Source organism: Paralichthys olivaceus, chromosome 3 (genome assembly GCF_024713975.1).
Source record: "Paralichthys olivaceus isolate ysfri-2021 chromosome 3, ASM2471397v2, whole genome shotgun sequence".
Taxonomy (NCBI): domain Eukaryota; kingdom Metazoa; phylum Chordata; class Actinopteri; order Pleuronectiformes; family Paralichthyidae; genus Paralichthys; species Paralichthys olivaceus.
In genome coordinates this window covers 9733976-9878154 of record NC_091095.1, presented here as the reverse complement: position 1 = coordinate 9878154, position 144179 = coordinate 9733976, and positions in this window count along the sequence as shown.

Genomic DNA, 144179 nt, shown 5'->3' with positions numbered 1-144179 from the left:
CAAGTCAGAGTGGATATGACGCAATTAAAAGGTGAGCAAAGCAAAGTATTACGTCCGGTTACCATGAACAACTGGGGTTTCTCTGGGTTTGAACTTTATGGAAACGTTTAATAGCAATAACTAATAAATATATAACATAGGTCTCTGCATTTTCTGACAATTTAATGAAGAATTGTGAGACGTAAAATGTCAAGCTCCACCTCTTCAATATCTTCAGTCTTTCTGTTGTGGTTATAAGTTACACAGATGTTCAAACAGCTGAGTCTCAGACACAGATGGATGATTTGTATGTAAGTAGCTGAAACAGCTAAGCGTCATTCACTCTATATTCAGGTCTGACTGTGCTGCAGAATGAGATGAACAATTAGAACCAGAAAGAGAAGGATTGAAAAATGAGTGAGATATAGACACAAAATGAAAAAAATAAAACGTTGGGAGAAGGAGGCAGAGCATTGAAGAGATGGGGATTAGGTAGGAGGAGAGAGTGAAGGAGAGACGGAGGTTTATGTGGTATGAAATCTCATGCATTTGTAATTTTCATTTCTATATTCAGATTTCTGTCTTCTACTTTTTTTCCTATGAAGAAACCTCATGAATATGGACGACTCTGTCAGTTTGATGCTACTGTTCTTCTACTTGGGCCAAATAAACACTTTTACCCCTCAGTGAACACTGGGAGGGGGAAAGTGACCGGACATGGCGGATATTTTCTCTGCAGCAGTCTGTTGCCTGTCTGGTTTCTTTTACAGCGATATTTATTTTTTATGTTTTGGCCAGAATGGAAGCGTGTTGCAATTTTACTTACTTTACAGTGAAATCTGGCATTGTAACATTGTGGGAAGTGGAATTAAAGGGATGATTTCACATATGTATATCTACTTGCGCGCGCGCGCGCACACACACACACACACACACACACACACACACACACACACACACACACACACACACACACACACACACACACACACACACACACACACAGTCTGCAAAGATATGGCAACTTGCCTTAAATAACTATTGGAAGAGGCTCCCTGCTGATTATTTTATTGGTGTGAGCTGTGCAGTCTTAACACTATCAATTTGCATTCCTACATAAGTCTACATTCTGTATGCATGTGAATAGTACCACCCCCACCATCCCATCCCAATAACATGCTAGTGCTGTCAGCTCAGTCAGCATATTTTTGATCTTAATTCCTAGTGATCACAGAAGTTCTGTGTAAATCCTCTCATTTTACCCTCCAACAAGGGACAGAGCTGTTTTCATCACTCCAGCCCTGCGATAAGAGTGGATTTAAACACTGTAATGATGACACCCAGAAGTACAGTGTAACACTGAGATGTAAAGAAAAAGCAGAAGAGGGTGAAAAATGCTGGTAGTTTGCTGTATAGTCTGAGATCCTTCCTTTGTTTCGATGCTGCTTAAAAATAATGAGCAGCAAACCAGATGCATAATTTACAATGTAGTTAGGGCATGGAAAAAATATGTCAGTGGAAGAATAATCGTTTTTTTTCTCTTATTGTGTAATCTCCTATATGATAACAGGAGAACAAGGAATGGGTGAGGAAAGGGAGATGTTGATTTTCAAGCAAGCAGCTGAGAATTTAAAGATCTGCTGAAACAGAACCAAAGTTGACGTTGTTTGATTCAGTAATGACTGACGAGTGCCGAGCAGAGTGGGCGTTATCATTTGTCACAGCCACCAAACGTCGGGGTCGATCGCTGCTGCTCTCAGACTGCGGTTTAAGATGAAGGAGAAACAAGAAGCAGACCCATCTGGCTTCCTGTAGGCTCAGCTCAAAGCACTTAACCCTCGACACAGGTCTGGGTTCAGTTCCCAGACTCTGCTCCTCACAATAACAACCCCCATGTTCCCCTGCCCCGGTGTACAGCCTCTATCCAGACCCCTAAGGGCCAAGCAAAGAATAGCTGCTGTCACAACGAGTCGGCTTTTCATTTGTTTTCTAACCAGAGGAGAGGAGGTGGTGGGGCAGAGAGCAGAAGACTGATTTCCTTCTCTTTTCTACAATATCAGATACATAAGATACATTACATACAAGACTGGTACTGACCTGAGCTTATTTCACAAGCTTTAAAAAAGCTGAATAACTGAGTGGGGAATATTGCAGTGACCCTGTCATTTTCAACAGAGAACGAACCTTTCTTTCCATTTATATGCTACGAAGTTTTCTTTCTTTGATGAGACAAGTAGCGTTGATGACAGATTGAGCAAAAGTGGGCAGAAGCTGTTGGCAAGCAAACCCTATGGCCAGTGGCCCCAAGGGTAAATACCAGATGTGTCCAATTTATCACAGAGACAGGTGAGAGGTGGGAGACACAGACCAGTCTTGTGTGTCTCTTAGTGGCTATTTTCTGTGTTTATATGTGTCTTTGGTGTTAAATGTGGGTCATACAGGACAGGAATCATTTTATTCCTACACAGAATCATTTTATTCCTACACAGTGATGCACCCAAATTCTTGAGCATAAAACATCCATTATCTATACCACTAATCCTTTAATCGGTCCTGGGGGGTGGAGCCAATCCCAGCTGACGTTGGGTGAGAGGCGGGGTACACTGTGGACAGATTATCAGCCGAGAGAGACCAAGAGACAAACATTCACTCTCAAATCTATATACGATTCAGACACGGAAGGAAAACGAGAAGTCCACTCAGAAAGGCCTGAACCAGGGTTCAAACCAAGAACTTCCTTGCTATAATGTGATAACCACTGCACCACTGTTGCCAAGCTGAGAAAAAGCTACAGACAAACAAAGAACCAATGACTGAAAATGTTCCTGCCTCTCATCAATGTGGAAAAAAAGATCTCGACCCTCACTCAGAATCCCACCATGGTGAATTTCATGCCAAATTATGTGGCAGAACAGATTTCTACACCTATTAGCCCCCCGATGAGCCTGACAATTCAAGTGTGCATTGTCAGCACACTGGCCCTGCATGCCCACAAGGCTTAAGCCTTTGCTGATGGGCGTTGCCTCCACCAAAGGTAAGTTCCAACAAGTTGCCTTCATGAAACCCTGGTTTATTCAGGCAATGAATTGTCCCCTGAAAAACATGCAACTTTGAATGGGCTCCACACCTGGACTGGTTCATCATAACCTGAAGCAAGGATTAAAAAAACTTTTTTGAATTCCTGGAATGTCAGAAACCAGCATTCATGGAGCTGTCAGTGTCAATCCTGTGTGGTGCAAAGAGCATCACGCTTTGACAGCTGTCCAACTAATTAGTATTTGCTCTTTACATTTGTATTTTTGTCACTAAGCTCATTCACAGTCACATAAAAGAATATGAAATGAGATAATGCGTGAATCCCAGGATTTTAAACCTCAAGCTAAGTAAAGACTGCAGGAGGAATTTAACCGACAACCACAAGCAACAGGTGGCTTCCATTGAGATTACAAATCGTCCCCATTAAATGAATCTATATTTATAGCAGAAATTCACTTGGGATAATGGGTAGTCTCTGTCTCTTAAGTCTCTTTTCAACATTGAACTGCTATATTGTCATTTATTACATTTGCTTCTGTACACTGAACCAAACAAAGCAACAAGTGTGTGATTTTCGGATAACGTGCCAGCGTTACAGAATCAGACACCGTCTGGGTCTGTCCCGCTATTTTGACTTTTATTCTTTTAAACAGATATCAATTTCATTCTGTGTGTGTATCTTTTATATAAACTGCAGAGGTGGTATCAAGGTGCAAAATTCCTGTCTGAACTATCACGGTATCAACTACATACTGTATGACTTCACCTCAGATTTTTTTTGTCTTTTGCATTTTTCACAGCTTTCTATCATTGATTAGAACAGATACCTACGTCATAATGTTCACAATGAATCACCAGAAAGTATTGATCTTTCTTTAGAGGCGGAGAGAGAACTAGTTATACTTGTTATATAGCATAACCAATTAAAACCTCTCAACCAAGACGATGGAGGAGTGACGACCTGTTGTTGCCACAGCTCATCATTCCTCCTTCGTGTGTACTCGCAGGGCGAGTGTTGCCTCAACATCAGCTCGACATGTTAATTATAGAGCGCACCGGCAATTATGCTTGTTTTTATTTTTTGCCTCCCACACCTGGCAGAGCCGTCAAGAGCCCTTTGCATCATGCCGCTGGTTGGGTTCTGCCACATCTTAATATATGTTTAGGTTGGCACTGTGCCCAGCATATGGAGGTGAGTCAGTGTTTGCTTTAAAAGGCAAATGACAGTTTTCAGCAAAACTTAAGATGTTTCTTTATGTTTTTTTTCTCACAGAGATCCAGTCTGGGAAATGGATGACTGAATGGTCTCATTTTACCTTTTAAGAGTTTGGCACGACACTAGGAAGGATGCCAAAACTTTTATATTTCAAGAGACAATTCTTCCATTTTGCCTGAATTTTTTTTTTTTCTAACTGAGAGCATTACATGCACATAAACATATAACCTTGCACAGGAAATGAAGCAATTGTTGATTTTGACAATGTGATTATACAACCACACATGAATACTTTATTTCATAGATTTTTTTTTCTTGCCATCATGTTTTACTCAGGACAGCAAGGATAAGAAATGTAATATGATATAATATTCTCTGTTAAAATGAATTTGGACAGAATATTAGTACATCGAGTATATTGTGGTGCAGCGCTGAATTTGGAATATGAGATATGCTGATTAACTCCTAGATCACAAGCTGATTGGCGACCTGAGTGCTGATCCTGGAGATCAATAATCCGATGCTGGGAGGTTTTACAGATACAGGCCTTCCTGCAAGACAGACCCAATGACTCTCCTGGGGTGTGATGCATGGAGATCAGCGTCTGCTGGAGCCAAGTCTGTCGATTGGCAAGACAACAAATCCGGCTTGGCCTTTCTGTTATCTTTAGCCCTATTCAAACAGCTGAATAAAATCTGAGCTGATGCCGCCATGTTTTGGGGAATTTTGTTTCTTACCTATGGACTTTACGTGGGTTTTTCTGTGATAAATCAAACCGATGAAAGAAAATAGCTGGTCTGTAAAAAATGGGAGTTCTCTGGAGAAAGATTAAAAAACATTTCGCCTATGAAAACTTGAACTAAATATATGGGGGAACAGATACACAGCTCTTTTCAGGATGATTTAATTGACCTTTCAGGATAATAAGAAGAAACTATAAACTTAATCTTCTTTGTTAAAAAAATATTCTACACATTTTCTCACCTGTGGGGACTGAAAGGCTTGGCTCTATGCCTCTAACTACAACATTCTCTAAGTACAGCATTCACAGTTGGGAGAGGTGAGCTCTGCTGTGCGTGGCCAGACCTGACTCTGCATTGTGAAGTGCAGGGTGTGCACAGAGCAACTACTGGATGGCTGTTAATAGGATTATAATCTCAGGTGTAATTACTCAATTAAGAGTTCATATATTTTATGAGTTTAAATAGAGTTTTAATTTGAAACAAACAGTCTATAATTTAATTAGGTTTTACGACCAAAAATGTTCCACCATGTCTACAAAACTACAATACAAAGCATGGCAAACCACACTCGGATTGTGGTTGGTGTTAAATTATAGCTGTTAAGTGTTAAAAAGGGGAAACAATTGTGTGGACATATTCACTATTGTTAGTTATTAGTATGTAATTGCTTCTGATTTCAACTCGTGGCACCAATGCTGAGCCCTTTGGCCTGACTGTGTTGTAACGGTAGCAGAAGTCTCAGCAGGGGATATCTCAAAGCCAGGTGAAGCTACCTTGTAATGATTTCCCAACATTTCCCAGAATGTCTTCTGAAACAATGTGCAGGAAACCGTTCCAGTTTGGTTCTCTATGTGTAGGTGGAGAGAGCAATGAGACAAGCAAAGGTTCTCCTGGTCAAGAAAAAAGTGAATCTCACCCTTCACTTCAGACACATCTTGTCTTGTCTGTGTTGTATTGGATTCTGGTCTCCTGTGGCTACTGTGGGTGAAGAAACTGAAATCTCTGCAAGTCTGACATTGGATTCTTCATGTTTGAGAGCTGAACGATGGTAAATAACTCTTAAAATGTTATGTTAGATTCTCCTACTATTCCACATTAGAAAACAGTGGATTGATCAGTTATTGCTGATGTGAGATTGATTGTTCAGATTGTTCCTGACTTTCTTGATTATATATAACCGACAGATTTCTTTACAAAGGACTCAAAAATGTATTTGACATTCATAGCTAACATCAGCATAAAACAGAGTCAGCTAATGTGACCGAGCAAACGCATCACAACACAACACGGACTCTGACTCATCAAGCAAAATGGAAATATGACTGAGGTTGGGGAAAGGCTAGTTTCAACATGGGCTATGACATAATAATGATAACACTCTAACATAGAGGAGGTGGGATTTATGACCTATACTGCAGTCAGCCACTAGGTTGCGGTCATGATGGTCTGGCCTCACTTTTGGAGCCATAATGCTGTTCATCTTTTATAAACAGTCTGTGGTGCCTATACAGAGTATTCTGTTGGCCGTGCTTACTCGCATGCTCACTGACTGCAGTTCACTAAAATGGCCACTAGTGTCAAAGATTGTCTTAATGCTAGGACCTTTAAACTCTTACACTAAACATTAACATGTCGATGTTTGGGGTCATTTCTTGTTTCATGTTTTTGTCAATTTCTTGTATGAACAATATTTTTGTTAATATGACTGAACACTGGTGTTTGAACCACATCTGAACATCTGCAACAATATTTTGGATGAATTCCTGTAATATGAAACTGAGGTTAACTGAGGCTCCAGTTAAGCTGCTTCTTGATAATAACACATTTCTAATCATTACCAGTCAGAGCGAGCACCACACATCCCACCCACCAGATAATGCAGTGACATCATCATACATTATCAGTGATAGACATTAATACAAACAATAGGGAGTTCAAGGCCTCAATGGATTGAAGAAAGTCTCTCACTTTCAACCTTTCAGTTACTAATTTTATATTCCTTGTATCATTCTATCATTGTTAAATTTCACTTGGCTTTAGTGTTGTTTGTTCTCCGTGCTGTCTGCGAGCAGGGCACATCTGACAAACACAGTGTCATTTAAAAGAGACTTGCACTGCTGAGGAGACAGAACCAATACATTGCCGGCTGCATACGATGTTCATGAATTCATTAACAGCATCTAAATCTGACATTCCTTATACTCCTGCCAGCTTCTTCACTCCCCATGTTCAGGTTATCTTCAGCATCACACGCTGACGTTCCTCTGCAGATAGAAATCTTTAGTAATCCTCTCATCTGCATGTTTTTCTCATCGCACGCACACACACACACACACACACGCTGTCAGGCTAACGTGTGCATCCTGTCACAGAACCACTGTAAGCCACTCACATACCACACACTTGAGTTGAAAAATAAAACAAACCAGAGCGACATGATGAATAGCTGTGTGGTCAGACTCGAGAATTGTCAACAACCGCAACAACTTCACGGGTTGCCAGAAGCGGAAATCTCCACAAGGCACCAGACAGTGTAAACGGTTTGTTGATAATGAATCAACGTCACGTTACCCCCAGATTGATTAAAACACTCATCTCGTTCCACAAAACAATTAATAACTGAAAAAGTTAATCAATGTCACATGTTGACTTTCTTGTTTCTTTTCAGCTCCTTTGTCAAGCCAACATTGTAAACATGCTAACCCACAAATGTTTTGCTTTTGGATATAATGGTATTTCTATCCACAAACTGATGCTTGACCTCACAACAAAGAAGTTGTTGGACTACTGTAAAAAAAACATGGCGGCCTCCATAGAGAGGATAGGAGAGGCTCCTGATATAAATATAAAGTATTTAAATATAAAGGACCCATCCAACAGTTCATACAATTTAGATGAAACACACTAGGATTATTTTATATTAAATTTCTGCCAATAAATCCCTTTCACCTAAATCTTACACACTGGCCCTTTAACCTGTTGCTATTCTCAGTACATACATGGTCATTATCCAAGTTTAACCAACAATGTCTAATTCCAGTGCCACCTGTTAAATTTACACAGAGGTCTTATTGAAAGCTCAAAGCACCACTGATAACAAAGTTGCATTTTATGAACAATTTGTCATAGATGTGAATAACTGTGTTAGTAGGAATCATGAGAAGGTTTCAGTGTGAGACACAGAGCGTCTGTACAACCAGTGACTCACTCACACACCTGTCTGTGTCGATATGGTGCAATAGGAGAAGGAGATTCATGTGTTTGCCCTCATGCTGCTGAAAATAGTGAAATGATCTTTGATATGGGCTGCTCACAAATAATCCACTGATAGTAGGGACTGTTCGATTATACGTTTATATTTATGAAGACAAAAAGTGTGGTAGCATAACCACAACTTGGCTCTCCATAATCTGATGATGAGGATGCATTTGCTCTGATGCCTATGCAGACCTGCATGTTTCCTGGTCTCTCCTTGAGCCCTGATTCATCAAGATGAAAAGGGCACTTGGTGCGGTTGTGTTTTCGCTCGGTGTTGCATTACCAGGGAATAGGGTTCTTCTAATCGTTTCAATCATGGATTGTTATTGAACTGTCAAACCCATTGCAGCTCTATTTTCCCATCTGTAATAATGTTTTTACCTCCTGGAATTCATCTTGACTTTGGAAAGTCACAGGAACTTGTCACACCCAGCTGCACCTGCCACATCTCATTGTGCTCCCCTTTATTCTTTAGATAAATCGCTTGGAGTATGTGTTATTTTGTTTAAGAGTAAATGGGATTTTGGGTTGAAAAGGCGAGACAATAAAAAAAGATAAAAAAGAAATGTATTTTTTTTCCTCTAGGACTGTAACCCTGTGTCAAGCCAATACTGATTTATCACTTTGATAGGGACACCACTATTGCTGTTCTCATTCTTTTGGTTTACTTTGTATCTTGAGTGTCACACACTCTGATATTCGACAGTCAAGATGACAAGTGACAACAGTTTTTTTTATTGCTGTTCTATTGTCTATCTGCACCTCACAAGGGATGAAAATAGGACAGCGGTAGTATGGTGCACAGTGTAGCTTCTGTACATAATTCATCCAGCCAACTCCACCTCCAGGTCTGATGTGAATGATACTGGCACACTGGCCTCTAATCCTTTCATCTAGCCCTTGAGCATGTATCCATGCGACTATCTATGCTTCCAAACACCAATCTGTGCATCTGCAGCACATTTTCTAAGCTGTATTTTCACAATGAGCCACCTCTTTTGTTTGTGGAGGTAGAGTGCATCTCTGTCTTCACCCCATCTTTGAACTGTTCCCATGCCAGTTTAGTTTAAGGCACTAAAAGGCACCAGCTCTCAGACACATTGTCTGAATCCTGCCACTGAAGTTGGAATGCCAGCTTTAGGCATGTCAGGCCTTTGGGCATCAGGATTGGGTTTCCCCAGACCCCCTTGTCAAAGGATTAGCTCACACTCTGATCATCGGGAACGCAGAACCGGTCCTCCTCTTTTCTCCGTTGCCACTACCGCTGCACGCTTGTATTCCTTTGTACTTTTTTCACGCCTGGTGAAATATGTGGCAGCAGTCTCACCATATTCCCTCATTCCCACACCCCTTCTTTTTTCCCCTCCCTCGTTACTTACCACTTCCCTCCATTCCTGCATTCTCTCTCCTTCTCCATCACTTCCTCCTCTCTCCTTCAGCTCCGTGCTGATGAGCCTGAGTACTGTTTTTTTTTTTTTCTGGGGAAGGAAGAGGGATTATGCTAAGCCCTAACTCGGGGAGACCAGCCTTATCTTGCCTGTAGCAGCTCTGTGCACCAGAGAAAAACAGACTGGAAGAGAGCACAGCTACAGGCCAGGGGAAGACAGTGAGGGGAGAGACAAAGATGGGCATGGCCACTAATACAGAACATGTCCATGTTTTCCTAAACTGATGGCACATTTGGCCATTTTCAGCATGCCACAGATAAATCTGACTTTCCAAGTCACTATGTTCAATAGTGCTATTTGCATTTGTTTTTTTCTCACTTTTAAGGGTTAAATTTGCTCCAATCACACAAGAAGCATGGTTTACTCTGCAGTGGAATGACAGTGTCCCCCAGGTGATTGAGACTTCCCATCTGCACCAGACAGGCCCTCACCAGGACACTTCATTGAGCCGGACCCAACTCCAATCGTTCATTTTAGGGAATCTACAATTATGGCTGCATTATACTCAATTATGTCCACTCTAATTAAAGTCCCATCCCCTGATCCATTTCCTGAATGAAACATTCTCCCTCTTCCCCAGTCCTGAGACAATGGGCCATGCTACAACAGGGAACAAGGCCCCACTGTGAGCAGGCTGCTGGCCTATTCACCTGGCCTAATTATCCTAACCCTATGGGGGACTGTGCTCTTGGGAAAGGCCCTAGCTCTGGGGGGCGGCGATGAGCTCAAATTTCCTAGCTGGTGCCGAGACAGGCATCCGCACAAGGACCAATGGGAAAACAACAGCAGAAAGTGACGTCAGTGTTTAATTCCAGAAGGTAAATATCATTTGCAGGGAGAGCTGGTGTGACCTAAGTGTGTTCATGCCCCTGAATCTCAGGAGCTGCCAGGCTCAAAGCCACTGGAATAAATGGAAAATTTATGGAGACTTGAACTTGTTAAAAGTAACAGATCACTCAGGGGGAGGCTTACTCAGACATTAGCTATGGATAGCGTTACCCCTTTGTTAGTATTTGTTGTCTGGCTCCATTTACTTCAATGTCATTGGAAAGCTTCGCCAAGAAAGCCACCACACCAGATTAGTGGGGACCTGTGGGGCACTAGAGCTAACAGAAAGTAAGCCTCCATAAACCCAAGGACAATATTAAGAGTCCAACCAAGGACTTGGTCTTTGAAATATGCCAGAAAGTCCAGCAGGCAAAAAAAATACAATTGATGAGACTTCAAGCACTTGCATTATGTCTATGGACGATGTAATTCTTTAATGGAACAATGGCAGTGATTCTCACATGAAACAGACAAATGGTAAACGTTTGCCTGTTAATGTTTTGAAGGAATTTTTGCAAGTAAGTGAAACAATTATTTCATATTTGCTGATAAAAATGTTAATGAACTTTGATTTGCTCTGTCTTGTTCAATGTCAGGGCTACTATGCCAATATTAGAATGGCATCATAATGACAGGTACGATTGATCGCATTGTTTTGACTTTGAAATATAACGTGGATCTGTTCGTGGCACTAACAGTAACAGAGCTGAAACTGTGTAAACCACAATCTTGGAGTGACCCAAGTGGTCCTGGGGTTATTAGAAGGCCAGGGAGGGGTATCAGAGGGGGGAGGTAAAGGGCAACAAAGCCTCTTTCTTCACTCTTCCTCCTGATCCTATCACTCCATTCCTTGGCTGAGGAGATGAAAGACTAGCCTGTAATTGGAGAGGAGGGAGCAAGTGAAGTAATAAGTAAAAAAGCGAATGGGATAGAAAGTGCTTGAGCAGTAGGTAGGGGAGAGTGAAAGAGAAAATACTTTTGATTTCCTGAAATTAAGTGAATAAGAACAGCCCTGCCCCACTCCTCCGTCAGGCCAGAGTTTGATTGACATTGTAGCAACGTGAGGCTCTCGGCTGTAATAACTTGCCTTTGTGAGGGGAACTCAACGCTTTGTCTTCCTTGTTGGTGGGGCCCAGGGTCCAGGGCTCAGCCTTGACTTATTATGACTGGCTTTTGTCCTTCAGGAGCTGTGGGAGATTTGACTTGCCCTTTCGTCTGTCATCAGAATAGGGATCCCATACTGGGGCCGTTCCCCAGGCTTGGGAATGTTGAAATGACAGACAAGGACAAGGCCGAAACATGAAGTCTCCTCTGATATTATAATACATGTGGTGTTGTAATCATAAAAGTGTTTTGTTAGGTCTGATGTTTAAATGTAAACATTTCCTAAGTTTAAAATTGCTTCGCTAAGGTTTTAATGAGGCTGTTTCAACACATACTAGAAGACATGAACTGTAAAGGTCTTGTCACGTGTTTTGAGGCTGATATTCATGATGGTTATGGAGAACATCATAAATGAATTATTGACTGGACAATAGCCTCTATTAAAAGTCCATTATCTGCCCTATATTTTATATTGCCAACCCCTTAAAAATTGAACCATGGCTGTATCCTGATCATGGAGGAATGAAAGACCTTAGTGAGCCACCTGGTTGAATACACACACGTGTATAACATCCATAAAACTCTGTGACCTTGCAACCTTTGCAATCCCTCAAGCACCCAGACAAAATGTCTTTGTTTTTATCTTTTTAGGTTCCATTTCAAAAGATTTGTCTAAAAACAATGTGTGGAACAGGCACAGATGACTGGTTAGGGATATGAGTTACTGTCCTCACTTTTAAACAGCCAAACAGTGGATTATTATGCCTGAAAGATTTATTCTCGTCTCCTACTGGAGTTTTTCAGCTGCTTCTACATGAAGGGTAATGTCTTCCATTATCCAGTTGGAATTTTTAAGGAGGGACCTGGTCACTTATCTTGGGCTCGAATCTGCAAAGCTTGGGTCTCCTGTTCCCTCACCCTGCCTTCATAAACTAGGGCAATAAAAGAGCTGTTAACCCCACCCACCCATACCAAGTGCTACACCTGGCCACAGCTGGGGCCAAATATTTTAAATAAAGAGTGCTTCAAAGGGGACTGGGGACTAAGAGGGAATGCAGAGGAACTTAAACACCATGGAGGGAGAGATGGGGGGGTGTAATTGGGACAGGAGGGCAAGGAGGTAGAGAAATAAAAGAGAGGAAAGGATGAGCGGTAATGGGACAGAATAATTAAATAATTGCTAAGATTATAGAAAGCATATTTGTCAGAGGACGCAGTTAGATGATGCAAAGGTTTAGAAAAGGGCCCATCTTAATTTTTACAACATCTTTTGCAGACCATACTAATTTACAGAACCCAGATCAAACTAATGGTGTCTGATGTCAGATGGCAGTGATGATGCTCATGCTACTCACAGATGATTTTGGCAAAAAAAAAACCTTTCCTTTAGTAGTGTTGAAAAGAAAATATCATTCTCCCTAATATCAACTCTTACACATAAAATGGTTTTATACCCGGGTGGTATTTGTCTGAGACAAACTGGAAGTTTTAGAGGTGTTCTTAACATCTGGTGCCATTAAATCAAAACACTTTGGAACTATTTTGCTTCTACTTCTCAAATTTTTACTTCTGAGTGGGTTTTCAGCTTCTTAGTGATTAGCTCAGAAACTACAAAACTTACCTGCATAACATTGTTTGTATAGACTGCAGTTTGAGCTGCTTGTTTTGCACCCAAACCCCACAGAAGTGTTCACTTTATCCAAGAGTATTTGTCCCAGCAACTCATCAGATTTGCAGTCGTAATGATGCTTTAGATTTTCTTTCTTCATCACTGTGACCATGCCTCATTTATTTAGGACAATGGGTTGTCTTTTACTTCATTTTCTGTCCATTTCTCCCAGAGAGTTAAAGTTTCTCATCTACTTTTCTCAACAGCCGTCATAATACTTGTCAACTATGACGCGTAAAAGCTATGAGTGTATTCAATTAACTGTGTGTGGGACCTGACAGGCAGATACACAGCCTGAGGCAAGGTTTTATTAGAGCATTTCAGAGCACTGTGTGTGAAAACAATATTGGAAGGAATTTATATTTATGTTTCCTTCAATTATCTTTATTTATCCTTTGCATGCAGTGCCATGCATTCATGTGAGACTCCCCTCAGGCAGCGTAGACATTCATTGCAACTAACTGGGCGATTTATGCAAACTCTTCTCATTTTAATAGTGTTTCCTGGAATCACTGACTTTTCATAAACAGCATTTAAATGAGATTACATTCTGAACATACAGGGCATCAACAATACAACACACACATGTGCCGTTGCAAAGCCTATTTAGTCACGAGTGTGCCCCCTTGACTTTGAACGTGACATGGGTGGAAAAAAATTGCCCTTGGTCTGCAATGAAATTGGCACTTTTCCACCTGGCCACCCCATCTCATTTCCATTTAGCTATCTTCACATCCTATCAAGTTGAACGTTAAAATGTAATTACCTCTGAAGAGAGTGAACTATCAAGTGGGGTGGGGGGTGCGAAGTTATAGGGACCCACTGGAAAAAAAACTAAACAAAAAAGAAAACACAGCAGCTCAGAGCCACGACAGGTGTTTTCTCCTGGGCCGAACTGAAATGAACATGGAAATGAATGTTTGAAATGCATTCAGCAGGCACAGGAAAGAGAGGAGGGGAGCGTGGAGGTAGAGCGTGCATCTGAGCAAAAGAGGTAATTATTCTGCGACTCCTTCACCTGTGACAAGAGGCTTAGGCATGTGAGAGAGTTTCAAAGGGAGACAGAGTGGGACGGGGGGGTGGCATGGGGTGGGTGGGCATTATGCCGCTACCCAGAAAGCAATTGGCCCTCTTGTGCTGTCCCTGCTGACTTCCGCAGTGACACGATTAGTCCTTTAAGTCTCTCTTTCTTTCTCTCTCTCTATCTGGGTAGCTGGTGATGGCAGTTCTCTTTGTTCTCTTTAAACAGCAAATATCAGTTAGGCCATTTGGTCAACTGTTTTCTTTTTCACTAACTCTTAACAGTTACCCTTTGTCCTAACCTGAGAGTGTCACCCTAAGTCCAGGACATGAACCTCCCACTGAAGGATGGAAATTAAAGGCCAGTTCTGCAGTGGTTATTCCATATTGTAAGGTCTGCAATATTGTGGCTACGTCAGGTGCACTTTCAATTCTTATGTGTCCTCTCACTCTTTTGTTTTTTAACCAGCTCAGCAGCCTTGGGTCTCTCTCACCGTGCATGGCTGCACATGAAGCTGAATAAGAGAGAAACCACAATAAGAAAGCAGGGGGGTGTAAGGTGAAAGCAGCAAACACCGCTCAGCCTTTGCTGGCTAAGTCGGCACAGAAGCACATCTATTTTCTTGAAGTGTCATGGATCAATAATGTTCTGTCTGTTCTACTTTATAAAATGATATCTCTGAAGCCAAGGGAGAGTGAGGGAGTGAGGTAGGCAGAGAGAGTTATTGCCAAAAGGTGACAGTGGGTTGAACTTGTGACCTATGACTCACGCTCGAGCCCATCTCATTCAATTAGGGAGCAGACTCCAGTTACAGTCCAAGACGCAGAGGCAGAAGATCTCCTTGCACTGTTCGCGAACTGGAATTAAAGATTTATGTGATCCTGCTCCGTGTTACTGGGTGATCATCTTGGCAGCCTGCACATAAATTCTCCATCCCAGTCTGACTTCAAAAGATGACCCAATTAAAGCCGAGAGTCTTCAGATGATTAAGAATTATTTTACATGGAAATTTGATACATTTATTCAAGTCATTGATGTGAAAAATCACTTTATATACAAAGTGCAGGTTTTAGAGGGGGTGTTTTGCTTTCATTAATAGAAATGCTGAAGCTTACAATAAGTTGAGTGGATTCATTTGCAGTATGGACTTAATTCTATTTACCCGCAGTCCCTGTGCGGTACTTTGTCCACAATAAACCTGATTCCCAGTCCTGCTGCGAGGAGGGCAGCATATGATGTCATGATGCCATTATCAGCCAATTACATTACAGGGCAATTGCCTCTGATATATTGGCTATTCAAAACAATCACCGACATCCACCGGGGCCATCCAGAGCAACACCATAAATAAATACACGGGTTTACAGCCAAGCCTTGAGTGCATCTATTGTATTAGGTTTTTACTTCTGAAAAAGCTTGACGTGACCGAACCTCTGTTCTTTCTTTGTTTCAAGTAACAAGGCCATAAAAAAGCCCTTTCCTACCACTGTGAATCCAAACATTTGACTGGTCAGGTAATCAAACGCTGCAAGTTTCAATGGCTCTGAGGTCATCGCTGTGCGGTGTCACCCTCCAGTAGAAAACAACCCCGTGTTGCCACAGTCGCCACCATATCGGATCTTGTAAAGGAATGAGAAAACTGAGACAGTCGGACGCAGGGAGACAGAAAGATGGGCGTGATCAAATGTCTAGAGGGATCAGAGAGTTTCTGCAGAAAGCAAACTCAAAGTGAATCCAAAAGGCAACCTCTGAATTAATCAGAAGAGAAAACATGAGAACATAAAACAAGAGCTTTTCTTTCTTTGCCTTCTTGGAGAAGTTTAAGTTACAGGGTAACAAACACTGGAGGCCTTTGACTCCAAAGACAGTCCAATGTGGGGAGAGAGATCTGATCGATGTATCTGCAGGAGAGTTAACATGACTTTGTAGTTGCATGAGCGTTCCTCTGTTTGTATACACGTGTTCACGCTGCATGACCAAACACTTGAGCGTCGGAATGAGTGTGACAAAGTGTCTGTTGTGAAGTGCGGGAGACTGTTAAACGAGACTTTAAAGAAAGTGGGGTCTTGTTTAACATATGTGACTATTTGTCAGCACTGCACACATCTGGACGTACTCATTTCATCTGACAAGTGTGTGAATAAACCGGCTCTGTGCGGTGATTGTGTAAATACATGAAATTTGTGTCCAAGTCCGTGAATTCCCGGCTTTGTTTGGATCTGGGTTCCTTCCATTCTTTTATCTTGTTTGCTGCTTTATAGAATGTAGGCCTTCGACTGCACGTTTGAATGTTTGTTACAAATTTGGATTCGTCTGACTGCGAGTATGTGGGAGGTGGACTGATGTATTGGTCTGACATCTTCATATTAGCCTTTCAGTATTAGATAAAGACTAGTGCTGCCTCCTGCCAATGTGAGGATGGGAACATGGGATTTTCCTCAACCTTTTCCAGGAGAATGAAAATCATTCATTTTAGGAATATCTGCAGCTGATGCCTGCCAGAAAAAAGTTTGGTCTTTGAACTTTCAACACTGATATGGTCTGTGATTAGATGGTATATTATTTCTAATACCTCTTTTACTCCATAATTAGATGGTATATGTATTATTTTGTAAACAAGGGTAAACCCACTAAAAAAGTCTATTTACTCCTTTCCCATTGGAGTTTGCCTTTCAGTCCCCCCCCCACAGTGCATCACATTCCATTTCATGAACGCACTGAAAACTCAGGTGTCATGTTCCATCGTGGGCTATTGAAAAGATTTTAAGCATAATGAAGTAGGTGTTTTCTTTACTTTTTAGCTTCAGAAACAAGGAGCCCATGCTCATTAGCACAAGGAAACTGGAATATTTGATATATTTATAATGAATCACATCCCCCACTAGGATGCTGCCAAACTACCAAAGAATTTCAGTCCCCCTGTTCATTGTTATAGTGTCCAACAGTGGTGTTAACACTGTCTCAGGAAAGTTTAATCCTGAAAAAAGATGAATAAAATAGTTAGAACATGCTAAAACACTGTATTTAAGATTTAGAAATTAAATATCACCTTAAGTTGGTTTAGTTTCCATTCCCATAAGAGATGGACAGGTCTTTAATGAGAAAAAAATCTCCCGGATCTCAAAATTTCCTCGAACTTCACAAAGGAGCTGCTGTCGTTCGAGCTGCCTGTTCAAGCAATTGCTCACTGTGGTGCAGAGACAGAAGGAGAGAAAAGAGACAAATAAGGAGCAGTAGAGAGGAAGCAAGGGCAGCATTATGACAGGACAGTGGAAGAAAGAGAGGAAAAAAAGGGAGCAAAGAGAGAGAAGCAGTGATGAGAAGAAGAAGAAGAAGAAACGTGAGAAATAGAAGCAGGCAGAGCTGGAGGGTGCAACAGTGAGAGAGAGATGAGAGGAGTAAAGAAGGAGGGTTTGCTCTTTTTTTTTTTACCTTCTCTTCTCTCTCTGTTGCTATGTTTCCCAAGAGCAACACAGGCTCCCGTCTCGCCAGAATGAGGATGCTCTTAATCTTGCTTTGCTCGTCTAAGCCGTGGCCAACTGTACTGATTCATGTTGGCTCAGACACAGACAGACAAGTGTTTGCACCTTGACAAGAAGATACACAAATACACTGGCATGAAGGGACTGTGTACACATCCAAACTCACCCATTCAGTATATGATGCATGTATCATGTGTGAACTACACCATCTTTGCACATATCAATGGAAACATACTCACAGGCTTTTGAAAACAACAACAACTAAGCTATGCATTTGAAAACTGAGGCAATCACAGAGAAACAATACAAAAAGAATACAGAGATGCACAAAGGGAACATTCAAGCAAACACACAGACACATGACAGAGATAAAATTGTACTGGCTATATACATTTGCACATGTATACATATTCAGCCTGAATTGTATTGTGCATTGTCTGAATTCGAGCCACATTATTGACTTTTAGACACTACAACATAATTGAACCATCTTGTTGGCACTTGCAGCATTTGCTTAAAGGTTCACTTAGTGGCTGAGAACCGAAAACCATCATCTTTCCCAAACCTTAACCAATGAGCATCCTTTCATTATTAAAGTGCAGCTTGATTAAAGAAGCCACAAATTCAGCTATCTACTCCATGGACAAAACATTAGTTGAAGGTCATGTATAGTGTCACAGTATACAAACAGAAACATACGCACCTTTGCATTTTTGAAAATACACAAGAGTCTTAATGGATATGTGCACAACAACAGGTGCACAAACACTTAAATGTACACACATACCCTTGCCAAATAGGAACATGCACACAAACACCCACACAAAAACAGCCAGGTGGGTGAATTAAAACCCATCCGATTCCATTAGGCTGATAGGTTCAATGGCACTGATTACTCTGATTGAGTTTCACAACATTGGCAATGGGGAAGAACAACTGCTTCCCCATGCACACGCGATGCCGCCGACCATTCAATTGCAATTATATCCACCATATTAGCGGATTAGCAGACAAGCTGACCCCAGTGAGGAACGCTGCCAAGGCAGAACCCAGGTGAGTTACGAGGCAGGTGTTGTAACTCCCCGCTGCACCCTCCAACCACACACCCTGCCTGAGGTGCTGGCATACAGCTGTAGCAGTCACACGCCATGCGTAATGATGCATGGCAGAGGGGCCCTGAGTCCCTTTATCGGCTTATAGTGATGGGTGATGACGGCACAGTGTCTGCTCTCTGGTCTGTTTGAGGGAAATAGAGGAGGAGGAGGCAAATATCTCTCCGAACAATTATAGATATAATCACAATTCGTGTTACCGAATGTGTGAATATATCAGATATTGGCCTCTTTGTTTTTAAGAATCCAGCACTCAGAGTCATCATGTGTTGATTACACCTGCAGGTTTGGATGTTTTCTTGACCCCTGCTGAAGCTCCGGAATTACTTCAGTATGTGGTCTATGTGTAAGTTCGAATTATGTCCTTAACTGCTATTGTGTTTTTTCATACACTGCATTTCAGAGATCCTTTAAACATTCAACACAATCTTCAGACTCGAGTTCAGAACTTTTCAAAATAAAAGCTCTGTAGTAAAGCTTGATACAAAGCATTGCAGCAACAAAACAAAAGCTGTGACAAATTCCAAAAAGGGAAGTGATTGTATTAATAAAGTTGCTGGGCACCCCCGCTGTTTGTCTGCGTCTTATTCTGATGTTGTGAAATTAAAATAATGTAATTATCATCTTGCAGCCATTTGGACCCAGTCGACGAACACGGCTGTGGTTTATCCGAGAGCATAGAAGAAGACATGCTCACCTCGGTGCAGAGAGGCGGTCGCCTGTTTATTCAAATGTATTAATATTGAACTTATCGCCACGTGTCCAAATATCAACAGACTCTGCACTGCACTTCCCTGGGCCATTGACAGTACACAGCCGTGCATCTTCCTGTCCTGCATTAATAACAATTGACAACCTAGTTAAAACAAATGAATGGATTCTGTCAACAGAAATGCTGGAGTGCTTTTAATTTGAAACAAATACAGGAATGGTTTCAAATATTTATGTTTGTGACACATTCGACAGACATTGAAACCGTGTGGTACACGGAGAAAGCAGCATGGCTGCTTGTACCTGATAACACGGTGTCGAAATGAGAGGCCAGATGTTCTGTGACGCACACCTGAGTAGGTGAGTCACAGGTGAACATGTGGGAAAGAAGGAAGGCCACGCCCTAACTGAGACACACCGACATAAACAGAGACCAACAGGGATAAACAGGAAACAATGGAAATGAGAAAACAGAAAAATGAAGAAGTCCTGCCGAACAATAACCAAAGATGTATAACCTATGCTGTGTAGCCCATCAGTCATCCGCTGTTTCAGTTACAGTAAAGTGCAGTGCCACGTTTTATCACTGGTGATCTACTAAAATCATCACCTTCGTCTACATTATCATCGTCGCCCTCCCTGTCGTCATCATGCCCATCATTTCCATCATCGAGCTGTGAACAAAAACACTTCCTGCCATAAGATTTCTGGCGCTGGGGGAGCCTGTGTTGAGCAGTGACATGTGTTGATGCCTCAGCAGCTGGGTATGTCTATGAATGGGTTTCATGTCTCATTTTGATAATGTGTCCCATTTACTAACCTCCTGTCCCGTCTTTCAGCGCTTCTTTCCCTGTGTGTCTGTCTCATCTTCCCCCACCGACCTTAGGGTGCACCCAGGAATGTGACACGCTGCCAGACGAGCCGACACACAGACTAAGTAGGTGTGCACGATATCGGTGTCCCGACAAGTGATGGGCTGGATTTTTTCCGACACAGTTCCTAGTTTTTGTTTGCCTTGTTTACAGGTGTGAGGAACATGAGCAGTATAAGAAGGGGATAAAACCTTTAGGCCGAACTGAAGTCTATAATTTCTGAGTCATAAAAAAATGCTTGAATTTCTGTCAGAGGATACTAAATCTACTCAGAGGTCATTGACGCCTTGATGTATAGTGACACTCCGGTGATGAGTGAGATTACGCTGTAATTCTTCCACTGAGAGAGTTGCAAGCGTTTCTGATGTTTCCCCCGTGATTCCGGGTTTCACAGCAAGTCAAGTAATTAAGTGGTCTCTGATTAATTAAGCGACGATCTATTTTCATTCTTTCCTGTTACACCACAACAATGTGTTTAGATTCCCCAAGTGAAATGGCTGAGAGGGTAAATAACATAATGAACGGGCGCAATTTGTGTGGGAGTGTCGGCAAGGATACACTGGGTAACGTATTTAAATGGCTTCCCCTCTCTATTAATATTCATTGCTTTTTTCTTTTTTCTTATAAAGGATCCTTAATTAACAGCCTTTTCTTCTTATTAACTAAGGCTGCTTAACTCTGGGAAGCATTGAGACTATATATATGCACACACTTTAATTCTGACTTACATACATAACAGTGAAAAATGTACTGTGCCGTACTGAGCTTACACACTAGCAGTCACAAGACACAATCACAATTTGAGCAGTTACAAATTTCGTGTTGCCAAATGTGTGAATATATCTGATTCATCATGTGTTGATTACACCTGCAGGTTCGGATGTTTTCTTGACCCGTTAAAGCTCCAGAGTTACTTCAGTATTATTCGTTGTCATTACTGAGTCCTCCTCAAACAGTTCTACAATATACTGTCACTTTTTAAGTGTCAGTGTGTGGTCTATGTGTAAGTTTGAATTATTTACTTAACTGCTGTTGTGTTTTTTCATACACTGCATTTCAGAGATCCTTTAAACATTCAACACAATCTTCAGACTCGAGTTCAGAACTTTTCAAAATAAAAGCTCTGTAGTAAAGCTTGATACAAAGCATTGCAGCAACAAAACAAAAGCTGTGACAAATTCCAAAAAGGGACGTGATTGTATTAATAAAGTTGCTGGGCACCCCCGCTGTTTGTCTGCGTCTTATTCTAATGTTGTGAAATTAAAATAATGTAATTATCATCTTGCAGCCATTTAGACCCAGTCGACGAACACGGCTGTGGTTTATCCGAGAGCATAGAAGAAGACATGCTCACCTCGGTGCAGAGAGGCGGTCGCCTGTTTATTCAAATGTATTAATATTGAACTTATCGCCACGTGTCCAAATATCAACAGACTCTGCACTGCACTTCCCTGGGCCATTGACAGTACACAGCCGTGCATCTTCCTGTCCTGCATTAATAACAATTGACAACCTAGTTAAAACAAATGAATGGATTCTGTCAACAGAAATGCTGGAGTGCTTTTACTTTGAAACAAATACAGGAATGGTTTCAAATATTTATGTTTGTGACACATTCGACAGACATTGAAACTATATTAAATTTTTACTGTCTATTTTGCTGTGAGCCATGTGTGGTACACAGAGAAAGCAGCATGGCTGCTCGTACCTGATAACACGGTGTCGAAATGAGAGGCCAGATGTTCTGTGACGCACACCTGAGTAGGTGAGTCACAGGTGAACATGTGGGAAAGAAGGAAGGCCACGCCCTGACTGAGACACACCGACATAAACAGAGACCAACAGGGACTATATATACGCACACACTTTAATTCTGACTTACATATATAACAGTGAAAAATGTACTGGGCCGTACTGAGCTTAAACACTAGCAGTCACAACTTATAGAACACCTCCAGTTTTCTGATTGTTTCTGAAATGTACAAAGTGCAACGTTTTGAAAACTGTCCACAACACTTGTTTATTTGTGTTATCTTTGCTTCCACTTCTGGTCCAGTTCGGTTTAAAGTAGGTACGGTAGCTCAGGAACTTGTTTCTGAAACACATATCTTATTTGTTTAAATCCTCTTCACATCCATCAATAAATAAAGTCAACTGATTAATAAAAGAAAAAAAAAAAGCTCTTGTGGGTTTGTACCCGTCAGGCTGGGGAAACATACACTGTTGAAGCAGAGACAACAGAATGTAGAGAGTCACAGAAAGGTTCTGGCAGTTGTCAGTGGGCGTTCATATGTTTTAAGGGCGTAGCTTCGATTAGAGGGCTGATGGGAGGAGGTGGGATGTGTCGGTTGCATTTTATAAGTGTAGCCTGCTCTTGCTTGCTCTTCCAGGGTTACCAACATATAAAAAGAAGCATTTTGAAAAAACAAAAAATGGAAGCTTAAATCCTAAATGTAATCAAATGTTTTGACAAATTCACCCTAGCACTGCAGCAGCATGTCCAGAAATGTGTTGCACTTATTTGTTTTGCTTTCACATTTCATCCAGCTCATCCCAAAGCAGCGCCATGGGGTTTATGTCTGGGGACTATGCTGCGCTTCAATCATTTGAAGCCACCGTCTGGTTCTTTTCTTTTAATGTTTCGGGTCATTATCTTGCTGTTGGATGAATCTCTGACCGACCAGGCTTTCCTCCTTCGTCAGTTTCTCACCATTCTAATAGAACTATATAGTTGTGCTTCCTGCTGTACAGTTTTCTCTTAACTATGCATCAGAAGGTTTAGAAACACAGTTTGTTCCAATGCTGTATTTGTACAAACAGTGGGTGTGAACCTATACGATATATTTTTCAACCTTCAAGACTAAGTTTACTTCCATTCCTGCAAAGACAATAATAACTTGCAATAATTTCCAATTCTTTTATTGTTTAACGGCACAAATGTGAGGTTATTCACTGGAATGAGACTCATAGATAATATTCACTGTCTCTATGACTGTTTTTCTCCTCATTTGATAAAAGATCAATACGTTTGTTAAAAAGAGAAGGTAGATGAGATGAGGACTGGTACGTGTGGCTCTGAGTATAAGCACCCATACAGCCTTCAACCACCACAACAGCTGATACAATAAATCCTCATATTTTCTTTCATCCTTTCAATAAACCCATGTTTCCAGTTGGGCCAGCCATCTAAAACGATCAGATTCCCCTCCCCTCTCCACAGCCATGTGGGACTCTGTCTGAGATCCACGGGGTGCTATTAAAATACATTTTAATATCGCAGCCTCTAAGACGAGTCTCATATCACCCAACAAAATGTGATACACTCCCTCGCTGAAGGAACGCAAAGGGATGTAACATGAAAGGGAGACAGAGGTTGTATTTCATGTCCTGTGGCTGCTGTGTATTAAACTTCAATTGAAAAGAACCAACAATGGATGCGAGTCATGTTTAATACAGTGTGTGTGATTGATGGGATATCTGAACCAAGACAAAAGGAAACGTGGTGCAGGTGGTTGGTCTTAACATGGGCGCAGTGGAGCATTGTGTTGCCTATTTCCTGCTCAACATATAAGGGAATAATGGTTTAAAAAAAAAAAAATCAGAATACAATATTAGAGTGTTTATCATGGAGTTCTTCTGAAAACACAGTGTGTAACACATATGGATGATAGCCAACCTTGTCTCAACTGTCAGTTTTTAATATTGTTATAATATAAAAATGTTTGCAGGGATCATTTTACAGATGCTGTCACTGCCTTTTCCAATTATTCCAGCTGTCAGGTCCACTCTCGGCTTTAACATTGATTTCCTCCCACGTTATCTGTGTCTCGGCCCAGACGTAATCTTTAATGCAGCTCTCCCGACACCTCACCGTCCCTCATCTCGTTCTGTTTTACCAGCTTTGACGACACCTTGTGGGGTGCTGGAATCATATTTTTACACATTTGATGAAACTGTAAGAAACCTTCCACTCAATTTTCTCCGTCTGACCTTTTCATTGAAGAGTCCATCTGCGTTGGCTCCTTGTGACTGAGGACCCATCCCTGCCAGGTTCATGGATCACTGCGTCCTGACAGAAAAAATAGCACTGTGAGATGGAAGTCGCAGCTTCCTGCATTTCAATGAAATGAAGTGAAGTGAAACAGCCAGTCATAACTCGCCTTAATGACAGAATCGCTTATTTAGTTGTCACTAATAAGAAACATTGCTTTTGTGGTGGGACACTGAGATCTGCTCGTTGTTTTGAGTGATAATGGTGTAGAGTTTTATAAATCAGACAAGGAGAGCTAATGCTGTGATAAAGCACGGGGGTAATTATATGCTGACAGCATCGGAATATACAAAGCCGAGGCTAAAGCTACGAAATTACATTACGGCTCATCACCAAAACTTCAATGTCAATCAATTCAGGAGTTGTCCTCTCCCCAATAACATCACCACCACAGGCCCCTTTAGATTATAAAAGAAAGTGGGTTCAGTGAAGCATTTAGGAGCAGGAAGCCTTTAGCTGGGCACAAATCCCAGCCTGGATCCTCCAAAAGCCTGCTGGCCATGAAAGATTTCGCCTGCCTTTATAGATGCCCACGCTGAGCTGATGGGGCCTGACACGGGTTGGCTGATGACCACCACCCAACCGACTCCACTCACCCCCTCGACACCCACTAACCTCCGAAAACCCAGTTGGGTTAGGGGGCCCCGTTTCCGAGCCAACATGGCTGACGTGTGAAAGGAACCAGATGCCAGAGCAGAAAGAACCGTGGCATTGCTGAACTGGGCCTGCTCCGTTCAGATACTGGGGGAGCGGCAGGAGGCGATCGCTGGGGGCAGCCAAGATCCCAGGTGACGGGCGGCTGGGACAATGTCACAGTGGTGAGTTCACAAAAGCCGGCGGGCTGTTTTGTGGTTGCTGCCTAACCCAGGACATGAATGTAATTAGAGCACAGTTGAAAGGTCAGGACTGTACTTTTAAGTGCCACGAAACGCAGCAAGGGTCGAATGTACCATTGAGGGAAAGATTGACTGGTGCCCCAGTCTCCCCTCGCACCCATGACATCAGGGGACCCGGCCGCTCTTTGTCGGCCTGTGACACCAGCTGAGAAGACAAACAAAAAGTTTTGGGTGAAAACATTAATCTGAACATGTCTAAATGAAAATTGACATTTTGTTTCATATAATTAATAAAATGAAATAAAATAATCAAACACATCACTGACGATATCAATCACAATTTAACCATGAGAAAATATTGAATCTGTTCTGTCACCATAAACTTTTACTCTCAAAACAAAAAAACATTTTCCCTGCAAATATTGTTTTCCAATCCATGATGCAGTTTAGGCAAATTGTATTTATACTCTTATAGCATATAATTGCCTAACTCTAGATTTGATGTTCTCTACTTCACCCGCTTTAACTTTCAGAACAAACTTTGGAGGAGCTGTGATTACCATACTGTAGTTAATATGTTCATCCAGTGGATGTTATGCATTTGCATCCATTGGCAGCTTCCCATGTAAACAATGCACATTTTTTATCTTTTGGACATTTCCCTATCATCAACACAGTCTGTTGCTGGACACTGCCAGACAAGCAGCTCTGTTCTCCACCATCCGTATTGCACCAGATTTTTTGTCCTCCCTGTACAGTAGATCCATCTGGTCAGCAGAGGGACTGGGCAGAACTGTATTGGCTTCCCTCTGCTGGAGCAACAATTCCAGACAGTGGCAACTCATCTGCTCACTCATCGTGTCCTTTATCGCAGAGGTAACCTTAGAGGAGTCTATGAACATGATCAGTCATGTTCTTTGACGTGGGGATTATTGTCACTGCGGGAAGAGAAGTGTAGCTCTCCTGAACAGCTTTTCATTGACTGCAACAATTTGGATCCTGCAGTGCTCAGCTTGACCCACGATAACCAGTTGTGAATACTCATAAGTCTTGCCCGACGGTACTGACGCCATAGAGAACTGTGTAACTGTTCTTTGTGTGTGTGTGTGTGTGTTTTTTCACCTTCCATCTTTTCCCAAGGCTATATTGAATTATGTCTCTGTCAGGTCCCCAAGCCCCCTATATTTCCTCTACTGTGCAGCAGCCTTAGATTCAGTATCAAATTCTCCTCATGCTGGCACTTTGTGCATCCCACTGGCCCCCTCAGATCTTTATCCCAGCATCCCCTTCCCTTGCAAAGCTGAATTAAAGCTATGTTCAGGTTTTAAAAGGACTTTACCAAAGATAGAACATGCATGAACCCTGCACATGCAGGAAACAAATTGTTTCATGGCACCGTCTCATCCTAAAAGGGTCCTGTATTCTGCTAATGCCACTAACAAAAGATTTACTGAAAAACAATCTCCATGCTCACTTAGTTGCTTTAAAACCTCTTTGGCTGCAATGGGAATTGGCTTTAATTGATGGAATGGTTCATTAGCCCTGTAAATGTGTATATTTATCATTATGCAGTGACAAATTGGATTTTGAGTCACACTGTCGATCTGATGTCCCATGGACACTAGTGAATGGAGGCAGACAGAATGACGATAGAGAACCCAGTCTTGGATTGCTCCATGGAACCCATTCTCAATCATCAATGGTGGAGACGCAGGGAAAATGAGGCCGGTTGCTCCATTTTCTCCAATGAGGCAATTAGGAGGACAGCCTGAATGGAGATCAGCCTCAGCTTCACTATGCCACAACGGAATGAGTGACACATGGAGAATTGGGGAGAGTGAGAGACACTGGGCTATTTGCACCTCCATTGATTCCTTTTAGCCCAGAATCATCAAGAGCTCCTGCAGATATTGATTTGAGCAGGGAGCCACCTTTGTTATCGATAACGATAAACTGGGAGACTCCCCAACACCATAAGTGCTCGACATGGGAAACTAGCTGGAGCTTTGAAGACAATCTGGTTGCCAGTGCAGCAATATAGCCCAACGGGAACCAGACTGGCAATAGGCAAAGGCTTCAGACCAGACTGTGTCCTTTGGGGAGTTTGCTTTTACTGCAAGGTCAGTCTCTCAAGTGTTTGATACAGAGCAAATCAAAACACTACATCTGAGAGCAATCACTGAGAAGCAAACAGTGTCTCTGCAGCCCACACTGATAAGACAGATGATCAGAGATGTAGGAACTCACATTAATGCTGCTAATTAGGAGAAAACATATTTTTATATATTCAACACACAAACCTGAGTATGCGTGCCTGAAATTTCAAAATGTATGCCAGTCTGACTAGGCAGAGGCAAATATCCTGCTGGAGTCAGACCTACTGTACTCTGCATGAAGACTTGGATTTCCTATAATAATTTCAGTGATTATGCTTTGCTATCTGCAGGTTTACATGACGCAATACTTTGTTCATCACTCTTAGTCAATCAGTATTTTGAACAATTTCTTTATTTCTTTCTCATTATGCTCTAAACATTTTGGCTGTCAACACAATAAAAATGATATTGAGGTACTTTTTTGTTTTACCTAGTTTTAATTGGAATAAGCTATTTCTCTGAGGGGTTATGAAGACTTACTTCTGTTTGATTAAGCCTGAAGGTCTTAATCAAACAGTTTGGTTAAAATTAAAATAAATGGTGTCTTGGACTATGGTCCACACTAACAGACCAAATTTTGTACAACCAGAAGAGATGAGATCAAACTGAATCACTGAATTTGGTTTATTTTCAGTGTGATTTTTTTTGATAGTTAGGAACAGTTTCAGGAAGCTGGGGTAACATTAAGCAATAAAGAAAGAACAAGTGGCTGAAGCAGCTCCCAGGATTGATGGTAGTCTTCAACTCTGACAATGTGTTAGAACGACAACAACATTTGTTTCGCTAGTAGTATAGTTAAACTACAATCTAAAATCAAATCTGTCACAGACAACCACTCAAAATTAGATGAAAGCAGTTTTATGCCATGTGCTTCATCTTGGCATCTGATTAGAACTATTCATTCTGTGTCTTCCATAAATGATCTGTTCAGAAGAAACTATTTGGTTCAGAGAGAAAATGGAAATAGAAAAACTTCATGTGCCAAACACAGGGGTCACTTCAAGACTGCAGAGGGCATCAGGAGTGATACAACCCAATGAGGCAAGTTGCTCAAGCGCGTCCAGCCTGTCTTGACTGCAGATGGGCCAATTAGGAGATGATGAAAAGCTCTGGGAAGGTGGTCCTAAACTGTGTCTTTGTAATTGGCTGGATTTTCTTTGAGATACGAGAACACCTGCTATCCAACTTTACATCAAAATAAATACACAGCATCTCCAGAAGCAGGAGAGGAGTGGTGGCAGACAGGAATTTGTGAGGGAGAAGGAAAAAACTCAAAATCACAACCAGAAAGCTGATACACAATATCCAATCAGGTCTGGGAAGGCCATTGAAAGTATGGAGACATTCCAAACTGTATTAAGCACATGTTAAGTCTTTTCCTGAGCAATAAATTGTGAGGCAAATTGGAGGAGCTCAAATAGCAAAGACTCTTCAGGGCACTGACAACATGTCTGGTCCATTACGACCAATGAAAGCACTTTGACATCAGTAATAACTGGATTCTGATGAGTGGGAAACGGTGCTTTGGAGTTTGAGGGAAAGCAGTTTCCTCTCCCTCGCTTTTGTCTTCTTTTTCTTCCTCTACAGGCATTGCTACATGGGAATCTTTTTTTCTTCTTTTTTTTCTGACAGGCCATCCCTCCCTCTCCATTTTCTCTATCTCTCACCTTCCAGAGCATCCTGCTATTTTTCATCTCTCCATCCAGTGTGGTGGGGTGTTTTTTTATGGAGAAGCTATGGTGGTGAGTGTTTCAGCACTCCATAAATCTTTGCCTGTGTTGTCTCATTTGTTATCCTTTAAGGTTTATGGTGCCCCCCCTTCCTATGTGGGCAGACTAAGACCTGATCCCAGGAGGCCGCCATGGAACTAGAGGTATCTCTTCCTGTAGTTCCCTTAACAGTTACAGCATGTGTGGCACTGAGCCATGAGACGCCCCCATGGCCTTTAAATGCATACAGTCAACTACCAGGGAAAAAGAGGAATAGGTGGAAAGTAATATATGGCTGACTTGTCTTTTGACCTTCCAACTATAAATCCACTATATACCCATCATTTTGTGACTGGTATCTCACCTGGACCTGGATTGCATCAGTAATGCTCATCTTTTTAGCATTTTCTCATATTGAGATATCACTGAAAACAAAATCCCACTTTTGACTGTGAATGACAATACGTCATGTGAGAAGTGAAAACTATGATCCAACATTAAAAAACAAATACTCAAATCAACTGTATGGACATCAATATACTTGTAGTATTGCTGTTGATGAGTGTATACAGTAAAGTCACAATTTAATTTTTAACACAGTAGATTACATTGCACACGTTACATACTGCATTTGTTTAACTTCTGGTATTAACACCGGCCAAAATGATGAATACAGAACAGAGTCCATGTTGGAAACGTTTCCAGGGATGCCACACAGGACTTTCTCACACCCCAGGACCCTGGAGGGTTGTCAGCCACGACACTTGGCAAAGACAGGCGTCTCCTCCCTCCATGACTTTGTCTGTCTGTAGTCAGTCCAGGACCACAGCCTGTCAATACTGACGGAGGCCCCACTGACCAAAAGAGGCTGGTTGGACACCAAACATGTGTGTGTGTGTGTATGACGGTATTATAATTAGGGGCCAAGTTACATTCCAGGACAGGAGAAAAAAAAATTCTAACAATCCTTAATAACATGATTATTTATTAACAATGGATTTTTTTATAAATGTAAGTTATTGATCTTTTAAGCTGTTTAAGCTTTGAATAGTATCAGAGACAAACTTCTGTTGCAAAGAAAACTTTCTGCAGCAACAGCAACTTGCTTGGAGTTAACAAGAAGAACAAGGTATGAAACGTGATCAGCAATGGATTTAAAGGACGGACCTTTGTAGTTAAACTAAACAGATATACTGTGCCATATACCTGACAGGTTTTGGGATATGCAGCAGAAAACACAGTACTTATTTAGTATAAATTCTTAGAAAAAGTCTTGTAGTGAGATCGTTACTATGATAATAAATACATTGTTCCTTCAATTCATTAGTATATATTTCTTATTTACATTCCACAGTTATTTGGAGCCACAGCTGTGCATAGCTGCCCTATTCAGGTGATAATAACCGTCAGATCAAGATAATCAATGAAATCAATAATCTGTCAAAGTCTGTGATAGTTCCAGTCTGTCCATTTTTTTTTATCTATAGGGGGAAAAAAACAAAGGCACCACTTCTCTGTGTTTGCTGCTGTGTGTTTGAATCGCTGTGTGGAAGTCAGTGCTGACAACTTGTGGGGGTATAGAGAGAGACAGCGGAGTGAAAAGAAGTTAAAGAGGGAGCCTTCCAAGATAATGAGCCGACAAGAAAGGAAAAGCAAGGACAGAGCCTCGCAACATTCGATGTAAGCATCTCATTCATATTCACAGTCATCTGGCAGCCGGCAGGCGCACGGCCAGGGCAACAAATTTAATCAAGGCCCCGGCAGAGTATGAGTTTGAAGGCTCAAACACTGGGCAGAGGCTATAAGACTAGATTAGCATCCCACATCTGTAATGTTTTGAGCATAATAAGAATGGGTGTGAGCACAGATTCTGGGGGAGTGTAATCCAGATGATTTTATTCCCCCCCCATCTCATTTACATTTTGGGAATTTAGCTGACAGTCATTTGCAGAGCTGTTAAATAGGTGCAACAAATAGGGTTCAATTCAAAGATCACAAAATATGAATATTTAAATTTATGACCACCTCAACTCTTGCAGCTACTAGTGTGTGGATGTGGGGGAGTGAGGGAGTGGCCGGGCCTGGGTCACATCACCAGGTTCAGTCGAGTGTTTCTGGGGCAAAGACAGTTCACACTCTGCTGGACCCTGCTACAGGAAGTGTTTGGAGCTTGTTAACCCTGAGATGAGGGAAACTCTGGGATTCCAGAAAATGAGATCACTCTGAGTTACTGTGGTAAAAAAAAAAAAAAAAACTGGGTCTCTATGTGTCCTCCCTCCAAATCTAAGAAAGCTGTCTGACCTGATGCCTCTCTTCTCAATCATCAATGCACATATCGAATACTTTTTTACTCTTGGACATTAGCTTGTTACTCAATACCTGTCTTTATATACTATATTAGTGGTCTATTATTAGTCAGAGGATTTATCAGGCTATGAATACATCCCCCTGCACTGAAACATTCACCATTCATTATTAATATAAGTTAAGACAAACTGTGAAGCTTTATTCACATAAGAATCGGATTTATGAGGAATCTGTTGATGTGATTGGTTGCACTGATTGGACATTCCTATCATAGTTATATCATACTGTAGGATATGTGATATTTCTGGGTGTGACTGTGCAGCACAGCTGAAAAAACCTGAACGTTTAAAAACCAGACTTTATGTAGTTCATGGATGAGTTTTTGAATATTAGCTATGCACAGTCTGCACTTGTTTTAATGGAATTTAAGTAACTGCATTAAAATTTACTACACGTTCAAATATAGTCATTAAATGCTGTTAAGGCAGTTTTATGCTATAAAATAGAATGAAAATTAACACCTAGTTTTAACAAAGGCACTCTTTCAAACTGCAAATCATCAAAATCATTGGGTGTTAATGAGTCGGACTGGAATCACTGATGCATAAACTTATGTCTTATCTGTTCAAACTGTATTTTCATATTCTGTTTACAGCAGCACTTGAATGAACACTGTACATTTAAAGAATTATTCTGAGAAACGGTGTGATTTTAACAAGCAGCTATTAAGGAAATTACAGCCTGCTGTTTAATAATGTGGTCTACTGCACAACTCTGAATAAAGAGTAATGTCTTTAATCCAACGACGATTCTCCGACTCACTCCTTCACTGCTGCTGTGGAGGTTTTTCAACACAATCACGCTCTGACATGTTGGTTTAATATTTGATACTGCAGACTTTCCACTGTGTCCTAAAAGACATTGCATGACATCTACTATGTCTTGGAAATATATAAGTCATATATACAGCACAAATAAAAACCATTTTCATTAATATCAAAAATGTGTTATGGGAACAGTGTTGTCTTACACAGAGGTTAAACTATATGGAATGTGTGGGAAGTTGGTAATATAATTTGGAGAAAATTGTGATGGTCAAAATACCTGAGGTTACATGTGTAAATACAAACACTTTAATGTCACTCAAATCCGATTAAACTGAACCCATGCAGTCCCGATGATGGAAACAGAAAACTTTCTCAATTTAAATTGTTGAGTTTACTTCAGAACTTTTGGAATTCTTCCACTATCTAGCTGCTAGCCATGGTTGCTCCTGTAGTGTTTTTACAATCCAAGGCATTTTCTGTCTCTCTGTGTGAAAAGCATTCTAACTGCTCCTGAAGAACTGCTTCAGGAAAGTGAAAGGAGAGTGCATCATGGGTGTTGATTTTGCACCAATTCAAACCAGTAAAATATGACAGTAAAAACATTGGAAACAAGATTTTTTAGTTTTGGTGTGCAAGAGGACCCAAAAATGCAGAGCAAGTAAAATAACAAAAAGTGTCCTTTAACTAAACAAAGGCACCTTCAAAACAAAAGAACACTGGAAACAATAAATGACTCAAACAAGGCTAAACTGAAAAAACATTAGAAAATACAAGGAACAAGAAGACACTGGAAACAAGACAGCAACACACCACGACAGACCAACAATCAATGAGAGACACAGGGAAGCACTGAGACTTATAGACAGGAGGGAGGCGGGGCTGATTGAACACAGGTGAAACATATGAGGAAGGTGCAGGTGATCAGAGCGGCGGAAACAGGACACAGACAGGAAGTTAAGCTAGAGAAACACACGGAGCAAATTTTCAAAATAAAACAGGAAACAGAGGTCAGAATGAACACAAATCCAAGCAGAAGGAGAACACAGGTAAAAGTCAATAACAAAAAAAGTCCATAATCAAAAACGAGTCCAACAAAAATCCCCTAAGAGTCCAGAGTCGTGGTGCCTATGAATTAATTATTTAAAAAATATTAATAGTAGCATATTTTTGTTTGTTTACTCCCGCTTACACACAATTGATAGTAGGAATCAAGGAATTGATAGGATCAAGATGTTAATATGCTCAATAAATAAATGTCAAATTCTTTAAAGTTAAAAGTCTGTTCACCTTGAGTTAAATTATTATTCACAGTAGGCCCCCTTGGCCCCCTAGACGTAGAGGAGTTTTAAAGGCCATTCAGGTGAACATTTCATTTCATCGACCAACCTGTCCCACAGTGAATCTTAATGGACCCAAACAAATGTGTAAGTAGTGCGTCTAGTATGAAGTTTCAGTTACTTTAACCACTTGTCGCCAGCTAATCAGTAACACACATCTAATTGTAGCTGGTATGTTCAGAGATGTAATCTCCGGCTCTTAAATGGGACTTTTTGTTGCAGGAGCAGCACTGAACCGCCTGATTTAAAATGCTGATATCCCACATTCCTAACTTCTCTTATATCCCAAGCCAAGCAAAGCATTGGTCACTAACTAAATACTATTTATGCACAAAGCATTTACCCTGTTATACAAGTAACCACTCAGAATCATTTGTTATTTACGCTTTTCCCCACAGCTGATATCCTCTGCTGGAAAGACATAAAAGATGGAGGAAACCTTTCCATAGTCAGTTTATTGGCAGCAAAGATAGGTTTAACTTCAAATATATTAACTTAAAACTGATGTACTGGTGAATTTTTTATTTTAAAAGTGGATTCAGACGTAGAAGAAAAATGATTAGCAAACATGACAGTGAGCATAAAATATCCCATGTAAAAGGCCAAAATCAAGTAAAAACCAAAATGAAGGGGTTGACAGAATTATTTTAAGACTTTTGACAAATATGTTAAATATATTGTAACACCACTATAAAGATGCTGCTTAGCTCATTTATCTGCCCTACGTGTCCATCATATCATCATCAGCAGTTTTAGCTTAAAATGATTTAGACACTGAAGCACGAAATGTCTCATGTGCATATCTCCAGTGTATTACAATATCCATCCTCTCAGACAATTTAAGACAAGGGTTTCACTGACTCGTCGGCCAAAAGCAAATTTTACCAGCATTTGGCACTTTGCAGGTGGTAATACTGGACCTGGATGGCAGGAAATGAAAGCGGAATTAAACTATAATGAGTTCATGGCCAATCTCCAGGTTGCTTTGAAAGTCGTCAGTACAATCGTGATCAAAATCAGCTCTGTTTTTCCTCTTACTGGTAGGAAACCAGGGAAACCAGGGGTGACTGTGCACAGGACTGGCAACTCTTCATATCCAGCACTGGGGTTTGGTGCCGCCATCCCAGCGGGGACGAGGGACATCTTCCTGTCCATTGTGAAATGTATAGAGAGTTATTGCCATCATCTCGTCAATCCCAGTGCCCAGATGGCTTGGAGCCCTCACGTCAACACACTTACTGCCTATTCCAGGGCTCTGGCTCATCCTCGTCCATGGGCAGGGACACCAACTGACCATGCCAGCGACCAGCAAGGACACAAGCTCCAAAATAATAGACAGAATCAACATCCAAATTCCCTCCTGAGTCTTCTCGGCAATCATCCGTCAACAAAATGAATCCACTCCAAGGGGTGCCTGGGCTGGTTTAGGACCAGTTTGGGTCTGTTGACAGACTTAGTGGAACAGAAATCTGGACTTCTCTCCCTGACGTGACGAGTAAAGCATGTACGTGTATATACATTTCATACAGTTAACTAGATTTCCACGATCCAAAGATTCTGCACCGTGCGGATGCATTTAAAATTAGGTGCAAAAGAATGATAGAATGGAATAAAAGAGCAATAAAATCTTATGCCAGGAACTCTCCCAGTGGTTAGATGATCTTTCATGATGAAAAGGAGAGAGAGCTCAGCCAGGAATGTCTTTTAACCCTGCGTCTTCTCTGCAACAAGGTAATTTGCTTAATGAGACATTTGCTTTCTCCTTAATTACTGTTGTCAAATGTAACATCCCTACAAGCGTCAAATGCACAATTATATTCAGAGCCTGAGGGGTTGATCAAATCATACTTGAGCCTCATTATTTAAACACTGTGCTCTGTGGGACATAAGAGCACTCCAGATATTTAAAACTAGGGGCAACTATCACAATGCCTTTTGTTCAGCTTATGAAGTGTTGGCCCACCCAATTTCTGAAAAGCATTTTCATCACGTCCCCTTGCATCTTGGAGTTTGTATTTATTATCTTGTCTGTGATGTCCGCTTCCAGCCCAGTATGAGTCAAACAGAGTGATGAGCGCAGCATTGAAAACATTCATAAAGGAAATTCAAAAATCCTTAATGTTACTCATAAAAAAAAAAATTTCATTTAGCAACTACTTCTGATGAAACTGCACACTGCGAGGACAGTTTTCAGGGAAAATATATTTATAGCAAGTTGGTATGAGAAGCACAAACTGAATTCCACTCACCTCATATTTCACTAAAGGCACAGATTTCAGACACAGATAGTTCAGAATATGGAAGTAAAAACAATCTGCACACCACAAGGGTTACCTGAGAAAATACAGATGTGTGAAAAAATGAATGGAAAAACCTGAAAAAGGATTTAGACAATGCCTCCATCCTCACGGCTTGACAGGTCACTGAATGGTTTGGCCACGTTCCCATACTCTTATTGTCTGATGCCCTGATCTGCAACGCTGCTCTCATATGCTATAGCCAGCACATTTGCTCTCTCATATTCTGGTCCACCATCTGTCAAATATAGGTGACAGCAGGAAGATAACTTACAGTGTAATTCACTCATATACTCACTTCTGCTACCTTTTAACTCGTAGGATGAAATGACTCTAATTTTGCACCACTGTCTGCCTCATTTCTTTGAGATACTCCTGTTAGTGAAACTGCTCTCAGGTACCCTTCATCTCTTTCCTCTGCCCTAGTCCACCTCACAATTATAAAATAATCTGGTATTACTTAAGTAAATCTTGAACCAAACCCAACAGGCATTCTGTTTTATGAGCTCAAACCCGACGTGAGCCTGATGTTTTCCAGGATTACAGGGACATGTAGTGTAAGAAATCAACTAGATAGCCCCGACAAGGCGACCAAACCAAACTGGAACCTGAATATCATTTTAAAGGAATGGCTTTCATTGCAGGCCCCTCGCATTTGTACAGAGCTCAGTAGAACTGCTTCTACTTTCTTTGCACCATCTGCCATGGAACCCATTACACAGTGTCTTAAAAATGAATACTTTAGTTGGCCCTGGGGAAATAAAACCAAGGGATGATAGTGACTTAGCTTTATCTTCTGTATGTATGTGTTTTACTTGGTTTCACTTGAATTGTTTTATCTTCTGTATTTTATTATGCATCATATTCACCCTCGACTTGTTTTCAGTATAAAAAAAGGTTATTTTGTCCAAACCTGGTCAGACTCATTGAATACCATTGGGTTTGGGATGGGTATCGACACTCTATTGATCAGATCTGCTTATTTAAAAGTTACCTCATGCGACTGATACAAATACATAACCACATACAAAAATATAATGCACATACAGTAGTGCAGGACTTCTTTTTTTCCAGTGTCTGCTAAAAAAGCCCAAAAACAAACCTTCAGATTTTGAACACATTGATACCTTCATAGTGAGCAGAGCTTTCATGAGGCATTTACATACTTTCACAAAGTGAACAGCTGCAGATTCAGAGAACACAATGCAAACTTTGACACATCTTCAGGACGTTGTCTATCTATTGTACAGGCAGCCTGAACCTCATGTTTAAATCTCTGATGGCCCCAAAGAGCTGTGATGAGTATGGAGGAGGCCAAGACTGCAGCCACAAGGTCGCCACTCTCAGCATGCACCACAGTGGACAATGGTGTGTGTGCGTGTGTGTGTGTGTGTCAAGGGGGCAAGTGATGACAAACGATGGCAAATTGGAGTGAAGGCTTCCTGCTGCTCGCTCACCATGCCAACAGAGAATCAGAGGCAAGGGAGCGGCTGAGAAAATGGCTGTCAAACACAAACACACAGATACAGAGGCCAAGTTTTGACAAAGGCGAGTGAGTTGCAAAACCTAAGGTGGGAAATCACAGTGGAGTTGTTCCAAAGAGCGCACACATTTCTTTCGGGCTGATTGAGTGATTTTATCTTTTTCTTTCTCAAATGCAGAGCCATCATCACCAGCTTACGTCTGACAAATACAGTAGCAATCAAAATGCATAGTATCCGTTAAGTCCTCCACATACTTAAAAAATTGAAAACACCTTCAAGAGCTCCGAAAGCGGAAATAAAGAGCAGGCAGGTTCTCCCACTGGGTAAATCACTCAGTGTGACCTAAATCCATTTCTTTGCATTCTGAAAGATGCGAACATCAAAGATGAACGTAATCATCACTATGGATTTGCCGGAGCGCGATGCCTTGGCTGATCTTCCTCCTTTTGTCACGAGCATTCTCCCTCTAACCGGATTATTCTCTGATGGCCTCCTCCCCCCACAGTGAAAGACATGTCACATCAGTGGGCTCCCCAGCTCTCCACGGGAATCCAAAAAAGAGGAAGGAGGCGACTGACTAACAAAGACAGTATTTCACTATGAAAATGTTATGTACGCAAAAAACTATTTTCAACGATAACAATCAGCTAAATTAAATGCCAGATTCACTCTCCATGACGATGATAGACACAGAAATGCCAGATGTGTTTCAAGACAAAGGTGAGCAATTGTCTTCTCATTCAGGATTGGACATATTTAATGACTCTGACCTATGGGACATAGCGTAATGATCGCAAAATACAATTATTGAACTAGTATTTTGCGTCTGCCATAAATGTTTCCTGAAGCTGTTGAAGAACTGGCCAGACGGTCCAAGATGCAGCCACATCCCATTTATTTCAAACATTTGAAAAACCCTCAGTTGAAAAAAGAGATATCAAATTATAAAAAATATTGTCAGACTTAAATGTCTATTGACTTAAAGTCATTAAACATCCAGGCTAGCTCCATTCCATAACCAAGAGAAATGGATTTATTCATGGAAGTAATTGAACCAATAGCAGGATCTGTATCTGGTGATGCAGCAGTCCTTTCCTTTGAGACCCAAAGCTCAATACTTTCTTCTGGCTGCAGAGTTGCCGCTGCTCTCACGGCTTAATGAGAGATGGCATTTCAAAAGCTTTAATTGACAAGGCCCCTTAAACATCCTTGAATGTGGCAGCCCTTTCTTGGCTGAGAGAAAGTCCCTCGTGCAATTTATCGCCCAGCACCTCAACTCATTGTGGGGAAGGCAGCTACAAATCCAGTCTTGCTTTGGTGGAAAAAAAAAAGGTTATGGCACACAGCTGAGCATTTATCACAAAAAAGACAAAATCCTGCAGAAAGTTATGTTGCAATCGAAATGTGATGTGATGTTCCTCACAAACATGGAATTTGCATTTTAAAATTTCGATTGCACTTTAACCCAAGCTTGTTGCTTTGGATTGAAACGCAACCCATTTAATGTAGTGCTATTAAAGCCAGGTTCAAATTATAGTAATTAGTAATCACAGTGTGGCTGTTCGAAAACAAGGTCAACAGTTTCCTGTTAACAAGGTGTTGCAGCTCATCTAAAGTGAATGCTCTGAGACTTCAAGGTAGGTTCAAGGCTGTTCCAGGAGAGCTGACCTCCTCTGGACGTACTAGCTCACTTAAATGGCCACGAGGGAACTGTGAATCTATCTTCACTTAATGGATATAGGAATCTCACTTCCCGCCTCTGTGATGAATGACTATGAATGGATGGCTAAAGTATCCCTCTCAGCGGGATCCACAGCTTCATTCATTCTGATAAGAATCATAAAGCCGGGCAGGCATGCCTTGCTTGGGTCAATATCCTGTTTGAGTATAGCCATTAAGTCACGTGCGACAATGGACGCTAATATCATCAAGGTGTACCACTTCACTGATGTCATGGTGTTAATCTCAAGGTGAATTATAAATGGCCCTTGAGCTTCTAGATTCTACACATGCTGGTTTACCAGAAAGACAGTGATGATGAACTGAATCCCATCCATCAGTGTTTAAAATGAACATGCAGGATGACTCTACGGTGAAAACGTAACATGAACCTTTCTTTTTGACAAAATCACGAGGCCCAGCCTTTTTAAGTGCCCTATTCAGGCGGCAATAACGCTATCTCCACATCCAGCTAAAGGAGCTGTCACTGTGATGAAAAGCCTGCTGCCACGGGACGTCAAGGAAACAGCGATATGGATTTTGCTGATACGGTCACTTGTTTTCCTTTGCTGCTAAACTGTGCGGGAACGATTTGATGCAGCTAAAGAGCTGTATGGCCTCCTCTGACAAACAGATGGGTGTCTCGCAGAGAGGAGTGTGTGTGTGTGTGTGTGTGTGTATTGTGACATTTTTTCAAAATACTTGACATGAGCTCTTGAGGAGAGACGGATGATAACAGACGGGTAAGTCACAAAGCTGTCAATTTCAGGGTAAAAGGCCAGGAAGTGGCTGCTTGATGCCAGAAGTGGATTTATTGTAGGGCTGTTGAATTTTGAATCCTTTCCTGTTTTTTTTTCTTTAGATTCAATAAAGAAAACCTTACAAATGTACCTTTTACTTCAGGGAGCTGTTGTTTTGTTCGTCTTTCCATCTGTTTACCACAAAGGATGAGCTGATATAGAACCTCTCTGTTATCCATTTATTCTAGAATCTACACGTTGCCAGCGTCACCAGCAGTGAGCGATAATATAAAACATGTTTGACCTGCAGCAGAGGTGTTGTGTGGAAACCTACTGTTCGCTTAAATCTGCCAGTGCAAAACATGAGCACGATAAGCTTGTGTTGTTGTTTTGTGTTGATGAGTGAAACACAGCCAGACAGAGACAGATCCACCTTCAGGTTGCTGAAGTTGTTTTTTTTCCGTAAGCGCTCCGCTCTCTCAATTCTCTGATTCATAACAGTAAAGTGATTTTTCTAATGGTGAAGAAAACAGATAAATTAACACATCAACTGTCTTCAGTCGCTTCTATTCACCATCAAGCTACTAAGGAATGCGCACACTGCAACTACACACATGCAGAAAACTTAACCCCCTTTTTTCCCCCTTGAGTGTAATGAGCTCTTAATCTAGTTCTCCAATTTCAAAATGTATTGGTTCATAACCCACTTTCATACATTACCAGCTGTATATGAAACGTCCTGTGTCTGTCTCTGTCTGTCCTTGTCTTGCCCGTGTATATACAGACAAATTACCATGAATTTTACATTTTCATCACCAATTATTTGTTTGTGGGGTTTTCGTCTCAGAGTTTGCAGCGTTACACAAAAGCTACAAAAGCTTTTGGAAATTTCACCAATTTTCCAGGATGTGATTCATGGATCTTATTAGGGAAGTGATATCGATGAGTGTGTGCCATTTGGTGCAGTTTAAGGGGTCTGCAGGGTCTTGGTGGAGGTATATATGCGCGCTACCTTTCTAGCTGGTGTTTCTTTTTTTACAAAGAGATCTTGTTTGGGCTGAGCTGTGGTTTCAGAAGTTCCACCTGCGTTTTGTCAATCAATCAATCAGAATCTTAAAAAGAAAAAAAATATGTCCACCAAAGTAATCAAATCTAAAAAGCTGAGTGACTCTTTGCACAGCTTGTTCCTCTGTGAATGACTTCACTCACCGTGAGTGACCTTTGCGCCAGATGTTTTGATGTGTGTCCTGGATTTGCCGTGCAGTGACAGATGTTTTGACATGTCGTGGATTAACTATAATCTGGATTTGTTAGGTTGCACTGTTTTGTGCAGATGAGATCAGTGCACCTGGAGTGTGGGTGAGTGCACCTGTGAGGGAGTGGAGCAGCGAAACAGGCCACGGTTTGTCCCATTTAGTCATTAAGTCGATCGTTAGTCTTTGCTGCTTTCATGGTTAGTCTGGCGTGGGATGGCTCTGCTTTGAGGGTAAATAACTCAGGGATGTAACTAAAACAGATCAAGCATTATTTTATACTTTTTATAAATTCAGCTTTAAAACTTGGTTTCCCATGCACTGTATATATTGTTATAGCAAAGTGCTCTGGTACAGTAGAAACAATATATTTTAAATGGTAAGAAATGGTGGTTTATGTCACAGTGCTGAAAACATTTCCTTACATATCCTTTCATTTGAGCCTCTAGAAGTCTTGAGAGGCTTCATTACATAACTTTCAAAGTTCAACGTGGGCTGGCCCATACTGACATATAGCAGCTCTCAACTCCTTACAATCCCAGTTGCAACCTGAGGTCAGCCAGCCTGTCCTTGTTAGCGGTCCCTAGGTCCCAATCTGGATTGTTCAAATAATGAAAAAAACAAATAAGCCCAAACAAAGAGATTCTGTGTGGAAGAATTCTGTTGTTGGGGGCATTCGTGGAGCCTGGTTTATAACCTGGGACAGAACTTCCTCTGTAAAAGTAAAAATGAAATCTACCTTCCTGACCTTATCTATCTGTTACATGCCCTATATCCAATTTAGGGAAACTCAGAACAAGCACAGAGGCAGGAACTCACTGATGTACTGCCCCACATCCATCCTTTGGCTAATAAAACCCCACATCCGAAGGCTGTCTGGAAGGAGACAGTAGTGGCAGCGTTGGGATTTTGCTCACGTGATGTCAGGGATTAAACTCGGTGGGATCAACTTTGAGGAGACAGAGCCCCGAAGGGCTCGCTCCATTTATGCTGCTCTACCCCTTCTTCGCCCTCCCCCTCATACACAAACCCCCACAATGATTCACTGGCATTTTAAATTCAACAGTACTTTGTCGAACGTCTTCAGCTCTTTCAACTTAAAAAATTGTATTCTCCTGCACTTCCTTAGCAAGAGCTACCTGGCCAGAGGTAGGCAACTTCAAGAGAGAGTTGTCAAGACCACGGCTGTTTCGAAGCATTACTCAGAAATGACTTCCCTCGCCTTCCCGGCACTTCCTCCCCCATCCAGCCTCCGGTGCACCTCCTTCAGCTTTCCTATAACGCTATTACACGGCACATTCCTCTGGAGCTGTGGAGATGTGAAGCCTTGAGCCGTAACTGAAGCAAAGTATAAATGTGCATGGGAGGTGCCGCGTATTTCACTTTCAGTGACCCTGTTTCTGTGGTAAATTGTAGTTGTATGTGTGTGTGTTCAGTTGGTATGTGTTGGTGATTTTGAGAATGTGTTTGCCATTAATGGAGGAAGAAAGAGGGTTAATCCTCCAGCTACAACGTAACGTGTTTATTAATCCTTCGTTTTAATCCGTCAGACTTGAGGAAGCCACAGTATCTCACCTCAAGGGCAGCTGGGATGTAAAGGTGTGCGTGCATACGTGCGTGCATTTCTTCATTTAAGGTTTCATGTCTTCTACCCCTCGTCATATGTGTGTGTGCATATTAAAAACCACAGGGTCTGAATTCACAGGCTGTACATGATATACGTCCGCATCGGGACTCAGAGTGTTCTTTCAGGGTTAACATTACAACAATAAAAAAGCTTTCAAGATGAAGTGAGCAGTAAATCTCCACACAAGTCCCCATGAATCGGGCTAGTAAACGCTGCAGAAGCACGAGAGGAAATCGGTTCCCTGGCTTCCCGGGTCTCGAGGGGCCACAGGATAGAGTACTTCTGATCAAATCCCAGACCAAATAAAGCATATATGGAGCAGTGATCGTGATCACTGTTAACAGGTATATGGGTTTTGAAGCTGCCCCATTAATACCACATGTTACAAAGTGTTACTCCTCTTACATTAGAATTAATTGAGTTTATATTAAAGCAGCAAACTTGGTGGAACATGATCGACAGGACGTCATTCTAAATCGAGTGGCTCTTCTCTCCCTTTTCTTTTTTCATTTCCTGACTTTTTTTTTCCACAGTCTTATGTTTTTTGTCAATCATTCTCATTTTTCAGCTATTGTAGGAGTTTCAATTGTCATGTGAAGATTGTCTGAGAAGAGCAACGATGTGCATTATGTGTGGTAGCTCTGTAACAAATTACAAATTCTCAGGTTGAAAGCCTGTCACTCAAGCACAAATGGTTGATTTGTTGCACACATGGACTCATGCACACTGTTTCCTGCAGAATAGACACGGTGTTCTGCTGCAGCTATACTATCCAGAAGTGGGCAGTCACACATCTCCATGATCTCACTGTCTTCATATGCCCTGAACTTCCCGCTATCAGGAATAAAGTGTTTATTAAGAACAGGCAGACTGCTGAATTTGACATCTTGAGCGGGCTGCTGTTGTTAATGGACACAGAGTCGAGGTCCATGCTTCCAGACCCATGTTGTGAAAGTTGTAAGTCTTGTTATACTCCATTTAAAAGGGCTGCAAGAAGCATTCTGACTCCCCCGTGCCACAAAATGGACAAAACGCAAGGTGTTGATGGGAGATATTAATCAGCACCAGCGACTCTGTGATTACTTCTCCAGGTTTTGAGATTTTTAGTGGATGAGGTTCTGCTTCAGGATAAAAACTCGCTGCCTTTTGGCAAGACATGCTCACTACCTCAAGTCCACTTTATTATTTCAAGTTTTCACTAATGAAAGACAAAGTTTAAGGCCAACAGTCGAGACTGAAGTTTCATTTAGAAAGAGTTGAAACCTGTGTGTGATTGAGAAGAAGCAAAAGGTGAAATTAATGCTGTCATCAGTCAGTGTCAATCTGATCAGCTGAACTTTCTGAGCATCAGCCATTCACATCCCAGAGTGGTCCATTCAAATGCCCAACTCAATATATATCGTCCCCACGTGCAGGGCTCTTTCAGTTCACATGTGTCCTCAAGCAAGACAACCACAATTTGTCCTAATGTTTAGGCCAGTGCCTTGCATGGCAACCTGCTGCCATTGTGTGAGTGAGTTGGTGAACCAGAGGCAAACATGAAAAATGCTGTTGATTGAAGATCTATATGAATACAAGCCATTAATATCTTAATGTTACTGCTGCAGATAAGTACTTGGACTGATTAGACTCAAAACAACCTTGTGTTGGTGTCTAACCTGTTAGCAGATCCTTATAAAATTACAAACATATCATATCTGCTAGACAACCCTGCACCCATGTGCTATTTAATTTAAGCTGATAAGTTTATCTTAACCTTATCACGTGCTTATTATCTATTATGCCATTAAATATGTTTAAGACATCATAAAACGGAGTAATGGCAGAATGTATTGTCTTTTGTGGTTTTATGCTGTAGGATTAAATGTCTTGAATTGAATTATGTCACAGAAATGTGGACTAAAACAAGAATAATTCTGTCATCAGAGTATGTTTGCATTGTTGCTTTATGTAAGTTATTGTTGATATGGCAAAATGATGTATTCTGTTCTGAGAAAGCAAATTTTGCTTGCTCAACTGTTGTAGCACAAGGGTACGATAGAAGACAAAAGCCTTATCGACGTTGTTCACTGATAGTGAATAGCCATAGATGATCTGTCAAATTATAAAAACACTGCAGAGGACATGTGGTGGCGAAGCTACTGTAGAAATTGTTCTCTGGCCGTTGCAAACTGGGGAATTTCCAGCACATGAGAGTGCTGCTCCATTTGACACTGGAATGAGGGAATTAGGAGATTTATGATGGTCCAGGGTCACAGAGGGAAGCGTCTGAGAACAGACCCATGCCTCCCCTGACTCCTCACAATGCTTTACAGTCTGACAGCCCGTGTCATCTCCACACCCACACACTTAAACACACGCACACATCCAGACATACAGTAATGCACAGTAAATGCACAGTAATAATAGTAGGGCACGCATGCACTCTCATTAAGGCAGAAATACCTGAGGGAGGTATGTACTAAATCTGTACTTGTGAGGACCCTCAATCACATTAAACTGCACATTCCCTAACTTTAAACATCATCTACTACATGCCTCATATCAACCTTATTCTGGACACATATCTCACTGTACCCTAACATGTTAACTGTTGGCTGGCTTAAATAGAACAAGTTATCGCCCACTTTTAGAACGGCTCTGGTCCAAAAGTAAATTTTCTCCACTGACATTTCAGAAAATCCTCATAGAAAGAGTTTAAAGCCTGGACCCAGGCTGACTGACTATGAGATGATACGTGAAATTAAAAAAATATATATTTTAATATGTATATATCAGCAAATTTACAAGACTATTTAAATTATTATTTTAAGTGCTGTCTATCATATAAACCATTGCAAATGATTCCTTTCCTTCGACTTCCAGGATGCTTCTTGAATTTAACCATGTTGTTTATATACTGATGCAATATATTCAAGTATGTTATTTGCATATATATGTAAATGTCTCAGTGTATTGCATAGTAACCATAGTGTGGTAACGCTGCACACCGGGGCCAACATGATTTTTGCGGTTGTGGAAAACATTTCCATGGTAACAGTGAACCCCACCAATCAGAGACGTCCCAGTATTACCTGAGGATGTCAGGAGTGAAGTACTTCACCTTGGAGTTTTTCTTAAAAAGAAGTTGATACCATAGAAACTTCTAACATTGGTCACAATAATATGACTGATATTCAAATGTGTATTCAGAAAATGAATGGGAACATCTGGAACACCGCTGTTGAACTCTCTGTTCTCACTTTCTAAAAATAATTTCAATGTCAAGGTTTAAACTTCTAGTGGCTCACACACACACACACATCTACACCCGGAGTCAAGTGCATGCAGTCATTTTTTTTTAGATGTAAATAGACACACACCATAAACAGACTATATGCATCATCAGAGACCCGGGTCAGGGTCTGTCCCTCCCACAGAAAACCTGCGCAGACAAAACCTTTGCTGCTCCGCCGGCCGGCAGACACAGCCCCTGAAGGAGCCTTTTGTGCTGCGAGCACAGACGAGTTCATATGGGAAATAGTGGGAGGGCGAAACAGACAGTGGCCATCCTGTGTCATTAGACGCACACACACACACACACACACATGCACTCTGTGGCGCACTCACTGTGGAATTGTATGTCACAACACTTTCCTTTTAAACAGCCATATTTCATTCTGTGACAGCCTTAACCAAGTCCACCCACCTCCTCCTCCTCCTCCAGCCCCCAAAACACTACTCCCCCACTTACAGCCGCTCCAGTTCTCCAAGAAATGAAAATTAAACAAACACATTTTTGCACAGGGAAAAACACACACACACACATTTGAAGGGAGGGAGATGATATAGATTGTCATAAATACGTTTGTTCAAACATGAGGAGCAACTAATATTTCACTCATTGTCACATCATGGACATTCTGTATTTTATATGTTAAATGATACATAAATCAGACTCCCCCCCCCCCTCTCTCCATTACATCCTGTTAGTAAATTATCTCCCCTGGGACCACCTCTCTCATAACTCTCCTCACTGTAGCATCCGTGGAATGTTAATCTCCCCTCTTTCCTGGGAATGCACCGTCCAGGAGCCTCGCCTTCTCCGCAGACAACCAGCAGATACAGTAGTGGAAGTGTTTAGGGATCGGGTCACTTATAGGCTTTGTTCAGACTGCAGGGAAATGGCATTACTTTCTGAAGTCAGATCTCTATGACAGAATGTCTGCATTGATATTTGTAAGGGATCAGATCGGATTTGTGTGTCCAGACGTCACCAACTTATCTGCGGGGGTTGCTATAGTAACAACTTATAGGCGTCCGTAAAGTCCCTCTGGGTTTTACGTGTTTCGAGGGACTGAAAAAACATTTTGAAATTCAATTTGAGCAGCTGAGCATCCTGACTGAGACACATCTGATTAGAATCACATTTCGGAGGACTTCCCTTTTTGCCTTCGATTCAATCAAATAATTACTCATATCTTATACTGCACCTTAACTTGTAACTCTTGTAACCGGGCAACTGTGGTTCAGGATTTATTTGATAGAAAAGCGTGGCGTATAAAACCGTTGTGTTATTGTAAAACTGAATGAGACTTACAGTGTAAAGCCCTTTGAGTGGTCGATGAGTCTATTTAACTCTTATCATTTGTCTATCTTTTGAATTCTCTGTGTAACTCTGATTGAAGTATAGATTATCTTTTTGTATTAGTTACTTTTACATTTTATCATGATGCCTTTTTATCTTAGGTAAACCCTTTGAATTGCCTTGATGTTGAAACCTGCTTATTTCCCCACTTCACCTTCAAACCACCTTCAGATGTGGCTCTAATAATTTAACTTATTGCGTTCTAATGTTTTTTTTTATTCAATCTGGATAAAATGTGGATATTCCAGCAAACAGATTTGGGCTAAGAGTCTAAACAAGACCTGTAAGTCTTCCACCATAAGCCTCTGTCACACCTTTCTATATCTTTTTATTCTTCTAATCCCACACTGTGCCCTGTTGTCTCCTCAGCCCCACCTTGACCCCCTACTTCCCTAATTCTCTTTCCTGGAGATTGTGTTACTCACAGTCTCACTGCCTCACAGACACAAATATGCAGGAATGCATCACATCCATTCACACTGAGGCATTGTTAGCAGACCTTGATGTTATCCCCCCTTTGACTGATCACCTGCTTCATCTAAAGTGAGCGATGTCTCCGATCAGTTTCCTGTGTGAGTCTGGGTAGTCGAGGTGCAGGCCCCACCGTGCAGCCTATGGAAGAACGTTCAAATCTTTTCAATGGAGTGACGCATCCCTGTAAAGACATATGGAAAAATCTGCACTTGGATGTTGTTACTGAAAAGCAATTGGCTTTGTTGCAACTGCCAGAATAAATTTCACTCCAGCGGAAGACCTGGATGTAGCCTCAGCCAGTGATCTGAGTATAAATATCGGGGTTAGGTTTGTGAGGAAGACGGGGCAGGAAGTGAAAACTGGGATTGGCGTATTTAACATCCTGAAATCTACTGCTTATCCGAAAAGTAGTGGGGGGATAAGAAAAGCACAAAAGACCCTGTCTGGAAGGCAGCTAAATGGATCGATGGGGAACAGGTGCACAAGGAGAAAGGTTTCAGAGACATACGAGTGAACGTTTCAACAAAAGGGAAGAAACAAGGAAGTTGTTTTTTTCATCTGCTGATATCTATGAACAGGTTCAATGCACAATGATCCAGACTTAGTTTGAGGAGGGTGATCTTTACTCACTTACTGCTCGGCAACAAATATTTCACCTATATCAGAGAATGGATATTTTGCCTTTGTTTGAAGTAAGCAGTTTGCAGTGTGCACGTCTCTGTGCGTGGTATAATTATTTGGTCTTATTAAAAATATATGCAATATGGTAATAAACTGGCCAATCAGCCTTGGCGTAGACAGGCACTCTCTGATTGTCCTTCTCACTCTTCCTTTCATTACCTTTACCTTCATTAGTTAGAAGGATTCCGTAAAACTACTGAACCGATTTCCATGAAATATTTTTAGGGGGGTGGCATACGACTTAAGGAGGTACCAATTAAATTTTAGAGAGGATCCAGATAAACATGCAGATCAAGGATTTTCTTTTCACCTTCTTTAACATAGCGAGATAGAGTGTAAGCCTAAGCAGTGGTACGACTTCTCCTAGGGCCCTTTTAATGAAGTAATATGTCACAGCCAGTACACCTTTATCCTTCTTACAATACATCTTTACATGAAGTTTGAGGTGTTTTTCCAGGTGAGGCTATAAAGAGGAAAGTCTGGCTTGTTCAATGCCTTTTAAGGCGTGGTTCTCTTCTTTTTGTATATTTATGTTATACTAAATCAAAGCTGGATTCAGCACATGGCAGAATGTACCTTGTCTGTTGTTAATCCCTTTGACAAGCTCATAGAAAGCAGCAGCATACAGGGGAGCAGAGAAAATCCATGTGGACATTTGACTTGAAAAGGCAACAGACACATTCGTGCTGAGTGTCGATGCTCTGTTAAACACAGGGATGAAGCATCAAACTGCTGAAGTCACACGCTTGCCCTGCAGCTGACCTTCTTACATGGAGTCATGCACCCGGCTCCTGATGTACATCCACACTACATTTATGCAGTCACCCGTGTGCACATGAACACACACACACACACACACACACACACACAGGGGGAGAGATTTCACAGAGGCACAGTTATGCATCCATCACACATACATTCACGTGTTTGTGACATCTCTGTGTCACTCCACACCATCTGTGGTGTTACCAAGTGACGTGGAAATTAATGCTTCAGAGGAAAAGGTTTGTTTAGAGGAAAAGAACATCTGCTATTTATATTAGGGAGATGAGTAATGTGCTTTGTGACACACAGCGCACTAACTACGGTTTCCATTATGTTAAAACTGGATTTTAAGTTGTGCAAACTAACTGGGCTGTTAGCTCTGTCTGTGACATGTTTAACAAAGACTGGTAGCAGATGCTCACTGGGCCCAGCTGTTCCTATTGGACACTGTTGACTTCTGCCTACATTCACCTGCAAGACAAAGTGGTGACAACTTAACCATTGGTGGTTAAACATACAATATGTAACTTCTCCCTTTTGGGCTCTCTCTCAATCAAAACAATTTCAAAAGACCCATATGACGTCTTGAGGCCCCGTGGGATACTTTGTTTGCCCCAGTTTGGATTAGGTAAACACACAAGTCAAAAAAATATACAGGTCTAGTCATTTTTAGACATCTTAATGATATATATGTTTCCTGTTATATATTGAAAAATGTTCCTCCCAATTTCTTCTTTGTTCGGTTTATTGGCGGGGGAACCAACATGAAGGTATAATATCGCCATCTACTGTATTGGTGCAATGTTCCATGACAATTTAAGATGTGCAACAAAAACATACACAAAATCCAGTACCACAACACAGAAAGGAAATCTCACAGAGACAAAAATACATATTTCACACATATTTAATTGCATGATGGTTTGGTGTTGGGCCATGTAAAAGACCTGGCCCTGAACTGGACTATATTTTATAATTGCATTATATTTGCAATACCTCTAAGACCACACCACACTTAATTTCATTTGGGAAGTACTGCCAGACTCAACCACACATCTGGCTTTGAAAATTCACTTTGCACTCAAAAACGGGGAAAGGTCAATTTCAATAAAATGAAACTGTAACCTCTGTTGGTCTCTCTGAGAGGCTGTGAGACACAGTGCAGCTCGGGCCTGCAGAATAAAATGGCCTGGATAAGACTTACTATCCGGGCTGCACCTCAGCCTCAGGGAGGTGGGTGGCGTGTGAATACATAACCTCAGGCTCCCCAGCCCTCTGCCTCAACGATTGCTGTTTAATCCATCTTAGGAGCCGTACCTGCGGCATGGTTAGCCTCAAGGGTTAACAGGGGAACACTATGCAGTAGCTGCTCTGTGTACAGAAAAGCTTTTATGGTTCAGTCTGAGATGTGTCTTAGCTGAGGAAGAATTTAATCATAGGATCAGACAATTTCCTGTGTTTTTTGTGTTTTAAGCGACAAGCTAATCTCTCAAGGAAAAGACTAAAAAATACAAATTTAAATAACCAGCCGATTAATTTATCATTTATTCAACTTGGACTTTAAACATTCTTATGCAGGAGTTTTTAACTTTTGATAAATCGATTTGTTTTCACCACAATAACCTTTTAACCATACACACAAATCAACCAAATTATTGCTTTGGGAGAAAAGTATGATGTAGTGTGGGAAGACTCCAGATGGTCTGTCTTTAAGATACGCTGAAGAGACCCCTCTGTCCATCTTATCTCAACGAGGGGCTGGAAATAGTAAAAGGTTGCCATTCCCTCTCGTGTCCTCTCAGCTCCATGACGCGTCAACACTCGTCCAACAGCAAAGAAACCTCGCCCCTCTACCGCCTGCACTCTAATCTCTTTGTCTCCGTACCGTGCATGTTATCACCATCGTCTTCCACTGCTTTACCTCCAGGCTCCTTTCCACTTCTCTTTTAAAGTTTAGGATCAACATGCTCATTAGAAAGTTTATTAGCATAAATGTGTAGAGTTGAAATTGTTTAAAGCAAAGAGTGGAAAAAAAAGATGAGGAATGACTAATTTGCACTTTGAATCTAATGATTAAAACACTGTTTAGTTTTCTTGTTTGTGTTTTTGTGCTTGTTCTTTTCCTGACATTTGACCGGTAATTAATCACAGAACATTTTAGTCCAAGAATCTATAAAAGGATTAGAACTGATAAAGTCCAGCGGCACCAACATTAAGGACGAATGCAGCCATTTTAGGAGTTAATGGACAAATCATTACAAGCATAAAAAAGTCAGTATGATTTACTAATAATGCTGTTTCTCACTTGACTGCCAGATAAATGCCATTAGTCAAGGCGTCTGACTCATCACTTCCAAGAGAGTATGTGAATTCAAATTATTCTTTCCTGCCGCCTACACAAAAGGTAATGGCCTTCTCAAGCTTTTCAATTAAGACGTGGCCTTGAAATTCAGTGTGTGAAGAGGCGTGGTGAGGCTTGGTTGTTTCTGCACAGCGGCAGAACAAAGCCGGAGTTTACAGCACATTTCACCAGGCACCTGTATCTGATGCCTTGTGCTTGCATTTACCTGTTGATCTTATTAAGCTTGATTTTTCTGTATGCACAGATCAATAAGTGGAAGAAAAATACAACCTTTAATTTACAGCTTTACATTTTGCTTACATACACAGTGAGGGATGGGTTCCAAACTACAAGACAGCTAACAGCAGAGGTGGAGATGCAACATGCAAATGTGACCCAATGTGACCCAAAGAGGAGGACGAGTCAGCCAAAATGAGAAAAACACTGCCATCACACATACATTATGGCTTGTATTGGCTTTTTTAAGCTGTTGTCAATATTGCTGACAGTGTTCACTTGACAGCTTGGTAAAGTAAATAATAAGTGGTGTACAACTGGACTGTGCCAGATCTTAACCTGTAACTGCTAACGGACAGAACTCTTCATCAAGACCACACTCTTCAGCCTGTTCACTGAACGCCTGTAGCAGGCCTATGAAAAACAATTACTCATGCTGGGGAGTGTGCGTGTTTATGCTTTTAACACATGCTATTTGAAATGCTGTAACACTTTCACTTTCAGATGTTGATTCTGAGACGTGTTGCCCACCCCTCCATACCCCCTGCAGTGGCATCCTGCTTAGACATGCCCTCATGGGCACGGTATGAATATGAATGTGAAAATGAAAATAAGCGTGGCACCATGGCAGCCTTTAGTGGAGATTCACTCAGTGTTGCTCTTTCAGTATGGACAGCTGCAGTCGACCTCAAGCTGTTTGTTTGCTCAATTTGTCCAGACTCAGTGGAGGAGGACGCTTCTTTGACATTAATATATAGAAGCTAACGTATGTCTGAGGCTGCTTGAATGTGTAAATTGGGTATCAGTGCAGTGTCTGCTGTGTTTGATGTTACCATGAAAGCTGCTTGCAGAGGAGGAAGCGTTCTGTGTCGGGGGAGCTGCGATACAACTTCTTAACTTACCAAGCTTGGCAACATAAAAACACTGATAAAACATTTAGCACTTTCTCCAGTGCAATTGGTGAGGAGCTAAATCGAGAAGGAAAAACTAAGAGTGAACAAAGACTTATTGATTCAATTTTCAGTTGTGTGTTTTCTGTTGATGCGATATAGTCACTCACAATAAAACCTTGAATTTGTCCAGGTAACACAAAGTGATTAATCACTTGAAACATATTAACATCGAGAACAGTTCACAGGTGAGTGTCCAACAGCTCCATTAATGTTGTAAAGATGATATAAGGTACAGAAAGTGCATCACAAGAATGTAAATGTATTACATGTGGGATATAATGTCTCTCTAGGTATGTTAAGGATGTAATTTTGTAAAATATTACATTATGTAATGTAGGATCTTTGCAGTAGGTTTTTAATAACATGTTAAAGATGAAAAAAGTTACGTAGGTTTTAAAACTATTATCAGTAATGATTTATTATTATAGAGAACAATGAATGCTTTGTCCACCGCTCTTTTTGATATTAACACTTGTTAATTGTTACGTAGGGAAAATAAGATCAGAGCCCAATGGATTTATTGGCCAATATAAGCCTTTCACATACATAAAGGCATTTTCCTATTATTCAAGTGCTATTTATTTGGTTCCATTTGTGTTTTCTTTGTTATTTTAATTCTTAAATTGTCAAGCCTCAGTTTGACATTTCATTGTCATTCATAACAACATCTTACACATGTCTTTTTATATATAAATATGTATGTATATATATATATATATATATATATATATATATATACTGTATATGTTTGTGTGTGTGTGTGTGTCGTCCGGTATATCCATATTTATCTGTCTCAGACGTTTTTTACTCCTTAATATTGGTATCGGCATCTTCCCCCAAAAATCCGATAACCGGGTGGGCTCACTTCTAACTATATATGTTTCAGCAGTACTTTATCCTTTAATGGCAAAACTTTAAACAAGTGATAATTGGATTATAGGACTGGGATTTAAATAAATGTGTTCTCTCTTTAAACTCAACAAAGCTCTCCAGTTGCGGAGGAGAAATATTATCAGGCATGTAGAGACTCAGGGTGTAAATATAATGTCTCTAACTGGAATATGAATCTCTAATCTCCAAAGCGACGAGCCAAGTGTCAGTGTGGATATTCTGGACCGTCTCACTGACTGGTGTTGGTGAGCAGCTGACATTAATGGCAAGCTGGGCACCCAGGTGTGGAATATGAGGCTAAGTAACTAAATTGTGATGAATGACTCACAGGTTTTCTCTGCGATGTTTCTTTTTATGGTGTAATGGTCGCCTGTGTGCTTTCAGCTTTCATTCCTCTGCTACTGTTCAGAAAGAAAACAGGCGTCAGAGAAGAGGATATTCCCTCTGATTTTCTAAAGATCTAAGATGTTCAGCAGACATTTGCCTCAAACTCAATTACATTAACTGTTTAAAACACTGAAATACATTTCTTTTAATCACGAGTTGGTGTGAAGGCTCAACGATACTGTTGGAATTATGTCATAGCAGAAGAAGCAAAGGAGATATTCATCTCTACATCGACCTGATGCAATTAAGACACAAGATGTGGGTTCCTTTAATTAGATGTCACAGCTTTCTCTGTTTTTCAGCTCGAAGAAACTGTAATTGTTTGTTTAACCACTTCAATAAACAAAGTTCATTTAAAAGTAATCTAGACAGTCAGACATCACTGAATGGAGTGCAGCCGGAACACACTGAACATCACATGCAACAATATGTGAGGGTGGCTTTTAATATAAAAAATATGTTCCAACCCATCAGTCCCAACAATGGCAAAACCTGTTTACCCACCTAACTTACATACAAAGGAATTACATCTGCATGATTTCTGCCTGTGATAGATAGATAGTCAAAACTAATTATCTGGTGTTTCCAGTTACTGCTGTATTTAAAGATGAATAAATAATAAAGTATTTTTTTCGTGATCTTGTGGATGTAACGCCACTTCGCTGAGTCTGTGCAGTATGGTTGAGTGGAGCTGTGGTATCGAGGTCCCACTGATACACAAGTTTGAAAATGACAAAACAAGTTGATGCAAATAAAGAAAAAAAGAATCGCTGACAGGTTTAAATCCAAGAGCACAGACTGGTGAATATTCAGGAGGAACGAGTTCAGATGAGAATAAAATACACATTAAACTCCAAAGACACAAATTTTCCATATGACTGTGAAAGTAAGAGCCACAAAACTTGAAAATGTTGCCAAGCTTCCACAGAATCTTTATAGAATGAAGGACATTGTATGAGAGAGCAGCAGCATTAACATTTTGAACTCTGAAAATAGCAAAGAACCTTTTAATAGACACATCAGTGTTAACATCTGTCAGAGTTTCAGGGTCATACAGCAGAAATCAAAGAGAAAGTCAAATTGAACTGCTTTACTGTGTACACAATTATGGAGCTTTCAACTACGCTTTTTACATTCTCTTTATTTGAAAGATGCTTTAACAGCCGCTTTGCCTCAACTTAAAAAATGTTCCTGTCTCTAAATACTGTCAGGGTAGAGTCGCAGTCATTTAATCAGGACATAATGAGTTGTTTGTACGGTATAAGAATAAGGTAGATTGTTTGGAATTAACTGCTATTAATGGTCACAAATTAACATCCCATTTCAGGTAATGACTGCTTGTTCTAAAGCTTGCAATGAGACATTCCTTCTTTGATGTCAGTAGACTTAAGTGGACAATGCCAAAGGCCATTTCAGTCAAAGTAAAAAATCAACTTAGCCTTTGTGAGACTGGTACTGGAGCTGGAACAATCAGATTGTTGAGGTACTCACTCGAACAGGTCCTTCCTCTCTAAGGAGCTGGTCCCACACCGGTGGGGGAGGACAAAGGCGGATTAGCTCGCATACCATCCTAACTGTCTGGCCTCCACATCAGGACCAGACCCTGAGGTCCACAGATCCCACCAATTAACCTGTCAGTCACTCTGCTCCTTTTTTTTTTTTTTACATTACTGAGACTTCATGGCTTCATTGGTGAAATGGCTTAAGCTGCCACCACCCCCGCACCCCATCCAGAACACTCTGGTATGTCATTACCTTTACACACACAGCTCCCATTAAGAGAGACTCCTGTGAAAAGAAAGAAATATAAATGGGCAAGTTGTTAAGAGCTTTGCCCCGTCTGTTAGAAATGTTACAACCTAATAAGATGACAGTTAAAATAAAAAACACAAGTTATACATAATGTTACAACATTTACTGTACATCTACCCAATAATTCCCCAAATCTCTGTCTGTATAAGAAACGTATCCCTCGAGAAACATTCATCTCCTCCACTTCACACAGGAAATGTCAAATTTGATTCGATTACTATTAATTAACTTTGAATAAACAGGCTACCAAAGCTCTGTAGTGGCGGTACGATAATGGGTACATTCGTGACAAGGCCAAATACAGCTGATTCTCCATTTCGGGGTTCTGCGTAGAATCGAGCTTTTGCACGAGTACTATTCAAATGTTGAAAAACAGAAGAAAATGCTTAAACATGTTTCATGAGGCGTTTTCATTCTTAAAAGCCTTAATAATGTCGAGCAGAGACTGTAATTAAGTCAGAATTCATTGACACAGTAATTAATAGCATCATGAAGGTCTTTCACTGCAGCACCATGTTAGCGGATATCATATTTTTGATAAGCAGGTATAAAATCATCTTCCAGGGGGACATGCTTTTCCTGAAACTTATTTTGTTTCCTCACAAGCCGACGACATCATGCCTCCCACAGCTCCAGCATCAGCTTTGATGAATCTCATTAGCTCTTCCCCTGCACACTCATTTGCATAGACTTGTCTCGTGCTCACCAGCCCGAGGTTGCGAAACCTACATAAATCCATCTGTGTGCTGATGACCTGATGAGCGACTTACTGGTTTTTCAGTTTGCGTCACCGTCTTGAGTTTTGTAAATGCCTTTACAATGTTTTCATGTGGTTTACAGAAGCATAAAGCATATGGTAAATCTGTCCCCCAGTTATTGTTTTTACATCCTCAAACAGTGACAAAATGTAAGAAGAAACAAAAAAAAGAACAAAAAAGAAAAGCATACTTGTACACAAGCATGCAGGCTGCTCCGCGTCCCTGTGGAATACACTGTGCTTTGTTACCCGCCTGAGCTCTCTTAAAATCTCAGCCTTTTTCCTGTAGTTGTTTCTCCGCCATTCTCTGATCAAGCCAAACACTCTTCTATTATTCATTCGGTTCAATAGTGTAGTAAAGTGCAATGCAACAAACTCCGTGCATTGCAGTGTAATATATGGAATGTAGGGTATAAATAAATTATACAGTAGTGTTTAACGATACAGTGCAGGAGCAGGAGAAGATGAAACCCCAGCAAGAAGAACAGTGAGTATGGACTCCATTAGTTTGAGAACATGTTTTACCCAACAGAAAGACCTAGAGCGAGACATTTTAAAGGGGTCAGACATCCTATTTCCCAAGTCATTTTATCAGTAATACGAGCATTAACACCCATGTGGGAGCGATGATTATATTAATGATCAGGGTTTCCCCCTGCTCCTCGTGAGGGTATGTCGGAATCTAGCGTGGGGGGAGGGAAGATGGATTTGAATATATTTTCGCTACGTCTTTGTCTCCAACACTGTGCTGCGTTAAATGGAAGACAGTTGGGTTGTTGTTTGGTTGCTCCATTTCTGCAAGACCTACTTTAATTTGACAGTAGCAGGAGCTATCTGTTAGCTTGTGCTCCATCGTCAGCCACATTCCAGCACATGTATGACAACTGAGAAGAGAAAAGGATCCTGATGATCCTGGAGACATTGTGTATGTTTAAACTGCAGGTGCCTGATACTCTTTGTCTAGACTGGTTGATTTTTCTCACTGTTGCAGGTGACTCCCCAAACATATCAGAATATTTCAGTTCACTGGATCCAGATTTGTATTTGCATCTCAAATTAACAAAATGTTAAAGGAACGAAAGCTCTTTAATTGTGTCTTGATCTGGATCTGCACAAATATTTCATGGGTTCTTCCCTGTCTCATACCACATCCTTCCACTAAGTACAGTGGCAATCCATCCTGGAGTTTTTGCATAATCTTGCTAACTGTCTAACAAAAATGCAGACGAAAACATAACCTCCTTGGCTGAGCTAATAAATCTTCCTCAATATATTTTGGAGGAACTGTGACTTCAAAGTGAAACATCCCTGATTTTATAAATATTCAACTGAAACAGATGATCTCAAAATATTATCCAAACACCAAGAGTTTTAAGTTGTTTTAAGGTTACAATAAAAATGTTAGTCAAACTTTGGTTAGTGATATTCGAGGCGATACAACTAAAATGCATTAATGTTCCTATGTGCAGGATGTGGTTATATCCCAGATGGAAATTTTGTAAACACCAATTTGAAGAGGTTTTAATTAAAGACATTTAGATTGTTTTTACAAATTAGACACATAAATATGGAGGCTGTGTCTTGTTCAAGTGCGCTAAAGTTTCCCCTTTTCCTGACATATGGCCATCTAAGACAAAATTTAAGATCTAATGTTTCTTAAAAGGCTGATGCAGGCTTTCTGTTAATGTGTATATCTGATTTCCCACCCCAACAGTGCAGTTCAAGTCCAACAACCCCTCACTCACAGACCAGGCTACTGTTAATCCTCAGTTCCCCTTTAACTTCACCGTGTTTCGCTTCCACATTCCTGAAAGAAAAAGAAAAATCCCTCCCTCATCCAGTCGGCTGCTGGCAGTGGTGCATGGTGGCTGCCTGGCCCTTACCCCAGCCTGTCGAAACTGTAATATAATTTCATATTGATTTCTTGTTGACCTCCCATGAAGCAGTCATCATTCTGTAATGTGCTCCACACGTCTTCTTAATGAAATCAATAGCCCCCTGCCAAACAGAAGTCCAATAGGACTCTCTGGGAACTCAATGCTATTACAGAGTGAGTATGGGGAACATTTGTAGGTTAAAGACAGGATTTTCAATGTCTTTGTTTATAATGAACCACACGTTGGGACATAGAACACTGTATTTTAGATTTTAAAAAGATAAAGTTTAGAGTAGATGTGATCTAGTATTTGAGAAAGTGGCTTTTCACACAATTTAACATAACTACTTACATCCAGTCCATTGTGTTTGTATTTGACAAATGATTCTGTGATTGTGGTGGAGATGTTTTTCTAGATGTGGTCAAACTTGAATTGTTGTCTTAGACATGCAAAGCCTCATAATCCGGATATGTTGTCAGCACAACCAGGCTCTTGGCGTGATGGAGTCCACGAGTGCCGTGTCTCCCACTCTTACAATGTTGGATTCTGACAGCTCACATACACAGATTATGATTTATGCAACAGGATTGCTTCTGAGGAATTGTAAACAGTGAATTTTCAGATTGTGACTCAAGGGCCATTCATCACAGATGCTGTCACAGTTTGTTATGTCTGTTCAATCCTGCTTAATGTGACAGGGAACTTTTACAAGGAAGAATAAAGTGCATATTACGATGAAAAATCCTGTTGGCGAGAGTCACTAAATCTGTCAGCGCGACATGTGCATTGCATTGCAGTAATGTAGGTAAATCACTAATCCCCTATTGTGCAGATAAATGGTGCATATCAGGTCGGGTGGTGGGGAGGTGACTTAAAGGGTTTGGGTGAAAACCAATATTGTTCAATTTATTCTTGCAGAGGTTACCTAGCTCTGAATACATAAAGGCCGTGATCAGCAGAGCAAAGAAAAGACAGAGAAAGGCAACAATGGCATAAATGCACACGTACTAAACGCACTCGCACAGTACAGAAATGTGATGATATTGTCCACAGCTGTCAGTAACAGGTAAAATGCTGTCGTCTCTGTTTTGCTTTTTCTCTTTCAACATTTGCAGATTCTCCTCTGGACTGTGTGCAATGTCCTTTAACGCGCTTAACACCCTGCATCTATTTGGATGACATCGCTACCTACCAATGACAGCACCGTTGTGGAAACTGTCAAGGTGACTTTTGCACATCCGACCCAATTTGCCAGTGGCGCTAGCTAAGCCAATGTTGACTGTGGGGCTTTTCCACAGTTTAATTTTGAAGAGGCGCTTTGGACCGACACCAGCACAGCAAAACACACCCGGCTGCCATCAAACCTGAAGTGTGCGAATGATAAAGAGTGGCAGAGGTGGGTTGTGTGCTGCTCAATGAGTATGTGCAACTTGAAGGTTTGATTTCGGGATGCAGTCACTTTATAGATGATAACGCTATCACAGTGTATTGGTACAGTCTAAAACACCTGCTTAAAATAGTGGTTCATTTAAAAGGGGATTAACAGCAGAGTATCACATCTCCACTAAAGAAAACAGCTCAAGTATTTCAGCAAAGTAAATACCCCTGATGGTAAATTGTCCAACAACAGGTAGTGATCGTGGCTTTCGCTGCCATTGATGACACTGACTTGTGGGATTTGCAGGTTTACTCATGTCTCATTGTTTGTTTTTCATTCATCTTTAAGTCCCATTTAAACCTGCCAAATATTTGTCAAATGTTACAGAGACACTGACTCTCTCAGGATGATGAGAAAGATGCCACGATGTGGATACAGGGCTCAGGAGACAGTGATTGGTTGTATACACAAAGGGTGAGAGATTTCTTCAAGTGTGGTGCACAGAGAGAAGAGGGGACACGTGTGAAAGGGCTCAATATCAGATAGAGACAGACTTCTGCCCTCAATGTGTTTGGAAAAGCTGAACGTCTTCACTCTCACATCAGAACACATTGCCTCTTTAACTGTGTCTAACCAGACTTTATGCAAATACACATGCTGTACTTCAAATCCCAAAAAGTGTCACAGTATCTGTCTGAAACTGCCATGAAGCTCACGAGACCAAGTCACTGAACCCCCACCTCCACGCTGATCGCCCTTTGTACGTCACTCAGGATGAGAGCGTCAGCTAAATGCCTCCAATTCAAATATGAAATGCGTTTCATATTCATGTGCAATCTTGTGTTAACACCTGCGAAATAATAAGAGTCTTGAAATAGCTTCCAAATGAACATCAGCAGAGTTAAAATGTATGATAGACAGAAATAAAAGAGGTTAAAAAGAGACTTAGATTTTTCTAAGCACATGAAATCATTTATTTCTCTCAGATTTTGTTCCTAAAAAAACAAATTGTGAATTTGTTAAAATCTGTGTAACAAAGATAACACCTGACAGTTGTGACATGTCGAGAGGCTGATCACAGCGTACCTTGGTCTGGCTCCAGTAAAAGACCAATTCAAGTTGTCAGATCACCCCCCCCCCCCCAAAGTCTGGTTTGAGGGGGTGTCTCCTCTCCACTGTCACCTTGTGCTTGCTCATTGTGGGAAACTGTTGTTTCTCTAATATCAGGTCTTGACCAAAGTCAGAAAAGTGCTTGAGATATTATATACTGTGATTTAGCATCATATGAATAAAAGTTTATGTTGTTAGCCATGAGGCAGAGTGCAGATTGCACACTTTGGACCAGACTAGTGTCTGTAGAAGTGAATGTCCATTGTTGAACCATCAGCTGCCTGAGAGGTTGTTTTCAAGGGTTTGGCAGCACTGTGAACCATCCGCACGCCTGCCGACCATGTGTCACCATGCCAGCCACCAGATCCATACCAGATACTGAGTCGTGAAATCGGACCACTGACCCCCATGTTGTTCCATTGTCTGTACATGTGCTGCAGATGAAACAGTCATGGACATGTTTTGTTAGTGGTTCTGTTTATTGAATGTTCTATCTACATGTAAAATCGTTGATTGCCTGTGTTATTTCTAATCCTTGTAAAAATGTTAAATGTCCGTCACAGTCATGGACACTTGAGACATACAGTGCATGTGTTACTTGGCTTCAGAAACATCAGCCCTCGCAGCAGCATGCTGTAGATTTGCACTCTGCTGAGACAAGTGGACAGAGAGAATGAGAGGGGAAGGGGTTGAAGGGGGGAAATGGCGAGAGGCAGGCTGGAGTTGAAGGGGGTGGCGGTGATGCAGAGGGACTGTAGTTAAAGAGCAGGCGTGAAAAATGAAAAGCACAAATGGTGTTGACGGAGCAAGCACTAAAGAGGATAGGGCTGACGTCTGCACACCTAATGAGTTCCCTCCAAAGACAAAGAGACTGTCCTTCAGAGTACATTCCTGCAGCCAATGTAAATGCAGATATGTACCATGAAGGTATGCAGACACTCGAGACATAAAGAAAAACACTCTGTGGACAGTTTTTAGGATCCTGTACAAAAGCTATACAGTAGAACCTACAGAACGCAAACACAATTGTAAAAGTCATCACTCGAATATGTGCGTGTCAGTTTTCCCCGTGTGCCCTGTGCACATTCAGGATATCAGTGAGGAGCAAATGCAGCAGAATGAATTTATTTTTCAGTTAGCAGTCAGAGGCTTGTTTTTTTTACAATCAACAAAAAGCAATTACGACACATTGCCTGCAAATTGGGTGTCGGCCAAGTATCCTCTGTACGGAACAAGAGAGAGAGAAGGAGAGGGAGACAGAGCGAAGGGGCAAAGGAAGGAAAGCAAGTAAGTAACAGAGGACAAAGAGAAACAGATGGAGGAGAAGAAAAAAAAGAGGGGAGACACGAGTGAAGGTGGGAGGCAGGGAGAGTGAGGAAGATGGACAACGAGAAAATCCTTAAATCATGTCAAGTAACAAGCTCCCCGCACAGGTCTTCACGCCACGGGGAAACGATTCTCTGAAATCTCACTGTAGATCATTTCAGAGACGTGAGACAACAGAGTCGATCTTCAGCACTAAGGCAAATGCAATTACACGTTCAACTGCTCGACACCTCGGCACAGAGTACCGGGCTTTCACTGCTCCACCTCTGTGATGAATACTCTATTCAGGTGTTAAATTTGAAGTCAGGTTGCAAGGCAGAAATACAATAACTCTTTAGATAGTTAGTCCACTACCGTCGACTCCACAACAACAACAACAACCATGCAAACTGTCCTGAATGAATCCTCATTTTCAAATGCAAAGAAATAACTGTGTGGTTCCGTGATAATTTTTTTTCCAGTGTATCACATTAACTCGACGCAACACATTGTTTCCCATTGTTTAATTATCTGAGGCAACAACAAGAGGAAGAGAAAGTTAGACGATAACTGTGAGAAAGACTTGGGGTCGTTAGAAAGAGTGCAGTGAAGCCTAGTGAGAGATTATGCTCTTTGCTGCTTACAAGGCGGTGTGTAGGAATCCATTTAAAAATAGGCTAGCATTTAAAATGGGCCAGATAGCAGATAAAACAGCCTCTCTGTGCCAGAGTAATGAGCTAGGACCCACGCGCTCTATTAGTGGAGACACATATACACACACACACTCACATTTTCAGCAATTACATGTTGACAGATTATTATTAAATATACAATAACTTTACATAAAGCATCACTACTTGTTAAATGGCTGCATGCAAATGTGATATGCTAGTAAGAGTTTGTGCATATGTGTTTACACCTGCATGTTAGCATGGTCGCATGCATGTTACAGTGTGTGACTTTTGCGCAGCTTCTTACTCAGATATTAATGTGTCTATGTGGATTTGTAATTATAAGTCCATGGTCAGTCCATCCACTGTAGCTGTGGAAAAGATGTGAGCAGATGGGCACACAGCTCTTCCTTCCTTTGTTGCTCACAGTGGTGCAGTCCACTGTGAGCTGGTGGGCATACTGTCAACTTCTGTGTACCCAGACTCCCACCCCCACTTCAGTCCACAACAGGGTTTTGTACGTGTGTGTGTGTGTGTGTGTGTGTGTGTGTGTGTGTGTTGGTGCACATGCAAACACACACAGCTGAATAAACTGCTGCAAGATAATTAATATGCATACACCATATAGTGGGATCACATTGAAATAGATTAACCTGACTTCAAGGACTTTAAATATTTGTACTTATGCTTCTGTGTTTCAGTACTTTGAATAAACAATAGGTTGAATGTATAATTTATTTATAATTTATATATTTATTTACACCTCCACAGTGGACGACTCCAAACCTGGGAGGCAGTGTTGATCCTTTGATGTAATGAAATGGCTATAAGGGTGTGAGAGCCATTATTAACCACAAGAAGGAACTTTTGCCAAGTATTTTAGTTAATTTACCCAAATCACATCATGACTGATTCGTCACATCATGATAATCATATATTGCCATTCTGGTCCTGAAAAGTAGGTCTCAGATAATTTGAACTGAACTGAATAACATGAAGCACTCATCATATAATGAATAAAATGACCCAAGCCTGTATTGTATTGTAGTAACATAATGGCAGACACAAAATGGTTCATGGGAACCATGGGTAATTTTACTATATTAAATATAGTAAACAAAGTTAAACACAGTGTTGACTCAACAGCAGGGGTCTCAAACTCAATTTACCTGGGGGCCGCTGGAGGCAGAGTCTGGGTGAGGCTGGGCAGCATCAAGTGCTCCACAAAAAAAGTGTTTCAGGTATTCTAAAACGTACAACCTATCCAATCTTCTCAATCTTTATGATGAACAGTTCTTCAACATGAACGGTTCTTCAGAACGGAATCACGTTTCAATCAAGTGACTAACGCTGCTAATTCGCTTTGGCTAACTTGACAACAAATGCCACTGAAAGCTGTCAGGGCAAGCACTAAACTTTGATGTCAAGTAGGGGGCCACAAAAGTATCGTCCCGCAGGCCGTAATTGGCCTGCGGGCCGCGAGTTTGAGACCCCTGCTCTACAGTATCAACAGTGCCAAGCTGTAGTGATTCATCTATGAATTACATTACAGGAGCATTAAGTTTTACAGTCGTCATGTCTCCTCATTTGCACAGACACCACTGTGATAATGTTGCTCCATCATTGAGACATTATTCACTGGTATAAAGTGGCAAAGTTACGGTTGACAAGGCAACAATTGGTGTGATGATGCTTTGTAGCTTCGTTCAGTGATTTACTCTGTATTCTTAATCAAAAACTAATTTATATGTCATAAACTTTAACTATTTGGAATATTATGTGTGATTCTGAGGTGATTATACAACTAAACCCAGTAGGTTCATAATGTATGCCTCTGTATCAGTATCAGTGTGCCTCTGCCCAGCCCAGAGAAATGCACTGTGAGATGTTTAGGCGCCGCTTTGCACAGCTGACCCCGCACTTAACACATGAAGCAAAGCGTCACAAACATGCTGATGTATACCTCGCCTCAGGCCAAACTGTTTCTCTTGCATGAAGGTCTGTAAACAACAATCAACATCCTGCCAATGGCTTTATGTCACCCAGTCCATGGGTCACATCACTCCACGGGCATGTATAATCTCTGGGTCGGGCCAAACATCAAGAGTCTCCTCAATTTTTTTTTCTTTTTACCCATCAACGTTTAACACTGCTGTGTTCGAGCCACACTTATCTCTGGGAAACAGAGATCCATTGAATAACCCCCTCCTTTGTGTTGTTTATTCAGAGCACATGGCTGATGTATTTGCCCTGCAGCTCAAACAGGGTCAGAGGAATGGTGTATTCTCAGTAGCATTCAGCTTAATGCACTTACATGCACACTTAGACATTGTCAGTCTTCAGCGCTTAAGTACTGAGCAAGTTTACAGGGTCCAATGCAAATAGAGTATTTGTTGTCCATCAAGTCGTCTCCTGGGATCTGGAAAAGTCTGTGTTCTCATGGATTATTTATCTTATTTTAATGTAAGGGGGTGAAGTAGTTTATATGAGGGCAGTTTGATTGCCTCAGGATAGGATGTGTTATAGAATAATGACAATGAATCGATAAGAATCATTTTTATTTATGTTTTTCTTTTAACAGTTCAATTCATCAATATAAAAGACAAATGATTAGTAGAATTATAATGTAAGCTGTCATTGCATTGTGTAAGAAAAGGTTCGGGGTTTGTTTTATCAGCCACGATAAGCTTCGGAGGCTGCTGGGTGCACACTCCTGAGATATTGCCTCTCTCTGTTCTGTATCCACATATTTTAGTTGCAGTAGCGCAGCAGTAAAACTGACTGACAGTGATATCTATTACTCAGCCACCAAGGCCCATTGTGCAGGCGTGAGCACATAAATTACATACCTGCTGCATGTTGCTGCCCGTCTGTCCTGCACCAAGTCACTGTGCAAGACGCATTACACTTGATCAAAGCATGTTCTATTTATGATGCGCTGGCAGGGCCAAAGATGAGCCTGAAGTTGTTTTTAGGTACAACACCAGAAGCGATGTGAAGCAGAGGATGTGGAGCAGAGGAAGAACAGGGCGGCAGGAACGTGAGGTCATGGCTCCCCCTATAGGGAAACAAGGGCAAAGCAAACTACAGTATATAGTCTGAGGAAAGCCTCCTCCATGCTTTTACCCCACTTGTCCAAAAGTCTGTGAAGCCTCATCCACGCTGGTGAGCCCAGACAGCCATTGGCACTAAATACACTTAAGACTTAGCAAGCAGGAAAAATAAGTAGTTTGGTCTTGTATTTCCTGATATTTCCAGCATAGAGAGGAAGGATGCTCGTGACAGGAGTAAATGAAGAGTGTCATTGTAGTGAAGCAAAGGTTTGTTTGATCCGCCGTCTGTAGGAACCTCGCTGCAGATGGAAAATTCCATAAAGACGCAGAGTGTGTGGGATGGAGATCTAAAGTGTTTTTATCCTGCTGCAGGCCTCAGATGTCAGTCTTACCATGAGTAATGATCTCCGTCCCCCACCTGACCCGACTGCCATAGATTAGTAACTGTGTGCATCAAACTCATAAATGAAGACTACGGCTGCCAGACGCTGGAGTCAGAGTCAGACTGACGAGAAAAAAAGAGACAGCATTAGCACTCTGCTTGGGGATATGTTGAGCACAATCGATTTATTGATTGGCTGATTAAAAACAGATGATATGAGCCTTTGACAAATCAGTATCTGAGTTTCTGTTTACATTTCACATAAAATATGTTTTTTTTTTTTTAATTGCAAGTTCACAATTTAAAAAAAAATCTTCAACTCTAAAATATCCGGCCTCAATTACATTTCTTAGTAACAGGGGTTTGATAACATCTTATCAATCTTGTTTTTCATGTGTCAGCCCCCAAAAATCAGTCGAGCTCTAGTACTATCGTTATTTCTGGTGATGTAGTATTCTGGTGAGCAGCCAGTGGTGAGATCTGTGAGTTAGGAGATTAAAGAATGTTGCACTAAGCAGAACAAATGTAACTTCTTTGTAAACCTCCACCAAGTCCTTGTAAAGATTGTAAGAATTTGAACCACATGTTGAATAGCTTTGTCCTTTTATCGGTCCTGAATGGAGCTTTAGTCCAGTACCCCTGGTTCCTCTCTTCCAACAAAGTAGGGTCAGGAGGTTAGGCAGGTTGCCATTAAGCCACCTCCCCCTTTTATCCTCTCACCCATCCACCCCCATTCACTATTCAGGAGAAGGAGATCCAGGCTTTGTTCTTGCTTCATCACCTCCCTGCCTTTAAGACTCTGGAGACTTTATCATGTCTCAAGTAACAGGCCTGAGGAGCTGAGAGGCATTTCCAGCCCCCGTCAGGAGCGCACTGCCTCCACAGAATCGGAGCAGACTCTCAGATGGACCTGAAGGGTCTGTGAGTGCCACCGGTACCTTAAGCTTGGCAGGCATCAGATTTCACCAAAGTCTAGTTATGATGACTCAGCTGGGAAAACTGGCTCAATGAGTATCAGTCTGACTGCGGAATTAGGTCAGACTCCGATGTGCTAAACCAGACGAATCTGTAAGTGTAGGAGTGCCAAGGTTCTCCTGCTTCTGAGATCTGATTTCTCTCTAACATTGGCAGTAACAAGAGTAATGAGCCATAATTAATGACCAAAGCAGAAAAAAAGAGCATCCAGAATCCAGAGCATTACAAGTTATTAAAAAAACTTGAGAGGAAACTGACAGGGGATATGAATGTGAAAACAGAAAGAACTGCTCCTGCCATTGAAAGCAGTGATGGGCATCAAATATTCGCAACAGTAAAAAATCAGAAAAGCTTCTCAGAGGGAGTCTTGCTGCGCGCCTGACAGACCGGCACTGACATTAAGAGATGTAAATGAGAAGTTGTGTCGTCTCTGGGAAGAATTAGATGTTGCAAACGTTTGAATGAAAAACAGTAATATGAACAGAAGCACAGAGAGGAACACGTTTTAGTTGATTAAGATCAGGCACTCGCTGGCTATTCCACCCCATCTAGAGAGGGAAGATTTCAAGGGTGTTACATCAACACATGGGAGAGATAGAGAGAGGAGAGGTTTCTATGAGGGGAGCAGAATTTACTGCTCTTATGCTTCATCAGTGTGCTGCAGTGGTGGCGCTAAATCTGCAGATTGATCAAACTGCAGGGCAAAGGGATCCGAAGCCTTATCTCAGAGTAAGGGCTCAGCAAAGTCAAAGACGCACCGTTGGCGTGAATGATGGCAGCGGCCATTCGGCTTCTACCTTCTACTGCTCCGCTTATAAACACAAACGCATACACACCCTACCCCATACACATACATCCCTCTCTTCTTAATGCACATATGGAAACATAAACCTTCACATTAACTTGTGGAAGACGAGACCGATAAGACAGAGAGAGATCGCTCCGAGAGGAGATCCACAGTCTTCCTCCTACTGCATCCTCTTCCTCCTCGCAGAGTTCTGCCCTGCAGCACAACACTACTTCATTACAACCTCTGCAGGTAAAGACTGACCTCATCCTGGTCGAATCCATACCCTCCTGTCAGCCGACCGTCCTCGCCTGCCAAAAGACACTAAGCCAGCCACTCAACCGTGTGTGTTGTTGAGGGAGGATTACCTTTATTGGACGTCTGAGGCCTGAAGGCTGGGGAGACAGACGGACCCGGTGTGCCTGCTGGGCTCGGGGAGGGCAGCTCTCTTGGTAATACCGCTGCAGCCTTTGCCTTCAGTAACATAAAGGTACTGATCCCCACGTAGCAGATGCTGGGGGAGGGACAAGGGGAACATGCTCGGAGAAAGGAAAAAGACTGAAGGTGTTGCATTTGATGTGTTAGCCGGCTTAGCAAGGACCCCCCCAAAATAGCTCACAAGGATAACTGTAGAAGTTAGAAACACTTTCTATTTTTAGACAAGCACATTTGTTTTAGTGTGTGTGTGTGTGTGTGTGTGTGGAGGAAAGGGTATGAACATGCAAGAAAAAGGAGTGTGAAGAGTAAGTACTTTACATTCCACCTTACGTTTCACCTTTCCAGCTGTTTTCAGGTTTTTACAATCAGACAACTTTACATAAATTTAGCTGATGTGATAATTGATTAAATATTTTACCCGAAGATGTTTTTTTCTTCCTTTTCCAACTCCTTCCTGAATTTGTTTCCTTGAACACAGGAGGTTCAGATGCTTCTAATCTTTGTGATATATGGTCTTCATCAGCTTTTTCAATTAATGCTCAACTAATCCAGTAATCGTTTTGCTGGATCTTAATTAATTTTGTACTGTAATCTCACTTCTCTTATCATGGAGCAGGGATCTCTCTGAAGAAAAAAAAAAAGGCCTCCCTGTGGAAAAGTAGAATTCCTGCAGCCTACCTTCTGCTTTATTACTGCATACCTACAGTACAGACTTACTTTAGAAAAACATCATACCATCACTTTCTTCACAGTGTTTCATGAGCAAAGAAAGAGATATTCTAAACCCAGATGATTGTACTAATGGTTTTGGTTGACTGGGTTTTGTAAGACAGGTGCTGAGAGTGTAAATCATCCACACCTGCAGATACACAAAGATCTGATATGTTGACTAGACTGAGTGATATCAGGCAACCAAATTACAACGCAGTATTGGATCTGAATAATGTAATATTACAAGAATACATTCGTGATTGAAGAGAAAGTTGTGGTATTACACAAATAAAGACGTAAGTTAATGAGAGAAGAGTCACAGTATTACGCAGTCGACATCGCCAAACATTTCCGCTTCGTCAAAAGAAGCAATTTCCTCCGAGTCTGTGCAGCTCTTTCTTCAGAATAGACACAGTTTCTTGCTGAATCCCTTCAAAGTCTTGATACTCATGATAATGTGGTGCTGATGAGCCAAAAGAAATGTTTTGTTCTTTGTGAAACGTCTACTTAAGTTTAATTGAGTAAGATGTTCTACTTTTCTTGTTTAAACTCAGGCAACAGGCTAATCTTCTAAAATCACACCTCTAATATAACGCAGCCTGTATCCGATTTTCTCCCTTTTATGTGGCCTCAATACTAATAAGTAATACTTTTTAAAAAGCAGAACAGGTCGAGGAACACACTTTTCAACTACACCTAATTCACTGACCATGTTGTCACAGCATAAAAATATATCAGCATTTAGCAGTTTATCTACATGAACAGTTTCTAATGGACACCCACTGTGGTCCTCGTTCACAGCATCGTCTCCAAATCAACATGGTCCTGAGGGCCAGACGCTTGCCTTTCTTGTGGGTGAGCGGTGACCATAAGTCTTTCCAGATGCCTCGCTGGAAGACGTGGAGAAGTGGCTGCGCAGGAGGAGAGAAAGTGAGAAAGGAGGGAGAAACAGAGGGAGAGAGAGCAGAGGATGAGCTCACTTTTCATTTGTGTCGGCTGTAAATAAAAAACACATGTAGCCTCCATGTTTGATTCTCTCTCTGTGTCCGCAGAGCCATAAATCAGAGCGAGACGAGGTCTGCTGCAGCTCAGACACATGTACATCCTTAGCAGACATGGGAAATGGACGGAGAGAGTGTGACTGGAAATCATGAGGAGAAAGCACAGGCCTGGACTTTGTGATGGATAAGATATTGCACCATCTACGCTGCTCTTCCATTCCATCTCTCTAAAAGGTGACTGCTGGGAGGCCGAACACTCCCACACTCCATATCTCTTGCCAGATCCTTTCTGCTGACTTTAGAGCATATTTCTGGGACTGAGAAGGAGAAAAATATCTCACAGTTGGACTTCTGTTGGCTCGTGTGCCGGTCTTGCGATGGTCATTTAGATAAATTTGAGAATCATCTGCAAAAAAAGAAACGTTTTTTTTTTTTACAAATTGCAACTTTCTCAAGACCTTCAAGCCCCGTGGCTGTGATGCAGCCGAAGAGCAAACTCAGTACGTGGTCTCCAAGAAGAATGTCTGGGCCATCTGTTGGAAAAAAGAAGCCATGTCAAAATGAAGCATGAAAAAGTCCAGAAAACGCCAAGAGATGGAGGGAAAAAAGGAATTAGGGCTGGATTGGGTGAAAATCTGTGGGTGGATTTTCACTGTTTGTTAGGGTTGACGTGTTCTCTATGATCTCTGGTGAAGCGAGAACCCGGCGTTTGATAAACTGAACATACATCACTGTAACGTTCCTTTCTTTTGTGTCGTCCTCTTTTCAAAGGAACGTTTCAGTGAACCATTCGTCAAATTAGACACCGTGTTACCAAGGAGCGTTCGCTGGCAGGACATGTGAGGATGAAGCGAGGGACAGGAACAGAAAAAAATAAACGGAGCACAAGTTAAAGGGTAAATATTATGACTGATGGCTTGCCGGGGGTGTGTGCCTGCGTCAATTGGCACCCCGTATTACTGTTAGGGTTTCATGCATCTTCAGGACCTGTTATTTGGTCCCACCACACCGCTCGCATCTCCTATTTTAGTTTCTGACAGCATTTGTGTCTGCTCAAGTTTTTTTTTTTCTGTGTGTGTTTGTGTGAAAACGTGTGTTCGGTTAGTGGAGTTTAGAGACTTTCCACTGTTCTGCCACGAGAAGAGAAGACGCGCCTCGCAGTTTGGTGCCGTGTCTGAGACAATGAGACAGAAACATATGAGCGTGAGAGACAGACGAGTTGAAGACAGTCAAAAGGGAGAAAAGTCTTCTTTCAGGCTGCAGCTTTATAATGAACACAGTCTCACTGGTTTCTACTGTTCCACATGTTTCTATTCAAAACAAAAATTGCCTTCTGTGAGAACAATGGAGGTGTGCAGGGTAGACTCTCCCTCATTCAGAGATTAGAATTAGAGGGAGCACGCTATGCAGTTGTAATTGTTCTGCCGTGGGAAAGAAGCTCTCACACGCTTGTGTTGACAGTTTTCATGTAAGCAGCAGCTCTGTAAACACACATTTTGGGGAAATGCTGCATATCTTTTTCAGGGTTTAAAAAAATATTAAGATGAAGGGGAATCTTAACAGCTGGCTGGAGCCTTCCTGAACATGAAGGTGAAGTTAACTGGAGATGGATTTGGGTGTTATTTGTCATATGTTGACCATAGACATGCCTTTATACAGCCACTTGCACCAAGCACAGCTCATTCTTTAACAGTCTACTTGAGTAGTATAATCACATTTAATGTACTCCAGCATGCAAACAACTTACACTGCAGATGTAATGTACAGTCTGAAAAAAATACATTTTACTAGCAGCATTAGCTTTCGTATTTCCTGTGTTCCACTTCAGTTACTATACAAAGCAGGAGAGGTAGTTTTAAAAAAACAAGGACTTTTCTAAAGCTGTGACTCACACTCAAGGCTTCTCTGGTGGAGTCTGAATAAAATGAGTATAATAGGTCTCCTTCAACTAGTTGGATTGGATTAGTGATAAGGTCACGTGTGAAAATAAAGCAAAAGCTGTCATTCTAATTCTTTGCTGAAACAAAAGGGAAACCACAGCCCACACACAGTCCAAATTAGGCCTGTCACGCTCGTCTAGGTGTTAAATAGGAGATGGATGTCAGTGTGAGCTTATTGGAATATGTCTTTGAAAAAATATGGATGTTGAGTGACAGGCAAAGTTGTTTTGGCAGATTGAGCAACAACAGAGTAGCCCGGGGAAATGTTAGTAATGTTCTTTCACCTAGATACAGCAAGACACAATAACCACCTTGATATTAACCTCCCTTTCCGGCCTCGACCTGCAGTCATTACGAGTTAGCACAAAAACTGCGATTATGCATTTGGGAATGTAAAGTATTACTAGGGACCTTAATGAGTTTCAGTAGTCGTTCAGACTAACAGTGACCTCCTTTATCAACTAAAATAGATGACCTTTGTCCTATAATGAAACAATACGTGTTTCTTTTTTATGTGTCCAAGTTGAAGGTATTCGTATGATTTCCTGAGAGAAAAATTCGATGAAATCCATCTCCTCCAGCCAGATGGCCGTGTGGCTGCTCTCTCACTCCCAGCGCCTCCCTTCATCTGCCCACTCTCCCTCTCTGCTCTCTTTCAAATGTCACTTTGTTGGAAACACAGGGGCTAGGGCCGTGGGGAGGAACAGGCAGACAGACACAGATTTGGCCTTGTGAGGAGTTTTGCTTTATCATAGATTTGTTTAATCCAAAAGCGCTCCTCACTGAAAACGTGCCAGCCTCCCCCGGATCTATTCTTTATGGAGGCGTTCTGCCAGTCCATTCCGACGAGCAGTTCACCGGGGCCTGCAGCCACTGTGAGAACATTTGCACACACCTTTTACACATACGTAGAAGCCTAAATGTTGCAGTTCAAAAAGCAGAAATGTATGGTATCTGATCACAGTTATCTCAGTCCACACTGTAAGTAGAGCTGACGTGAACTGCGCTTAGTTTCGACGTGTTGTTTGACTCCCTCCACATCTCCCTGGAAAGCAATTAATCATTCACCTAATTGAGTCACGGACTAATAATTAGCAGTGTTTGGGAGCATGATGGTTGGAGTGATTCTCTTTGATTTCATACCCTTTCGCTGTGGCACGCCAACCTTTTGCAAGAACATCCACAGCGCCCCCTGTTCACGCTGACAGCTCCCCCGCAAGATTAATCTTCCAGAGTGATCAGAGCCGAGAGACTGAGCATTTAACATACCTTGTTTGTTCTTCAGAGGCAAACCGCTGACACACTGGAGGTCAGCGGACAAGACTAGTAACGTATATAAGCGTTTTCCTATTTTGCACAATGTCTTATGAATGAAGCTCAATTAACAGACATTAGTCGATGTTAATGAAGTAAAGAGGATATTCTGGCAAATAGGAAACACTTCGCTATTCTCTAATTAAAATGATCACAACTAATAAGATTAGTTTCCTCCCTCAGTGGTCACACAATTAACTTAAGACTTTTTCTCCCTTTGCAATTAATCAGTGCACCGAGGGAAAAACTCAGAATGGACAAATACATGTCTGTAGGTATTTTGGTAGAGATTGTCCAGCTAAGCTTTATACAGTTTTAAAATGTATTGTGTCACAATCTGAGTGCACATAAGAATGTTTTTTTGATCCGTTTCTCACTAACTCCTAATTTCCTGTATGACAAAACTGGAAAAGTCCCTCGGCCTGCAATTCTTATTTCATTTCACTCTCTTTCAGGTTTGTAGAATAATCGATGCTCTGTTTCAGATGACATAAAAAATTTGACTATTTTGCAGAAAAGTGAAAAATATGGGATGTGAATTACAGTGTCTCTGTGTTGTCCAGACTGTGCTATCCCACCACTCAGCCAATGCAGGACGACAACAGCAGCGACGGCCTTTATGATTAATCATAAATCTTCATGGTTGAAAGAAATGGGATGGAAATCTTTGTCCTGGAGATACTGAAGATGAATAAGAGTTGTGTGACATCTTAAAGATAGTTTAAATAAGCTAACTGAGCCATTGGGAGCATTAAACCTTTAGGTTCTACGTTTGAGCTTTCAGAATGCTCTCCATTTGGGGATGGAGTGGGTCAAAGGAATGAGAGAAACAGAATGAGAGACTGTTGTGTTGTAGTGAATAAATTCAGGCTGTCATAATATATGACAGGAAAATCTTTAGATGGTAATTTTCTTGAATGAAGATACGCAAGACTGCATATAGTTCACTGAATATGAGAATGTTGGACTCAGCGGTGCATTGTTTGCAAACAAATATTCAAGAGAAGACAACACACACACACACACACACACACACACACACACACACACACACACACACACACACACACAGGGGTAATCTGGGAGTTGACCTGGTGAGCACTGCTCGGCTAGATAAAGGAGATTATCCACACTGTGTTGAGCCGGAGCCTAGGTTTAGTGCATATGTGTGTGTGTGTGTTGTTTACCGCTTGAATGTACACATGCACTTGCTGTGTGTTAACTGCTGATGCGTCTGCGCAGTGCATGTGTTGTGGTGTTTGTGTGCCAAGTTGTGTATACAGCATTCTAAACAACAGAGATGAGGGATTATCTGGATTTTCCAAGTGCGATTTTCAGCATGGACACTGAGAAATTCCACTAAGTCGCCTTCACCCTCTGACCTCCAGCGTGATAGGGTGGCCTGCTGTGTTCTTGACGGCTGGTTTACTGGTTCCACCTGCAGTTTTCATCGACAGACTGCCCCTGTATGCTAGAGGGTTTTTCATCGATTATTAAGGGGATTCAAAAATGTATGCAAAGATTTCAGGCATGTTTAGAGTAATTTGGTGTGGAAGCGAATATAAAATCTGGATCTAACAGATGTTAAATGTTAGATCCTCCAACATTTAGATCCTCTAGATACTCTACTGAGAACCATTCTAGTTCTCAATACAATTACCTGGACACTCAAAAGAAATCTACAGTAATCCTGAGACTTCACAGAAGTGTGCAGATTAAGGATGAGTTTGACCATCTGTGAAACGCTCTGTTTTTTATTTGAATCTCACTCAAAAACTTTCACCATCCAAACAGCATCTGCATCAGTGGACCCTCTCAAGGTCTTCCAGATACACGTTCACCAACGCGGACGAGGGCGAGACAACTACATAGTCTGAAGCATAGTTCGTGGAGCGTAGAGGAGGAACTGAAATGAGTCTGGGGCTTTATTAAGAAGACTCTCAGATTGATTTCCTGTCAGCGAGCCTCTATGCTGATGAGATCAATGCACGGGGGATGGGAGGTAGAGATGGAGGAAGCAGGAGAACAGAGTGAAAGATCTTTCCATCCTTGGAGTTGCTTCTCATTGCCTACGGGTCCAGACAGGCCGATCAGCAAACTGTCTTCTTCTTAAGTAATTAAGACATTACTGGGAGGTCTCTCTATCCATATTTGATGAAGACCCAAGCCTCAATTAAGATGAGTTCTTCTGTGAGGGCTGCGGAAGCCTGATTGATAGTTCCCACACAACGAGGCTGATGGGTGGTGGGTCAGTGAGCTGGCATCTTCCTCTGCAGAAGACCCTTTAACCCCTTCCTGGGTTGGTGAGTCCCCATCGGGAGCTGAATATGGATGGTCTACATCTGCTTGTTAATGAATTAAAAGAGCAATTTAGGTCTCCGCGGCTCCCAGAGGAGTTGATTTCATCTCCTTAACGATTGGCCCCCGTGAACCCGCCTCGGCATCGCTGCATTTCATCATAAGTTATACCATCAGGGACGCTTATTAACATTGGCTGGGAGTGAAAGGTGTTAGTAGGTGCGGGGAGGAAAATGCCTGAGGTTAGAATTAGCCTAATTGTTCACATGAAACTCCTGAGTAATCGTGTGAAAGAAATTGCTACGTTGTCATTGACCTTTGCCTCCTTTTTTTCTTACTGCTGTTATTATATACTTAAGATATTGATTGTATCCATACACACACGGTTAAAACTGATGTGAACTGAAGTGTTTTAATCACAGCATATTTGTCGATTCAAGTGCAAATGTTTGCTTTTCATGCACACGTCTTAAATCATCTCGTGAAATAAAAGTTACTGACACTTTCTTTTAAATCTGTTCTTCATCTCTGCTCAGTATTTCACTGATTAACTTCTGATCCACTGTATTTCTAAGCAGAAGGCAGAACCATTTCAGGAACTTCAAAAAAGAAAAATCATCTTTAATAGAGATGAGAACACAAAGCTTTGGAGCGGGTAATTGGATAAAACTTTGCTGCACATAGAGCTTCTCAGGCCTCACTTCATTTTATGATAATGATAATTGAAAGATGGGGGAGGAAAGACTAAATTACAGAGCTGGATTAACAAAATGCCCACGCCGGGTGCTAAATTCACTCTTGTTACACTTGTGCAATAGCTGTTCGCAGCACCAGGCCTCTGGTTATAGCACGCTGACTCGATTACCGCCCTCTTAATCAAATTCTTCCTCCTCAATTGCATTTGCAGTGGTTTAAAATGTGTTTCTCTTCTCGCACTATTAAAAATTCTCTCCTTAGGTCAGGATACGCTTCAGCTCTAGAACAAAGTACCTTTAGTTGTTGGGGCCAAAGGAAATTCCTAAATATCCTCACGTTTATGACTTCAAAAATTGGTTGTTTTTTTCTATATAATACCACATAAAGTATTTTCATGCACTTGCAGCAGTGGTATGCATCCCTTCCTGTGACTCCACTGTGAGACTTTAATGTGGTAACTGGCACAAGCCTCGACGTTGCAGGGGGTGGGGTTGAGTCCGGAAAGGTCACACATTTAGCTCAGCTGAGAAATATTCCCTCTTATTATGTTACACTGGAGTGAGACATTATTATAACAATATGAGCTATTCCGGTAAAGGTGATACATCATGTATTACATTCTGTGGCTGCCATAGTGGAGCTCTTGAGAAATTTACGACGTAAACAGGATGTTGCACACTGATTAGTTACTGCAACATAATTGTATATAACAACGTAAATTATGTTGGAATTACAAATATATGACACATTAAATGTTTATAAGATAAGATAACTGAGCTATAAAACCGAAAGAGCTAAATTCCATATTGCTGTCAACCAGTTACCTCAAATCCATCTTATCAAACAATTTACTACAACTCAAATGTTGGTTGTACAGTTGTATATATATATATATATTTACAATGATACTATATAGAAGGTAGTCTATCTTCTTTAGTTCAAACTTGCCATAGAATCATTATGCTAGTACGAGATACTATATCTATTTGAATGGGTATTTTTTGTATACACAGTGTCATTATAAAATAAAGTAAACTATATATCATGGGACCATTAGTCTTTAAGAGGATGCAACTGTGGACATGTGGCCTCTCTCATGTGTGCAGGTGTAGTTGAAAATGATTCTGTCAAAATACAGTGTGTGTTCACCCACCCGACCAAGGATGAGCAAATGTAAATGCAAAGAGATGTCTGCAGCTGCACAAATGATGTCTGCAGCTGCACAAACGATGAATTATGGCTGCTGACACTGACCACTGTTTCACTCTCAGCCCTCATCTGCAGAGCAGAGGCTATGTGCGTATCAGCTCTGTATGACTGCCATGTCATGCATGTGACAACATTAAGAGGACCCACAGAGAGTTGCTCTTGTTAAGTGTTGCAGCTTTGTTATGCTGCTTGTATGCTCGCTGACCTGAACCAAAGGGTCTCGCTCAGAAGACAGCGAACCAGGCGTCAACCCCCATGTCTGACGCCCACAGGGCTTAGGCAATCATAGAAGGAACACATGCAAAATAAACCTGTCACATGGGCCTTGTTATACTAAACCCAAAACTGAAATATGACTTGAAACTTAATATTGCTCTGGTGAGAAGGGGCTAAATGAAAGTGGATTTACCTCAACAATGCACTGAAAGGAATAAATCATCTTTTTATGAAATACATATATAGTTTGGTCGTGCATTATTGATTTCTTTCAGATATTTTTTTCTATTTTTTCACTTTTATTGATAGGACAGCTTAAATATGAAAGGGGGAGAGAGAACGAGCAGCAAAGGGCTGGGTCAAATCTCTCCAAGACTGTGGTTGTTATTTATCTGTGGTTGTGTTTTCTTTTGAGTTTTTTTTTTGTCCTCCTGGTGCAAGATGACCTGCGTGTGTATGAATCATGTATCGAAGCAGGTCTGTCTCAGGACGGGATGGAGATTGGTGGACTGGTGGATTGGTGCCCTTGCAGCTGATTTGTCCACTGCATGACCCAAAATGGCGTGCAAGGGGAATGCTCACCCTTCTCCTCTTCCAACCTGCCACACCAACAGATTGTTGATTTTATTTATTATTATTATTACTTATTTATTTTTGGTTAGATTGTGGCAATATTTGTTTTGGAGATAGTTAGGTTTGTTTATTGTTATATTCAAGCTCACTCCAAAGCTAACAGATTATCTAAGTTTGTATACACTTTAATAAATACCTTTTAAAACAATAGCTCTACAGGTGAGCGATAATTCTTTGATAAGATGCTGTGCTTAACTGACATATGACACATCTGAAAACAACATTGCTCAGAAAACAAAGTTCAGATGTGCCAGAATTATTTTGAGAGCAATAATTAAAGTTAGCATTAGATCATCCAAACTTTGTTATTAACATTCATCACGGTTTACAAAATGAATCTCGTTAATCTTGTATGAATGAAACTTCCACTTGCGAGGACACATTTCCTGTCTAATAAGGAGTTTTTCCTCCAATAAAATCCTCTTACATAATTTAGTTAATCTGTTTTAGAAAACGGATCTGCAGTACTAATACAGTGCTGCAACATGTTAAAACAGCCAATTAAGGAAAAAATACTTCCCCTACAAAGAAGGAAGCTCTCTGAGCATTTTGCTCTTTCAGACTCATACATTTATTCATAAATAACAGAATAGAAGAGTTGCCAATTAGCAGAATTGTAAGCAGAAATGTTTTGTTATTTATTAATAATCACATCACACCTACTGTGTAAAACCATCGGAAGCTACTGTCAATCCCATAAAACATATTTTATTTAAGTTAATGATGATGTTGTCACTCAAAACTCTGAATCTTGACTGAATATAGGATTTGGTAGAAAGTCTCCTCACTCTGACAGATTTTCATTTGGACAAATTCACCCATACGATGACATACACACCAATGGGCATGCACACTGTCAGCCTTGGAGAGCTCTCTGCAGCAGTCCTCTGCAAAATTAATAACGCAGGACCCTGGTCTAGATAGCGTGCATTGTGTGTCCTGCTCTCTGTGTGTGTTTTTACGTGCAACAAGAAGAGAGGCTTTAATTTATCAACAGCTAAGTCAGGAGCCTCCTGAGAACAAGCACAATGATCAGGCTCTTTCAGTCTAAGAGAGTCTCAGCGACAAGATCAAGTCAGAGAGAGAGGGACACCGGGGCTGACAGGAAGAGTTTGGCAGCTATAAGGTTTAAGAGCCCGATGATTTAGAGGTCTAATATCAGCCGTTATTGCTACTCCTATTCTTGAGTTTCCTAATTTCCCCCTAATGGAATCCTCACCCATCACTGGGCATACTTATCGCCTGTTAAACAGTGCCTCTCTCGACCAATCATTAGGAGGCTCATAGCTGTCAACTGCCTATCAGATATGTGGAAAATGGGAATTTCTGAGCATGACAAATCAGATACGGATGTTTGAGCGAAGTTCATAAGTTGAAAAATGTCCTCTGGGGCACCAAAGATTAAGAACTCAGGGTTGCAGTTCACTTGGTTTAAGCTGTTCCAGCTCTTATCGGGAAACAAGAAAAACTTAGGTTGTTGTAATAGAATTTGTGTCATACACCATTAAAAGTATTAAAAGTATTAGTGCCATGTACCTCTTCTGAGCTTCATATTATGCGACAGATTCAGTTCCCAGTTTATTTGGTACACCCAGTGCAACTCAACACTGTAGAGGCCTGCAATTAACTTAGCACAGTCAGCTTGTGCAGAGCCTTGTTGAACCAGCTTTTAGACTCTGGAGTGCTGGCATTGATGCAAAATAACTAATTTCACAGAAAAGTCACCATCTATCATGAGAGAACATGTTTAGCGCTTCTGTCATAGTCTTGATAAAGGCATCAACTACATGGCTCTCATCTAGTGACACACCAACAGCTCCGGGCAGAGCTGAACACACACAAATGTGTAAATACTGACATGTGATACACGACTAAGTATATCACCGTCTTCATTATTCATTCATTAAACCGCAGATATTTAATCAACTCCCAGGACGAGGCCCATGCAATAAAAGATGAGCTAACGCAAGGTGCTTGTTTACACAAAGGCTCCGCCTCTTTACTCGTTGTGACGGATCATCCCACGAAGCTCTTAACACGATTATAAATCCATACTTAATGAGCACATAAAACACAGCTGGGATTATCAACATGTAGCCGTGGCTCTCATTGTTGCTGCAGAGAAACACAGAGCCACTTGTCTCTGAGTGGGTTGAGAGGTTTGGGCCGTAGCCACCTCACTTTCTGTCATTTTTCCTCCCCCCCTTAGTTTTGGAGGCAGCAGACCAGCTTCTGTGGTGTAATGTAATGTTAAATGAATCTGCCATGCTGTAAACCTGTTATGAAGTTTTAAAAGGCCCTTATGGGACTGGCAGAGTGAAAGAAAGAGAGGAACAAGGCACTAAAGAAGAAGTACCTGCCAATGAGACTGAAAGAGGCTCTTTCTCTTCTCCTCCTTTTCCTCCTGATTCCAGATTCATTCCGTGCAGCTGAGATTCAGAGCGGACCGTGATGGCTCTGTGTTTCATTGCTGTCAACTTTACCTGGCAAGGGTCAGCGACATTCCCAAGGTCTTGGAAACGGACGAAGAGAGAAAAGGAGTAGGGTGGAAAAATGGATGGTAGATAAATGGCGGTTCAGTAACAGAAGAGGGGTAACGAAAGAAAACATGGCCAGACATTTATGCAAAGAAGCACAGGACCCGGAGGCATTGTGCTTGTCCTGGCTTGACCAAATGGCCCCTTTGTAGCCTGGTCACAGACTTTCTTTCTTCGGCTTTATTCAGGTGTTTAGTTTCAGGTATATGAATGTAGGGAAACCCTGGTAGTCATAGTTACTAAGCACAAAGGTTTTCAGCGAAGGGTTGGTTACACTTAAATATCCAAAGCATCTGTTGTAGCTCAAAACTGTGATTAAAGCCCAAGTAGTGAATTTATACATCTTTCTTGGGTCAAAATGAACAGAGCTGAGAAAGCAGTTGGAGACAGACTTTAATTACCCTCTTGCAAATAGACTACAAGTGTGGCAACCTGTTCTGTGTGTTCTGCTTTCCACAAGTATTTGGACTCCTGCGGCACATTTATCTTCACTTCTTAATTGAGCTATTGTTTGCCAGAGACTAATCTTCAAGCCTTGTGTACACAACCGTCCTGAAAGATGCTGCAAATTACAGACTTATCTTAATCCTCTACTTCCCAAAACATTAGCCTTTTTAGATCAGAACAATCAAAGCCAAATGGTTGTCTGTCTGTGTGGAGGGGGAGTAAAAGGTACTTTTAAGCATACTGGAATTAGCTAGTCTTAAAATATACATGTTAAACAAAATAAAACAGAAGTGAGCATGCTGTAAGGATGCAGGTTGATACATGTGTGAAGATGCTTTTAACCATACAAGATTGCCTCTGAGTCTAGCCGTGGATGCTGATTGAAAAACACAATGTCGCCTGATGTAGCAATTTTATGCTATGATGAAACACCCATCAATACCAGTGTCTCAGATGTTACTTTCCCCTCCGACAAACCATGAACACCTGTCTCTCTAATCCTACCAATTAACCTGGCGACTAGCTACCAGCTTGGGTTACATCCAACAGGGCTTGCCCATCCTTTATTCTGGCGTGTCAGCCTGAACAATCTTCTAATCAGAGTAACCCAATCCTCATCTTCAAATCCCCTGCCTGAGCTGAAAAGGGGGACAGGCAAGACTGGGAAGGAGACAGATCCTGCCTTTATGTCTGCCAACACCATGTTTGGCCTCTTATCCAAAGCTACTGGCCCTCCACCATCCTTCTTTTTTTAACTTTTTCTTGAGATGTGGTGCACAGTCTGGTTCACCCCTCATGCAAAGTTTGTATTCCACTCACAGATGTAGTTGAAGGAATTATATTGGACAGGTATTAAGCTGTGATTTATTTATCTGAGATTGAAACCAGACCAGTGCCTGGAGCCTGTCATGTGATTTTACTGCCCGTAGTTCAGCCAACAGTCTTACACAGCGGCGCACTTGTTCCAAATAGGGCCATGTCCCCAATGACCACACTCATTCATATCGAATGCTGGAATATCATCTTTAGAAGACACCCTGAAGGTCATATTGGGTTTGGAAGCTCCCTGAGGACATAGATGAGCAATAGGTAAATTGATATTAGTACATATAAGACCATTGGCTGCATGTTAGATAATGGTCAGCCTATTCCTGCTATCTATGTGCCTTAAGGCAATAATGATTAGCCAAGAAAACGGTTACTGTCCCTTACTTGATTTCACAGATGCCATGGTTACACCCATGAGATACGTTGAAAGACAATGAGGAACAAATAAAGAGAGAAGCGGGTGAAAAGGTCTTGTGTGAATTGGCATGATGTGCCAGAGCAGTTTTTGCTACAGGGGCCACTGCTGGGAAGGCTATTCCCTTATTTTGTTCAATTTAGAAAGTATACTGTGAGGCAAATCACCAGAGGAAGTAAAACTCTTTATATTGCCTTGGCTTTGTTTCTCAACGCATTATACAAATTAAGAAGCTGAAATAAACAGGGAGGAACTATGGCTACTACAGGGTCTCCCTGTGGTAAAATGGTAACCCCACACCCTTTCTTCAGTGGCCAGCTCCTGCACATAAAACCACTACTCTGGGAGGAGCTTCCGGGGCCATGACGATATGGTCAATCAGTTTAAAAGCTTATAAAAGCCTCTCTGGATTAGGCTTTTCAACATATCAGGATGTTGGTAAGTTGGCTGGGAAAGGGTAGGCCATAAGTCTAGAGTGATTCAACTTTTTGAAGATAAGTGTAATGGTAAATGCAGCTTCTCTCCTGCCACAGGAGCTAAAGCAGTTGTGCCTTGTTGAAATGAGTCTGCCCATAAATGCTCAGAATCCAGGGGGGAAGGTTTCCTATTTTATGTGCGTAATATGCCATTTTCAAAGCTGGAGCCGCCCCAGCCCATACAGTATTGTTTGAAACTACATGCCTGCTCTGTCATTCCAGGACGATGATGAAAATGGGAAGCATCCAGAGGGTTACTGTTCCCATGTGTACTGTGAAGGTCTGGAGGCAGAGGAGGTTGATGAGAGGTTCAGGATTTTTGGAAAGGTGTAAGATGAGCTGGACAGTTGGAGGCCTATGCTGCAGAGATCATTTGATATATAAGGGGTTAGGTGTCCTGTATAAATGTTTAATCACTGTCTGGGCTCCTAGTCGTTAACCTCCTTGACAGTGACCTGGAGAGAGCGGACCAATGATACTTCTGTCCAAACACAGGGCAATTACCTTATCGCATCTTAAATCCTCAGCCGATTGGCTTGCCATCCTCAAAGAGGTTTCATGGGCATTGCACACAGCCCTACTCTGACAAACAGAGCAGCTGTTGGGGTCAATGACACACTTCAGTTCCCATCACTTATCAGTCAACGTGGATTGATTTCCTTGGCTTCATCTAATGCCTGTTAGTGTGCAGTTCATGTGTTGCAGAGTCAACTTAAGAGCTTTCAAGAAGCCACGTGAGATAATATCAAGTTTGCAGAATTCTGTTTGGATGAAAAACAGCACTGATCTCTGACCTTTAAATTTGCCAGCCAGCAAATGCAACAAAAGTGCCCATTTCGCATCTGCTTGATGACATAGATAATGCTGACGCCAGGAGCTTTAAACAACATCTGAGAGACAGGGATCAAGTCAAATCAAATCAAAGCAACTGAACCCATGGGAAGAGATCGTTTTCTGAAAGGAATTCTCAGCATAGGATTGTCCGTCTACTTTGGATTAAAACATTATAGGCCATGGATGAAAAACTGACACTTACTTATTGTAATGAACAACCGTGAACAAGCAGAACTTGATTGTGCGATCATTTTATTTGCGTGACCTTGGCATAATTTTTACCTGTTGCATGTTTTGGCTAAGGCAATCAAGATGGACTCCCCAGTTAGCTCTGGTACCAGCTGTATAAATATACAGAGGTAATTTGATTACTTAAACCATGCACACAGATTGATTCCTCACCCAGATACAATGCAGTCTGCTTCTTTATCCATGTTGTTTGCAGAAAGTATAGACATTGTTTCCTTGAGCAACACTTCCTTAATCTTGTCTGAGAAAGCGGCTGGCTCAACTTTTTTGCACAAAACATTTTCAAACACCAGACGTAGGGGGTGGGACATTGCAAAATAAAAGTGCGGTGTGTTTGGATGTACATTTCTCAGTATTTGCCTGTTGCCATCTGTAGGGTTTTAGAATTATCAAGGTCTGAAAAATGTGTTTGGGGTCCTGGATCCCTGTTAAAGTTTTGATTGCTCTAATCTACATATATGTGTATTTTAAGATGTTTTGGAAGACATAAAAACAGTTGAAATGCCTAACACTGACACCATGTAACGCCCATGTAGTCCCCACCACCAACACCATATTATTTATCACACACACACACGGCAGAGGCATGAGTCACCCCGTTTCCCACCAAGCTGCCACGCTATTCGGGGAATGAGATCCTAAATCTGCAAAACGGTCCCGATGCTCTGTAGAAAACAGTAAAACACTGCAGACAACACCCATCCACCCACCAACAGGAGCAGTGGAGGAAACATTACCTAGCATTAATACAGGGGTGCAAATATTGTCTGTCCACAGAGGACAAAAAGGAGGGAGTCAAGACACCTTGGATGATTGACTGAGCCTGATTTGATGTGACATCCCGGGGGATTTACTTGCTTACACATACTGTGTATGTGCGTGTGTATTTTCGTTAGGTGAGGGGGGGATACAAGTCTTAGGATGATGCTCTGAATTTTGACCTTTTAATATTCTCACCACATGGAACACGAATACGTACACTAGGTAACTTCAGCGTGATGTGGTGAAAGCATGCATGCTTTCACTTATGTGTAGAACATGTTCCCACTCACACACCCACATTAACGCATGTGCAAGCATCAGCCAGATTAGCCTCTTTCACTTCATTGTGCATGGTACCGCATGTAAAGCCCCATTCGTTTCCCCTGCATAGCATGCATACAATTTCCATTTTATTAGATGACATCAGTGCGTGTAGCCTGCAGCGGCTGGCTGGACTGAAAGTTTATTTCTTGGTGAGTGTGAGAGGTTTTTTTTTCATCTCCCCCACCTCTCCCATGGGTGATGTTTTCCAAAGTGGACTCGCTAAGGCGTAGCAAACAAGAGTGAATGCCCAGGCTGGACTGTGGGGAGAGGCAGATCAATGAGACAGCTCACCAGCTCATGCGTGGCAGCTTTGTGGAGATAGTCCTCTGTGGACAGTTCTGCTTTGGAGACCAGAAATCAGTTTTGTGGTGGTGGTGGTGGCGGAGTTTGGGGGTGTGCTTATCAGCAGTGGATCCCTCTGCACATGAAGCATGTTACACAGGGTGCATTTGAACACCACAGAGAGAGAGACATGGAGGAATTAAAGTAAATCTCTGCAGGCAAAGAGGGGGCATGCCATGAAGGTTTGGGTAGGAGGAGTTTAACAAGCCTGGCTCATGTACAGCCCAGGCTTATCTGGCAACAATCTGAAGCCATATCATTTAGAATTGGCCTGATCGAAAGAAAACAATAGCTACACTGTTCCATCTGATCTTTGTCTGTTTTTGTGCCCGTTGTCAACCTCATTTGCAGTTAAATTTCATAGTTAACAAATGTATGTTAGCATCACATGTTTCATGGAACATTACCTTTAAAAAGAAATCTGCCAAGGTTTAACAAATTGAGAGCAGATGGGGACACAGGTATTGCCAAAGAAACAGAAGATCCTTGGGAAACAGCGCTTTTCTGGGGCTGCGTAGATGTAATAGAACAAAACAAGAGAAAGGTTATTGCCATGATAAATAGATATCAAACACACTGCAAAGGTCCTTCACCAAAACAAAAGTGTTGTTATTGCTTCATTACAACTGAAGGCAAATACAAACAGAGGTAAGTGTCAGAAATGCATTTCTCAACAGTTATGACCCTATTTCACTGCACACCCAGGGCATTTAATTGGAATTACACTGAATGAAAAAAATAAATAAATCAGAATACACTAAAAAGAGCAGTCAATAAAAAAAGTTCTACTCACAAAAGATAACAATTACCTGAGTCAATTTGCATTTAGACTGGCATTTTTGGCAATTTTCACGCATGTCTACAGGTACCAGACGGCACGATGGAGTCTCGCAGTTAGCGATAATGGTAATACATCTGAGTCAGGGCTTGAAAATGTAAAATTGAACTGAAATAAAAAATCAGCCAATGGCGCCTAATCAACCAAGAAGAAAAGTGAGCAGGCTGACACAAAGCATTTTTTAAACCATTCAGCTCCAGAAGTCTCTCGCTTACACCTGCCTTTGTCTCATGCCAAGTTCACAGTTGGGTTTTCTTCATAATTGACCATTTTGGTAAACAACCGCAGAAAAAGTCTCACAGAGTTGATATTTTTAATGCAAAAATATGGACAAGCACAAGGAGAAACATGTATCTGCCTTTCAACATAATTAGGAAGCAACTAAAACCCTGCTAAGCTGAACAGTGAAATTAAGTTTCTAAGGTTACGAGTGGCGATGAAAGGATTTATTTACCTTCATCCATCCTCCCTTCCCAATTTACTACAACTATTCAGTGAAGTTTTATTCTCTTCCCTTAACCCTAATTTAATTGCTGCCCTTTGCAAGTCTGTTTAGGACAAGGTCCTTCCTCCTTATTTCTGCATTTCACAACATTTAGAGAGGGTGTATGACTGTTTCCCACAGTATCTGTGCTACACCTGGCAAACTATTCGCTTTCCAAAATTAGATAGACATATTACCTTCACAAGAACCTACTGCTGCATATCGACGGACCTCTAAGTCGTTACTCAAAGCTGGAGATCTACCTTGCTTTTGTAGAGCTACAGCACATCTGTCTCATTTGTCTCCTCGGACGTGTTACTGGTCACGCAAGCGCAACATTATCATAAGCAGCAGGATAATGTCAGTATAGCTGCTTTAAGACATGCTCTGAAGTCCAGATATGATCTGAAACCTTTCATGCCAGCTCCCTAGTAAAATGTGTGGAAAATGTCTGATTGAACACATCAGGAAAATTGGAGAATTCACAGCTAGTGGGCGTATTGATGACATTTCTAAACGAGACAGACATAAATCTAGAAGAACCAAAAAATATGTAGGATGCAATAGAAGATTCATACACATAGAAGACATAGGTGCACTTGGAAAGACAATGAGACGCCAGAATCGATGTGCTGTAAACAAAAACTATGCTTTCCATGTAATCCATGTTATGCCTCCAGCATACTCTACCTATATGCCACCCCTCACTTCAATCAATCTATCAACCGAATCAATCAATCATATTGTATTTGTATAGCCCATATTCACAAATCACTGTTTGTCTCATTTGGCTTAACAATGCAACATCCTCTGTTCTTTACCCTCAACGGGAGTGAGGGAAAACTACCAAAGAAAACCCCACTAACAGGGGAAATAAAACATAAAAACCTCAGAGAGCCACATGTGAAGGATCTCTCTCTCAGGACAGACAGAAGTGCAGTAGAAACCGCGAGTAGCACAGCACATCAATAAAATAACAATATTTACAACATTGAAGAGGAGAGACAGCATCTAACATAAATGAAGGGGTATATCAATGTCTCAAGTATTTAAGAAAATGTGAGACAGAGCTGAAGGGAGCAATTCAGTTGTATTAATAATCCATGATCAGCTGCCACCACGATCCACATCCATGATCACGATCCACCATCTACTTGAAAGTTGTGGACATTTTCCATTTGCCCCTAACGTTCAGAAAATGTTTTACGGATATTTTCCAGAGTTCATGTCTGAAAACAACTTGTGTTTCTTTACCCCTTTGTTCAAACACAGCCTCCTGTTATTGTTTGCAATGTCTCCCATATACAGGTAATAATAGCCAGGTCCTTGTTTGACAGTGGGTCTCGCAGCCCACTCCTCTGCTATGGTGTGTTTTATTTTAACAAGAGAGAAAGTCAGCGATGGGTCACACACACACACACGCTATCTCTCCACGTGCCTTTATCTCCTCAGCCCTCTCATAATGAAACAAACAGGCCTGCACTCAGTGAGATGCATTACTTCTGCTTATCTCAGTGCATTACACTGAATCACATTTAACATTTATTCAGGGCAATGTTGCGACACGTGGGCATTTTACAAATGAAACCAAGTCAGCTGTTTGTATGCAGAATGCACTAAGTCATGATCTACAGAAGAAGATAACTGGCTGTGTCTTTATTTCACAACAGACAGGTGTGTGGGAACTGTTTTTTAAAGAAGTCGGTGGTTTCTGAGCCATAGGTGAGAAAAACCTAATTTTTCAGCTCATTCTTCATTGTTACTGTTCGGCCCTGTTGTCCCACGATTGTTCACTGAAGGGAGATGCGATATAAAACATTTAGAAGCAGCTGATTCTGTTTTCCGGAAATGCTACTAAAGAAGGAACTTTTCCTACCCGATCTGCCCTATTGGCTCTGCTGTTTGTTAGTTTACAGATGGAGGGATGTCCACTCCACCACCATTGTCCTCATCCTCCCACACAGACCTTTGTCCAACAGCATTCCCAGTATTCAGCATCCTTTTGTATCCCAAATGAACCCTTCTCTCCTCTCATCCTCCTCCTTGTACTGCCCAGGCTGGGATTATATGATAATTCGCCCTTTATTCCCTTTTGGAGCACTTAAGGGCCCAATTCCACTCTTGCATGTCTGATCCTCTTATATCAGCGTACTCACTGACATGTTTTCAAAATTCCTCCCTTTTATTTTCCATACTGCCACTAAAGCCAACATCACTTTCAGGGAGCCAACACGTTGTAAACATGGTAATAAGAAGAGAGGGAGCATAACCAAGTCGGGAAGAAGAAGAAGGGAAAAAAGGGGATTCAGCATCTTATTGGACTTAAATATTTGGCGGTGTACTGTGGAAATCAGGCTTGGAAATGAAAATGCTCTTAGTTCTTTCTCTCCCTCTACCCCTTTCTCTGTTCATGTACAGCAGAGATTGTTTGTGGAATCCACACACACATGCACAAACACACACACACACACACACATACACACACACACACACACACACACACACACTGTCTAACAGTAAATCAAATCAAATACTGTATCAAATAGAAGATGGTCAAATGTCAATATCTGAAAAATTGTGACAAGGACAGTCAAACTACCTATTCATAAGCTTTCCTATTTTTTTTCCTATACCATATTTCCATTATAATGTTATTCCTGAAACACTGAAAGAATAGAGGAAGCTTCAAGAGAACAACTTGTTCCGCAAACTACTAAACAACTGAAATTGCACTCAGTGGAGCTCGAACTTCCGCTGAGGCCCAACAATTCTACGATCTATGATTGTCTAGTTAAAGTAGAAATATTATAATAAAATAAAAATATATAAACATGTATATGATTACTTGAATTATTTATTCATCTTAAAACATGGTCCTTAACAGTAGAAAACAAACATAAGAAACAAACGTAGCGTATTTCAGCTACATGTTAGTTACCAAGAAATCAATTTTACACATCATTATACAGCAACATCTAAATTAGAGAATAGTAAGGCCACAGTGTCACAAGAATAAACAACAATTCTGGAACAAATAACTGTGAAACTGTGCGTGTCATGGGTTTCTATAGTTTCTAGTAAAGTTATCAATCATGACTTCACATCATCACATTACATCTATAAAAAAACTATTTTTTCCTTTGGATGCATTTCCAGCTGTTGTTCTTTTTCATCACTTTAATACTTCAACTTTGTCCTTTATTTACTACACAGACTTGATCTTTTGTCCTGTTAAAACCTCAGGACCTCAAAATAACAAGTGATGTTGGCACTTTGAAGATTTGAGTTTATAAAGACGACACTAAGACTCTGACTGCCAGCAAGTAGTAAACTGCCGTCTGATACAATCACCTTGAGAAGAAAAGCATAATGGAGGGTTTCTCTTCTGGGCTTTATATCTTTTACAAGAGTCTTTTCTGAGTACATGCTTCCTTTCACATTTAAACCCCTATGGCCATGGCAGAACAAGTAGCTTAATGTAGTAGAAATTGATTTCTGTCCCATCATAATTTTCCTTGTCTCCGTGTGGCCTGGCTGTTTTTGGAGGAAGAGGGCTGGGGTGGGGGTGATATTACAAATCATGTGAGCACATTGGAGCAGCGATCAATAGGGAGAGCTGCAGTCAATCTTCTTTATTACTTCTTTCGCAATTTCAAAATTCAGATTTTTTTGGCAGGGATGGGAGATGAATGAGTGGGTGCAGCCGAGCGAGCGCCACAGATTACATACAGAGAGAGAGGAGCAGAGAGAAGGGACAGAAGAGAGGAAGCAAAAGAACGGGAGATGGAGGAGGCAGTCGCCATGGAGATGATGATAATCCTGGACATGCTCAGATGGTGTTTTGTTCTCCCCCAACATAGAGGCTACAGAGAAACATACACAAACACAAGCAGAACAATATGTGGTTAATCTTCACCCTATGCCTGGCTGACTCAAGACAAACGCGTAGACACGGGGGCTTAAAGATCAAGAAGAAGCGACGAACGCTCGCCTCAAAAGCCAGAGCGAGGACGAAAAACACTGTCAGCACTGTCAGAAAAAAAGAAATGCAAATGAACGTGACTGCATCTCCGTAAGTATTAGTGTCATCAGTCCTTTCTCATTCTGAACACTGGGAAATGTTACCGCAGCTACAGACAAAGGTGTATAGACGTGTGCAGTTTGCAATCTGCAGTCCATTTAATCCCACTTCATTCTTTGGCCACAGGTTGGTGACCCCAGTGTTTGGTAAACCTCTCAGTGAAACGTGCAATCAAAAGACAGGCCAGAGTGATATTAAGCTTTATGGGCAAGACAAGAAACCAGCCAGGCAGCCAGCATCAGAGCGCTGTGATAGAAAACAGAGATGCTGTGAGCGATGAGGCCAGTTTCAAGTGTCTGAGGTTCTACAAATGGATAAAAGATCTCTGTGTGTTATTGATTGAACTTTCTCTTGGAGTCGTACCTCTGCTGTCACAACGGTCATTAATTTTTCCTCAATACCAAGGTTAACTTTAATACTTAAATTATTCCATGTCACTGAGCTTTAGTACAAGAGGAACGATGGAAATATATCAAGCACCATAAGCAACAAGGAACAAGATATCAGAGAAATATTCGACTCTGTCATTAGTGACACACATTGTGTTTGTTTGCCCATGGTTTACAATCTTTGACCAATCATGAAAAAACCAATGAAAACAATGACTAAAGATCTGATGAGTCTTTATTCTCAGTGGCAGTGAATAGCCTAAGGGTCTGTATGCTCATATACTGTATATACATTTTTGTCAAGGGAAACATCAGCAAGGGAAATATTTCAGTTTGTCCCTTCTGGTTACATAGTTTTGTGTGTGTGTGTATAGGTTCTGCAAAGTTAAAACTGCTCCTGAAACACCTCGTCAGCAGTCCGGACAATACTTCCTGGTAATCTTGAAGTCGTGTGACATCACAATGCCCTGCATTTGCATAATGCACACCTAGCGGCTAATCTGACACGCCCCCTAACACAACCACATAAAGCAAGAGCGGAGGCCGAGTTTCCTGACAAGTACTGGGAGTGGCTATCCAATCACACCAGAGGGGGCCAGCTGGCCAGTCGGGGAGGTGGGGCTAAAACGTGTTAAAGAGGAGCCGCAGCAATGGTCAGTTTGAGGTAAGTGATGTGTTCTAAACATAAGAGCATGTAAACCTTTCAAGTAATAACCCAAATTAAATGATGAACCTGACTATGAGCATAATAGTTGGGCTTTAAAACCTACCATCAGTGTGGATTGTCATTTTCATTTTGCACCATTCTTTTTGTTGGATTCAAATCAGGGCTCCCTATGATTTACTTAAACCATATAGCTGCAGTTACCTGAAGTGAAATCTCAGCGTTACCAATTGGAAAGTAGACCAGGATCTTTTAACTGATCTTCTATTATCATGAGTTATCATTCCAGGTATTAGGGAATAAAGAAATTAGCTTGGGACATGGATATATTTTATATATATTTTCAGACCACCAAAAGTAATGTATCTCTGTGTGTCTGTTTCATTGTAGTTGATGATAAATTGTTTGATATCCTCGCAGATGTCTTTTGTCCTCCAATAATAGTAAAGGGCAAACACATAATAATACATGAATGGAATAAATCTTCATTTTCGCTCACTGTGTTATCAACTTTACCTTTTCTGATTGGATTCACCTCCGACTTTCTTTCATCTGTAGTGTTGCACCTTGTGTTTGGACCTGGCCTTGGATGTGGAGGATATAGTTTGACACTAATGTCATGTTTTAAGTCATACTGTCTAGTTTTTAGCCCTGTCCATTGGTTTGATTACAAAACCTAATGAAACCTTTACAATTTTGGGGCTGGATTCAGGATTCTTTCTTTTTGTGTTGTTTTTAACATTGCAGGACTGTTTTATGTTTCATTTTCACCACCTTCACTAGGAAAAATTCATGGACCTAGAAAGTCATATTTAGGGAACTGATATCTATGAGTGTGTGCAATTTGGTGTAGCTTGATTGAATTCAAGGGGACTGTGGGGCCTTGGTGGTGATACGCGCTCCACTGAGCACATTCTAGTTCCAGACTGCAGCTCTCATCTCTGAAAGACTTCCTCCTCGTCCTCCTTCTGCTCCTCTTTCTCCTTGTTGGCGACTGTCTACAATCCGAGGGTGGTGCTGTAATTAAATTTCAGTTTTCAGTTTAAATTTGTTAAAGATTAAAAGAAAAATGTAACATTAAAGATGGAATCAAATCTTTGCCAATCTTAAATCTTTCTTTGCAATCCACAGAAGTGAGTGAGTGAGTGAGTGTATGTTCATTTCGGCCTCCTCTGTCTTTCATCAGAATGTGTGTCGCAGGCCGAGCAGAACAAGAGACATGGGGAGAGAGCGAGGGGGAGAGAGAGGGAGATACCCCGCTGCATCCCAATCAGCCTGGCTCACTGAGGCAGAACTGTGCCTAAAATACTGGGACTGAGGTGGTCTCAGCTTCGCCCTCCCATTTCCAATTCACAGGCATCACAGTTCAATGCAATTCAAATAATAATAACACATGGGATAAAATTGGATGGATATGTGCGGCATGCTGAGCTTTTTCAATACACGGCACGACTCCTGCAATTTAAGTAGAGAAGTCGGGCATTGTAAAGGGGAAAGAAAGCAGGTTAAGATGAACCAGGAAAGAGTTTTATGTAATAACACAGTTTTCTTATCAGTATAATCATGAAGCTGGGCTGCAGAGTACCTGGAAACCGGACACATTAACTAGGTCATGTGTTTTCTTTCTCAAAGGTAGGTCTGACCCCCCAGATTTCCATCTGCCTTAGAACTGGTGGGGTCACTCACAACCATTTCTCTGAAATAGAGTGGGTATTTTTGTTACCAAAAAAGATGGCTGCTGAGGTCTGTTGAATCTGCTAACGCGATCAAACACACGAGCTCCCGGTATATTCACTTTATACAAACGAACAATTGCACTACTGTCAGGTTTTGGTGCAAGCATCATTCATCAACCAGCCCTGTTGATTGTGCTCACATCTCATCGCCCTGATTGGTTTTAGTTTATTTTAGTAGCATTCAGAGGAATTTTGGTCCATTGAGACCAGCCTTGAAATCATAAACAAAGGTTTTCAACACTAATTAGAAAATGAGAATTAGGATAAGAATCGTTTCTTTAGCCAGGCTACAGAAAGAGGTCTTATCTCTCCTCATATATCTGCTGTCAATTAGCCAAAGCAAAATGTGTTAACAGTGAAATCTGTTGAACCTGCGAACCATGAGAAGTCAAAGAGCATAACTGATAATAAATGATTTGACTGAACATTTTAGAACGTTATGTAAGCCTACCGATGTTTATAAAATATTTCATTCAATGTGAGTGCAGTTCATCGCACTAGAGGCATGAGCCACTATATGTTGAACTTTACAAAAAAGGGGCTGTAGCTGACTAACTATTATCATACGTTAATGATTTTCAGCAGGATTATCCTAAGATAAGGCAAAGAACTTGATACTTGATTTCACTTGATGCTTTTGAACAGGCCATAATTTGAACATACATGCTCTAACTGTTGCACATGTCCTGTTTTTAGTGTGTGCTCAATTGATTCAGGCTACACAGTGTCATGTGTTTAGTGTTACAGCTCCGTCTTATGTAGCTCATTTAGATTTGCACGCACTGAGGTTCTCGCCTTCCGCAAGTCTCACTCTTTCATGACAGGCATTCAAATAAATACACTTGCTTTAGTGTCACTAGTGACACAATTATCTCAGGGAAACTGGTTAATCCTGTGAAATTGTGTGGTGCACAGAACGGTACGTTTCTCCTCTGCACACCTATCATCTGTGTCGTACACACAAACACACACACAGACACAGGCATGCCCAAATGCAATTCAAGCGGTTGGCAAATTGAAAACAAATTTCTGTCCAATTTCCACACAATGAAACGGTGGCGGTGGTAATCTGGCCAAACGACAGCTCACAAAGCCAGGATCAATCTACTCTCTAATCCTATTGTGTTTCGTGTACCTGCTTACAGTGGCTCTGGCTTGTATCCCCATTTACACTGCATTCCCCCTCTATTATTAAGCACCTGTTAGAACAAGCGCATTCACCTGAAAGGAAAGCACTCCAGGCTATTAGACCTTTGCCTACAGGAAAAGTCGGCTCCATGAAAGTCTTTACTGAAGTGTAAAAAGCTGCCTTTGGTTTCCATCTCAACTCAGTATAGTATGAGTGACTCTGCACTGTGGGGATTTTACAGGATAGTGCTTGTTTCTGCTCTTTATCGCTATTCCAAAGTTGTTTTTCAAAAAGTCACTTTACAGTTATAGAGGCAGATCGGTTTCATACAGTCTAAATATATAGCTTTAAATGGGAATATGAGCTCAGTGTGGGTCCTGCAAGCATCTTTCTTTCCTTGTGTATCTAACCTTCAGGGAATGAAGAGTGTAGAACCATGCAGAGCCCAAGGATAAACACATGCTCAGAGAAGTAACTCAAGTAGTGGCTGTGATTTAACTCAAAAAACTAATCTTTTCAATCGAACTTTAGTTGTTTCCTTTCTCGCTCTCGCCTTATCAAAAGGGTTTCCTTTTGATAAGGCGAGTGGGGGTAGATGAGGACTGCTCAGTTAAGAAGTGAGGCTTAGAACCAGTGTTTCCACACAGGGAAGCTTTCTGTTATCTTTTGTTTTATAACCTCTTTGAGACACCCAGTAGAGTTGCTTTGGATTCCCTACTTCTTCCATTTTTCAGTTTTTTACCTTTTGCCCGTGACAAAACTGTAGAAACCTAAATAAAAAATCATCTAAACTTCCGTTTCATTTCTCCTTAATGTGATTACCTGACTGTCAGATCAGCAATAACCTTGATCTTAAAGTGTTTCTCAGTCAAATCAACATTTACCTTCATCATTCCCACTGTCGCTCAGGGGACTCATTAGTGTATAAGGATTTTCTTCTGTAATTATGTCGAAAAGATTAAATTATACAATTCTTACCAAGAAAGAAGAATGTGTGATTTGCCTCACAAACACAGGCATCAAAATTAAAGTGTTTAAAGCAAACCATGGAGAGTGGGCCAATTAAATCGAGGCATGTCTAGCGTGGCTGCCGCCGCAGCAGAGCACAGCTCCTCGTCATTGATCTGTCTGGCAGGCTTTTTGCCAATGACACGCACAACGCTTTGAACAGAAGTCATAAACAAACAAGTATTCACCACCCTACGTCGCTGAACAGTAAGTAACACCCGGGCAAACCCCTGCCTTCTCAATGATATCCGTCGCCTCTCCTCGCCGGTGGTATCGAACCTATTTCTCAGCGTGCGGCTCTGTCTGCTGAAGTGGCACAAGAGCTTCACCAGGTGCCGCAGTCAACTGGCAGAGGTGAGGCCCGTGCTGCCACAGCTGGGAACAGCGGGTGCAGTGCCCAGCCAATGTGTCGACCCTGATAATGCTGCATCAGGCAGAGCTAAGGCATGTTCACTGAGGCAGCCAGTACCCTAACTGGCTGGCTTGCTTCAGCTTGTTGTTGTGTCCTCTGTGCTGTAGTGATTTCTTCCTGCTGAGGAGGAAAGAGGGTCCAGATTCTGTTGATTAAAAAGAAATATATTTGCACTGAATGAGTTGCATTGTATTCCATTGAGCTCAATATTACCAGAGCAGATTGTCAGGGAAAAATTAACTGTTTTTCGAAAATTGGATTTTTGATTGTTTCATTTATTCATTCATGCCTCATGCAAATAGCTCAAATTTAAAGATTTTCCAGCACAATGTAAATGACTGGATTCAAGAGACAATGTTTACAATTGTTTTTGTCTCTCAAATTATTATGGATGGAAAACAAACACTCAGATCTCATCAGTGTTTATCATTTTTGGCGTTCTGCAGTGAACTGAGATAATTTGCCAGGCATGGTGGCAACATGGATCCCAGTTATTAGAGCACCAACCTTCTCATATAAAACATCCACTACCACAGAGGTCACATAAATTACTGCATTTCAAAGAAATGAAGATCACACTGACAAAAAAGGAAATTATTCGTCAAATAATAAATCAAAAAAGACTTTTAAACATCTTTCCTCTGCTTCTACGTTCTGATTCAGACACTTTCTCCTTCAACGTCTCAAGACCGAGTCTGTTCTACTCCAACAGGTTAACTATCAAATCCCTCTGAGATGTTTTTATATTCTTGAAGGACAAATCTAGTACATCCTGGATAGTTGTTCTTTTTTCAGATTTTCACACAGTGATGGTCAACACATATATATTGCTAATCATACAGATGGTGATAGATGGAGTTTGTCATTTATGTGTCAGATTGAAATAGCACAAAACAGACAAGCACCGCTGACTATATGTAAAACTTCCAGGATTTCCAGGGGACCACTTAAATGCACCATTAGTGTAGAACAGTGTGAGGTGAGGTGCATTATATTAGGTTGATGCGGTGGTAAAGTCCTCACACTGCATTATGTGTGAAAGAGATGCATGTTCATCCTCTCAGTCCCTGAATCAGAGCACAACTTTAAAGCAAACATCAAATAATCCAGCGGTGTTGAAACAGAGGCATCAGACTGAAGTGCCCCCATAGACTCAGACAGATAAAGTGTTTGTGTTTATGTAACCAGGCCAGAGTCTATCCTCGTCTGACGGATTTATTCCAAGATGACTGTTTTTAGAATTAGTGAGACAAATCAGGGATATTATTAACATGTATTTTGCATTTTTGTCAGCCTCGTGTTAGCAACATTAGCATCACCTCTTCCATATTTGTCCTATTTGACAGTATAATATGAGGGTGGCTGCACAATCCAAATATGAGCCTGTCTTTCTTAAAGCAAGTGGTTGTTTAAGCCTAAATGGACAGATAGAAATGTCTCTGTCTCCCCTGGTTGTGTTTATACTGTATTTTAATGTTACTGCCCAGGATCATTTTCCTTTCCCTCCCCTCCCTCTGTGTCTGTGGGAGCTATTTTCAGCATCCACTCCAGATATTTACATTTTAGGTATCGAGCAGAGGCTCTTATCCCGTGCAACCTGTGATGAGAGAGCAGAGACGGGTTCAGAGAATGGCCAGAGGACACATGACTGTTAAAGAGGAAATGAGTGAGACGTTTACTGCCACAAGGCACAAAACAAACTTAATCTCTCTGTCAAGGGTTTAGGTGGTCGTGGAGGTCAGAAGGTTGCTTGTTAGTAGCGATGGAGGATTCTAAAATTATTCTCCTAGTGGACTGATTCTTAACACTTTGCCTCTGCACTTGTATGGGGTCAGATTATGGTCAGTAAGATTTGGAGCCTGTGAAAAGAAAGTTTGCAAAGCTTTAAAAGGTCCAGTGTGTAATAATTGGGTGAAGGGATCTATTAGCAGAAATTTAATGTAAAATAATCCTAGTGTGTTTCATCTAAATTGTATGAATTGTTGTTTTCTTTACCCTAGAATGGGCCCTTTATATTTAAAAGCTTTATATTTACATCTGGAGTGGGTAGGCTCTATGGTCGTCATGTTTTTTAACAGTAGCCCAAACTGGACAACTAAAAAACTTTTGTGTATTTATGACAAACGAAGGTTGCCACAGGTTCAGATTTGTATTTGTCAAAAAAATGTTATGCTTTCGTGAACATTTTTACAAATAACATTTTTACAAATAGCAAAAACTGTGTGTAAAAGTTAAAGTACTCAAACCTCCCATTCTGTATGTGACAATGACCTTTGACAAATCAACTCTGACTCTGCATTAACTCTTGATTTGAGAATGGACAGCACATTGAATGTTATTATTAATATTTTCTGTAACTATAGCTTTCTATATCAGATTCGGGTGTATAAACATGGCCACAATTCGTACTTGTAACCCTGAGTTTTATTCAGCTTTCTGCTTTGTCTCATTTTCCAATCTTCCAATCTTTTTAACACAGTAACAAAGTTGAAATACTCAAATACAATTGTGCTACAGGTTGATTTACAACAGCAAACTTTAGAGCTATTTGAGAACAACCATCTTTTTACAATCATACTGACCCTGATTTGATCCTGCAAAGACTAAACTTGTACTTTCATGGACAATAGACTCCCTTGAAGAGGAATCCTTGCTGGAGGTATTCCTTCAGGAGGGAGAGAATCAGTGGAGGACAAAGGGGATTCGATCTTGACATGAATGTACCGTAACATTTGATTTCTCCAATATCATTCTATTCAAGCCTGCAAACACATCAGCAGTAGAGGAGAACACTCGAGGTTGTGAGTAAAGGTTCATCCTTGGACGCCGTGCGTTGCAGAGCGTGGGATGTGTGTGGTGATAGAGAGAACCATTCAGAAGCCGTGCTTTGCCAGATTTTGCCATGACTCCCATTGGTGAAGCACATGAGAGACTTCACTGCTGCCTGATAACTTGAGTGAATGCATGCCTGCATGCTTTTTAGAGTTGATGCAAGTATAAGATTGTGTGTGTGTGTGTGTGTGTGTGTTTGTTTTGAATTGGCATCAAGTTTCCACTAATGGCAGCCTGACACTGAGGTAATTGTGTGGTGATGGGAACTCTTCAGCTGTGGCTATCTGCCAGCTTTAAGTGCCAGCTTTAAATCGTAAGCATACCTTACACTTATTTTCTCCCAATTTACTGACTGTTGTTTGCCCTCTGCTCCAGGATTTCATTTTAGATCAGGGCCTCACTGTAACACACACAGATGCAATTTCTACACCTCAGAAAAGAGAAGTTTGCATTAGTTATTTCATCAACTCACCCTTGAAAATATTCCAATCCATCACTCCGTTCTGATTAATTCCAGTTTTCAGCTGAAAGAGCCATAAAGATTTTATAGTTTAAACAATAAAGAATGAAGAGACTGTCCTCTTGTAAAAATAATAAAAATAAAAAACAGGCTCATAGCTCATCTGTGCAAACAGCTTATTACCACCCGTAGTTTTATTGTTTAGGCGACCTCTAGTGGCTGCAGGATTTATGACTGGAGCTGAGGAGGAAGTGAGGTGACGTAAACAACGAAATACGTGTTAGGTGGAGGAGGTTAAGGTTGATACTTAAGTCAGTTAAACACAGCGTTTTCACTGGTCCAATGTTTGTTTCCCATGTGAAACCAGTAGTTATAGTTGTTCACCACAACCGTTGCATAACCTGAACTATGTTTTTGTTGTGACCATGATGACGAAGGTCTCCAAACCTTATTTCATTAGGTTTATTGTACTAATCTTAACCCAAACCATGATCTAGTACTTTGTGTGCCTAAACACAACCAAACCATGACTTTCCATAATGTTTACCATGTGTTAGAATTGTTACCGCGACAGCAATTATCTGGGACGCCTGCGTACGCTGCAACATCTTTCAGCTTTTGAAAAGATAGTGAGCTAAGGTAGGCAGGTCACAGCATGTGATTTCAACCCTCGCTCAAAGAAATGTTGCAGGTCCCCTCTGTGCGGTAAACATGGTCATTTCAGACACGGTGTTTGTGCCTCTCTTTCTCTCACTCTCCCTCCTTTCCTCATTTCTGAGCCAGTAAAAGCCATCAGGTAATTTACTGTACCAGTACCATTGATTTCTGTGCTCACAAAAAAACACAAACATATGTTCAAGCATCACTGCTGGTGGTTAAATGCTGGTGCGTTTTGTATTTGCTCTCAGTTCTTTATATCTCATGGACTTAGAAGATAATAATCAATCAAACTTTTTATGATCTCTGCTTTGTGTTTGTGTGTGTGGATGTAAACCTTGAAGATCTGATCTCATTGGTGACCTTGTCTTGCAGCTGCGTGCCTGTGCAGCTGTGTGATGTCCCGTACGTTCACTTTGAGTCAGTATTGGAAACAAATGGCTCCCTGTGTCGCCATGTGCCAATGCTTCAAAGACAGAGTGTTGCTTGGTTGGATGAAACGCACCTGAGGTGGCTGTTGCCCGCTCCATCCCTTATTTTGTGATGGAATCGATCAAGGCCCGGCTGATCTGAGCAGACCCTGACACTGCCAAGCGCCGCCAGCCATCATTTACTTCCAACACTTTGGCTAATGGAGTCACAGCAATGTCAGGTGGAAGGAAGTCCGCTGTGTCGGCCAGCCTGGATAAACTGTCAGATATTAGCTGGCCCAAATGATCATTAAAGGATCTGTAACCAAGCCCTGATTCCTATTTAATACACCAGGGACAGTGTGAAGATGTGTTGTGAGGGGCAGAGATTGGATCCGGGGCCACGTTGGGAATGTGGGATAATAAACCTGTTACACAAGAAGCTGCTGAATGCTTTTTCCACTGGTTTTCATTGAATTTCACTTTGTCTTGGACAATGTGTAGTGGCGTCTTTAATGTGACCTCATTTAGAGGTGCTGAAATGGCCCAAGTGCTGAGGGAAATGGAGGAGGGAAGATGGCAATACAGGGAGTTGCATGTCGGATCATTACAGGATGGAGCTCAGATGAGGCCTTCGACAATCACTGACCTTGGTGGGAAGACAAGGAGGGGGTGGGGGTGGTGTGCATCCAGATTTATCTACTTTTGATTATTACCAACTTTTCCTGATTCAATGTTAATCACATTTCAATTCGGCTCAGGGATATTCTCATTAGGTCAGTCTCCTCTCAGGTCAATTCAATTGCTGAAGACTGCAAATGGGCCATTTTTCATCTCACAATTCCAGTACACCTCTTTTTTTTGGATTAACCTGGTGTTAAAGGGCACTAAATGGGATATAATTGTTTAAGCCTCATATCATAAGAAAACCCTTGAGACGTGGCCTCGCAGACAAAGAGAAAAACTAAATGTTGTACGTCATTGTCCTTTAGGTCGATCGCACAGCATCTAATTTAATCCTTTAAACATTACAAAACGTGAACAATACTAACGTTGAAAAGACAGTTAATTTAAATATCAAGCTTTATTTTCCTTTTAAAAATTCCCTTTTTTTTTTTTTTACAAGAAGAGGATTTCATTAATAGGAAGTGGGAGCTTGTCTGTCCCTCATCAACTGTCCCAGATGTAAGCAGGATAATGAAACCGTGGACATGGACATTATACACCCACTTACTCCACAGTATCAAGATTATGAATCGCTACAAGCAAGGTCAAAAGACACAGGGTTTAACCCACTACCTGATTGGACGAGACAACGGGATGTCATCGTAGGCGAGGTCCAACAGAACTTAGAATCAGAAAGTTGGGGACGGGAGTTTATGGCCTGTGTTAGTGGGGTGACATTGGCCTTTTTTACTGCCAGATCCTAAAAGGTGAGATTGAACTGTGTAGTAAAAGTCACTGATAAAAAAATGAGCTCATGAGCGACATGTTTACCATCAAAGTGATGACATCACCTGGAGTCAGCTGTGAGGGCGTAAACCTGATTCAATGTAGGATAACAGTCCCAAAATCGAATTTGTAATACACTCAAAAATAAAAATACCATACATAAATATGTGTTCTCCACTGAGAGCTAAAACATACATTTCAGAGGTGTGTATTACCTTTACTTCATAAGTTCTCACTTTCTTCCACAGTTTGATGTCCTTATAGACAAGTGTTTGAAATGAATGCTCCCCTCTCTCACATCTCACTCAGCATGAACCCATCGACTCGACACTGAGCGAGGTCATGATTTACATCACACAGCCCCGTTTAAAAACTTGTCATCCCAACCCAGAGCTCGGTATAAATCAGAGGCCGTAGATTGAGATATACCCAGCTGATTATGAGCACAGGGTCTGGGGCCAGTGATGAATGCTGCCATAATCTGTTGATGCATGAAGAGGGAAGTACATCATCAGCGCTCCATATCAAGCCACGACAATCATTCTCAGTTTTAGTCACTGCCTCGCTGACACCTGGTGGGTGGGGTGGGGGTTAGATATCCATCAGTTTTTATCAGTTAAGTTAAGTTAAGTTAAGATTGTGCGTTTTGGTCCTTGCTGGTCTGAATAGTTAACACATTAGCAGCAATAGGCCACATCAAGAGTGGCGTGTTACTGCCATGTTTCTACAGAGGCCCAGAATGGACAAACCAAACAGCTGCAATTTGCAACTTCACCACTAGGTGCCCCTTTATCTTTAACCCACAGAGCTACAACAATTACATAAACATTCAAATCAAAGCATAAACCCTACCTGTGCACAATGTTAGCAACCAATCTCTGAAGTTTATTGGATCCCCAAAGATGTTGTGATGAATAACTGCAATTTACCATATTTGTGTATTGTTCCTCTTTTACTTACTTCAGTCAGTCAACATCATATTACTGTCACGAGGAGGAATACGAGTTGAAGAAAATGAGTTGTGTCAGAGCTGTATTTGTTGAGGCTGTACTATGATTGGAGGATGTGATATTTCTGCCTCTTCTATGAAGATATTTTTCATTTTAGATTTGCTCCAGAAAGAAACACACTTTGATTGAATTGGGTACAAAAACAACGTTTTGGATAACTGCAAATTATTCTTTGATTAAACTCCCCTCAACAACAAAATAGAAAGATTAGATTTTACCAATATGTGTCTCTGTGTAAATGTAGATTCATTTTTCCAAATATTAGAGTTTGAAGCAAAAAGTTTATCTGTAATGTATGGCTTGTATTTCTTTTTCAAGGACTAAGACTGTTTTTCTGTTTCCATACTGTGCGATATTACTATTGCTCATTTTTGTGAAGCGCTATATTTATCTTTATTTCAAAGGTTATTCAGAGAAGAAAGGAGAGAACAACTTGATAACAGCTACAGTATATCCCTCCCACCTGATGATTGTATCCTTCCATTTGCTTTGTTGGAGTGCCTCAGGATTCAACTAACTTTTTGTTATCTGTTTAAGTGCTGCTACTCTAAATATTCTAAATAGATACTTATCCGGTGTTTGGTGGTAGAGTAGCTGCAGTGTTTCATGAAGTAAAAATAGCTCAGGCTCCAAAAGGACTTTGAAATAAAGTCCATAACTTTACATATTTCAGTCCAATATTGCTGTAAAACCAGGCACCAAATATATATAAATGTGGTTGGCACCTACATCCCTACATTTTTTCCAGCAACTTGATGTTGCCTCGCTTTATAAGTGCTTTGTAGAAATTAATCAACTTTTTGCATATTATTACTTATACCCTTCTATATTTGTGTTGATAGGAATAAATCATTTATTTTACTGGCAAAGCGAGATATACTAAGCAAATGCAGTTACGTTATTTTGGATACAGTGTTAATTTCTTCTGCATTCATCTGAAGTTGCACTTGCTTGTTTTTTTAGGTGTGTGAAACATATGATCACACAAGATAACAACTTTGTCTGAATCGAGATGAGAGGCAGCCGCCAGTCCGTGAAAATAAAAGCATGATAATCCTAAACAAGTGAGCTGCCAACACATGGAGCCGGCCTCTTTTCGCTGATGTTTTCTCCCATCTGTGGAGCAGAAGTGAAAGCGAGATGGAGTGCTCGGCTCACAAGGAGGAGAGCGAAAAAGGGGGAGGGAGTGGGGTCAATTACCTGAACACAATTACTGCGTCTAACAACCGCCATCCATCACTTGCATCCTCCCTCAGCACTGTGGCAACCATCCCATCCCCACATTTGGGTTGGCTTTCCCGCCACATGGGCCAGACACTCTGTCATCCCAGAGAGGCCCGTCCTTGCACCAATTGTAAACCTGAGCGGCATTCTTAAACAACCTTTAAGTCCCCTCCTCTGCATCCCCCTCCTCCTCGTCCTCCTCTCTCCCACATGTCCCTCACTTCAGCCACCTCTGGCTGGACGTTAACTGCCCTTGACAGTAACGCCTCAAGTGGGGTGGGAAGGCCAGACCTGCCGGGCGAGGTGCTATCTAAATAGCGAGGAATGGGAGCCCTTAGACCAACTTACTGCCAGTGTATCAGGTTTGGAATCCCGCCAAGGCATATATTGGCCAATGGGATGACAGACCTAATACCTCACAATGATAAAATAACCAGTTGGAGATTGAACTTGGATGCTTGCCCACCTCAAGATGTAATACTTGGATTGTTACACATTACCTGTTTTTGTCAAATGCTGAGCTTTCTGCAGCTGCACTTTTCCTTCATTCCACATAAAAAGCACAGGCAAACATTTCAGAGACCCATATTCATTTTGAAACATTTTAATATTCTATATTAACGATAGATTAACAATCACATGTTCATTCAACTGGGCCTTTTAAAATTATTGCAAAAACCTGCCATTAAAATACACCCAAGGACGGGCTATTAGAGGAGCAAGGGGAGAGGAACCCTGATTGCCTGATCCGTAATAAAGCAATGTGAGTTCCCTTTGGGCCACATGGGCACTGCAGCTCTGCAAGATTAGGCTGGTGGACACCCCAGCAATATTAGATGGCAATTAGAATCAGGGGTGAGACTCCTTTTTAAACGACACCAGAGGAAAGTTGTAAACATACTTAGTTTTTTTTTTCTCCATGTCTATCTCTGCAGCATACATATATTTATACAAACTCACACAAGCACATACTACAGGAGGTTGTGAGGGGAGATGGATGAGAGAGAGAGAGAGAGAGGGATGCGTGATCAGAATAGCGATGAATGCCTAGAATGGCAGAACAGGTGCTGCTGGAAGACAGGTGAGTGCGCAGAGAGGGAGCATTGTTGAAGTGCAAGGTTTTGTTCCTGAATGCCTAATACAGGACTCTGAAGCTGCAGCCTTGGGGATACTAAGGTTAGACCTTGGGTGCTCCAATTAATCATTACAGCCCAGTGTGTATGTGTGCTTGCGTGTCTGTGTGGTTCTAATATTTATTTTATCAGTCGGATTTCCTCATGATTGCCCTTGAGAATAGGTCTGACTGAAATATTGATAGCATACATTGAAAGTGCTATGGCAACCCTGCACTTACTGGACACACTGGCTCATCTTTGGTGCAGCAGATACTTTGTCAAACTTAAGCAATCTCCGGGTCTTTCCTTCTCACTCAAACACACATTAATGGACTTACTCCTTCTCTCGTGTACGCTGAGGCACACAGATGATTTCACTAGTCACAACCATGACATGCTTTGTGGAGCATCCTCACCTGCCTCACATCGATGCTCTCTCAGAGACGAAGATGAACCTAAAACAAAACCACCTGCCAGTGTCCAGTGTTTGTCTCTTGTCTTCTGGTCTTCTGCGTCTTTTGACAACCTGCACCTATTCTTCTTTTCCTTACCTCTGTCTGTAGCCCTGGAGCCCAATTACCCACAAAGAACACAGAGATCCTATCACAAAGCCAGGTCATACTCCACTGTGCACCTGCTCACAACACAGGCCTGCAAAATTCCCAACATACCTGCCACCGCCTCAGGCGTAGGATTGACAAAGTAGTGGCCAACCCACATTTGATCTGGCGTCAAGTCCAAATTCGTCGACCGTTTGGATTTTCTTGAAGGGTATTTTGCTAATCGTGTCTCATATCTGCTCTACCGAAGCCTAGCAGCTTTCTGCTTGTTAGCCAAATTTCACTCGCCACTGAATCAGATGGGAGTGTGTTATCAGTGGAGTGTGGAGAACACTACTTTGCAAACATTTACATAGTTGCCTTTATTCCAGTAATTTCTGAGGTGGTAGCCTAAGGGCCACCGGTTGTCCTATAGTTCACTGACCTGAGGCACACAAGAGAATGCGAGTTATGTAAGGTGAGGATAATGATTAAGCAAATACCCAAAGCGTTTAATTGTCAGTAAGCATTTTTAGATACAGCTTTCCTCACTTGTTCTTTCCTGAGACCTAAACACGCCAAATTCATTTGGATTCTTCTCTGAGGCCAGATATCTTCATTTGGTTGATTTGGCTGTAAAGGTCAGTCCTGAAGACCTCTAATGACACCAGAGCCTGGGGTATCTGCCAGACGATCTCACAATCAACACATTCAGGAGTGTGTTGTACGATGATGCAGGACCACTAAAACGTAACCAGACTTGACACTTCACTGCCTGCCACAAAGGTCAAGCCCCAAGGCTATTCCGAATCAGCCCAGAAGACAGCCAGAAAGCCAATTCTGAGAGTTGAACTGCAGTTCAGTGTCCAAAGTGTGAAGTATAATGAAAGCAACAGGAGCAGGCAGTGGGAGATAGCAGAGAATCCCAAGGACCCCAAAGTACCAGATTGCTCTTGCAGATGGAAGCTGCTCATTCACAGCTTATTGTATATAGGTCAACTGCATCTGTTCAGGGTCAGTGCACTACAGTAGAGTTTGACAGAGCAAAAAGTCACAGTGCAGGCAGTGGCACAGGGTGATGCAGCAGGCGTCCGCCTGTTTGACTTGCTGTTAAGAAGAGAAAAAAGACTAAGAAAAGGAACAATGATTTACAATGGGCTGTTGTGAGGTGGAGGAGGGAAAGGAAAAAGGGAATGTGAGTCCAGGAGGCAATAATGAAAGTGTGAACAAACTGGTGTCAGGATTTTAGAAATAATATGAGGCCAAGAGTGGAAATGAAAGAAAAGGAAGAGAGATAGGACAAGTGTCAGTTATGTGGAGACTGAGTGTGAAGTGATTTCTGACAATTTGGAGACTGTTTTATTTTACTCACAAGTTAAATCATGGCAGTGTTTTTAAAGCTGCTCCTCAGATCCACTGTTTAAAGCTTAGCACATGTCCCATTTTTTACAAAAAGCAGTAGTTTGATTAAAATAGGTGTGCAATGATCTAAAGAAAAATGCATAATAGAAATGTGCAATTAGTTCTGGCATATTGTAATTTGCATTGTTGGGATAAAAGGTGCAGAACTTAAAAAACTATAAATCAAGGTAACACATAATTAAATTACCCTGCAACACAGAAAAGGACAAGTGGGTTTTAAAACAGATAGATAATACAGTCCAGTGGCATTTTAGAATAAATGTCTCAAGTTATATACATACAGAAAATAGAAGGGCAAAGTTGCTTTAATGTTCACCACCACTTTGCTTTCACCTTTACTGTCCGCTTTCTTTCTCCAACAGCTTTGCTGATGAAATCACACGCGCAATGCGACTCTGCAAGATCAATCGTTTGTTTTTCAAGGCATAAACCACAAACTCTGGTGACACTTCACTGCAGCAGGGGAGGCATGAATTTACAGTCGAAGCCAAGAGGAAAACTGGCTTTGGACTGCTGGTTGAGGATGGGACACAGCTGTGCACTTTATATAGATCAGAGATCAGATTATTACAACCTTTTTCTTTTCTTTTTTTCCTCCAGCACTTCCCCCAAGGATGAAGGATTCCTCGGCTCGAATATAAAGCCACAATGAATTGCGATGTTGTCAAGGAGGAATAATTGCATCAAATACATTACCCAGAAGCTATTAAAATGGCAGAGGAGTAATTAAGTGTTGTGCTGTTGGGACAGGAAAGGGAGGTGGTGGTATGATTGGTGCCATCCAAACACTGCAGCTATGATTACATCCAACAGGAAGTAAGTGCTGGAAGTGGACCAAGCAGATCAGGACCTACTTTTAATTTAATCTTTATGCTGTTTTAAAGTTGTATGCTCCTGTTTCAATGTGGTGCCTGTGAGTTTCTAATAGTGGGCTGGTATTTTGTGTTAAACTGTGACACTCTGTTTCCTTTTGATTTATAACTCTATGCCTTGGTCATAATCTCAGTGTGCCCTCACACCAATTTAAACCCCCGTTTCAATATACCCCAGCCGCTTGTATCCATATTTTGGGGCTATCTTCCATCCTCTGCTGGGTGGACCAGGAGATTTATCATTATTACTGCAGCGACAGGTCTATTACCTCCAGTGAGTAAGAAAACAAGAGAAGAAACTTTGCAAAGCAGCCATTGTGGAAAACCCATTTAAGGACTGTGCCAAAGTCCACTTTCTTTGCTTTCACTGTGATATAAAGTAATGCCTCTCTCAACGTTGTGAGCGTTTTGTAGCATCTTCTGAGCTTTGCCCTTCTGCTGACGTAGTCCATTGAAATTTGGAATAGCTCTTGTGAGAGGAGTAACATTTAAGCTATTTTTAAGAATACCCTTTCATATGTGTGAAGCACCGAAAAATGATGGTAACCCAAATGTTGGAGAAAACAGGTTTTCAATTTAAAACCGCAGAACTGCTGGGAAACTGTGCGCTGGGGAACCGAGTGAGTGAATGAGTCATGCTTTCTTTTCCTTGTACAAATAACTGAGGTGCCCTTGAGCAAGTCATTTATTTCTCTATTGCCTCAGTGGAAATGTCCAGTGTTGAGGACTGTGCCTTTCCTGGGAAGAGCAGAGGTACAGAGTAAGTATCTGCATTACTGTGATAAAGATATTTATATATTAAAAAAACAACGGCATAAGGAAACTGAGGGAAAGATAGTGTTGTAAGAATGATAAACTAGGTATAACTATTAAAACAACCGAGAGCCAGAAATGAAATGGTTATCAAACTTGATACCACTTCATTACAATGTTATCATGTTCTGAGAAAACCATGGAGCAATATCTCAGGGAGGACCATCCAAGATATTTTGATCTTCAGCAGCATGCCCCCTCCCCTCCCTTTTTCAATTTCCTTTTCTCTATCCTTTGTTACCCTATGAATGTCATCACTTCCTTATCTTCTACAATGGGTGTTGAGGAAGCAACCATGTACCACCCTGATATATCCCTTTCCCATCCTCTATCAGATAAGACATTGCTACTACTCCAAAGGGCTGCTTCCCCTAGTCTGTAAGATCAGATTTAACTGTGCTGTATTCATATTATTTGGATTTTAAGTTGCTGTGAGGTCTGTTTGCATCATTTCTTTATTTGTTGTGAAGATGGTTTTCTTGGTTATTTTCACAACTGGAAGTCAGGACCAAGGTCCGAAACAATGTTCAAGTCTTTGTTTTTCTGTTTTTCGTTATGAGACATACATGTATGTGGTTAATAAGGGTAGAAAATTAGCTGTTTGCTATATATCCATTGACATTTTAGAGAAATACCTCTTGTTTTTTTATTAAAATTTTCTAAATTTCTTAAGAAAAGCTTCCTTATAAAAGTTTTCAAAGTTTCAAGGGAGCATTGGAGCAATCACCCTTTGGTTTCTCATCAAACAATATCGACTCCATAATCTCTGACTTTGTTGTCGTTGTCATTACATCTGGCCGCCTTGCTTGGAATACTACACTGTGCTGCCATATCAGTCCCAACAGAGAGGTGATAGGCGGCACGTGGCTGCTCAAACAAACCTTGCGTAAATGCACCGCTGGGATGGGATCGAGCAGCTTGTCTAGGATGGGGACCAAACACCTTGACGCTAAGATGGCTGCCCACAGGAATCATCCGTGTGTGAGCTCTTGAGTAAACAGGGGAATCTTGCTGTGTAATGTCCTATCTTCAGCAGGGCTAGGGATGCATGACGCAAACTGGCGAAGGAGATAAGTGCTGGAGATGGCAGACAGGTGTGAGTGTAGATAAAAACTAGGCAAAGAGGTGAAGGGACGGGGACGAGAGGGGAGGAAGTGGGGTTGGGGATGAAGTGATAGTCCAGACTCCACCAGATAGGAGAGTTACTGTGTCTTAAATTTTGCAGCATCGTTTCTTGTGATTTTAAGATATTAAATTTGTTATCTGTGTTTGACAGTAATTTATCCTCAAGGTCCCAAGCGACTGTAACAGAGCTCTGTGTGGCTCTAAATCAGTCCACATTGTCTGGGTCTTCATAACCTTTTCCAAACGTGTTCTCACAAAAAAAAAATCTTCCGTAATATTAATTTATTAACTATTAATCTTGGGATAATTCTTCATCTGCAGGATTCGACATGGATTAATCAAAACTCCAGCATTGTAGCACAGCTATGAAGTCACTATGAAGACTTTATCATCTGCAGACCGATTACAACAGACCAGTGTTCTTGGAACCAGGACTACAGTATGATACCTTAAGGCCCTGATCTGAGAGCCATCTGTGGTTTCTCCACTCACAAGGCAGTTGTGTGTTTCATAAGCTTCCCACAACCTAATGGCTTTGTTTGTATCCAAGTGCACCCTGAAATAGGCAGCATTAAAAAACAGAACTCACCAGCTGAACATAATTAGCGCACTTAGGAGGCCAAACTACAGACAAAAGTAAATGTGGTAAAATACATTAGAGTGAAAACTCTGTGGAGCATTTAAATCTCTAACCACGAGATTCTCATCAGGACTCTTGATGAGTTTTAAGGCCTAATAAGAATATCTACTATTAATATCTTCAGGCCAGTTGATGAAATATAGATCAAGATAGTCATTTTCCAAATGAACGCCTGCCATCTGATATGAGCAAATTTACAGTAGCTATTAGGCTTTGATGGGGCGACTGCTGATAACTGTGTGCAAGAGAGGTCCTCTCAGACAAATAGAATCTGACAAGCAGCAATTTAGTGAATTTACTCTTTGTGGTTCTTGTCAAAGCTTTGTCAACCTTGCATTGAGAAGGCAAATAGGCGTTGACTCAAGATGAGTCAGGGTTCTTTCCACCAGCTCACAAACTGGCTCAGGATCCAGCAGAGATACTTGTATTGCTTGTTTATCTTTGATCTAATTGGGAATGTACTGTCTCACTCAGGAAAACTGCATTCAGCCAGGACATCTTTTCATTCAGTGCATCAAACCAATGGAATTCAGTACCAAGATCTATTAGAGAATCCTCAACATCATATTGTATATTTAAATTCAGTGTTTAGAAATGACTGTACTCTTACAAACAGTCTTGCATCAGCTACAAATGACTGCTGTCTACTCATATGCTCTTTAATGCTTGTTAATGCCTATTGTATTATTGTGTTATCATTGCGCTCTTTCTTATTACTGCAGGGCACCTTTCAATAAGTGGCAAACGGACTGCTGATGAAAAACAGTCCTTCAGCGAACTCAAGTGCAATTACATTTGAGTGACTGTTGAATATTGGACATTGTGTCTCTTCAAATAATATTTTTATTAAGAAAAGCATACTGTGGTAAAAGTTATCCATTTGTTTGAATTACTAAATGGATCAATTATACTGTAAGTAATACTACAACAATTTAAAAACACTCAATCACAATTAAACTGCCTGTTTATATCTTTTAATTATTTATTTTTTATATTTCATTATTAATGCTGTTTGTACTGGGGATAAGAGGGAAACGCTATTTCAATTCTCTGTATGTCTTGCACATACAGCATTATTGATAATAAATAAAGTCCAGCAAAATTCCTCATAGTAAAATTTGCTACTTACACATATGTACTTTTTTTTCTAAGTTGTTCAGCAGTAAAATGTTTCTTGGTGATTAATGATTAATGATTAATTGATGAAGCACTGATTATTAGTACTTTTATATCGTCAGGTTGTTGAGTTCATGGGATGAACTGGCTTTTTGTTTGATATTTGCTTATCTATGAAATATTGGATTATTTTACCTCCCTTTTAATATTCAAACATTTCTAGTTTAATGTAGTGGTCCTACATCAAACTGAATTTCTGAAAATTAAGTTTGGATGAATTGTGTCTTTGACAGAACTGCTCATAGGGTTAGAGGTTTTTTAAGCGGTCACGAGCCAAAATGGTTAAGTCGTGGTTTGAAAAAGCACTACATTATTTTTTTATCTAACATTTGTCAGCTATCACCAACTGTTAAACATGTTGTTGACAAGTAGCTCAAACCTGAAATTCTTCAAAATAGAATAAATAAATTAGATAGATACCTGCCTCATCTGACACTATGGGGTAAATTAACATCCTGCATGATTTCAGAGTCTGTGCGTGATTGTATTTATAGTCTGGAAACTATGTACTCATAATTAGTCTGCAGAACATTTATATTAGTGCAGCTCAAAAAAACTACAGTCACTGGAACTCCTGCTTTCGAGGAGCAGTAAATCAACACAGCTACATATTTAAATAGACAAGCTAACATGGATACCACGGACACGGCTGCATGGTATCCAGGTCAGTTGCTGTCAGTGGAGAATTTTGTACAGATGTCTCCCAAAGCCCCGGGGTTTTTAGGGTTTAATGGATCGGTGAATCTGTGTGTGTGTGTGTGAGCATGTGTGTGTGTACAAAACGAACAAGCATATCTGCTATTACAGCATTCTAATCTGATAGGCTCACTTTGTTTCAATATGAAATGTCAACATTGAGGGTGAGTGTCTGAGTATTTTTATCTCCTCATCCCTGCTCCTGCATGTGGGAGGTGACGGCCATGGTGGTGGCCCGTCATATAGGCTCTCACCTGACTCAGCTTTAATCAGTGCTGAGTGCAGCAACGAGGGAGAACGTCTGGAGGGACGGCATCAGCCAACGTTCAGACTGCAGCTAATGTGGCCAACGGAAAAAACATCCATGCATGTGGGTGGAATCAGAGACCAGCAGAGTAGGACCACACAGGAGGAGACGCTCCAAAGTTAAGGGGAAAGTGCACATGAATCAAAGCACACAGTGTTTAAGTCCATTAAAGGAACTTGGACAAAGTTGAGAACAAAAGGAATGCTGTGAATGAATGAAGTTTAATGGATTATTATGACTGCGACTAATTACATCACTTAATACTTTTTCAATAAGTGTTCACAGAAGGAAGAAAGTACTGCAAGAATCACTGCAGAAGAAAAAATATATGTTTAAATAATTACAGATGGTTGCCACAATCATATGTTCTCTATTTAAGAAATAAAAAAATAAAGTATATTGTATACTTTTAACTTCACTTTAAACTCTCAGAACACAAACAGTGCTGTGAGATATCCTAGTGACACAGGGAGGAAAGTGAGTGTTGGAGTGATGAATTGTTGTGTACCTGAATGTATCTGTTCCCTGTTTCTCCAAGTATCGCTGGTCATGACTGATAGTACAAATTACTTTCCTGCCACAAATGAGCTCGTCACACCCCGGAGTTATGTTCATGTCTTGTATTTCTCCATACCTTTTTTTTTTGTTCTTGTTTCACTCTATTTTTCTCTGTCACCTTTTGCAGCCAATTATCGATATGGACTGTGTTGTTGTCTGCGTCCCTGCCAGGGTCCTGACATGTTGTTGCAGTCGTAAAAGAGAAGTCATTTATTAATGACAAGTGAACGCAGGAGGGATTTGCTAACACTGATGAATCTTAGCTTGAACTGTGAAGATTAGCTGATTCAAATCCATCAAGCATCTGTGAGGAAAGACTTAACCTCATCTGTAAAATGTTCATTGAATTTTCTGCAGTTGCATATTCATGTACCACAATAGAAATGCTGCCACTAGTCTAAGACAATTTATCTACTTGGTTGCAGACAACAACTTGTTTTACCAAAGTTTATGTGCCTCTGTTTTTTCTTCCGTCTGAAGCAATGACAATGGTTGGTGTGGTCCTTTCTGTGGTGATGATCAAGATAATGGCGACGTAACAACTACTTGTGATATTTACATCATTTCAAGGTAAATTAACCCCTGAAATTGCAGAATTATTCAAGACAAGGGGTCGAAAGATTTTAATCAAGCCACTGAAAAATAACATCACTGAAAAGAATGAAGAGACAAATTGGAGTAGAAAGAGTAAAAATGAAAACATCGGTGTCACAGCAAGGTGGTAAAGGGAAAGATGGAAAACAGCGAGGAAAATTGCAATGCAGAAATGGAAAGTGGAAAGCACCAAACCAATGAAGGTGAAGCATATTGAATAAATAGAACAGGACAAAAAGAGAAGAGGAGGCTGGAACATAGTAAGTTGATATGAAAGTAAACAGAAAAGTAGTAAATAGAGCATTAACAAAAGAATGGAAAACTAAAATAAGAGACGGCACATAGACGCCAAGAAATAGATGAAGGCAGTGCATCAGTGACAGGTGGCAAAGTCAAAGACAGAGGACAAGAAGAAGAGATTATGGAGAATTCAGACTGGATAAAAAAAAAGGGCAGATTATATGCGATGAAAGAGAGAGATGGAAGTATTGTAGGGTAAGTAGCAAAGGCTAAAAATGACAGAAGATAAGAAGAAACAAGAGACAGACTAAGAGAAGGAGAAAGATGGAGGGGGTTTGTTCTGTTTGTCCTGATTCTGAGCCGCCTGCTAAGCAGATGGTGATAAATGAGGCAGTGGGGAGGCCCGGCTCCCCGCTCTGTTCGCCGGATGAAGAGACGCACGCAAGTCTTTTCTCACTAATTACCTCTCGCTTACCATTAGCACTGCCAGGGCCACTCAGTCCCACCATCAGTTCACAGCCCCGCCCGGAACGCCAACTCCCATTGGTCCTCATCATCAGTTGACCCCGCTGAGAGGTTGTCTCCGAATAGTCCACTTGTGTAGAAGGAGACACATTCATGAGGCTTCGTGGAGCTTCCCAAAGGGTATTGAGGGTTAACAGAACAGTCAGTAATAGGAAAAGTAAACATCTGGGGCTTTTGTAGACTGGCTGTGCATGTGAATTAGCATACAACTTGGGATGCATTTGTCTCTCTGAGCCCAATCCGAGATATTTAGTTTTTTGTGGCCAAACCCAACACAAGCCTGATGCAGCTGGTATAAACTGCTCTAAGCTCACTCTCCCCACAGGTTCGGATGTGCTTAGGTCGGGTTTCTAATGTGGATATAACGGAGTCTCGTGAAGTCTCATTTTGTCACAATGCTTTGAAAACAATGGATCAAAATTGCTTTTTCCAAATGTTATTCAACTGCTCTGTTTACAGCTGAAGGAACATCGAGAAGTTTTTTTTAAAAATTAAAATACCGGTCGAGTCAATCAAAATTTCACTAAGTGCATAATAAATATGTAGTTTGGTGGATAAAGTTAAGTAACACAACTAGCAAGTTTTAAATCATTTCAGCCACCGATCAACCCAAGTTTTCTGTGTTTTGAATTTGGTTTAGGTTTCTGTATATAAGATTTTACTGAAGGATTTTCTACTGATTTAACAGAAAGCTAAATAATAAGACTCACAAATAACATGCTCTACATCTCAATGTCACCACAATAAGATGTTCCAATAATGTCCGAAGAATGAATAACCTGTCTGTCCTCATGACATCAGGTCTACACTTTGTTAATTTGTAATAAGTTACCCTGAGCGCTCTAATACTAATTAAACTAATAGCCTGCCATTAATAAACATTCTTAATAGAGGCTTATTTGCATGTGGAATAAGTGAAATCATCTCAGTCTTCAATTATTTAAAGTCATTCTACACTGTCAAAGTTTATCAATGTCACAGAGTTAAACCTTGAAGCACATTGAGCTTGGGTGAAGTGTGATGCGGATGATACATTGCGTCAGTGACATTGCACAAATCTTCCCTGATGACCAATTACCTACCTGCTATTTGCTCCCTGCTAACTCTCCTTGTGCGATGACAAGAAGAATCTTCTTTCCTCTTCCAAATGAAGTGCCCAGTGGACGTCTTATTTTTGCCAAGGCTTCTCTAAATCTCAGCGCGTTTTTTATTGATTGAGCCAGAGGAGTCTGGACAGTCAGTAATTAAACGGAACGACTGGTGGGTGTAAAATTAGCCTTTGTGTCATTAGACTGGAACGACAGAGCGGGTACGAGAACGGGTGCGACTGAGATGACTGATGACCGTGGGCCAGTTAAAAGGCAGAGGGAAGAAGGGCTGAGAGGAATGGCTGAAGATGTGGCAGAGAAGCATATGGATTGGTCTTGGTAATGAACTCTTTAACCGCCATTGATCTGCTGGGAAAGAGAGGGTGGATCAAGGATCCACCTTGAAGGAGCTCAGAGGAGGTGGCACACGGTTGGCTTTAGATCTCCAGATGAACTAGTAAACATTCAATTGGGTGGACTCTGCTTTGTGATTGGGTCGTCATTCTCCAATCGGATTCAGGTGTGAAGACGCGGATGTTCACAAAAGCGCTTCTTCATTCAGTCACCTGGATGAACCTGATTCCCGTTCAGATTTATTTTACAGGATTGCAAAGGTTGAAACACAACTGCAAATTCATTTTACAAGCTCTAAATGTTATTGACCCTATTTTGATCCCATAGACTTGGAGCCATTCAATGACACAATGTGTGGCACCTAAATTCAACATTTTACAATCTTACTGTCCAAGTGTAAGGACATAAAGTGTATATCACATTCAAACTGTGTTCACCACTACCATTGTAAAGATTTCAGAATGGGGGTCTTTTCCAGAGACAACTTGAAGTGAGTCCACTGGGCCGAGGCTGAAAGCAGTCCTAACAACAATCTTTATTTTGCTTTATTTTCTTTTGTCAAATCTTTTGTTTTTATTTCCCGGTTGTGTCTGTCAGGTCACATCCCTCTTTCCACTGTGAACACGCAGTGAGGTCACTGCTGTGTTAGGAGCAGCTGTGATGTCTTCCAGGGATAAAAACACAATGCTTACCTCAGTTCTGACCTCCATGTGATTGCTTTTCGAAGCTGAACTTCTCCAACCCAATTTGTCTGTCAATTTTTCGGTAAAGTAAAGCCTTTTCCCAGAGTGCCAGAGCTACAGTTTATAGACAGCTGTGGCTCAGGAGATAGAGTGTGTTGTCTGCTAACCAGGAGGGTTGGTGGTTCGAGTTCCAGCATCTCCAGTCCACATGTCAACATTTCTTTGGACAAGATACTGAACGCAGCCAGAATGTGAAAGATCCATGATAGAAAAAACATGGTAAACAGAGTGGCTGTGTGTGACTACAGTCAATTTAATCATAATTCTGGCAAACGCATGACAAAAAAGGAGGGTTGGAGATGAGCAGAGTATTTCTTTATATTCTAAAACATCATGAATAGAAACAGTTCTATAGTTGTTATAAAATATAGTAAAGCTTTTAGGTGAAAAATACAATACTTTGTTTTGATTCAGTAATATTAGTAAAAGTGCTGTGACCATGACACATAATCATAATAATAATAATGTTATTTCTGCCACAATGTCAATGGGTCATTCATAGTAAATTCAGCATTAGTAAAGAAACTAAATCCTGTCCAGAATTTATTTTCCTCTGTAAACCAGCAACACGAGGTGCATTCTTGTAATACCCACGATTAAGAACGTGTAACATTTCGGAAAAGTCGCTTGTAAGCCTCTGGCCAACAAAAGGAGCTCTCTGAATGAGAAGGCCATGACATCAGCTCTGTGCACTGGCTAATCTCTGGAGCAACTACTCCTCCCTGGCACGGTTGTTAACCTTGGCAAGTTTGAATTAAATCAAGATTGGGAGTAAAGAGAAAGAAAAAGAGCTCAGAATTAAATTCAAACTGTTCAATATATGCTCTCGCGCTGATTTAATGGATCTGATCGTTTACTTTCATTTGTTGGACTTGTCACATCATCTTGAGATTTACTGGCTGTGATTTCTTTGAAAAGTGGAGAGGGAAAAAATGATGTGCTCTTTTGATGCATCGTGGCAGATTTCGAATCCCGATATCAGAGCTTGACAACGCAGTTATGGGAGTCGAGGACATGACCTTTTGATTAATAATACTGACTTCTCACAGCTAAATTATCACATTTGGACAAACACATTGGGCCAGTATGAGTCTGAAATGTAAGTTTTTCCTTGGTGGACTGTCTGTTTGGATTTGTGCAACATCTGAAGTTCTGCTTGATCAAAGTGAGTGAAAAAAATATCAGACTCTGGAATTTTTTTGAAGTGCAGTCTCTGCCTTCCTCCTTGGATTCAAACGCCTGAATTATTAAATTCCAGTGTAGAGTTTACCATCAAAGGCATCATGTCCTATGTTGAGATGGTACATATGCAGGATAAGGTAAAATCTTGGGGAAAGCGTTGTTGCATAGAAAAAACACCGACTGTGGCCAAATGTTGTTGCTTTTTAATGCTGGTATTTGTAAACTAAGATATGTTATAGACTATATGTAATGTTGATTGCCATCTAATTTGCTGATATATACTAATTATCTGTCCTTTTTCTAAACCACACTTATTTACACTTTCTCAAGTGCTCCCTTGAGATTACGTTGCACTCAAATACAAATAAGATTGGGTGTTAGGGGCTGCCTCGCTTCAGCACATCAGGAGCATCAACCTCAATTTAATGCACATTCCCAAACTCTAAACTGTCTTGTTGCTCTCACAGCCCCTTATCTCATATGATTTATCAGCAATGCACCACATGTGGCTGGGAAATTACAGGCTGGGAAGGCAGAAAATGTTTCTGATCAGTCCTTTCAAGTCATAAGTTGACTGACATTCTCGAGAACAACCGACGGTCTTGTGTGCTGCTCCAACCTTGCCGTCACTCAATCACAAAAGCCGCTCAGACAGCAACGGAGAGCGGCATGTTGGGGGAGAGGGGGGGTGGTAAATTGCGGCCCAACATGTTGTGAGATGCCTTTTGTTGAGTCTGGAAGTACTGATGGAAAGCACTTTAACGTTACCATAGAAACAAGTAAAGTAATGTTCTCAGTGTCATTGGAAGTTTTCAGTGGTTGTTTCCACTTTCTTTCATCCAGGAATTTCAAATCAAACATGTTTTATCTTCGTAGTTCTAAGGTCCAAAATGTTTCTGCCGGGCTTAAATATTTTTTTTTCCAAGTTTGTGAATGAAGAGGAAGTTATTTGTTATCTTGCACAAGGCCAGTCAGCAGAACCATGGTAGCTCCAAGTATAAAGCCTGTGACATTTTGCTTGTATTATGAAAAATAAATGTAAATGAAAACGCAACTCTATCTGCACACAGATCCTGTCACCTCCGTTGTCCTCTTAATCTGAGTCCTTAAATAAACCCAGCACCCAAGGCTCTGAGGCTTATTAATATTGCAGCTCCTCTCGTATTCATTATGAATGAGAACAAGTGTGAAGACTCAGAGTGGACTGCAAAACAGTACAAGGCTGTGTCTGTAACAATGCAGGTCACACTAATAATCAGCATGGCCCACCAGCCTCGGCTCGAATGACAGGCTTGCACTTGGAACTTCTCAGAAAAACCATGTCCATTTTCTGTATAATGTATAATCTGAATAACGTGTGGGGAATATATCTGTTGGCATTGCAGATAGAATCAGTGTGGATTGTGTTATCACATTTGTTATATCACCCTCCGCAATTTTGTGCAAAATGTTAATGAAATCCACTGACATTTGCACGAGATATCACGTAGGTACGAACATTACAACGTCTGATAGATTTTTCTGCTGCGATGTTTAATGAGGAACATTAGTCACTCAATTAGGGGCTGGCTAAATGGGATTAAATGTCAATGTGTCTCTATCGACTCTGTCTTCATCTCTGCCAGTTTTGTACTGTCGCGCTGGCCATTCACATTTGCAGAGCAGATGAGGAGGCTCTCAGTGCTCCAGGAATGTCTCTTTATGAATGATTTACCTTTTTCCATTAAAGTGTCCTGTGACATCTGTGACGCCTGACCTGGTGCCGGATCTGGTGGCAGCGGAGTGCCACAAGGTGATGAACTGGGTCCTCTCGCACTTGTCCCACAATGATGTCGACCGTGAGTATGACAACTATGGTTAAGTGCTTCCTGATTTAGATCCTAGGAGGATGAGGCTGGGGGAGAAAAAGAAAGATGATCATGCATCAAAAAAAGAGTGAAAAAACTGCTTGAGGCAAATAGTAAATTGCTTAAAAGACACAAAACGTGATGAAGCTTGTGATTTTTTTCCTTTTTTTGCATCTCTGTCTGTCTCACAATTGTTCAAAATCACTTCAGAAATACAAACATAGTTATTTATTGCAAAGTACCATGTCACAGTTTGAAGTGTTTCTCCTTTATTGTCAACCCCACTTTCTTGTGTACATTTAAATACTCAACAGAGTACACAAACACACACACACACACACACACACTCCTGAACTCTTTCGCCTTTCCTCTCACCTTCTCCCAACACCTGACACATAGATAACTTCCTCTGTCTTTCAGCCACACACACACACAGACATTCTGTGGTGGAGGGATTGCTGTATCTGTGCTGCCAGGTGTGCTCTCAGCAGTGGCTATGACCTCAGACAGAGAGCTGCTCTCTGCTGCGCCACAGGGGATACAACGACAAACCTACTCCAAACATTTATTTTCTCAATCGTCCTCTCCACTGCAACTGTTCTCACCTTTGTCAAAGCACAGGAACACTGTCCCGTTGACAGGCATTTGCCTGTTTTAGTACATTAGATTTATATATTCATGCATGTTCTCTTCCTATCTTGCAAACTTCTAACACTACTTAAGGCAGCTACAATCAATGTTTGGTAATATGAAGGAAGGTAATGATAGTATGAAAGCAATGGAAAAGTGTGAGAGGGATCACTCATAGAGAATTATCATCTGAATGTACACTTTTGGATGATTGTTCAGTTGTGTGGCCTTAACCAGGTTTTGTTCACTCTATCTTGTATTGAGTTGTTTTGGTATCGACAGTCACTCGATTTCCTACTGAACACCAAACAACACACAGACACAGATAGCAACGAGCTGCATTAACCAACAAAAGAACCAAGAATGTCCCTGAGAAGTTAAAAAAAAAGATTAAATATAATTTAAAAAAGGAATATTGGATATTCAAATAAATCTCATTGTTACTGAACAACAGCTGGAAGTGTGAAAAGAGAACAAATTTTCAGTTCACAATATCAACTCAAAGGTTCATGAATTTGTCTACTTGTCCAGGGTGTGACCTCCTACTCAACCAAGGGGATTGGCTGTAACCAGTAACCATCAAATAGATAGATGGATGGACAAATGGATGTTGAGATCATTACTTGTTTCTTTTGTTTAAGCAATGATGTAATATTATCAGCTTCAACACTGTGTCAAAGCAATTTAACAGATGTTCCCAAAAATGTATGAAATGGAAGTCACATGTTTTCAACATGTTCTTCACGCTCTAAACTGTAGAACACACCATTGCTTGCAACCTGCATTAGATAAGTGTGGTTAAGAGCACAATAGGTGAATATAATTGTCTTTAAAATCTCCTGATGATTTGCAGCAAATTTTGGATGTTTTACAACAGCTGGAGAAAAGTGTTGTTTCAACTTTATTTCATGGCAAAGCTGAATTGCACAACTTGATGGCAGAACTCTCTCAGTCTTTTGTAAATATATTTCAAATGGTGCACACTGGTAACTTGTTGATACTTTCTAAGTAAAGGCGAGGAGTCAGACAAATCTGTTTTTCCTCCTGAGAGCGTGGACAGCAGCAGAACAAGAACTAAATTCAATCAGCTGGAAAGAAAGAGCAACAAAAAGTGTACCACATCTGAAAACAGTTATTTCTTGAAAAACAGGAAACAAGAAGTAGAGTTGTATGGGTTATATGCAGGTCTTTACTTTGCAGAATTTACAAAGATGGACATCATGTTATATAATGCAATATTGCAGTCAAGGGTGGGAAATTATTTCACAATGTGTCTTGTTTGACTGATAAAATAATATTCTTTTTTATATTCAGCACATTCAATCAAGCAATTTCACTGTTTGTATGCATATTTCCTTTTCACCTTTCACTCATCTGGGGCTTAAATTTTTCCCTAAGTGGAAACTGTCAAAGGAAAGTCCCCACTCGTCCCTGCAGAGACCTGGTGCATCAATAAACAGCAGCGCGGCTCCAGGAGATCTCTCTCCGTGCAACAGGTGTCTTTTACTACAGATTTGCCTTCTGAATTATGCACAGGGCTCCTCCACCTTTAAAAGACGCCTTATCTTATTCATTATTTAGCTGCTTTTTCACAGTGGTGGGAGGCACCTTCAATTATTCAACAACAATATAAAGCCTAGCAAGGGGTTAATAGGCCTTTTGCTAGTACTGAGCGGTGGGGGAGGTAAAATGGGCGATGGAGGTGGAGATGGGGAGGGAGGGTGGGAGAGATTTATGATACAGGTCTGATGGCGTGGTGGTAGATTGTGGCACCGGGGGAATAGAGCTGTGAGACAGAGAGAGAGAGAGAGAGATCGAGGCGGTAAATAGTTTGTGGTGATGGGAAAGATCAGGTTACCCCACTGCAGCTACCAACACGAGACGTAGGTGGGAACATGTGTGTGTTAGGTACAGGAAAAGAAATGTCAATATCCAAAAGTCATTATAGTAGGGCGTGTGACTAGGAGTGTAATGTTGCAGGACATATTGCAAGCAAATGGATTTTTTTGTTGCTTTGACTTAATGTTTAAAAGTGATTTATGTAAGTATTTGCTATCGCTACACAACCAACATTAGCATTAACAGCTGTTTAGTTAGCAGTGCAGAAGAAACATTGCACATTCAGTCTTAGACGTCATGTGCAGTTTCCGACTCACTATCAACTCATCAGGTACAACATGGTATTATGAGTAGAGCCCCACTGATGAATCAGATTTGTTCCTTTCACAGACATACTGCTGTTAGCTTTTACGTTCACTGATATGCACAGATATGTTTACATTTTTTGCATATAATTTTTACATTTCACCCAAAACTAATTGTTTATTTTCTGTATTATTTTTTTAATTGAACATATTTTGTTGTATTTGTGTTTTTTTAAACTACATTAAAAAAATATATTAAACCGTAAAACATCATGCCTCAATGACATTTCAAATTAGGAATCATTACAGTATCGGCATCAGCCCCCTAAAAATCTCAATCTTAGTGTAATAACATTGACTTGCCTGTTGATAGTTTCAGTTAATTTTTTAACATGCAGATCTAAAACATTGGACACCTTCACATTATTATGTCAATAAATCATATTACGTTTAAGATGTAAAAGTTTATGATATGTTCTGTAAAACACTAGTGGTTTATTGGATCACATACTTCACATGCTAACAGTCTATGTGCAAAGTTACCACTTCACTCAACTTCATTTAGTCTTTTTTACTACTCTTTAAAAATTCCTGATGTTGCAGCAAATTGTTTTACATAAAACATTAAATGTGTAAATTAGCTTTCAAGGCATAATTGTAATGTAGCTGAAGAATTGGTGTAATTTGCCTGCTAATGTAATAATCCAATAAACTGTCTGAAACAGAAAATACATTTACCAAGGAAAAAATTCAGAGATGAAAAACTCTTGATTTGTGTTGATTTATGTTAAAATATTCTCCCATGTTACAGCACGTTTCTGCAACAAGCAGCACAGTATTAAAATGATGGTGTTAATCCAAAATTAACCGAATGAAAATGATTTTACGGTTCATTCTAATTTGTGTGTTCAACAAATTGCAAAGTGTCATAACAAATTAGATCAATTAGTTAAATTTACAAAACACATGCTTGTCTGGTTGTTCAGGAACACAAAAGACTTTCATAACCACGAGAACTTTCCCTGTAGTTGAAGAAGTTCTCTCAAGACAACCGACCCTCATAGGTTTAAAATAACTTGGCTCACAATAAGAAAATGTTGTCGGTTCAAACAATTTGCTGTCATGTGCCCTTCAGCTCTGGTTTACTCTGTTGTCTCTGTTATCTCCTCCTTCGCTGCACCTCTCACCTGCTTCTTTCCTTCACAGCCAAGAAGTGAGAAAGGTGCTGCTGCCCGGGGCTGAGGCTCCACGGTTACCTGCTGATATCGACAGGCGTAGGTTCAGTACATGTGAACTGGAAGCACAGCGTGGTTACCTGCGCTGTGCTAGTGCAACTGTGTGTTACTCTAAAATGTAAATAAAAGTGTCATGATAAAATTGTTATAAAAAAAACACTGAAATTGATTTAATGTAATATATATGAGTTTACTGTAATTTTGTTTAGCCCAAACACACACCAACTCACTGTGGAAGAAAAACACTTTTGAGAGAAGAAAACACAATAACGCTGTATAAGTTACTAACAGTGAGTAAACCGGGAGTTTCACTGTTTTATATTTTTTTAAAGACAGCCACTTTTCAGAATTAAACTATTTTGTAACTTCAACCTTAACATGTGCTACAGCCCATTGTGTCCCTCTCTGTAATATTCGACATGGAAGCAGATTTACCATCCAGCTCCTCTGACCATTCATTCATGACATTAATCTGTGCAGAGCCGCCCTGTAATTGATCAAAAGCTATCATTTTCCAATGTTATCGTTATCATCACTAATTGATTTGATGATCCATGCATCCCATTAATAATGTAATAGACGGGAGATTAAGAATCTAACTGTCCGTGGCCATTAATGTGATCAAGATTTAATAAATGAATGAGCTACATTTCATTTAATTTAATCATACTCAATTTTATGCAGTCCGGTTTCAGCACATATATCCTGCCCCGTGTGGAGACATTAAAGGCTCGAAGTTGAATATGTGGAAAGTTTTTGAATATATTTTTGATAGACTTAAGGTTCAGACTCTATGCGATCCCTTCGCGCTAAATATTAATTCATCTGAGTGGCTTTTAAATAAGTGAACCTTGTAAAACGCAGAGGTTGAGCAGCAGTATCCTTTTACTTTAAATGTATTCACTCTAATATAATTGAATTTAGAAAAAGAGCTAAAGCAGTGATCACATATTGTCATTTTACTACTTTACAAATACAATAAAAGCTTAGTTTCAAGTCTACATATACTTGCTGAAGGGGGTCAATTGTTTCTTATGCAATTTGAAATACTGCAGCTCCCCCTACTGACATGCATCAGGTTTGAGCTTCTCACGGATCAAAGTTTCCAGCTTTATCAAACCCAGCTCTGTAGTGTAATGGATACCACAGGAAAGCAGTCCTGACCAACATCTGACACGTATGAAGTGGTTATCTTCATCCCTCATCTGTGCACTGTGCCTCGCCCTAAATGTTCCAGTCAACAGAGCAGCGCTGGACATGTCATTAAGCCATTCCTGACTGTAATTAAGCACGGCCAATCTCACATGTCATCAATAACTGCCTCTTTCAGCACAGTGAATCGGACCTCATTCATTCATTTCTTTTTTTCTCCACAGGAAAATTATATCAATTTACCGAGCGCACACAGCAGCGGAAATCCTTCAGTGTCGAGAGCTATTACTGGTTCGTTGAGTACAGTTGAATCGTAAGTGCTCTGCTCTTCAGCTCCCTTTGTTTGGAGATGTATGTAACACACAAGATGTTCGGCGTGTTTCTTTTCCCTGTGAAAACCGAGAGGTTGATGCCTTTCGCTCGACAGCCGGAGCGGCGATGGAAAGAGCGTGAGTGGCTCTCTGTATTTCTGGGCCTTCCTCCTGATTTTGAAAAGCCCCAAGAATGAGGACCACCCTTCAATTTCAGCCATATTCACATTGAAGCTCCCAACTGTCCTCAGTTTCCTCTCACTTGTGACCAACAGCCAATGTTTCCTAATCAGTATGAACAAGGAAATAAGTGCAGAGATTCACTTTTTTTTCCAGTTCTGCACAGCAATGGATGAGTGATATAAAGTAATATTAAGCCAGTCTACTTTCTTAGATCTAGATATTTATTTGAACCTTGAATAAATTGCACACACTCATTAATATCAGTCCCCTGAACTGTCTGTTTTTTCATCAAGATCCATGAATTATTCTGAGAAATGGGGGAAAGCGATGTTAAAGAAAGTAAAAAAAGCGCACCGAAATTTAGAGGGTTCGTCTGTGAGTCACACCCCACCCCCTCTCAAAATGTAGAACAATCAATTGAGTAGTTTTTGCATAATCCTGTTAACAAACAAACTATGCAGGCCAATCCATGTTCACAAATCGCAATTCGCCTCATAAGTCTTAACGAGGTGCGAAACCCTCTGCCCTTTACCCGACCTCGGCCTGTGCGTATTAAAAAACCCACAAAAAAAACAAGAAAGAAAAAAGTCACATCAAAGTGACCCAGGACTTTGAGTGTGGGAAGATGTTGTGGAAAACAGAGCACAAATCAACCAAATGGTTATAACCTCCTTCATGGAGTTTGATGACTGTGTGTAAAAACAAATACTGTGAATCTTATTTCCTAATAATTGGATGCTTAACAGAATTTTTCTGCAAAATGGCATCATGGCTGAGCAGCGTTAGCATGAAGGACAATGAGGTGGAAAAAAGCAAACAGCCAGAGCGACTTGTATCAGGCCAAACGACGCCTCAGTTCAGTCGACACATACCATAACCAGAACGATCTGGACACAAGTGTTGGTACAAAAGCAGATGTGATGCTTCTCTGTTATTGCTCGTCTGCACATGTGTCCTTACAGCATCTCTTTGTTTCCTTATTGGCATCGGATATGGGTCACATCTTTTCGTAAATGGGGGGGAAAAAAGAAAGTAGCGTTTTGGAGTTGAGCATGAAGGCCTGCGGTGAATGAGCGCAGCCTAAAACAATCAAAACTCTGAATTGATTTCCTCCTTTTTTCGCCCTCCCTTTGTTTCTCTGCGATGCTGAAAAAAGCAGATGGAAGCCTTTGATACCACCATGCATGTGTCTGTCTGAACGTATATCTGTCAGCCAGCAGAGAGAGGGCGAATTGGAAATATGTCTGCGTGGAGGAGGAGGGGGAGCGGGGTCGTGACGTGAGTAAAGTTTGCCCCAGGTGACAGTTTGAACAAACTCCCATGAAGCTCTCTGCTGTGAGAGTTTCATGCTGGGCCGCGCAGAAACAATGGACTAATTAAGGCGAGGCCCTCAGCACAGGCCTCATTGGATCTTGGCTGGACAGCAGAATGAGTGTGTGTGTGTGGGGGGGGGTTCTTCTGATTAAATTCAGATCAAGGCAGCTGACACCGGCTGGCTTTGGTCCTGGCTTAATGAACGGCTCCAATTATTTTAGCTGCAAGTTCTATCTGGTTTGACTGCAGGACACACACACACACACACACACACACACACACACACACACAGAGTCTCTATGACCTCAGAAGACATTATATTAACTTACATTGAATTCCTTATTATTATTACTTATTATAACCTAAACCTAACTCTAATCATTTTCCACATTATACAAAATAAGCTACACTATTATTATTTGGTTATTTATATGTATATATATATATTTATAATTCATATACTACATTACTTTAGTTTGCTACCCTGTAAGGTCTGAAGCTTTGGTTAGTCAGTAAATGAGAAACAGAGAGAAAAAAACAACCAACAAAAAAATACATCTTGCAACGTGAGCCACATGATTTTAGTTCCTCATCTTTTTTGCTTAAAATGTCACATGCACATTGGTAAATTCAGCAAATAAAACGCTAGATGCAGTCTGTGCCAGAGGACAGATGGATTCGGAGAATAAACGAGGGCATATGGTAAGACTTTACAAAGATTAAGCTTTCTTTTGTGAGGTATAGGGAAAAGAGAAAATCTATTTAACCAGGGTCTGAACTTACAAAGGGGGGAAACATTAACGTGCAGTTTTACCAATGAAGTCTTCCTGCGTAATTTGTGAGCCTGTTTTAATGCCGAATTCATACTGACAGTCACAAAAATTAATGTACCGTAACTCGGCATGATATTCTACAAATTGAGTGAAACAAGAGACAGAGCTAACGTAACTCAAACAGGCAGTTTGGCACAGAACAATGAATTGGGCTGGGAGAAAAAGACGAACATGCACACACACACACACACACACAGTAAGTGACATTGTATTTAAAAAGACAATAACCAGTCCTTCAAGGAAAGTATTCAAGTATTTTATTCTGACAATTAACTAAGTTGATGATTTATAAAGTTGTTCGACTAAAAGATAAATGTCAAGTTCATCCTTTAATTTTACTTTGGCATTGGGATCTCACCAACAGGGACATGTGAAGCTCTTAACAGCTAGTTACAATTCAGAATAAAATGAACCTGTGAGAGCAAGAAACCAAATTAAAAACACAGAATTCATTTATTCCCTACTACTATAAAAGTATTCTTTCACCCACTGGAATTTCTCATGGGTCATTCAACTGAGTACACTAATGTAAAAAAACAACAAAAAGAAGTTTGCTTTCAAAGGATTTCACACAGATCTGTCTTTCGCTGTGGATTTTTAGTTTCTGACCTTTAAAGTTGGGAGCAGTGTGAATCATGCTTCCATGGTTCCAAGCTAACAAACAGATTTGGTCTCTATTCAGTGAAGTGGAAGCATGTGTAACCATCATGTCTGAGGTCAGCTCAGTTTAAATAAAAGGAAATGTTTTATGCTCAATATTTTCACAGAGGAGAAAATGCCCTTTGACCCTTCATCATGCAGTATCTTTAAAATCTCGAAAGGTGTGTGGACCTTCAATGGTTTGCTAGTATACTTCCAATCATGTTATTTCTCTCACACACACACACACACACACACACACACACACACACACACACACACACACACACACAGAAATTGTATTTCCCATTAACACAAGTCATAGATTCTACTGTGTAATTAAGTTGTCAGACAGAACAGAGTGAAAAGACAATATGATATAAATCACAACAGTACATATATAAATATTTATGCGACTAAAAATATTTAAGTAAAACCAATTCAATTGGAGGGGAAATGGATTTATAAATATGCAATTTCTTAAAAAAAATACTTCTTTGGACTTAATTAAAAGACACTGATGATTATTTTGTCTTTATTTATTTTATTTGTTGCTTACAATATTATGGTGTAATTAAAACATTGTACTGTATATAAGCTGATTATTCTGAATGTTCAAATTCAGAACAAGAGAGCTAGAAATTCAGAGAGAGAGAGAGATAATGGCAATAGGGAAAAACTTAATTTACCTTATTAGATAATTTATTCATCCCTTTATTTTGAGATTAACATTACCTGATTAGACAAGGATATTTTCACTGGACACTGGTCTGCTGTAGTTTGAACAAATTGAATGGTTATTGTTGATTGGAGTTTTAAACTTTTATAATGGTCTGCCTGCAATGGTAGAAAATGCCAGATATAACTCTGTTTAATACATAAAAGTGAAAAATGGCTTTTGACATTTCTCCTCTTGAATATACGCCAACATAAAATATGTCTTTGTAAAACCGTTGTTTTCAGCTTTGATCACAAAAGGGCTGGAGCTTCTCTAATCATTTTTTTTTAGCTCCTCTTTGCTCAAATGCAATTCTGGTGTGTGATCAGAGATGTGAAATTAAAAAAATATTCTGTGAACAGTGAGCACTTCACACAAAGAAACCTGGACTCACATTATTATGTTTTGTGTCAATCAGAAAATGTATGTATCTGAAAGTAAAAAATGAGACATTAAGGTATTTAGGGATGTTTGGTGCGGAGTGCCATTCTAGTGATGACATTTGTTTATCTCTCATTTTTATTCGATGGCTAATATTTTCAGTACAGTTCCCAAACTCCAAACAGACACACATTTATTTCATTCTCTAAAACTCCATCCATCACTCTTGTTTACTGACAGTTCCATTTTGGGCTTTAAGATCGTTTGTTCCAACTTGGCAGTGACAAGCTAAACGGTTTGGCTTGTTGAAGATTGGGAAACACACATGTTGTCTGTCTGTCTCTGTCTGTGTGTCTGTCTTTCTCTCCGTCTGGACTGTGAAGTTCCTCACAAGTGTCTCAGTTTCCATCCGAGCAGTCTGCCTCGTCTGCTGATTTGAATCAGGCTTTTGTTTTGCGTGTGTGATAGAATGTGCAAACGCTGCAGGTTTGTGTGTGCATGCATGTGCCTGGCAATTTGTGCATATGTTATGTGTGACGTGTGTGCGTATGTCCAGCAGATTGAGCGTTAGTTAAGCATTTTCAGATGCAGGCCTGTAGCTGGCGACGGAAATACGAATGTGGCTTTTATGGCCAAAAATAACACAACTTCGAGTGGCAGAGAAGAAACATTATTTTATGGGCAGAAAAAGAGGACGTCACCCCCCCCCAATAATTTCATATTCTGTAAATCACACGTCCCCTTTGATTAAGTCAAATGTCCGACTCTACTCTCATGCATGAAAGCGATCTGAGAGACAATGAAGTCTGTGGTCATGTTTATTTACACTTTTGACAAACAGTGGACACAACTGCACCACAAAACATTCCCCTAATTATGGAAAACATCTTACTCAGATGCGGAGGACGGCCGAATGTCATAATGCATTGTAAGTGAAACCTGTCAATGTAATCCTTTCATTATACAGCAAACATGTTGATGTTTTAGTTGCTGTACAGCTCAAAGTTAAATCTCCATTAATTAAATTTAGCTACAATGGGAGGGATGAATTCCTAAAGGGAGTTTTGTGGATGTCATTTTAAAGCCACATGGTTAAGTACTGAATATGCAGCATATTGCTCGAATAGCAGCAGGCAAATTCCATTAATAATGAGCCATAATGTGTCACTGACAACTAGTATGAATAAAAAAACAAAGCTTAATGATTTTCTGGCAACATGGTTTTCTGCTGGGGAGCAAAAAAAAAAAGTCTTTGATTGTAATAACCACTCCTCACTTGAAATTTAGCTAAGGGCAATAAATAATCATGATTCATTACAAGTGACCAATACAAACAGTGGAAGGAAAAACAGCTGATTGGCTAACTGGCTAGCAGTGTGTTTTTCTTTCGCAATACGTCATTTGCCCCAGAGGTTATAGCAGAGACGGGAAAAGCCACGGTTAAAGCGGAAATTATGTAATTCACAGTTGATTTTTAAATGTTTTAATGAAGAAATATATCTTTAATTGAATATGTCCAGTGTGCGTTTTTTCTGGTGAGAAATTTAAAGTCCTCTCTGCTGCACCAAGGTAACAGTCATCCACATGCTGTTGATACAACACTTAAAAGAGCTTTGATATAGACATCTGCTAAAGAAGTCAGCTAACCAGAAAATCTGTGGTTCTGCGGTTCTGTCTGCAGAGGTTTGACTCAACCCGAGAGAGTATTGTTTATACTTTGCCTTCAAAAAATGTGCGAGGGTGTGTATGTGTCCGCAGGTGTTAGGAGTCGTCTGCAGGAAGCGAAGATGCTGAATAATGATCAGAGCTCGGAGATGACAACCACTGCAAAGAGAAATCCGTGACCTTTCCGACTTTTTCTGTATCTGCATCTTTAGGGGGAGAACAGCTGTCTCTTCCAATCTTAAGCTTCAGCATGAATAACAAACATTATCGTTCCCGAGTGTCACCAGATAGCTTTGTTGGGAGTGTTGTATTACTTGGTGTGGCAGTTTGGCGGCTGTGTGTGTGTGTGTGTGTGTGTGTGTGTGTGTGTGTGTGTGTGTGTGTGTATTCCTGTATGTTTTTGAGTTTTCTTGTTTTCCTTCTTTCCCAGACAAAAGAATTGAGAGATACTTCTCATCGGCACATTTTCGTTACTGGTAAGATGATACACTGTTCGAAACCAGGGGGTGCTGCATGGCTGGGCCCTGTCATCTGAAGCTAAATGAAACTTTTAGCCAAGGGACATATATTCCTATAAGATAGCAAAAGCAGAGATGGTGCTGAGCGAATGGACGGAGGGAGAAGAAGAGGCACTCAAACATTTTATATTTTAAGTGGTGCCATCTTCTATGGCCAAACAACTCAATCAGCAATCTGTTGGGACAGAAATGAAAAAATGGGATTCTGATTCAGTGATAACTGCAGGCTTTCACTTATGGAATGATGGAACGTTAGAAACCAATCCTCCGCTTTTATTTAATGTCGACATGCCATTTTAAATTTAATGTGAAAGCATGTATTTCCCCATTTGGCGTGGCTAGTCTCTATCAGGGGTCAAAATGTTTCCAAAGGTTCAGGCTGCCGTCTTCAGAGGTATATCATGGAGGAAACGTTAAATGAAAACATCTTGGTTCTGCTGTGTCGCGGGCGGTGTTACAGCCTCTGCTAGCGAGGAGCCCACGGACTGTAAATGGGGTGAGGTGCATTGTGGGGGCTGCTGCCATACAGATAGATTACGCTTGTCACTGCTGATCTACGTGGAATGGCTGGCTATTACGGAAATGATCTCAGGCCGCATATAAATGCACATTATATAAGCACAGCACAGGTGGACAATCGGCACCAGATAGATATTTGATGGAGACAAGTGGTGTGTATTGTAGGCTACATGGTGAAAGATAGATCGCAGAATGGACTGCAGCAAAGTGCTTGCAAACACACACACACACACACACACACACACACACACACACACAAACTAACAAACCTGGGAGACCTGCAAGACACACCCATGCATGTGCATCCACTCACACACAAGGTACACACATGGAGTCCCAAAGCAGATAAAGCCGTCAGTAGAATTAATATCTGTGTGCTGTAGTGCTCTGGGCCAAAGCCCTCACCGTAAACACATCACTCACAGGGTAGCCACTCGGCCAAGGGATCAAGCAAAGGGTTGAGAAGGAGGGGAAACGATTTAAGCATGTGGGTATGTTGCAGCTGAGTATCACTAAAACACCAAGGCACTAATCTTAGAGATGCAGAGGTATGGTGCATGACCTTTTCCTTGGTTGTGACTGATTTTTTTGTAGACAACTGCATTTAATAACTGTGATTTCCATTTAATCTGCATTATAAGAATTAGACAATGACTCTGAACAGCTGCACTCTTCCTTCATCACAATGAACATGGGTAGAGCAGTTTATTCTGCTCTTATCACCGCAAACTCGCTTGCCACATTCGTCTATGTCTTCTTCGTGTGTCACCGTTTTTTCACTGGGAGAAAGCTGTTATGTTATGTTTTTTGTGTCATCAACCCCTCCCCCCCTAACTGGCTCGCGATAAATCCAGCGGGGGGGATCCCCTGCTGCGTTCTCACATCGAATTCTCCTGGATTTCTGCAGACATTCTACGAGGAGGCCAGGCGGAGTTCAGTGCATGTCTGAAAGCAGCTTACGAGTGTGTGAAATTAGGTGCAGCTTGAGTGAAGGTTGGTTCTTGGCAGAGGTATGTGCTCCACTCAGTGCCATTCTAGTTGAAACTCCAACAGCGACTTTTGTGTACTTACAATACGAAATAAGTTTTAATTGAGTCATTATGAATTAATCTTATCCAACTCCTGCTGGTGATGGACAACTGTTAATGGATGGAAGGAGGCCATGGGCTGGGAGAGACAGGGATAGTGGATTGTGAGAAGGAAGGTAGGCACAGAGGACATGGGTGGGACTAGACAGGAGGGGCGGGGGGAGCGTTTGGGAAGTTTGAGCGGCCATGTCAATCACACGGGCTTGGGCCGTGGCTGAGTGAGAGGTGGTGATAGACCAGAGCAGGTTCCCGCTATCAAGAAAAAGGGCACGGAGGGGACAAGCTTAGACGGGCAGGCGATGAGTGAATCTCGGCTAGACCAAAATAAATAAATAAAGTGGGTGAATTTTTAAGGGCGAATAATGACGACGGCATGAAGGCCAGAAAGGAGGCTTGGCTGTTCGGAGCTCCAACATCAAACAGGAATCTGGGCTGAGGAGACCTATTGTGTGTAAGAGAGAGAAGGAGTAAGATTGAAAGAGAGGCTGCAGTGAAGAGAGAGAGAGATTGCGGCTTTAGTGCACAGAGCATGAGAGATGTAGGATATCACAAGCGTTTTAGGGGATACACTGAGACGAGTCGGGGGCGAGAGATAATAGAATAGAACAGAGACAGTCTTTGTTGTCTCATTCTTCACAGCTTCTTTGTGGGACCAATTACTCAATCTTTGCAACCAACAGGAATGAGTTTGCTCGGCCTTCTGTAGAGCTAAGTACACACAGGTCTACCATATGTCTTAAAGTTAATATAGAGAGCCTGGATCAAGGCACAATATAACTGAGACAGAAGATACATTTTCCAGCTAATGCATGGATCGAATCTAAGTCTCGCAGAGAAAGAGATCAATGAAGTGATTTGAGGCTGAACTGTAGCTCAATCTCATCCAACTTTTATTAGAAAGAAGGAGGAAAGAAAATCAGGTGCGACATTTAATCCCTCTGAGCAGTAAGGGCTTTGAGACGCACTTTGAGTCGGTGGTGAGGTGTCCTCGCTGTAGACTCCGCTGGCAGCCATTTTGAAACTAGAGGAGGGAAGGGTGAAGAGAGAGTGCGGAGGTATACCCAAGAAGAAAGGTGTCGCTCAATAGTCTCATACAATGACAAGTAGCATGTGACTACCTTAAAAATACAAACACAGCTTTTCTTCAGATCTTTGCTGCTCCAAATCGCAATTGCTTTCCATTATCTCTAAGACAATCTTGGAGCCCATCAGCTATCGGCTGGTGATGAATTAGCCTCTGGGGGCAACAGACACAATTTCTGGTTTTGACAACAGATATTTGTTTATCAGACTTTTTTTAAATCACACAAGTCCAGTTTCAGGTCCTCATGAAATGTGGCTAATCTCTATGAACAGGTATCTGCATATGAAAGTAGAATCATTAAAAAAGCTGAAAGCTGAAGCATTTTGGTCAATGTGTTGCGCCTCTTTAGCTCTGTTTACCTGCAAGCAACAAAAACATGCTCACACGTGATTGGTCAAATTAGAAATGGAGACCAGAAAGCTTCCAACCCCTGAAGCCATACGCTAACAATGTGTTGACCACGCCTCATTTTAGGACAAACATGCCCATGTGTGCTCAGATTATGGAGCAAGACTATGTGCAATGTGATTTTGAAGGTAAAATGACAATTGCAATGGTCCCCAATTAATAAAGACACTTGTGTTGTGCTGCTACTTTGATGCCTGTTTGGGAATTTGCTCTGGCGTTTTCGGAGATGTGAGGAGCCACATGCTGGGTGAGTCTGACACTTGTCTCAGCGGCCTAACGGCCCATCTCCTGAGATGACTGGCCAGACAATGTGCTGTGTCGGCTCAGAAAATAACCTCAGCATGTGAAAAAATTCCTTTTAGAAGATGATATTTACTCAGAGTTATATTGCAATATGTGTTGCTGCTTGTTTGTCTGAGAAGATTAAGCTGTTTTCATATATGATTTATTGGACAGTTCAACTAAAGTGCTGCAACTGTGAATCCGAAATACAATTACATTGCAATAAAAATTAGCAGAGGCCGCCCTGTTAATTTTAAATCGGATTAGATTTTTGATATACACAACAGGTTGTATATCAACTGTATATTTTACTGCTCTCATTGTCAAATGTATTTTTCCCCTTTTCCTCTCCAACTCTGTCTGTAGTACAGACTGTACGCTGCCTACCTACCAAACAGCAGGGTAGCACAGCTTCTTCGTGTCAAACAGTAAAAGATGTTCAACATGCTCAAACATGACACATTTTTGGCACCGGCCACCCAGTTTCTCGCCTCCTGAAAAATGTGTGAACTCAAATAAATCACAGACAAAATGTATGCGAGGTCTAAATCACGGTGCAGGCATGCAGACAACCTGCTGAGACAGCCAAAGTCAAGTTGAACGCAGTTGTTGTACAGCACATACATGCGTCCAGAAATATTAAAAGTGACACATTTTACTGTCTTTCATATCTAATCGGTAAAATGTTCGAGACAGACTATCACTTACACTTTCATGGCAGCCTGCGGGTGAAAACTGACGATAGCAGGTCTGCTTAGTGTTCCAACTGCTGCCTCCCAAGACTCATCTGTAAACACCCTGATTGCACCACGCACACCTCCTCATACTGCACAATCCAGAAACAAAAATCTTCTCATTGAAATGGATGCACATTTGAAGAACCCTGCACTCAGCACACACTCTCTCATCCCTCTTTCTCTCCATGTCTCTCTCTCTTTCTCATGCTTCACCCAGGACATCCGGATGAGCCTCTTTAAGTCCTCAATGCCCTTTCCCTTCTTTTCATCTCTCTGTTCGCCTGCTGTAGTGGACTGGGAGCTGACAGCTGATAAACGAGCAGCCTGTTTCTGGTTCCCAAAAAATGAAAAAGCGGGGACTGGTCCATTCTGCATGGAGTGGTTTGTTTTTCTTTTCAATGTACTTTGCTCCAGATTTTGGCCTCTTCTAATGTGGTCGTAATAAAAGAGAGGGGATGATTTAACAGAATTCATTAACCCAAGCACGCAGGTTGCAGCTCGAACGTCCGGCCAAAATGTTTTCTGCGCACACAGCAGCAAGATGTTTAAGTCTATAAAAAGTCTATAAAAGCCTAAACAGAGATATAGGATTGAGAGGGTTTTAATGACTACAGTCAAGTCAACATATTCACTCAGTTAGAGAGATTAATATTCTCATGCACAGAGTTGACAGCCTTGATTTACAGCCGTGATTTAAACAAACACACTGCAGAGATAGTGGTGGTCTGAGATGGGAAATCTGCACGGCTTGAAAACGCAGTTACTCCCTTAACATATTTATTGGAAAGAAAAATAAATGTTCTTTTCTAAAAAGGAAAGGATAATTTTTTGGCGCCTGTATATAGAAAATACTTTAAATGTATGCATAGGAAAAACAGGCCTGTATGCATCGGTTCTTGGACTCACAATGCTTTAATATACACTCTGGGACTAGTCTACCTCCGTATCTACATGTTGATGCACTCAAGGTTCAGCCGACATCAAACTTCTAAAACTTCTGTGAATATTTGATAGGCACAAGAGGCCTTTTCAGAATCACACGCACGCCATTTCATTGTTAAATCGCTCAATATCATCCATACATAAATATTTACTTTCACTGTACTGGGCACATGAATAATGCATATAGGATAGAGGACGGCTCTCAGGGGCGGCATTTAGGTTTGTTCCAGGACAAGTGGGGGTTTTCTGTAGGGCAAGTGGAAGAGAACTTTACTTGCCCCTTGTGTCCTCATGTCACCTGCCATGCATTCATGACCATACTCACTGTGAGGGTAAATCTATGGAATATTTGTAACTCTACTTTAGTGAAATAAAAACTGTGGGTTAAAATGCTACACTGAGTTGATGGAGGGGAGACAGAGCAATGCACTGCAAAAAGTGAAATCAAAGCAAGATCCAGTATTTGCATTAATGGTAATATGCTTGATTTTTGTCATTGCGGTGTCCTAGTATTGTGTTAGAATATTTTTGTACAATCTATTTCTATACATCAAACATTGGCTAAGATAAATGTTCTGTTTGAGACTTTTTTTTACAAGTCAGACTGATGTGGTTTTGAAACTACTGGCAACCAAGACCTGTCCTTCCTGATGGGTTTAAAAACTTTCAAATAAAACCATACAAGTCAAAGATAGAATTACATTTTGTGAATAGCAGCTGTGTTTATCTACAAAAACATAAAACTGCCTTTCTGTATAAAGCTCCATGTACACCTGATTCTACTTAATAAATCTCAATCAATGTGCAAATGAATTCAAATGCACAAGTTCATTTCCACAATTCCATTATCATTCATAAACTGATACAGAAATGCTTTTACACCTTACATGGTTGCACACAGCTGTGGGTATTTATAGTGACAGTATTCCTAATTCATCGTGTATACCTGTAAAACATCATGGTGGTCTGTTACATTCCCCAATTAAAGTCCAGGAGATGAGGGGAGTAACAATATTAATCATCCAGGAAAAAAGAATCATGGGCAACAGATGAATAAACAAAAATAGTAATTTATTAACAATGAACAGAAAACAACTTTCTAAAAGGGAAAGCGACAAGCAGCAGTAACAACTGAACTCAAAACCACAACTTAAAACACCAGCACACAACAACTTAAGCAGAGGAGCTCACCGAATCCAACACACACACACACACACACACACACACAGAGAGAGTTTGAATGCTGCCACTCGGCCCACTGGAGCTGGCTGTCTGCTTCTCTCGGACTTTTAACCACCATGGCCCTGATCAGTGATTGAGCCCAGCCGTGCACACTCACACACTGCAGCTGCAGGGAAAAGGGTGGTAACTGGATGGACACTGGGGAGAGAGAGCAGAGAGAAAACACAACAGGGCACCTAACATGTTCACTCTATTAATTATCATTACTATACATCAGAATGATGATCAATAATTTATCTATACAGCTCATACTGAAACAGACTTTACAGAGTAATTTACAATTCAGGAGAGTAATGACTCCAATGTAAATAAAATGAATGACATTATTCATTAATGATTTTAAATAGTATAGTCTGTATAGTCTATAGAATGCTGTTGACAAAAAAAAACTAAGCAATGTTTAACTTTAGTTTAATAGAATTCATGAATTGAATAATTGAATATATACTGCGTAGGCTATATATATTTATATGTGTGTGAGAGTGTTTGTTTGTGTGTGCAGGTTGTAGAAATGAGAGCTATTATATTAGGAGTTTTAAGGGGCAAGTTGCTGTATATCGAGGTTCATGAGGTGACTGATGTGGGTTCTTACTAGTTTTCATTCAGAGTTTCAACAGTCTGAACTAAATCCAACAAATGTGTGAAAACTCCTCGCACAGCAACACCACAGAGAGCCTGCACATCCCTGAGGTGAAAAGTTCTAAATAAGCCATTTTAAATTCATTACACTCTGCTGATCACAGGTTTCTATTTGCATTTAAGGCAGCGCTCATGAGTTTGACCCGTCAACCTTCCATCACATCCATGAGGGCTCAAACATTTTTACCAGATAAGCAATGAAACAATTACACAACACCAGTAAAGAGCCGTCTATAGAAAACCTCCATCAGATTAGGGTTAATATGTCAGATTTTCCCCGGCCAGCCGTCCTTGGCCTCTCACAGTTGTGATGCAGGTGGTGGAGAGACAGCAGGGCTGCTGGGTCAGCAATCAGCACTCGCTGGTAAACAAACACAGGAAGAGAAGACGGAGTGCTGATGGGGAGAGGAGAGAAGTGAGGCCAGCAAAGGTGCATACTGAGAATTTAAGAGTGAGCGGTATGGAGCGGGAGAAGGGCAAGAGAGGTGGGGAACACAGCAGGAGAGTAAAGAGAAGGAGAAGGTGAAGTAGAGGAGGAAAGAGAAAGAGATGAGGAAAAATGAGTTGAGTCAGTGTTTTGTCAGCTATATGTTGAATAAACAGCAAAGGACAGCGCAAGAAATTTTTGACATTTTCTCTCTGGCTTTTGATGACACATCAGACAAATATCACCCAACTGGACATGTTTCTGTGTCATGATACGACGTATAATTGGTGACTTTACCACCCATGCATAGTGCAACCAAAGGTGAGGATTTGTCTGAGCAAGGTTTTTGGGTCCGCGTCTTGGTCTCCGTCCTGACTGGTTGGATGCGTGGGCTTGTCTCGGAGAAGTGTCGGCTGTTGGTTGGCTCATCCTCAACATCCTTTAACTTCCCCAGGTTTTTCCAGGGCTCAGATGACAGTTACTTGGCAGCAGCATTCCGGTTCTGTCCCTGAATGTCCAACCCATTTTGTAATCTTCTCGTGACTTGAAATTGCGTTTGGTAGTGGTTTGTCGTCATAAATAGGATTCTATATTATAGTCGTACATAGTACAGAAACTGTAGGTGTGAACTGACATTTGATTTTTTATATTTTTCATTTGATTACCATTAGTTTGGGGCATCAGTGTTCAGTGAATGTCTTTTGATTTGTTCTATTTCACTAGGTAGGACTTGTTTTTTCTCCGGTTAAGTTATTTTGTGTTGATTGTTTTGGCCTTGGTTCTCCCAGAAGTGTGTTTGTTTGTGGTCACATTCTATAATGTGATCAATTCTATAATAGTAATAAATTGTTTAACTGTATTGATAATCCCATGCCATGACTTTGTTCTGGGGACCAGGGCGATAAGGTCCTTAGGTGTTCTTATGTCCCGCCCCTACCCCAGATAGACAGGAGTGTAACACTTGAGAAAAAGGTTCCTTACCGCTGCTCTGGCTTGACTATAGCAGCCCCTAGCTATTCTCCAGCTGTCTGTCTTAGACTTCCACCAGACATCAAACGCCTCATCCTGTCACTGCATCAGGTGCAGAAACATCAGCCTTGACTCTCCTGCCCTCTGTCGGCCCCTCTGTCTCCCCCATAAAGACCCCTGGGGTAGGAAGGTGTGCTGTTCACCTGTCAGTCAACATCAGGACTGTAGATCTTCACGTCTTAAATTTCCCCGAAGCAACGGCAAACATGTTCAGTCAGTCATTGCTCAAATGTCTTCCGTGTCAGTAAATCCATACAACTTTAGTTTCGTTAGCTTCATTGCTTACGGGCGTGTATCCTCCTACTTCCCCACCAACTAAAGATGAGGAATCTATTCTTGTTATCTCGCCTCAAAAAAATGGAGAACCTTCATATAATGTACATGCAGTGGGGTGAAATGTTGGACTTGATCTAGAAAAGTGAAACGTTTCTCATCCTGAGGAGAATTCCGTATTTTTGATTGTAGACTTGTTTGCATTTTTGTGCTTATTTCCACAAGGAAGGAGTCTGTCTGTGAGGTCTGTGAAGCCAGACCACCTACAACTGACCCACAATGGGTGCAGACAACTTTAATCTTTTACTACCGCCGACACATAAAGATAAAGAATCTATCTGAGTGTTCAGGATGGAAGATTTAAGATGTTTTACCCTCCCTGCTGAGCCTCGGAGTCAAATGTCTGCTTCCTTGATCTCCCCCAACTGCTTTATAGGCCTTTTTTTATTGGGTCCGTGAATTGTTTCTCATAGGTTATCTGGTCAAAGATGTTTATGCATAAAACCGTGCTCTCTTCATCTTTATTCATCGGCTGTTTCACTATTAGGTTGCCTTGAGCAGGCAGTAAATGCCTCCTAAAAGAAGCCATTTTCTTTAGAGAAGATTCCGGTAGTGGATGGATTGGGAAGCAGTGACAATTTAAGGCTCAAAGAAAGCTTTTCACAAACAAAAGTCAGATTGTGTCTCAAGGAACATTTGTAGAGGGATGTGATGAGTCTTTGACCTGAACTACCACTGCAGCACATTTAAGGAAGACATTTAATCCTGCAAACAACTTTGTCTGCCGACCTCTGCAAATGTGCTGCGACTTTGTAAAGTGGATCTTCCCAGGGTAAATAAAAGTGAAAGAAAATGAATATATTCATAACCCTTTTGTTCTGCCATTCTGCCTCGCTGGCGTGACCCCTCTGCCCCAGTGGTGGACACCAAAGAGATAATGTGAAATAGATTCATCAGAATATTCTTCAAACACTAAGATGAGTCATAAAAATCAAACAAGGACAAACTACCTTGATGAAATCTTCCTCTCTGGCTCTTTGTAACAGTTTATCGAAAAAGGCGAAAGATCTATGTTACCAAGGATGCTGGGACTTACACAAAACTTTGCTGAACTCAAACACACTTAACCTTAACATCATAACATACATGAATAAAATACAAACCACACGTAATGTAACTCCTGAGTTGAGGTGCAAAGACGAGGGGGAACTTAATTGCATGCATCCGCTCTCACCAAGGTTCCCTGCTCAGCTCATGCAAGGAAAACACAAAACGCAGTCTGCTGACGTTGCTTCATAACTAAGGGGCACAGTAAAGGCACATTTCACAGTTTCAGCTTTTACATTCACACCTATACTCACTTAAACAGTCTCTGTAGAGTCTCCGTCCTTCCAACTCCTCAATCCCCTGCCTGCCCCTGGAGGTCACGATCCAATCAAGCCGCCATGTTGTGGAATTAAAGGTCAGAGGCTTGTACGACTTCGAAAGACGGCCCATAAAAGCTGTGGTCCTTTCTCGGGAGGAATATTTTTCGATCTTATGTGTGTTTTTTACAACCCACCAGAGACGCACGAGAATACTCTCCACATAGATCTCATAGATCTCATTCAACCGTCAAACTGCTGTCTCCTGGCTGCTGTATTTACGCTTGTGTAATTACTAAAGCCAGATGACAAGTCGCTGACAGATGGCAGATAGATGGGCCATGCCCTTGAGTTTGGACTGCGTCCGCGCGGCCTGTTCATCACAAATACAATGCTGTAGGTGGATGGCACACACACACACAAGGACACAGAAGTGCTAGAGGTCTCTTCAGAAGCTAGATGACTGTTATATACACAGCACTGAAAAGAAATGCAAGTTTGAGTGCTCAAACTATTTTTCCCCCGGAGAAATATACTACCATAAATGCCATAAATATATTGGCACATAAGTATCTTTGACAGCAAGTTCCCCCTTCAGGGAGCAGTTCAGTTAATGCTTGTTGGGTGAGGAAAATGGAGGATTTTTCAGATGTTGCTGCCATCAATCCACAGCATAGTTTTCATCTGAGAGAGGAGTTGGGGGCAGCCATAACGTTATGTCATCTGTCGATAAAATACTTTCCTTGCTCCCACAGCAACCATGCAGCACTATCCGGGTTTGAACAGATTGCAATGTGTATCATCTTACCCATAATGCATGTGGTGATAAATATGGCCTTTCGGCTCTTTTGAGTGAGACAAACGATAAGAGGCGATATCATAAGCGTACATAGCATTTCTTTCCCCCCATTTCATGAGGAAATTGTTCATTTTCAGAGGCACGTTTCATTTGTGTAGTCAGGTTTGACTCACACTACCGGCAGTATCCAGCCCCATTTCACTGCAGGAACTAGGTCATAAAGCCTTCATAATTCTGTCAGTGCAATATTATTACAGCTGCTATGGCCACTCGCAGCCGAGCCAGGAAGATAGTTGACGTTGGCGTTCAGGAACAACAAAAGAGCTCATCAAAAAATTGCAAAGCGCTGTGCCAGAAAACTTCACTATCTCATCACCATCTGTTTGCCTGTGCATAACTCTCATTCTCAAGGCTGGAGACTCCAGCTTTCACTCGCGGTCGCTTGGCTGATGCCATTTTGTGATGTGACAAGCAAAAACAAAGTATCCTCTAAAATATGCCTGTAACTCATGTGCAGCTGCCGGCACTTTGTCAACAGCCAGTGGAGGAACACTGTACAAATCAAACAGCTCAGCAACTGGACGATTTCAAGAATTCGGCTGCAGAAATCACCTGACTATACCACTACCACTTTCACTCATCACTATCGAGCTTATGAATAGTTTCACCCATGTAGGTATAATGCAGTTTAATAGGTTGGGACGATATAAAGAGAGAAATTGATTTCCCCGTTAGTCAGTATATCATGGGCTGGGAAATAGAAGAGGTCTTTCAAGCGTGGAGACACAACACTGAGCCACTAATTTGCAATTTGCTATATTACATGGATACATTTTAAATCAGCCATTTGGTTATATTAGGTCTGGAGGCCAAAGCCATAAAATGTTTACTAGCACACATTAGTTTGTCTCTCGTTATTTGCAGACAGTCGCAACAAAATATTTACTGGTGGCTTTTTCATTTCCGATGTGGTTTTAGTGACCAGAAGTTTAAAGATTCTAGATGATTTGATTCTTGCTACAGATCGAGGAAATTAATCAGGCGTG